The 142,488-nt window shown below is 50.5% G+C and overlaps 3 protein-coding genes and 2 non-coding genes across 12 annotated transcripts; 3 read left to right on the top strand and 2 right to left on the bottom strand.

Moving 5' to 3' along the window:
- Positions 1-10,921: 10,921 nt before the first annotated feature.
- LOC119927267 (major histocompatibility complex class I-related gene protein-like) lies at positions 10,922-54,661 on the bottom strand. Of its 8 annotated transcripts, XM_038745829.1 has the most exons (11): positions 54,596-54,661; positions 38,840-38,913; positions 25,063-25,323; positions 24,461-24,730; positions 22,598-22,876; positions 21,648-21,764; positions 20,231-20,264; positions 19,087-19,207; positions 12,053-12,193; positions 11,668-11,960; positions 10,922-11,265 (listed from the first exon to the last, which is right to left on the bottom strand). In XM_038745829.1, exons 3-8 carry the CDS (start codon positions 25,256-25,258, stop codon positions 19,183-19,185), a joined length of 921 nt encoding a protein of 306 aa, XP_038601757.1. In that variant the 5' UTR covers positions 25,259-25,323; positions 38,840-38,913; positions 54,596-54,661; the 3' UTR covers positions 10,922-11,265; positions 11,668-11,960; positions 12,053-12,193; positions 19,087-19,182. The 8 variants fall into 8 exon arrangements, with proteins under 8 accessions (XP_038601757.1, XP_038601751.1, XP_038601758.1 ...); XM_038745823.1 differs by lacking the exons at positions 38,840-38,913; positions 54,596-54,661 and adding an exon at positions 32,766-33,176; XM_038745830.1 differs by lacking the exons at positions 38,840-38,913; positions 54,596-54,661 and adding an exon at positions 25,618-25,725.
- On the top strand, positions 36,716-36,853 carry LOC119927436. Its single transcript, XR_005450439.1, has one exon. It is a non-coding gene; the product is annotated as a small nucleolar RNA SNORA7 (small nucleolar RNA).
- Positions 54,662-59,656: 4,995 nt separating the features above from the next.
- LOC119927729 lies at positions 59,657-59,794 on the bottom strand. Its single transcript, XR_005450705.1, has one exon. It is a non-coding gene; the product is annotated as a small nucleolar RNA SNORA7 (small nucleolar RNA).
- Positions 59,795-80,730: 20,936 nt separating this feature from the next.
- On the top strand, positions 80,731-102,075 carry LOC119927374 (ventral anterior homeobox 2a-like). The gene is made up of 3 exons (XM_038745994.1): positions 80,731-80,833; positions 92,637-92,824; positions 101,611-102,075. The coding sequence occupies exons 1-3, from the start codon at positions 80,731-80,733 to the stop codon at positions 102,073-102,075; spliced, it is 756 nt and encodes a 251-aa protein (XP_038601922.1).
- A 2,590-nt stretch (positions 102,076-104,665) lies between these two features.
- ATP6V1B1 (ATPase H+ transporting V1 subunit B1) lies at positions 104,666-140,516 on the top strand. The gene is made up of 14 exons (XM_038745465.1): positions 104,666-104,786; positions 116,877-116,932; positions 119,862-119,960; positions 120,979-121,072; positions 122,140-122,217; positions 122,545-122,684; positions 122,863-122,964; positions 126,261-126,358; positions 127,006-127,129; positions 127,398-127,548; positions 127,784-127,866; positions 138,146-138,250; positions 138,941-139,070; positions 140,020-140,516. Exons 1-14 carry the CDS (start codon positions 104,678-104,680, stop codon positions 140,187-140,189), a joined length of 1,539 nt encoding a protein of 512 aa, XP_038601393.1. The 5' UTR covers positions 104,666-104,677; the 3' UTR covers positions 140,190-140,516.
- Positions 140,517-142,488: the final 1,972 nt, after the last annotated feature.

Below are 142,488 nucleotides of genomic sequence, written 5' to 3'. Positions count from 1 at the left end.
GTGCTCAGAGAGTCAGATGGGCACAACGTCATGGCAGCCCTGCCCCCAGGGAGCTCAGAGTGACAGACAAGCCCACTGTCGTTTGCTGTAGCCTGGGGGCCCACAGTGTCACATAGGCACAACGTTGCGGCAGCCCTGCCCCAGGGGGGCGCTCAGAGTGTCAGATGGGCACAGTATCACAGCAGCCCTGCCTCCAGGGAGCTCAGAGTATCAGACAAGCCCGTTGTCAGTCGTGGTGGCCCTGCCGCCTCGGTGCGGTGCAGGGGTATCACAATGCCAGAAAGGCACAACGTTACGGTGGCCCTGCCCCAGGGAGGTGCTCAGAGTGTCAGGTGGGCACAACATCATGGCAGCCCTGCCTCCAGGGAGCTCAGAGTGTCAGTTGTGGTGGCCCTGGCCCCTCGGTGCGGTGTGGGGGCTCACAGTGTCACAGGCACAATGGTAGTGGCTACCTAACCCTAATTCTACCCCCAGGAGGCTCATAATGTCACACATTCATTCATTCATTCAATCGTATTTATTGGGCACTGACTGTGCAAATCATTGTACTAAGCACTTGGGAGAGTACAACGATAAGCAAATGCATTCCCATCCCACAGTCAGTTTACAGTCTAGAGATAAGCTTACAGTGCCAGTGCCGGGCAGGTCCAACAACACGGCAGCCCTGCCCCAGGTGGGTGCTCAGAGTGTCAAAGGGGCACAACATCACAGCAGCCCTGCCCCCAGGGAGCTCAGACAGGCACATCGTCAGTCGTGGTGGCCCTGTCCCTCGTGCGCTGCTGGGGGCTTGGGGTGGGGGGGGGGGCGGCTCCGCGGTTTCATACGGGCACAACGTTGCGGCGGAGCTCAGAGTGTCAGAATGGCGCATGGGTCCGAGGCACAAAGCCGGCCCCCTTTTGCCAACTAGTATTTTTAGTGTGCTTCCGGGCACCCGGGCCGGGAATATCCAAATGGGTACCGTCAAAACCAGGGTATATGATACGGAGGTAGTCCGGCCTTTTGCCAGCACTCATGTTATTATTGTTCTTCCCGGTGCCTGGGTCACAAAGCCCCAAATGGCAAGACTCAAATCTGGGGTTCGTGGCATGAGGCCAATTCCCCCTTTTGCCGGCACCCATGTCGTTATTGTTGTTCCCGGTGCCTGGGCCATGAAGACCCAAATGGGAAGAGTCAAATATGGGGTTCGTGGCATGAAGCCCCTACCCCATTTTGCCGGCACCCAAATTTTTAAATTGTTCTCCCCAATGCCCGGGCCATGGAGACACAAATGGAGAGACTCAAATCTGAGATTCATGGCATGAAGCCATGACTCCTTTTTGCCGGCACCAAAATTTTTTAATTATTTTCCCTGCTGCCCAGGCCATGAAGACCCAAATGGGAAGACTCAAATCTGGGGTTCGTGGCTTGAAGCCAGTCCCCCCCAACTTTTACCGGCATCCATATTTTCGTTGTTTTTCCTCAAAGCCTGGGCCATGAAGACCCAAATGGGAAGACACCAATCTGGGGGGGTTGGCATGAAGCCAGTCCCCCCTTTGCCAGCACCCATATTTTTCATTACTCTCCCCGGCACCCGGGCCATGAAGACCCAAATGGGAACATTGAAATCTGGGGTTCTTGGCATGAAGCCAGTCCCCCTCATTTGCCGGCACCCATATTTTCAGTGTTCTTCCCGGCAGCGGGGCAATGAAGCTCCAAATGAGCACATTGAAGTCTGGGGCTCTTGGCATGAAGCCAGGACTCCCTTTTGCTGGCACTCATACTCTCATCGTTCTTCCCGGCACTTGGGCCTTGAAGACCCAAATGGGAACATTGAAATCTGGGGTTCTTGGCATGAAGCCATTCCCCCCTTGAGCCGGCACCCATATTTTTATTATTCTTCCCGACACCTGGGCCATAAAGACCCAAATGGGAACATTGAAATCTGGGGTTCGTGGCATGAAGCCACTCCCCACTTTTGTGTTATCCATACTTTCATTGTTCTTCCCAGTGCCTGGGCCATGAAAACTCAAAATGGGAAAATTTAAATGTGGGGTTTGGGACATGAAGCCAGTCCCCATTTTTGAGGGTACCCATGTTGTTGATCTTCCCGGGATGACCTAAATCTGGGGTTCATGACATCAAGCCAACCCCCTTTCCCTAGCATCCAGATTTCTGTTTGTTCTTCCCAGTACTCGGGACAAGAAGATCCAGATGGGAAGACTAAGGCCAGTCCCCTTTTGCCACCACCCATATTTTTTATCATTCTTCCCAGCACCCAGACACTAAAGGCTTACAGGGCTACACAGGCACAACGTTGCTGTGGCCCCGCCCTATAACATCACGGCGTATAACCGGGATTGGCTCACAGTGTCACACGGGCAGAACATTTTTGTGGCCCTGCCCTCGGAGGGGACTCACAGTATCCGACGGTTCCAATTTTGGGGTGGCCCTGCTCTCGAGGGCTCACAGTGTCACAGGGGTACAACGTCGCGGCGGCTCATCTCTGCTTGAGCTCACAGTGTCACGTGGGCAGAACATTTTTTGTGTCCCTGCCCTCAGGGGGGACTCACAGTATCGGACGGGTCCAACGTTGCGGCTATCCTGCCCTCGGGGGCGGGCTCCCAGTGTCACACGGGCACAATGTCATGGAGGCTCCGCCCTGGATGGGCTCACAGCTTCAGACCACTCCACAGTTGTGGCAGCCTTGCCCTCAGCAGCGGCGGGTGTAGAGGGGGGTTACAGCCACAGATCACAGCCAGCCACCCTGGCTCCAATAATAATACCACTATTATTATCATTATTATCATTGTTGTTGATGATGACGATGGCGGCCCTGACCTCAGGGGGTTCACCATGTCCGACGGGTCCCAGGTTATGGTGGTCCTCCCTTAAGGTGGCTCCCTGTTTGTGATGGAGAGCCTGGTACACTAGAGTGAGCACAATTTTACATTAAAGGCATTTAGTAAGCGCAGCTGCGTGCTAAACCTTTGGGAGGATTCAGAATAAACACACCACCGCTGTGCTTCAGGTGTTTACAAGTACTCTGCACAAAGCAGGTGTGCAATAAATACCATGGATTCATTCAACTGTACTCTCCTACATGCTCAGTTCAGTGCCCTGCACGTATTAAGTGCTCAAAAACCACTGACTGATTTGAAGGGGCACAAGCATTATAATTTTTTTAACAACATTTGCTAAGTGCTTACTATTTACCAGGCACTGTACTAAGCGCTGGGATAGACATAATTTATCAGTTTGGACACAATCCCTGTGCCACATGGGGCTCACGGTGTTAGTCCCAGTGTTACAGGTGACGCAACTGAGGCGGAGAGCAGTGGAGGGCCTTGCCCATGGTGACGCAGGAAACACATGGCAGAGCTGGGATTAGAATCCAGGTCCTTCTGACTGCCAGGTCCACGTTCTAGCCACTAGGCCACACTGCTTCTCTGTTGTCTAATTCCTTACAACTGGTGGAAGAGAAAAGAGTAAAAACCAGACAGAGCAGAAAAGAAGCCTAGTTTAGTAGAAAGAGGCCAGGTTTAGGAGTCAGAGGTTGTGGGCTCTAATCCCAGCTCTGCCATTTATCAGCTGTGTGACTTTGGACAAGTCACTTGACTTCTCTGTGCCTCAATGACCTCATCCGTAAAATGGGGGTGAAGACTGTGAGCCCCACATGGGACCACTTGATTACCTTGTATCTACCCTAGCGTTTATAACAGGGCTTGGCACATAAGAAGCACTTAAATACATTATTACAACGATTATTAGAGGGAGTGGGACAGACAGACCAACGTTCAGATACACGGAGGTGTAGACAGACAGACAGTGAACATGCAACACCTGACACTCAGCCCACACGCCCCATGCGTCTGTCAGTAAGGCGTCCTCTGTCCCGGCCCTTTGGGACCTCAACCCAAGGTCCAGCAGTCACCCCCAAACCGGTCCAGATTTTCCCCAAGACCAAGTTTCTCCAAAACTTTCCCCCAACCACCCGCCCCCAACCAGCCGGGGCAGCTTTCGCCCTCCAGCCCCTCCCGCCTCCGACCCTCCCCCCAGCCCCAAATTAACAATCAGCCCCCCACACTCCCTCCCCAATTTCCCAAATCCTCCTCCATCCCAGGCAATGCATAACATAGGCACCCCATTGGTAATGTCACAACCCATTAGGCACCCAACACCCTCCTCCTACCCCTCAACACGTGCATTTAAGTCATTTCAAAAACCCTGGAATCAACCCCTCCCCTACCACCACCACCACACCCCCCACCCTAATGGCCCTTCCCAACCTTCATTATCATTGTCGTCATCATCAATACGCTAGTCATCAGCAATCCCAGCAATTTCAGTCCCACACCCACCCTAAAAAAAGGGGGGGGTGTAGCTGGAACAGCCAGAGCCCCCCTCCTTACCTGGGCCCACGGCGGGCCACGCTCTGTCTCCTATCCTCTTCCAAACTGAGGAGGCCCACACTCAGAAGCCTTATATAGGGCAGGGAGTAACCCAGCGGCCTCTGGGGCCATAAAGGGCCGGTGCCTCCTAACGTCAATGGGACACACCTGGGGAAGAAAGGGTTGGTTAGGTCTGGGGGCGGGGGCCGGGGGCCGGGCTGCCCTACAACACAGAAAACACCTGAGAATACTCTACGGCAGAATTAGCAGACACGTACCCCGCCCAAATTATTTTGTTAATATATTTTGCTTTGTTGTCTGTAGCCCCCTTCTAGACTGTGAGCCCGTTTTTAGGTAGGGACCGTCTCTATATGTTGCCAACTTGTACTTCCCAAGCACTTAGTACAGTGCTCTGCACACAGTAAGTGCCCAATAAATACGACTGAATGAATGAATAACATTAAGCACTTACTACGTCCTCTAAACTAATCTCGTCCTCTAAACAGTTAACTCGTTGTGGGCAGGGAATGTATCTTCTTATTTTTTTTTTAGTTTTTATTAATCGTATTTACTGAGCGCTTACTGTGTGCGGAGCACTGTACTAAGCACTTGGGAAGTACAAGTTGGCAACATATAGAGACGGTCCCTACCCAGTAGTGGGCTCACAGTCTAGAAGGGGGAGACAGAGAACAAAACCAAACGTATTAACAAAATAAAATAAATAGAATAGATATGTACAAGTAAGATAAATAAATAGAGTAATAAATATGTACAAACATATATACACATATACAGGTGCTGTGGGGAAGGGAAGGAGGTAAGGCAGGGGGGTTGGAGAGAGGGAGGAGGGGGAGAGGAAGGAGGGGAAGGGGGAGAGGGAGGAGGGATTATTGTCATATTGTACTCTCCCAAGCGCTTAGTACAGTGCTCTGCACAAAGTAAGCACTCGGTAAATACGATTGACTGACAATTATTTACATTAATATCTGCCTCCCCCGCTATAGTCTGTAAGCTCATAGACAGGGAGCGTGTTTGCTACTTCTGTGGATTGGACTCTCCCAAGCACGTAGTTCAGTGCTCTGCACATAGTAAGCACTCAATAAATACCATTGATAGAGTTTGTACAATAACTAGAAATTGATCAAGGCGGTGAGTACTAATAATAGCAATGATAATCGTAGTATTTGTTAAGCGTTTACTATGTGCCAGTCACTGTATGAAACGCTGGGGTGGAGTCAAGAAAATGGGTTGGACACATTTTACAGATGAGGTAACTGAGGCTCAGAGAAGTGAAATGACTTGCCCAAGGTCACACAACAGACATATGGCAGCGTCGAGATTAGAACCCAGGTCCTTAATACTAATGATAAGTATGGTATTGGTTAAGCGCTTACTACGTGCCAAGCACTGTTCTAAGCACTGGGGTAAACACAAGATAAGCAGGTTGTCCCACGTAGGGTTCACCGTCTTAATCCCCATTTTACAGATGAGGGAACGAAGGCACAGAGAAGTTAAGCGACTTGCCCAAAGTCACACAGCTGACAAGAGGCGGAGCAGGGATTAGAACCCCCGACCCCCCATTTCTAAGCCCCTGCTCTTTCCCCTAGGCCACGCCGCTTCTTGCAATCTTTGACCCGATGCCACCAATGAAAGAGCAGGCCTATAATTTGGGGGGAAAGATATGATTATCGAGGCCGACAAGTTTGGGTACAGCATAACCGCCATCTTTGGAGAGGGCTCATTTTAGCGGTTCCACCAAGTGTCTGAAGGGCGTGGTCGCCATCTTGTGGACAGGCAAAGTTACTGACATCGCCATGATATAAAAGGGTACGGACACCATTTTGGGAAAGGACGCTGTAGCCAATTTCCCCATCTTACTTAAGGTTTTGGCCACCAATTTAAGGAAGGGCACTAATACCGGTAGAGCCATGTTTCTAGAGGTCACGTTCACCATCTTGTAAATGGGCAGTGAGGCCAGTATCACCGTATTGCCAAAAGATGTAAAAGCCATTGGTGGAATGGTGAAAATGTATTGCCCACCACCACCACCATGTTTCTTTAGAGTAAGAACGTCATCTTGAGGAAAGACAAGGAAGCTACAGTGGCCATTACAGAAAGCCACAATTGGTGATTTTTTCATGCTATCAAAAATGGGTCGGCGTCACGTTAGGAATGCAATTTTCGTGTCGCTCTATTATTGAATATATTATATATGTTATATATTATATGTTGCAAACTTGTACTTCCCAAGCGCTTAGTACGGTGCTCTGCACACAGTAAGCGCTCAATAAATACGATTGATTGATATTGAAGGACATAACCGCTATTTGGGGGAAGGGCCAGGTGGCTAGCATCGCATTCCGTCTGCAGGGCCGAACGCCTTCTTGGGGGAAGATAGAGACGCTTGTTCCGCCGCGTTTCGGCAGGACCTGAACGCCATTCTAAGGAAGGGCAATGGTGTAGATACTGCCATCTTGCTGACGTGTATGGACGCCATTCCGGGTGTGGGCAGCGTTGCCGTCGCCACCGTGCCATTTGACGGTGTAGGCGCCATCTTGGGGGAGGGCAGTGAAGCCGGTGTCGCCATCTTTCAGAAGGGCAGAAACGCCATCTTGAAGCTGGATAGTTACTTCCGACCCTATGCCCGTAGAGTGAACAACCCACCGTCTTGGGGAAAGTTAGATCTCATTCTCTTGTAGGAGGGCCGCGTTCCCGATACTGCCGGCTTTATGAAGGGGTTCACCACCATCTTGGGGATGGGCAAAATTCCTGGCTTCGCCTTGTAATTAAGGGACACAATCCCTAGTCTTGGACATGGGCTATGTAATAATCATCACCATTTTGGGGAAGGACAAGTTGCCCGAAAAAGCCTCTTTGGTAAAGTGAAAGAACTCTCTCTTAGGGATAGCAGTATGGCCACTAATGCCATTTTGGGGAAGGGCACCTAGCTGCCAGCACCATCTTTTCGAAAGGCAGGCCCACTTTTTTGGAGATGGTTTCGGTTGTTTGGCAAGGGCTGATATTGGAACTTCGCATCAGTCTCATCTTTCTCGCCATCGACCCCTCACCCATGTCCTGCTTCTGGCCTGGAACATCCTCCCCCCTCAAGCCTTGCAATTACTCTTCCCACCTTCAAAACCTTATTGAAGACACATCTCCAAGAGGCCTTCCCTGACTAAGCCCCCCCTTTCCTCTTCTCCCACTCCCTTCTGCATTACCCTGACTTGCTCCCCCTGTTCATCCCTCTTCCCAGCCCCACAACACTTATGTACACATCTGTAACTCATTTATTTACACTAATGTCTGTTTCCTTCCCTCTAGACTGTAAACTCGGTGGGGGCAGGGAATGTGAATAAAATAATAATAATAATGGCATTTGTTAAGCACTTATATGTGCAAAGCACTGTTCTAAGCTCTGGGGAGGATACAAGGTGATCAGATTGTTCCACGTGGGGCTCACAGCCTTCATCCCCATTTTATTCATTCATTCATTCATTCATTCAATCGTATTTATTGAGTGCTTACTGTGTGCAGAGCACCGTACTAAGCGCTTGGGAAGTACAAGTTGGCAGCATATGGAGACGGTCCCTACCCATCAGCGGGCTCACAGTCTAAAAGGGGGAGACAGACAACAAAACAAAACATATTAACAAAATAAGTTAAAATATGTACAAATAAAATAAATAGAGTAATAAATATATACCGACATATATACAGGTACTGTGGAGAGAGGAAGGAGGTGAGGGAGAGGCGGGGGAAAGGGGGAGGAGGGGCTGAGGCAGAGAAGTTAATTGACTTGCCCAAAATCACACAGCTGACAAGTGGCGGAGTTGGGATTTGAACCCATGACCTCTGACTCCCAAACCCATGCTCTTTCCATTGAGCCTCGCTGAATGTGTCTATTGATGGTTGTATTCCACTCCCCCAAGCGCTTAGTACATTGATCTGCGTACAGTAAACGCTCAATCCACCCCAGCACTTAGGAACAGTGTCTGCCACATAGCGAGCGCTTAACAAATACCATTATTATTATTTTAAGTTTTTTATTTTGGCGAGCGCTTAACAAATACCATTATTATTATTTTAAGTTTTTTATTTTTTATTATTAGTCGTAGTATCTTCGGCAAGGAGGGCCACAGGCTGGGGAACGGCAGGATCGCCGATAGAGGCCAGATTTGGGAAGTCAAATAGCCATATTCTGGAAGGGCAAAGTCGCTAGTGCCCCACTCCTCTCAGGGAAGGGCATTTCCCCCTACCGTCTTTGGGAAGAGGAGCATGCCCAAGGGCAGAGTGAACTCTCATGATATTTTGGTGAAGGAAGCACCATCTTAGCGATGGGTAAAGACTCCATCTTGGAGCAGGGCATTTCTGCCGTTTCTGCCATGATTGCAAAGGGCGGCGAGGCCATCATTGGAAAGGGCCGAGTGGCCCCGGATGCCATCTAAGTAAAGGGTGACGAACGCCATTATGGGAAAGGGCGGGGGTGGGCCGTAATGTACGCCTGAAACCACCAGGGGGAGATGGAGAGGCGCCACCTCAATCAATCAATCAATCATATTTATTGAGCGCTTACTATGTGCTGAGCACTGTACTAAGCGCTTGGGAAGTACAAATTGGCAACATATAGAGACAGTCCCTACCCAACACTGACCTCAGACCAAAGCGTCTCGAATTCGAAGCGTCAAGTTCTTTCCCTGGAGGTCGCAAATTCTCCACGGTGGCCGGGAGGGATGGGATGGGATGGGATGGGATGGGGGCAGCATGTGAGAAGGAGCGTGGTGTAGTGGAGAGAGTACGGGCCTAGGAGTCAGAAGGCCATGGGTTCTAATCCCTGCTCTGTGGCTTGTCTGCTCCGTGACCATGAGTAAATCAATCAATCAATCAATCGTATCTATTGAGCGCTTACTGTGTGCAGAGCACTGTACTCAGCGCTTGGGAAGTACAAGTTGACAACATATAGAGACAGTCCGTACCCAACAGTGGGCTCACAGTCTAAATCACTTCACTTCTCTGTGTCTCAGTGACCTCACCTATAAAATGGGGATAGAGACTGAGAGCCTCACGTGGGACCAGGCACTGTGTGCAGCTTGAATTGCTTGTACCCACCCCGTCACTTAGTACAGTGCCTGGCATATGGTAAGCACTTAACAAATCACAATTATCATCATTATTATTTTTATTGTTGTGGAGCAGGAAGGAATGAGGCAGGGCCTGCATCAGCAACATCCTGCCACTGGATCGTGCTTCCCTCCAGAGGCACTAACAGTAGCCCCGGTTCTGTGGGGCTGCAGCCTGTGGGTTTTCTGATTAAGCCTTCCCCAGGCCCTATATACATACATCATATATATACATCAGTCAGTGCCGTTCAAGGGATGGTCGTCAGCTAATTTCCCAGACTTCTAATTTCCTAAGGTGGTACGCAAAAATTAGCAGCATGTTTCCCATTCAGTAGGAATCTCTCTCTCCGGGTACACTGAAATCCAATTTTAGTTTTTGGGTAGTCTAACAAATATCTTACAGATTTTTGAAAAGACCAGAAGAAACATTCTACTTTGATTTATACCGTTTGGGCATAATTTGTATTCGTTTTGTGTACTAAAAGATGATAGGTCAAACAGGAATGCTATTATCCCGAGTTTGGAACTACTTTCACATTCTCAAAGAATAGTATTCCAGTAAATGTTTGCTTTGAATCTTCAGCTAAATGCTCGATGACTTTATTTTCAGATTATTCTTAGTCCATAAAGAACATAATTTACGGCAATCAGTCCAACAATCAATGGCATTTATTATGCATTTACTGTGTGCAAAACACTGTACTAAGTGCATGGGAGAGTATGATACCACAGAGGTGATACCCGCAATCCCCTACCCACTGGGAGCTTACAGTCTAATGGGGGAGACAGACATTAAAATAGTTTGCGGCTATGTACGTAAGTGGTGTGGGGCCAAGAGTGGGATTGATACGAGTGCTTAGAAGGGACGGATCCAAGCATGCACGAGATGCAAAAGAGAGTGGGAGTAGGGGAGATGAGGGCTGAGTTGGGGATGGCCTCTTGGTGGAGAGCTCAAGGGTCATGTACCTGGGGCATTGGCCCTTCTCCATTCCGGGCCCCAGGCATTTGATTCTCGTGTTCCATATAAATTACCCGTGGGTGGTGGCGGTGGCAGCAGGAGGAGGGGCGGTGGCAACGGCAGCAGTGGTCTGTGCCCTGAAGTCACCTGGTAAGTGCAGGTAAGAATTCCCTTTCCAGGTTAACCATCTTTCCTCTGTGCCCGCTTCCTTGCTCCCATTTTATTTTCACTGTTGTTTTCTGTGGGCTTAACAGACCAGCAGCTCTCATAATCTCTCCCCCACCTCATGTCTCACGTTTCGTGTGCTAGCTACGTCTTTGTATTAAGTGGAAAAATATCTTAGAGATTAGTTTGGATACTGGAATATCATATGCAATATCAATGTACGCCCGAAATGTTCACAGAGAGCACCACAAAACTACAAATTGGGTGGTAAAGTTTTAAAATAAATTTATTTTACAAATCTGAAAACACCCACACATCTGCTGTATTTACATAATATTCAACAGTAAGAGCCACATACTAAGTAGCTTAGAGAAACAGTTTTTCTGTTCTCAAGAGAGACGGGAAGGTTATTTAAAAAGGGAAATTCAGCACCGCTTCATGATCCGAGTAGCTTCGTGATCCAAACTACAACTTGGTATCCATGAGTACGTTTCCATCCTTGTCCTTAATTCTCACACTCCCAGAAACACATTTGGTTTCTTGGTGACCGTTAGAATACACAGTCTTGACAGTACCATCTGGATATTCACGCCTCTTGAACTTGTTCGTGTGGAGTTCTGTTTGGCCATTATTAAATTCAGTGATTTTATTGCCATCTCTGTAAAAATCAAAAGATCGTTTCAGCAAAGGAAAGAATCAAATCCGCATATTCTGAATAGAAAGTGAGTGACATTAGGGATAAGGTCACAAACTAAAATGACTCGAACCTCAGAAAATAACCTTGAGTGGTGGTACTTGAATCATGGATTTTTATGCTGTATTCATTTATCTTGAATGTAAAGGGGGCACCCCCTTCTAATGACAAAGATGCATGTACATTAAAGAAACATTAAAAGAAGAAGTGAAAAAATAAGACAGACTGATCACTTTCTAAATCATGAAACAAATTATAAATGCTCCTTCCTCTCCAACTAAATTTACCAGGGATGATACGTTGTTCAATGACAACAGCTAGGCGAGAATGAAAAAAATTACTAAATTTTATAACCAACCGTCTTACCTTTGAACTCGAACAATAGAACCATCTGGAAAAATGCTTTCTTCTCATCCATCCACAAATAAATTTTTAATGGTCTGATCAGGAAAAGCAATTTCTTTTCTTCCATCAGGGTAATGTTTTTCTCTTTGAGAGAATATTTTTTTTGTGTGAAAAAAGTTAAATCTGTGAAGTGATTAGGGTGGATAGAGGTTTTTTTTTCAATTTTCACCTATTTGTCCATTTGAGAAATGCAAGACCTCCAGTCCCTCTGGATAAGTAGTGTGACTCATCTGGGCCACGGCATAGTAATAAACCTGTGAAGTGAAATGAGTCGGCAGCAGTAAGAGCTTTTGGGTTCACGAGAGGAATGTAAACCACTGGAAATGATGCAAGGGCAGGAACCTACCACCCTCTGGTCCGGCAGGATCTGTTTCACGTCACCGTTGAAGAACGTGATGGTAATGGTCTTTCCATCAGAACTCACTTCTTTAAGGGTTCCATTTGGAAACAAGATAACATGGCAACCGTTTCTCAAGACTTTTTCTACCTAGACGACAAAAACAGATGAAATGTGACAATCAGAGACTCCCAAATCAGAGCACACAGAGCAGATCGCCGCTGTCCCGGTTGGCGCCTTCTGGCCCTCTGGCCCTATATGTGGCCTGGTTTCCCTGCACACGGTCCCAAACGTTGCTCCTCCCTGCCCTAGTTGTTGCTCTCCAAGTTTGCTAGTTTCTCTTTTTTACTGGAGAAGGGGGATAGTGCCTGTGACAGAGAAGCGGCTTGGCTTAGCGGAAAGTGCACGACCCTGGGAATCAGATAATTCAGATTCTCATCCTGGCTCTGATGGTTTGCCTGTTGTGTGACCACGGTCAAGTCGCTTCACTTCCCTGGGCCAGTTTCCTCTTCTTTAAAATGGAGATAAAGTAACTGTTCTCCTCCTACATGTACTGTGATCTCCGTGGGGGACAGAGACCACCTGACCTGATAACCTTGAATCTACCGTAATGCTTTGTACAATGCTCTGCACCCAGAAAGGACTCAAGAAATACCACTGATTGATGCTGATTATTATTACTATGTGCATAAATACAGGGCCGGCAAACAGATTTTCCCTACGTTTGAAAGGCCTCTTCCTGATATGGGGTCTGGGAGTCCGTGGGAGAGGGAGGAGGAGAGGCCTGCACAGAGCCCCTGGTTGGATCTGGCTGGTGGGCATGACGAGCTGCTCCATTGCCCCTAGAGATCCAACTCACCTGACACTTACCCTGCATATCCCTGTGCATCAAGCAGAAACTTCAAACCACTTGTTTCAAATTCTTCATCAGCTAACTCCCCCTTACAAAACAGGCCTCTTCAACTGCTGCTCTGCCCAGGGGCCCCCGACTCCTTATGCCTCCTCCTTTCCACGGCCATAACAACTATGTATTTACAACTATGTATTAACAACTATTTATTTATTTATTTATTTTACTTGTACATATCTATCCTATTTATTTTATTTTGTTAGTATGTTTGGTTTTGTTCTCTGTCTCCCCCTTTTAGACTGTGAGCCCACTGTTGGGTAGGGACTGTCTCTATATGTTGCCAATTTGTACTTCCCAAGCGCTTAGTACAGTGCTCTGCACATAGTAAGCGCTCAATAAATACGATTGATGATGACGATGATGTATGCATCGATTTATGCACTCTACTGTTTCACCATTTATTCACTGATCCAGCTCTCCATTTCCCTTATTTCCCTATCATGGATTGTTCTCTGTCTGTCTCCCCCATTAGATTGTAATTTCTTTGACAGCAGAGATGGTGTTTCTTTTTGGGAAAGGAAAGGGTTAATGTTGAGAGGGAGGACCCCGTTTCTAGAGGAACCGGCTCCCCAAGAATTCTGTAAAGAGCAGAAACTACAGGGAGGGAATATTGAAATAGATTTGCTGGCCCCAAATGGAAACTGCCTAGTGCCCCTGCCTCCCCCCAACCTAACTCTGTCTCCCCCAACCAAACACTACAGACCCCCACCCCCGGGGGGTTGGGGGAATGTAGGTGGAGCTTGGCCCCTGTGAGCTCGTCCTCTAGACCGTGAGCTCGCCCTCTAGGCTGTGAGCTCGTTCTCTAGACTGTGAGCTCGTTGTGGGCAGAGAACATGTCCACCGTCTCTGTTATATTGGACTTTCCCAGTCACTTAGTATAATGATCTGCACACAGTAAGCACGCAATAAATATGACTGACTGATTGAATAGGTTTTCTTGCAAGGTATTTAGAATAGCAACTGGAGTGAAGTGGGGTACATAAGCCGACTGAGGGCTTGAACACCAGGGGTCAAGAGATTTTGCTTGGAGGGAATCAAGGACAGAGTTGGAGGAGAGGAAATGGAGGCAGTGGGTGTAAACGACTCAGTTGAGGAGTTTGGATGGTACGAGGGACATGGGTCTGGGTAAGAGGAGGGAGGGGTCAAGCTCAGGGGAAGATGTGGGCTGGGACACTCACCCCTGCTATGGTTCTGGGACATCACCCAGTTCTCCCCAGTTCTCCCCAGTTCTTTTAGACTGTGAACCCACTCTTTTAGACTGTGAACCCACTGTTGGGTAGGGACTGTCTCTATGTGATGCCAATTTGTACTTCCCAAGCGCTTAGTACAGTGCTCTGCACATAGTAAGCACTCAATAAATACGATTGATTGATTCTCCACGGCCCACTGGAACCCTTTCTCAGAGCTCAACAGCTTCTCCTTCTTCTGCTGGAGCAGCGTCCTGCCCAGGGCCTGGACAAGTCAATCCAGGTGCCACCCACCCAGGGCCTGGGACAGCCAGATCAACCTTAGGCCTGCCTCTTGCTCTGAGCTGGTGTAAGACACCACCTGCTGCCTGTCCATCTGCCCAACCATCGTCAGCTCGAAGAAGCCGTCTTCACTGCCCACCACCGTGAAATAGAATCCCGCAGTGTGAAGCTCTGAGTATGGGAAGGATTTAGGGATGGAGAGAGAAGGCGCAGGTACAGGAAGACTAAGTGACTGCAGCTTTTCACATCAACCCCCCACCCCACCCCCCCCACACACACACAAAGTCCCAACCAACTCAGATGCTGTCCTGCTTGCCAGCTCTTCTTGGCCTAGAGCCACATTCTAGCCACATGACTCCAGTCAAATTTCTTTAAAATCTCACTTCCTACATATAGCCCCCCAGATTATTCCCTCTTGTCTTCAGTCATTTCAATATTTCCTATAATTTCTCTGCTCTTATATCCAACTCCGAAAAGTAAAGGTGGCCCAAAATAAAGGAATCCCAATAGGAGATTGTAAAGGGTGTTAATCAATCAATCAATCGTATTTATTGAGCGCTGTGTGCAGAGCACTATACTAAGCGCTTGGGAAGTACAAGCTGGCAACATATAGAGACAGTCCCTACCCAACAGTGGGCTCACAGTCTAGAAGGTTAAGTGTTAAGTCTTTATCATCCACCGGGTTGTCTTTACTTGCATGTTTTTGTCATGGAACACCATTTTGCAGGTTGAAACCATTCCATACTATAGCTCTGAGTAATATGTCTTGGAAAATTGCTGTCTCTTCTGTCGTCTTACCTGTCTGTGAGCCCTTCAGTGGTAGAGACTGTATCTGCTTCTTCTGGCTCTCCCTCCTACCCTGTACAGTGAGTGAGTGAGAGAGAGAGAGAAAGAGATAGAGAGAGAGTGTGTGTGCCTCCATCAGACTGACAGCCCCTGGAGGGCAGGGACCATAACTCCTCCTTCCCTCCCTCAGCACAGTGTGTGTGTGTGTGTGTGTGTGTGTGTGTGTGTGTGTGTGTGTGTGTGTGTGTGTGTGTGTGTGTGTGTGTGTGTGTGTGTGTGAACTGTCTCCCACATCAGACTGGCAGGTCCTCGAAGGCAGGAACTGTGTCTCCTCCTTTCCTCTGTTCCTAGATCCTCGATCCTAGATCCCACTCTCCGAACAAACCCGAGAGGACTGAACCTGGGCTGGGAAGAAGCCACAGGTTTCAGCTGAGGGCAGGGGGTGGGCATATCCTGAACCACCACCATAAGTCCCCAGGGGAGAGGGAGAAGATGGGAGTGGAGGGAGGCAGGGCAGAACTCCCTGGCTGGCAGGAGGAGCCAGTGTGCCACGAAGGAGGAGGGCTGGAAGGATATCTTCAGGAAAACGGATTGTCCAGGATCACTAAAGCCAGTGGGTAGATTGAGGACCCCTGACCTGGGTGATCTGAAGGCTCTCCACGACCATGTGGGTATGTGGGCCTCGCCCACATAAGCCATGTGCCCACCCCTTTGCTCTCCAGCTCCTCCTTTATGATTGCTTCCTCTTCCTCTGCATTATCTTCCTCCCTCACCTTCCAATTCTTCCCTCTCAGTTCCTGACCTGATTTCTTTCTCTGTCCCTGCTGCCTCTGTCTTTGTCTCCTGTCTCTTCTGCCCCGCTCCAGGTCCTGTGGAAAGTATTTCCCTCTCCTACCCCATTACGGAACGACCCCTGGACCCTTGAAGGGGTCAGGTTAGGGGTCCTGCCCATGGGAAGGTTCTTCCTACCAGGGATATTCAGGTTCAGACTCAGGGAGGACTGACGCTGGACCATTTGACCCTGAGTCGCACCGCTCCTGGGCCTAATCAAGCCTCCTCACGTTCCTGAGCATCAAATCGGTGGACAGCACTGTTGAGAGACCCAAAGACCCGGGCAGAGGGCTTCCCCTTGGGTCCTTTCTGCCTTCCGGCCAGGAACACCCCATCAACACTTGCCTTTGACATCAGTTCCTTCACAACCTGACTCCTCCAGACTCACCTGCCAGTCTGTGGCCAAGCAGCTGCCCCAAGAAAGATGAAGAAAGGGGCCAGTGCTGCCCCCATTCTTTGTGGCTCCATCCAGTTCCCCTGAACCACCTCTGAGATCCAGACTCCTTGATGCAGCCCTTATCCACAGTTTGGGCTTCTATGGTCCCGATGCTCCCCTCCAGAGTCAGTTGCTTCGGTTTCAGAACGACGAGAGTCCTTTTGCCCCCAAACAGTTTAGCGAGGAACCCCAGGGCTCGTTCACACAAGATACAGATCTCACAGCTATAAACACCTGCTTCCTCCGTGCTGAGTCCCCCACAAAGTACTCCCTGCAGAGAGCCTGACTCCTTCTCGGCCCCGCCTCCAGCACTGGTCTCGCCCACATTCATATTGGGACTCCAGTCCGCAGCCCCGGCACCAGGAAGAAGGCGGCCTGACAGGGGAAGCGGAACTGAGTCTACTGGGCAAAAGGAATGATCCCCCTGCCGGTTTGTGCCCAGCTGAACAACGGCCGAATCTGCTCTGAGGATGGATTCTCAGCCAGTTACCAGATCCGCAAACCAATGTCTCCCAGTTCCCTGCTCAAACTAAAATTTAATTAGGATTTCTTTCCACCATCACTGAGAGAGAGTGATTCCCCAATCATCTGGCCTCTCCTTTGGCACTGTGTGTACCATTTGGCCACCCCACTGAAGGGGACTGGGACCAGTCGAAAGGAACTTGGGTAATCTCTGCAATTCCACATCTACAAACTCAGTCCAGTCTAGCCCCACCTGACTCCAGCCCTGTCCTCTCTCACAGTCCCTAGAGTTACAAGCTCTGTGGGTCCGTGGGACAGTTAGAAGCCCTTGGCTTTGGCCACAGAGTGACTAGTCGCCATACCTCCTGAACGGCCTGATGCACAGGCAATTTTGCAGGATGTGGACAGAGAGGGGTTTGTCTAGAGAACCCAGTGCTGGCAGGCACAGAGTCCTGTCTGTACCAGTCTGTCCCTGCTCCTCCCCAAACAGCACTCCATTGCTGCCTGCCCCTGTCCTGAGAAGTAGACAGGAGGAGTAGAGATGCCCTGGATCCCCAGGGGAAGAGCAGAGGGCACCAGGGAGAGGATTGGGGTCTGGGAGCCCAGCAGGGAGAAGGGAACGAGCCCATCCCCAGAGCCCATCTCAATCCTCATGCATAATGCCCTCTGTACACTCCTCTCCAGAGCTGGTGCCCAGCTAAGCCATAACACTGGCCAGCCTGGCAAGCCCCCATCAGTGAGCTCCAGGCTGGCCTGTCAACTGTGTGCCCAGGTCAAGCTCAGTTCTTGGGGCCCGTAGAGAAGCGCTGACGAGCACTGTGTCCCTGGGCATCTCAGCCCCCACCCCTCGACCGCAGGGCCTGTGTCTTGGCACGCTCCCCATGATTGGAGGAGAGTGTGGAATAATTGATTTTGACCGTGTGACAGGTTTACGTGAGGTGGATGTTGTCTGGGTTCCATGTCCACAGAGGACTGAATATCATCAGTGGTACTTATTGAGCACTTATTGTGTACAGAATACAAGGATATTATCTGAGAATGCAGTAAGAGATTTGGGGTGGAAGCTTAAAAAAAGGGATTTCAGAACCATCCAAAGGGCAGTGAGATGGATGAGTGGGTGTCTGAAAATGATTGTTAGGGCCCTTCAGAGTGGATGCTTTTTATGCCTCTGCTTTCGCCTACTGGGTAAAGTTCACTTTCACAGTTGGTTTGTGTGGTACCCTGCAGCTAAGACTGAGTTTACGTGGTTTTCTGCCGTTCCGTCCCTCCACCCCGCCCCCCTCTCCCCTGCTGTTTTGGTAGTGAGAACTGCATCAGTTCTGTAAATCCGGCAGCCACTGTCTCTTTGGGCCAGAGGATCGGGCTGTTGGGTGTGCCTGGGCTGTCCAGAGAGGAGCTCTGCCCCTGGGCGCGCTGACCCTGGTTCAGACAGACTTCAGTGCGAGGCCCGCAGGTGCTCAGGGAAACGGTGCTTCCAGTGGGGCGTGTTCTAAGCTGTTCTTCTGCCATTAGTAAATAGGCAAAGACATAGCCTGCCTGCACATGGGAAAGCAGTGGGTGAGTACAGTCACTCACGGATTCTGCACCCAGGTTCGGCCCTGCTTGGCAAAACTCCCTACATTCAGGATGAAACTGCGCCACTCTACCAGCCCCAGTGTCTCTGGGGCTGCACACGACAGCAGAATGAATCTCACTGCTCTTATAATTATTGCTGCTGAAAGAACACTGCCTGGAGTGCTCATGCACACACTGCAAAGTCAATGAAGACACAGTCCCTGGCCATAAGAGGCTTCTGGGTTGGGAGGGCGAGGGCCTTGAGCCGTCCCAATGCTGCAGGGGGCCAAATCTTGCCCACATGTCCCTCCACCTGCTCCCTAACAGGGTGTGCTCCTTAGCCGCCACTTCATAGCCAGTGCAACCTGGGGGACCTTTGAGAGATTGTGCCTTTGGGACCTCCTCACTGGTTCCCAGGTCAGTTCCTCCAGTAGGGTTTCAAGCATTCCCCTTCAGCCCAGAGTCTCACTAATGCTCAACATAGTATTTATTGGGTGCCCGTGCTGTGCAGAGCACTGCACTTCAGAACATTCACTAGAGGCTGAAGACTCCCTCCAAACATTGAAACTTTCAATCTAATAATAAAGGGATAAACCTTTTCTGGCTGCCCTGCAGGGGCCTCTGAACGATTTTGGCTGCAGAGTACACTGGGAGGGAGGCTCAGGGACCAGTCTCCTCCAGACGATGCTCTTCAGCGAGATCCAGGCCCACCATCTCTGCGGAATGGAAAATGTGGATGGATTCAGCCCCACCTTTCAACCACAATCCAACCACATTCAATCAAACAATCGCATACATTGAGTGTTTACTGAGTGCAGAGCACTGTACTAAGTACTTAGGGAGCAGCGTGGCTCAGTGGAAAGAGCCTGGGCTTTGGCGTCAGAGGTCAGGGCAGGGGTTCAAATCCTGAGTCCGCCAACTGTCAGCTGTGTGACTTTGGGCAAGTCACTTAACTTCTCTGTGCCTCAGTTACCTCATCTGTAAAATGGGGAATAAAACTGTGAGGCCCCCCGTGGGACAACCTGATCACCTTGCAATCTCCCCAGTGCTTAGAATAGTGCTTTGCACATAGTAAGCGCTTAACAAATACCATCATTATTATTAGAAGGGTACACTATAACAGAGTTGGTAGACACGTTCCCTGCCTACAATGAACTATAGCCAATCATCCTCTCCCAAGCCCAAACTTGGGCCTAACCTTTCCCACTGGTCTGCTTTGCTCTACTAACCCCATTCCACCTTCCTGAACATCCTAGATCAAGGCTACTTCCTGCAAGAAGTCTTCCCTGATTTACCCACCCACTCTCCACTCACCAGAAACACGCTAGACCCTTCCAACCTCTGACTCTCCTGTCGCGGCTCTTTTCAGCTGCCCATATACAAGGGACTGTGGGTGATTCTGTAAGACTGGGAGCCCCCAAGGGCATGGGCTGAATGTCTCCCTTGTAAGACCGGGAACTCTCTGAGGGCAGGAACTGTGTAAGACTGTACTGTACAGGGATACTGTAAGACTGGGAACTATTCAAGAACATGGACAGTGTTCGTTCTCTAGCACAGACCCAGATTAGGTCTCTGTCCCTCTGAGCGATCAGGACAGGCTGATGGATACCCTGACCTAGGACCCCTTGGCTTCAAGGGGAAGCAGAGAAGGCGTCCAGGAGTCTGGCTTTTCCTCATGAGAATACAGCCTCCAACCCTGAAGCTAAGGGACAGTGGACATGGAACCCAGGGTCGCTCACCCTCCGGAACAGCAGTGTCCCAGTCTTCCGGGATCTGAAACACAAATGAAGGGAAAGAGTCATCACCCCTCTGGCTGGAGGGACCATTTCACCCATCCGCCTGCCCCTAGGTAGGCCTACACCAAAACCAACCCAGACAGAGGTAGTAAAGTCAGAACAGAAAGAGACTCCAGAAGCTTTTCTGCTCCATTCCAGAATTTGACAAACGTTCTGTATTGGGACTGTACTTCTGGTTGCCTCTGTTAAATTCTTCCTGCTGTAGATTAAGCCCACTGCCCCTTGTAATGTCATCCCATCAAGTCTCTGTCCCTGAAAGACACAGTCTCCCCACCAGGACCCATTTCTCACTCAGAGTTGCGCCTGAGTCCTTTCCCCCAAATATTCTTTGTCCACAGGACTCCATCGTCCAAAACGTCTTCCCTAGGTTCCCTCACCTCCAAAGCCTCTCATTCATTTATTCATTAAATCATATTTATTGAGCACTTATTCTGCATAGAGCATTGTATTAAGCACTTGGGAGAGTACAATACAACAATAAACAGATACATTCCCTGCCCACAGCGAGCTTATAGTCTAGAGAAGTAGCATTACTCAGTGGAAAGAGCACAGGCTTGGGAGTCAGAGGTCATGGGTTCTAATCCCAGCTCCACCACTAGTCAGCCACGTGACTGAGCAAGTCACTCAACTTCTCTGTGCCTCAGTTGTCTCATCTGTAAAATGGGGATTAAGACTGTGAGCCTCATGTGGGACAACCTGATTACCTTGTATCTCCCCCAGAGCTTAGAACAGTGTTTGGCGCATAGTAAGCGCTTAACAAATACCATTATTACTATTAGAGGGGGAAACAGACATTAACATAAGTAAATTAATTACAGTTATGTGCATAAGTGCTGTGGGGCTGGGAGGGGAGGAGAATGAAGGGAGCAAGTCGGGGCGATGCAGAAGGGAGTGGGGGAAGACAGAAAGGGGAGTTTGTCAGGGAAAGCTTTATGTGACTTCAATTAGGCTTTGAAGCGGGGGAGCATAATTTTCTGGCAGATTTGAGGAGGGAGGGCATTCTGGGCCAGAGGTAGGACATGGGCAAGCAGTCGGCAGTGAGATAGACAACATCTCGTTAGTATGTTTGGTTTTGTTCTCTGTCTCCCCCTTTTAGACTGTGAGCCCACTGTTGGGTAGGGACTGTCTCTATATGTTGCCAATTTGTTCTTCCCAAGTGCTTAGTACAGTGCTCTGCACATAGTAAGTGCTCAATAAATACGATTGATGATGATGATGATCTCGCAGAATCCTCATTCCCAAAGCCCCAAAGTATTCCTCTGAGCAAAGGATCACATGGTTCCTCTGACCAGCCTCCATCAATCCCTCCGGGGTTTCCACCCTTCCCATCCAATCCCCTCTCCCTGATCTGCCCCTGCACCTGTTTCCTTCTTCCGCCATAGGATGAAGCCCACGGCCGGGCTCAGAGCCAGCATGACAGCAGCCACCACACCCAATGCCAGACTCCAGGGCATCCTCCACGTGGGTTTCTGTGGGGCTGTATGGGCGACAGGATCAACAGGGAGAGGTGAGGCAGCCTCACACCTAGCGGCATGCTCTTTCTGCCTAACGGTTGCTGGGATCATTTAAATCTCATTTCCATATCATTTGCTTGGTAGCTTGTGTCATTTGCACTTCACTTTCTTGATATTCACTCCACTTCTTTGAACAAATAGAGTGTTAGCAGAGTCTTGTTTTAGTCCTATTTAGTCCCCATATTAAAGGGGGAATCTACCGAGGGACTAACTGAAGGAGGAGTGGGAAACTTACTCCTATAATCCCCTCTTTCTGGGAAATGTGTGTTCCAAGTTCTAAAAGGACTACATTTCCAGAACCCTCTGGAAGATTCAGTATAACATTGGTTTTCTCTATGTAGGCCTCAAGAAATTTTGTTTATTAAAGTTTTTTGGAGCTGTTGAATTTTATACAATGAGGGAAGGTTTGGTTTTAGCTTTGTTCTCTCCTTTGCCCTCTCTCCATGAAAACTAAACTCCTATGTCTGAGACCCTTCTGGTAGGTTGAGTCAGACAAACTGGGGCAGACAAAGATTTTCGCAGTTCCTCCAAAATTAGCAGTGCTCAGCAAAGTTTCACAAAATGCTCCACGGATTGTAAGATGCAACGCATCTGCATGGGACTGACACATTTAAGTGTCTAATGATACACCAAATCCTCCTAATACCCTCAGTCCCTGTCCCTTTCCCCTCTTTGCGGAAACCTGGGAAACCTGCAGATTGGACTCCTCATCAGTCCTCTCCCTGAGGGATTCAGTCTCAACAAAGCCCTCAGGGGAGACCCAATTTCTCCTTCTCTTCCCCACCAGCGCCCATACCCGGGTAGGCAATGGGCACCTCCAGGGTGCTGTGCTCCACCAGGCAGGCATAGCTGGAGTTCCCAGCCCCTGCCCGCAACTCCAGGGTCTGGCGGAGGTAGAAGGTGTCGTCAGCGTTGGGGAGGGTCCCACTGGAGCTCTCCTCCCCCCACAGCCCCTCCTCCCCATCCTTCACCCAGCGCAGCAGAATGGAGCTGGGATAGAATCCGGTGGCCAGGCAGGAGAGGGTCAGACTGCCGTCTGGGGCATCACGGCGGGTCACGGTCACCTCTGGAGGTGCTGGGGAAAGTGAAAGAAATAGAATGACCAATGGTCTGGGGAAAGAGAGAGGCAAGTATAAAACTGGATATCAGGACTTTTACAATGAAAAAACCTTTTCAAAACCTGTGTATCTTTCCCTCTCACTTCTCTTATTACAACACAGTTCATAGAAATTATTCCACAAAGTTTTTTCCTGATCGTCCCTTGCCTTTCTCCCCACTTCCTCCTATTAGCAAGACAGGGAAGTTAAGATCTGGAGAAAAATAAGGAAGCCTCAAGACACACTTACTATAGCACCCAGAAAGCAGTTTGGGTAAGCATAGTTAGAAATCCCAGGCTGGAGTCACTTAGTCCTGAAAATTGCTGTGGCGTAGAGAGGAGGACTACCCTCTCAGGGTCATTCATTCATTCATTCAATCGTATTTATTGAGCGCTTACTGTGTGCAGAGCACTGTACTAAGCGCTTGGGAAGTACAAGTTGCAACAAATAGAGACGGTCCCTACCCAACAGAGGGCTCACAGTCTAGAAGAAATAATAGTGATAGCATTTGTTAAGCCCTTACTATGTGCAAAGCACTGTTCTAAACTCTGGGGAGGTTACAAGGTGATCAGATTGCCCCACAGGGGGCTCACAGTTTTAATCCCCATTTTACAGATGAGGTAACTGAGGCACACCTGGAGAGTTTCTAGTACTCTTCCAGTCTTGACTATGGGAGAGAGAGTCAAGCAGAGGCATACCCATTCCTTTCCTAGGTTGCCCAGTGGCTGGCAAGTGGAAGGCAATCTGCTACAAGTCAAGACTCCCCTGTTGGAAGCAGCAGCGTCAGGGGAAAGAGTCAGGGGCAGACACGCAATCTGATTGCACGGAAGGAGGTAATGGTAAACCACTTCCGGGTTTTTACCAAGAGAACCCGATAGATACACTAACAGAACCATGGCAGATAGAAGTGGGGTGTTCTGGGAGAGATGTATCTATGGTGTCACTATGGGTCAGAGATGACTCGACAGCATAAGATAAGGACAAGAGAGGAGGACGCAAATGGTGGAACTTGTCCTGAGCATCATTATGACTATTATTACTGTGTTAAAGCGTTTACTAAGTACCAAGCACTGTTCTAAATCCTTGGGTAGAAACAAGTCAATCAGGTTGGACACAATCCCTGTGCCACATGGGGCTCACACTCTTATCCCCTTTTTACAGACAGATGAGGTAACAGAGGTACAAAGAAGCAAAGTGACTTGCCCAGGGTGACATAGCAGACATGGGCAGAGTCAGGATTAGAACCCAGGACCTTCTGACTCCCAGGCCTGTGCTCTGGCCACTGAGGAACACTGCTTCACCATGAAAATGTCCTGTGAATCCTCTGCCTCCCTGGGCCCAGGCTCCTTGAGGAAATTGAGTATGACTGAGTTTTCACTCAGTAACTCACTTCCTAAAGCTATATCCTCTCCCCATCCCTGAGGAGTGAGGGAGCAAAGTTCAGGACAATGGGAATTAGCTCCTTTTGGCAGAAGCTGAGACTCAGAGAGGTTTATCACTGCCCCTGTCACACAGCCCAGAGCTTCATACTTTAGATCACGCTGCCTCTGGTTCAGACTCACTGCTCTCCAGGAGGTGCCAGTAGTGCAGGGTGCTCTTCAGGATGGAGGCACACTCCTCTTTCGTGTAACGACGTACAACCTCGGACCAGAAAGGGCTGCCTTCCCAGAAGGGCAGGAAGCGATCTGCAGCCGGTCCAGAAGTCATCCAGGCCCCACGCTGCTCATCCAGCCAGTAGAAGTCTTCTCCGTCGTAGGCAAACCGGAAGACGCTGCCGACCTGGATGTCTCTGTCCAGCTCACAGCCCAGGATAAGCTGCAGTGTGTGGGTTCCTGTGAGGGGGCAGGCAACGGAGGCAGGGGGTGTGGGGGGAGACAGCATCCAGGATATTCCCAGAACAGGGACCTCAGGGAATCACGAAGCTCTCCCAGGACTCTCAGACTTGGACTTGCCCTAGGAAAGCCTGGAACTACAGGGCTCCCGGCCCTGTGGATGGATCCCCAGCAGGGTCAGGGCTGATGGATAACTGAATCCACGCCAGAGTGATCCCTGAGTTTCTTGCTGCTACAGTCCCATGACACAATTGGATACCTGGACTGGAAAAGTGAGGAGCTAAAGGGGACAGGGAAGAAGGGAACCCAGGGCTAGGAGTCTCGACACTCACCCCCACTGCGGTTTTGGAAGCGCATCCAGTTCTCCACTCCCCAGTGGAAATCCTTCTCGTAACTTCTCAGCTCCTCCGTCTTCTCCTGGATCAGCTTCCTTTCCACAGCCTGGTACAACCAGCTGAGGCGGACAACCACCTCCTGCACTCTGTTGTTGTAGGATGCAACCTGCTGCCCGTCCACCAGCACGACCATTGACAGACCAAAGGGGATGCCCTCGCCCCCCACCGCCGTGAAGCAGGCTTCCCACTTGTGAAGCCCTGAGGACCAGGGAGAGAAATGAGGAGAGAGGGAGTGAAAAGAGGAGATAAGGGGGCTTCGGCTCGATCAGCTGGATCGGCCATCACACCGCGGGGCCCCTGCTCCCGGAAAGATCCTTCCCCTCTGGACGCCGCCACAAGGGCCCTGGATCTCCCTCCCCGAGCAGCCCGCTATCAGGCTCCCATGACCCACGGCCGGGCTCATGGCCATCCCCCTCCCGGACATCTGCATCCCCGCCCGGGGACACCGAGGCACCTGGACCTCCCCCCGCCCCCCATCATCACTAGACTCACCCCTCAAAATGACCTCCACTCCATCCAAGTAGACAACTGGGATCGCGGGACATTATGTCCCCCTGCTTCCATCCTGGGCTCTCCTTGCCATTAGCCTTTTTGATTTGATTTGACTGACCCATCCTTCTGCTGACCCATCATCTGCCTATTTTATGGTTGCTTCTGCATGTTAATTGTTAGCTGCTCTCTGTGATGTCATCATCTACTTATTTTAATATTGCTACTGCATGTTAATTGTTAACTGCTCGCTGTGCTGTCATTTATCTTGCTGACCTCACCATGAGCTATCAATTCCCCTGCTCCCATCTGCCCTTCCCAGTCTTCCCCTTCCCCTCTCCCATTCAACTCTTACCCTCCCTTTAACCCGCCCTCACCCTTCTCCCCACCCTTCCCCAGAATCCCTCTGTACCAGCGCCAAAACTCAACCCCTCCCTTCCAACCCCCTCCCTCCCCGACCCCGCCCCACCCCAGTTTTCCTTTCTCATCTTCACCCCTCTTCCCCTTCTCCACTCCCAGACCCCAGCCAACTCATTCCAATCCAAACCCTCCCCACCCCTCACACACTTCCCCCCTCCCTCCCCTTCCCCCACAGCTGCGGCCAAGTGTGGCCTAGGGAACCCCCGCTCCATTACAGGTAAGCTCCTTTTCATCCTTGACCTGTTCCTTTCCCGCTCTCTTTTCCTCCTCCTTACCGAAACATGGTTCACCCCGGATGACACGGTCTCTTCTGCTGCTCTCTCCAGCGGAGCACTCCTCCTCCCATTCCCCCGGACTCACCGGAAAAGGAGGAGGTGTTGGTTTCCTTCTCACAACCCAGTGTCGCTTTCGCAAGAACCCTCCTCCTCCTTCCCTTTCCTTCCCCTCTTTTGAAGCCCATATTATTCGCCTCTACCACCCCCTCCAGATTCTTGTAGCCGTCATCTACCGCCCGCCTGGCCCCACCTCCAACTTTTTTAACGATTTTGACACCTTTCTCACCTTGCTTCTCTCCATTTCCGTGCCCACTCTGTTCTTTGGAGATTACAACATCCACATGGATGTTCCCAGTGACTCCGCTGCCACCCGCCTTCTATATCTCCTTGATGCTGCCAACCTCCTGCTCCACCCCACCTCACCCACTCACCAACTTTGTCACTCCCTCGGCCTCATCATCTCCTACGGCTGCACTATCTCCACCCTCACCAACTCTGAAATCTCTCTTTCTGATCATAACCTTCTCACCCGTCCCCTCATTCACACTCCTCCCCCCTGTAAATCCATATTACTACCCCACAAAGACCTCTGCTCTCTCGATCCCATCCAACTCTTTCAGCGCATCACACCACACCTTGACTCCCTATCCTCTCTACCCACTCCTGATGACCAGATAACTGCTCTCAACTCCACGATCTCCACTCAACTCAACTCGCTCGCTCCCCTTTCCCTTTAACGCTCTCGCACCAGTAATCCACATCCTCGGATCACTGCCACTGTCCACCTCCTGCACTCTTATGCTTGAGCTGATGAATGCTGCTGGCGAAAGTCTCAACACCGAGCCAACCTTGTTCATTTTAACTTTATCCTTTCCTGCCCAAACCCTGCCCTCTCCTCTGCCAGGCAAAACTATTTTTCCTCCCTTATTGACACCCACGCCCATCATCCCAATCAGCTGTTCTGTACATTTAACTCCCTCCTCAGGCCCCCCGTTCCTCCCCCTCGTCCATCCCTCACCTGCAACCATCTGGCCTCCTACTTCATTAGTAAAATCAATACCATCACGTCTGAGCTCCCCAAAGTCACCCCTCCCTCTTCCCCATCCCCCCTGCTCTCAACCCTCTCCGCTACACTCCCATCCTTCCCAGCAGTATCTTCAGATGAAATCTCCTCCCTCCTCTCAAGTGCTACTCCATCCACCTGTGCTTCAGACCCCATTCCCTCTCATCTTATGAAAACTCTCGCCCCTTCCCTCCTCCCCTCCTTAACTTCCATTTTCAACTGCTCATTCTCCACTAGTTCCTTCCCCTCTGCTTTCAAACATGCCCACGTCTCCCCATCCTAAAAAAAAAAACCCTCTCTTGACCCCACTGCCCCTTCCAGTTATTGCTCTATCTTCCTCCTACCCTTCCTTTCCAAACTCCTAGAGTCTACATTCGCTACCTCGAATTCCTCAACTGCAACCCTCTCCTAGACCTCCTCCAATCTGGCTTCCGTCCCCTACGCTCCATCGAAACTGCCTTCTGAAAGGTCACCAATGACCTCCTTCTTGCCAAATCCAATAGTTCCTACTCTATCCTAACCCTCCTCGAACTCTCAGCTGCCTTCGACACTATGGACCAGCCCCTTCTCCTGAACATGCTATCCAAACTTGGCTTCACAGACTCCGTCCTCTCCTGGTTCTCCTCATCTCTCCGGCCATTCACTCTCCGTCTCCTTCGCAGGTTCCTTCTCTCCCTCACATCCCCTTACTGTAGGGGTTCCTCAAGGGTCAGTTCTTGGTTCCCTTCTGTTCTCTATCTCTATTCCCTCCCTTGGTGACCTCATTCACTCCCATGACTTCAACTGTCATCTCTACGCTGATGATACCCAAATCTACATCTCCAGCCCTGCTCTCTCTCCCTCCCTCCAGGCTCATATCTCCTCCTGCCTTCAGGACAACTCCACCTAGATGTCTGCCTACTGCCATCTAAAACTCAACATGTCCAAGACTGAGCTCCTTATCTTCCCTCCCAAACCCTGTCCTCTCCCTGACTTTCCCGTAGATGGCACTACCATCCTTCCCATCTCACAAGCCCGCAACCGTGGTGTCATCCTTAACTCCACTCTCTCATTCACCCCACAAATCAAATCTGTCACCAAAACCTGCCGGTCTCACCTCCACAACATCCCTAAGATCCACCCTTTCCTCTCCATCCAAACAGCTACCTTGCTGATTCAATCTCTCATCCTATCCCAACTGTATTACTGCATCAACCTCCTATCTGATCTCTCACCATCCTGTCTCTCCCTGCTTCAGTCTATATTTCACTCTGCTGCCCGGATTATCTTTGTACAGAAATGCTCTGAGCATATCACTCCCCCCTCAAAAATCTCCAGTGGTTGCTTGTCAACCTACAAATCAAGGAAGAATTCCTCACTCTCGCTTCAAGGCCCTCCATCACCTCGCCCCTCCTACCTCACCTCACTTCTTTCCTTCTACAGCACAGCCCACACCCTTCACTCCTCTGCCACTAACCTCCTCAGTATGCCTCGTTCTCACGTACCCCAATCAATCAATCAATCTTATTAAGCGCTTACTGTGTGCAGAGCACTGTACTAAGCGCTTGGGAAGTACAAGTTGCAACAAATAGAGACAGTCCCTACCCAACAGTGGGTTCACAGTCTAGAAGGGGGAGACAGAGAACAAAACAAAACATATTAACAAAATAAAATAAATAGAATAGATATGTACAAGTAAAATAAATAAATACAGTAATAAATACGTACAAACATATATACATATATACAGGTGCTGTGGGGAAGGGAAGGAGGTAAGGCGGGGGGGACGGAGAGGGGGAGGAGGGGGAGAGGAAGGAGGGGAACCCCACCATTGACCCCTGGCCCATGTCCTTCCCCTGGTCTGGAATGCCCTCCCTCCACAAATCCACCAAACTAGCTCTCTTCCTCCCTTCAAAGTCCTACTGAGAGCTCACCTCCTCCAGGATGCCTTCCCAGACTGAGCCCTTTTTCCTCTCCTCCTCCCCATCCCCCCCACGCTACCTCCTTCGCCTCCCCACAGCACTTGTACATATGTTTGTACAAATTTATTACTCTATTTATTTTACTTGTACATATTTACTACTCTATTTTGTTAATGATGTTCATATAGCTATAATTCTATTTACTCTGACGGGTTTGACACCTGTCTACATGTTTTGTTTTGTTCACTCACTCATTCAATCAATCGTATTTATTGAGCACTTACTGTGTGCAGAGCCCTGTACTAAGCACTTGGGAAGTACAAGTTGGCAACATATAGAGACGGTCCCTACCCAACAACGGGCTCACAGTCTAGAAGGGGGAGACAGACAACAAAACAAAACATATTAACAAAATAAAATAGAGTAGTCACCCCCTTCTAGACTGTGAGCCCATTGTTGGGTAGGGACCGTCTCTATATATTGCCCACTTGTACTTCCCAAGCGCTTAGTACAGTGCTCTGCACACAGTAAACACTCAATAACTATGATTGAATGAATAAATGAATGAATGAGTTCACTTCAGTCACTTTCAGATCTTTCCCTGACTCCTGTCTCTTCCTGGATAAACTGCCTCTTACTTACTCAGGCCCATTCTGAACCCAACTCCTTGTAAACGCTCCTTAAAATCTGTCTTCTGTGGGAAGTCTTCCCAGAGTCATCCCATTGGCTCCAGCCACTTCAGTAGCCCTCAGCTCTTACGGCTACCTCCTTTAATTAATCAATAGCATTTATTGAGCACAATCAATCAACCAATAGTATTTACACTTGTGAGAGTACAATGCACTAGAGTAGGTAGGTCTTTAGCTTACAATCTAGAGGGTGGAAATGGAACAGCATAAGGATATGTTCATAAATGCTTCTACTGTAAGCAGACACTGTACCAAGTGCTTGGGAAAATAAAGAATTAGAAGACATAAGCTGTGCCCTTAGGGTAGGCTTATAATCCAGAACAAAATAAATTACAGATAGGAGGAAGAAGAGAATAGAAAAATGAAAATATGGACAAGAAAGGTCTTAAAAAGTAGTGTGCATAAGCAGTGTACAGAAGTACCATGGTGTATTGTGAGAACACAACTGGCACAATAGTGTTTAGTAGTTGGGAGGATATGACCTGAGGAGAAGAAAAATGAACTGGGAAAAGCTTCCTGGAAGGAGGTAGAAGGGAAGTGGGTGGAATTTCATAAGGGCTTTAAAAATGGGAAGAGCTGGACTGGAGTGATTTACCTTGGGCCAGACGTTCAGGTCGAGATATTCGTTATTTTCTATTCTTATGTATCTTTGTATGGGTTTGTGTATGAGCCAGTAAAAGCAGCAGTCTGGGTCTTTCCCACCTTCAGGAGACACAGAATGCTAAAAGAAGGCTAGGAGCAGGGCATAGGTCCTGGAGGTTCACCAATCCTCAGTCCCCAAACCCACACTGGGTAACATCTGTGGCTGTGGGGCTGGAAGTGCCGATCCAGAGCCTGGAAACTCATTCCAAGGGTTCTCCCCTCTTCTCATGGCACCCCCCTCAGGCCTACATGGAAATCAGGGAAACTCCCAAGAGAAAATGGGGCCCTGTCCTCGAACACCACAAGGACTACCAAGGGAGATTAAACTGGTGATGATCACCAGCAGAAGGAGCTGGATGCTACATGAGCCCCAGCTATGGGTAGGTATTTGGTAAGCACTTACTATGTGCAAAGCACTTTTCTAAGCGCTGGGTAGATCCAAGGTGATCAGGTTGTCCCACATGGGGCTCACAGTCTTATTCCCCATTTTACAGATGAGGTAACTGAGGCCCAGAGAAGCTAAGTGACTTGCCCAAAGTCACACAGCTGACAATTGGCAGAGCCGGGATTCGAACCCTTGACCTCTGACTCCAAAGCCCACGCTCTTTCCATCAAGCCACGCTGCTTCTCAGCAGTCTGGAAGAGGAAGGGAAGTTGGGGAAGCAGGGTGGGAGACAGTTGGAAAGCTTGAGGGTTCTGGCACTTGGGCTCTGCTGTTCACTTCTCCACCTGAGGCCCTGGGGGGCTGCGGGTTGGCCATAGCCTCATAGCCTCAGTCTGGATCCCTGGCCCAGGTCCAGGTCCATCGGTTTGGGTAGAAAAGTGGGTGGGATGCCACACCTCACTGGACAGAGGGATTGGGGATCGTCCCATCCACCCATCCCTCCGCATCACCCGGGTGTGTCCTCTCTGAAGGTATCAATGGGGTGTGTGTGACCTCTCTGCCCTTCCCCTACCTCACTGCACCTGACCTCCCCCTTGCAGGGCAGGCACTGTCAGTCTGGATTATCAAATCCATCCCCCCACTGACCCTGGGTCTGCACTGAAAGCCCCATGATCCAGAATCAACTTTCCAACTGCAGGTCAATCCTGTGTCCTTCATTTCCACCCTGTGTGGACGTAGACCACTTGGTGACCCCTTCCCCTTCGGTGCTCCCTCCACCCAGGTTGCTCCAGATGTGTCTGGGACTCCAAACTCCTAAATCTATGCCTCACGGAGAACCAGAAATCTCCAAAATGTATTTAAGCACTTTTTTATGGTATTTGTCAAGAATATGGTGTGAGCCAATCACTATTCTTAGCCCTGGGGTAGATACAAGCTATTAAGGTTAGACCCAGTCCCTGTCCAGTATACCACTTACCATCTAAGTAAGAGGGAGAACAGGTATCCCCATTTTACAGTTGAGGAAACAGAGGCACAGAGAAGTGAAGTGACTTGTGAGGCACAGAGAAGTTAACTGACTTGCCCAAGGCCACACAGCAAGCAATTGGAAGAGCCAGGTCTATGCTCCCTCCGGTAGGCCATGCTGCTGTGTGATCTTGGACAAGTCACCTAACTTCTCAAGTCACTTTTCCTCATCTGTAAAATGAGGATGAAATAACTTCTTTCCCTTCCTCTTAAACTGTGAGCCCCATGTGAGACAGGGCTCAGTGGAAAGAGCATGGGCTTTGGAGTCAGAAGTCATGGGTTCAAATCCCGGCTCGCCAGTTGTCAGCTGTGTGACTTTGGGCAAGTCACAACTTCTCTGGGCCCAGTTACCTCATCTGTAAAATGGGGATTAAGACTGTGAGGCCCCCCCTGTGGGACAACCTGATCACCTTGTAACCTCCCCAGCGCTTAGAACAGTGCTTTGCATACAGTATGCACTTAATAAATGCCATTATTATTATTATTATTGTACCTGATCTGAGTATCTTGTAATTTACTCCAGTTTAGTACCATGGTTGACACAATGTAAATTCTTAATAAATACCACAATTATGATTAAATACTACAGTTTCAGCCAGGTGGCCAGTGCGCTGGACACCATTGGACCCCGTAGCTCTGTGCTGAGAGCACAGTCTCCTTATCTGGCCTCCTGCAGGTAACTGCACTCACATTTGCTAGCTCCCGCATCCCCTGGCCCTGGTCTACTCTAACCCCCTTCTCCTCCAGACTCACCTGCCAGAGCTTGCGGCTGAATGACTGTGCCCACGATGAGCAAGAACAGGGCCAAGGCTGCCCCCAACCTCTGCGACTCCATCCCAACCTGCCAGAGCCAAGTCTGAGATCTGGCTCCTCAATACAACCACAGTCCAAGGTCCCGTATTCCAGTGTCTGGATGCTCCCCCCACAAAACCAGATGCCTGGGCGTCAGGCCAATGGGGGTCGTTGTGCCTCTGAACGGCCCGGCGAGGTTCGTTCACATGAGATAGCGATCACACAGAGACAGACACCTGCTTCCTCAGCCCAGCAGACAGCATTCCAGTGCACAGAGCCTGACTCCTCCCCATCCCCACGTTTGGCTTGCCCACTCAGGTCCCAGACTCCCACTCCCGGCCCTGACATCGGCCACAGGGGAAGTGAAACTGAACCCTGTACTACAGGCAGGAAATGACCTCACTGCTTATTTCTGCCCAGCCCCAGCAGACAAGGCCTCCTGCAGCTGCCGTCAACTGTGCCTGCGGTCTCTAGCCCATTGCCCTGTCACCACGCAAATCCCCTAAAATCCAGGCAGAGAGTGATGAAGATCTCTACAGACACAGGTACACACACACTCACACACAATATACTCACAGGTATACAGAAACATACACACACACAGTGGGTTGGTCATCTAAGCAGGTGTAGAACGTGGGATCCAATGGTCTCTACACCCACTCCCTTGGAGAACGCATTCACTCACATGCCTTCAACTACCACCTGGATGATTATAATACCCAAATCTACATCATCAGCCCTGAGCTCTCACTCTCGCATTTCTTCCTGCCTTCAAGACATCTCTACTTGGATGTCCTCCCATCACCTCCAACTTAGTATGTCTAAAACTGAACTTCTTATCTTGACACCCAAGCCCCACCCTTCCCCTGACTTTACCATCACTATAGATGGCACCACCATCCTTTCTGTCTCACAAGCCCATAACCTTGGCATTATCCATGACTCCTCTCTCTCTTTCAACCCACATAATAAATCCATCACTAAATCCTGTTGGTTTGATTTTCAAAACATCGCTAAAATCTCCTCTCCAACCAAACTGCTACCATCTTAATCCAATCACTTATTCTATCCCGCCTTGATCACTTTATCAGCCTCCTTGCTGACCTCCCTGCCTCCTGTCTCTCCTCAGCCCAGTCCATACTTTATTTTGCTGCCTGGATTGTGTTTCTACAAAGCATTCAGGAAATGTTTTCCCACTACTCAAGCAACTCTGCATCAAACAGAAACTCCTCATCATTGCCTTTGAAGCATTCAATTACCTTGCCCCCTCCTATCTCATCTCCCTACTCTCCTACTACGACACAGCCCACACACTTTGCTCCTCTAAAGCTAACCTCAGGGTACCTTGATCTCATCCACCTTGCCACTGACGCATCACCCATGTCCTGCCTCTAACCTGGAACACCCTCCCTCCTCAACTCCAAAAGAAAATTACTCTCCCCACCCTCAAAGCCTTATTGAGGGCATATCTCCTCCAAGAGGTTTTCTCTAAGTCCCCCTTTCCTCTTCTCCCACCCCTTCTTCATCACCCTGACTTGCTCCCTTTATTCATCCCCTACTCCCAAGCCCATATCACTGTATACATACCTGAAATTATTTATTTATTTAATGTCTGTCGCCCCCTCTGTACTGTAAGCTGGTTGTGGCCAGGGAATGTGTCTGTTTGTTGTAGTATTATACTCTCCACAGCACTTAGTACAGCTCTCTGCACATAGTAAGCCCTCAATAAATACGACTGACTGACTCTGGATGCTAGAGGCTACACCTGGAGCTTCCCCTTGTAACAGTGTGCCAAACACAGACCTCCACCTGTTGAGGGAGAGGTTCTCCTCCAGTTAGCCCTGGTGAAGTTGCTGCCTAAATCCCGTAGACTCAACTGAATCCCGGCCAGCCCTCCAGTTCCTACAAGCAGTGGTCTGGGACTTTTATTTTTTTATGAAAAACTCTCTTTGAGCATCACAGCCTAAAGGCACAGGCTTTGGAGTCAGGAGATCTGTGATCTAATCCCAGCTTTGCCACTTGTCTGCTGTTGTCCTTGGGCAAGTCTCTTAAGTCTCTGTGCTTCAGTTTCTTCAACTATAAAATGGGGATTGAATTTCCTGTTCTCCCTCCTACTTGGACTGTGTGCCCCAAATGGGACAGGGATTATGTCTGACTCATTTGCATTATATCTAGCCCAGGGCTTAGTCCAGTACTTGGAGCATAGTAAGTACTTAAGTTCCTTAGCCCTTCTGGTCTCATCCAGGCAGAATCTGAGGGCCTTCCATAGAGGGTTGGACACTATGTCACTACAGGATGAGGAAGGCTCTAGTTTTAGTCACCGTGTAACCGGTTGGCGTGCCTTTGATGTCCTTGATATGCAGGTGATCCCGCAGACTGATAGAGAAGGGTTTCTCCGGAGATCCTCTGGCAAAGCTGGCTCCAAGAGCACCATTGACCAGGGAATAAAAGCCACTTTCTCTCCCCTGTAATGCTCCTCGGGCTCAAAGGTACAAACCAGGGGCAGAAGCCTCTCACTTTGCCAGGAGAGGTCATCTCATCCATCCTCCTGTCTCGGGGCAGGGTCTCATCCAGCCCATCCCAGAAGGATTCTGGTGAATCTGGGTGAAGACAGAGACTCCATACCCTGTCAAGCCTCCATCACAGAGTCTGAGAAGGCTCTTCCCTTCTCAGATATCGGGGGATTCCTTCCTGATATCTTAAATCCCTTAAATCCCTTCTTAAATCCCTTCTGCTGCAGATTATATTCGTTTCATTTTGTTCTGTAAACCTCACAACGCTTCTTTCCCTGCTTGATTTCAAATAAAGATTCCACCTCCAGGACACAGTCCCCGGCAAATGTTTCCCCTGAGACCCATCATTAGATGCCCTTCTTTCCCAGAACCCACTAAGGAGACTCCTTACACCCAATACCCAAATAGCCCTCTCAGCTGGGATACCCCACCTGGTGCCCATGACCCCACCCTCCAGGGAACTGTGTCTCCACCATCCCCCACCTATCCCCTCTCCGCACTGACCCTGTTCGCCTGTTTTCATCTTCCTCCTGAAAATGAAACTCAAGGCTGGACTCAGTTCCTTCATGGCCATTGCCCCAACCCTGAGTACCCAGGCCCCAGGGTTTGCTATGAGGTATTCCCAGGCACTGCTGGGGGAGGAGGTTCAGAGGGAACTGGTCCTTCTGCTTATTCCCCAGGGTCCCGCTCTTACCACATAAATGGACTCCTGCTCATTGGCATACTGCTTTGCACATAATTGGTGTGTCACTTGCATGTGATTTCATTGGGGCTCCTGATGATCAGGAACCAATTAGCATCGGCAGAAAACAGTTATAGGAATACTCAGGCTCATTTTGGGGGTGGAAAAGAACCAACAGGGCTTCAGAGCGCATCTGAGGCTAGTTCTTGCAACCCCTTCCTTCCCGGGACTAGATTTCCCAAGATCCTGAAACACAATTTCCCAGGGTCCTCTGAAAGTTTGGACATGTAATTGCTCTCTCCATGCGAGTCCATAGGCTCAACCCAAGAAAGCTTGTGTGTTTACTGAAGTTTGTGAAATTTCAGTCAGTAGTAAGGGAAGAGTAGGAATGTGTGTTTAGCAGTTTAGATTTTCTCTTTTGCTCTCTTATTGCTGTAAAACAAAATTCATGTGACCGAGACTTTCTGTGGTAGTGTGACAGTGGCAGGGCCAGTCACGAATAGGCCATAGGCCAGGGGTCGACAGAGAGACAGGAGAGAACAAGGCACAGTGAGGAGGTTAGTGGCAGAGGAGCGGAGTGTGCGGGCTGGACTGTAGAAGGAGAGAAGGGAGGTGAGGTAGGAGGGGGCAAGGTGACGGAGAGCTTTGAAGAAAATAGTGAGGAGATTTTGCTTCATATGAAGGCTGATAGGCAACCACTGGAGACTTCTGAGGAGCCCCTCTCAGGACTGCGCCTGGAGAGTTTCCAGTCCTCTACCAGTTTCGGCTGTGGGAGAGAGAGTCAAACAGAGACATACCCATTCCATTCCTAGCTTGGGCAGTGGCTAGCCAGTAGAAGACAATCTGCTACAAGTCAAAGCTCTCCTGTACTGGAGAGCAGCAGCATGGGAAAAGGTCGAGGGCAGAGACTCAAGTTTACTGTGCAGAAAGCGGCAATGGTAAACCACAACTGTATTTTTACCAAGAAAACTCTGTGGATACACTATCAGAATAATTGCAGATGAAGGTGGGACATTCTGGAAGAGATATGTCTATCGATCTATGGGTCTGAGGCGATGTGTCACCATAAGATAAGACAGAAAAATGGAGGCTAGTTACTGAATCATTCATTCATTCAAACATATATATTGAGCATTTACTCTGTGCAGAGCACTGTACTAAGTGCTCAGAAAAGACACTATAGCAATAAAGAATGCTAATCTCTGCCCACAGTGGGCTCACAGTCTAGAGTGGGGGAGACAGGCATCAATACAAGTAAACAGGCATCAATATAAATAAACAGAATTATAGATATATACATATATACATAAGTGCTGTGGGTGGTGGAAGGGGGAAGAGCAAAGGGAGTCAGGATGATGGGGAAGGGAGTGGGAGCTGAGGGAAAGTGGGGCTTAGGTTGGGAAGGCCTCTTGGAGGAGGTGGGCCTTCAGTAGGGCTTTGAAGGTAAGAGGTTGATTGTCTGGCAGGTTTGAAGAGGGAGGGCATCCCAGGCCAGAGGTAGGACGTGGGCCAGGGGTCAGCGGTGAGACAGGTGAGATCAAGGCACAGTGAGAAGGCTAGCACCAGAGGAGCGGAGTATGTGGGCTGGGATGTAGGAGAAAAAGGAGGTGAGGTAGGAGCAGCAAGGTGACGGAGAGCTTTAAAGTCAACAGTGAGGAATAAATCATCACATGTTGTCTCTCTCTTATCCTACACACAAAAGCTTCAGTGGAAATGGGATTTCTCTCCCTCCCCCTCAAAGGGTACATACCCAGCGCTTAGAACAGTGCTTCCAGTGCTTAGAACAGTGCTTGGCACATAGTATGCGCTTAACAAAAAACATCATTATTATCATTATTGCATACCTGGTAGGCATTGAGCATCCCAGGATCTTGTGCTCCACCCAGCAATGGGAGCTGGAGACCACATTTCCAGAGTCAGGAGGAGGTAAAAGGTGCCATCCATATTGGGGAGGGTCCCACTGGAGCCCTCCTCTCCCACAGCGCCTCCTCCCCATCTTTCACCCAGTCCAGAAGGGTAGAGCTGGGATAGAAGCTAGCAGACAAGGTAGGAGAGGGTCAGGCTGCCAACCAGACCATCGCAGCAGGTGACGGTCTCCTCTAAAAGTGCCATGGGAGGGAAGATGGTCCGAGGAAGAAGCCACAGACTGCTGGAGCCCCCTGCTCCCACCTGGTCATGTCATCCCCACTGCCACCTCAACCCTTGGTCATTTTCCTGTTGGTCAATTTGTTATTGATTTATTTAGTCACTTGGGCCGATCATTTTTCTTTACACACTCACTCATCACTATTCTTTACATGACATTTGTTAAGTAATTATTATGTGCCAGGCACTGAAGTAAGCACCGGGGAAGATATATTCTAATCAAGTTGGACACAGTCCAAGTGCCACAGGAGACTTTCAGTATTAAACTCCATTTTACAGATGAGGCAGCTAAGGCATAGAGAAGTTTAGTGACTTGTCCAAGGTCACACTGAAGCCAGGATTAGAACCCAGGTCCTTCTGACTCCCTCTGGTGAGAGGTGGGTTCTGTAGAGGGTGGGGCAGTGACAAATGCAAGGTAGCGGGATTTCCAATATTACATGGTGGCTGGCCAGCTAGACAAAGAAACAAGACACGCAGTTTCAGGATTAATAAAATGGCAAAAGTAGGGGAAGTAGGACCCTGATGGACAGTTCCCTGCAGTGGGGCCTGAGTCATTCTGAGTACGGCAGAGATAATATCCTCCTCCACCATCAGCCCCAGTCTTCACAGTAAACTTGGGCTGGATGGGAGGATGAGAAGGTTAACTTTATTATTTTGATGCAGGTTGTTGTCAGTGACATTTATTCAATACTTACAATGGGCAAAGCACCGTGGACAATCAAAGCAAAATCAGTGAAGGGGCTCCCAGTCAAGGTTGGAGAGGGCAGACCTAAGAAAAATGAAGATATAATACAATAAAAATGACAATGGGCTAAAATTCAACAATTAAAATGACATCAGTAAAGGAGTAGTTGAACACAATGTGGAAGGGGGCATTTTTCAGGCACCTTGCCAGTCCAGGAAAACCATCCTTCCCCACTAGACCAAAGACCCCAGCGGAGAGACCTCACCTCCCAAAACTCTGATCCAGCCGTGAGTCTTGTGCCCCTCATTTCCACCACCCATGATGTGGTGTTTCCAGAGGGGAGGCAGGTGCCCTGGGGTCTTGGCCGGTTCAGACCCTTCAGGACCCTGGGGCTCCTTCTCTTCCCTTCCTGCTGGCCTGCTTCCATGGAGCTCCTCCACTGCTTCAGGTGGGCCGACTCTCAGAGACTGGGAGATCACTGGGAGACCCCAGTGATCTGACCCTTAGTCCCTCTGACCCCCTGCTGTGGCCTGAGGGCACTGGGACAAAAATAATTGGCACAACTGTCTAATCTCCGATTCGCCACAATGCTCTGATTTAGGATTGATCTATCAGGCAGTCCCATTGTCTCAAGCATCTCCTGGACCCAGATAATATGTACATCCTCTGTGGTCACTAACAGTGTTGGCTGCTGCACGAGCCCAGCCCTCGGCCACTGCTGCTACTGCTGCTGCCACTGCCAGGTATCTGTGAGCCCTTGGGTCACAGTATAGGTGTTGATGGGCCTATTCCCCATTCCCCACCCAACCCTGCAGTCCCTTCCCAGGAGTCTCACTATCAGGGATTGTCTCTTTTTATTGCTGTATGGTACTTTCCAAGTGCTTAATACAGTGCTCTGCACACAGTAAGCACTCAATAAATACAATTGAATGAGTGACCAGGAATGGCACATGAACCCAGTCACCCTCCTGGACATCAAGTGCAGCCTCTCTCCCTCCCATGTCTGATCCCAGGCTCAAACCACACATATTCCTGCAACAATTTCACTTTTTCTACTCCCCTCTCCCATCATTACATACAGTCCAGCTCAAGGCTTCTGCCCCTAGGAAGTTTTCCCTGATTCTGCATCCTCTCTCCAGTGAATCAGTCATTCACCTGTTGATATCACCTTGGAGAAGCAGCATGGCTTAGTGGATAGAGCACAGGTCTTGGAGTCAGAAGACCTGGGTTATAATCCTAGCTCCACCACAAGTCTGCTGTGTAACCTTGGGTAACTCGCTTAACTTCTTTGTGTCTCAGTTACCACATCTGTAAAAATGGGGATTAAGAGTGTGAGCCCCATGTGGGACAGAAACTATGTCCAACCTGATTATCTCGTATCTATCCCAAAGCTTAGAACAGTGCTTGGCTCAGAACAGGCACTTACAAAGTACTATTATTATCAGCTGATGCACAGACACTGACAGGAGAAGTTTTGAGCAAAGAGAAAGGGGCTAAGAAGGAAGGAAGAACTTGTCACCTGGAATCAAGAAGAGGGAGATCTTCATATTAGCATTCATAGGGAGTAAGCATAGGGAGCTGTTGTTCCCCAGAAAAGTTGAGGAGAACAAATGGAACATTTGCCATCCCTCCAAACCCCAGCAGCCAGGCCTTGAAGAGTGGGACTGGCTAGCTGAACCCCAGATGCTTCCCGTGCCTTCAGAGATTTCTGAAACCCAGAGTCATGAGATGGCAGTGGCATACCATTCATTCATCAATTCAATTAATCGTATTCATTCATTCATTCATCCAATCGTATTTATTGAGTGCTTACTGTGTGCTGAGCACTGTACTAAGCACTTGGGAGAGTACAATATAACAATAAACAGACACATTCCCTGCCCACAACAAGCTTACAGTCTAAAGGGGAAACAGCCATTAATATAAATAAGTAAATAACCGATATGTACATAAGTGTTGTGGGACTGGGAAGGGGGATGAATGAAGGGAACAGGTCAGGGAAATGCAGAAGGGGGAAGGAGAAGAAGAGAGGAGGGCTTAGTCATGGAAGGCCTCTTGGAGGAGATACCACTGCAACAGTCTTGGGGAACTCCAGCCTGGAGCATGAAAAAATCCTTATCTTAGCCATTAACGGAGGTAGGCCCTGGACATTCAAAGTGTAAGATAGCATCACCTGGGAGGGAGGGACAGAGGGAGGGAGGAGCAGGGAAAAATCCTCCCATTTTGCAAATGAGCTAACAGGGAGGCCAGAGAGGTTAAGAGGCTAGTCCTGGATCCCAAAGTAGGAAAAATAGCAAGGATCAGAACCCACATTTTGCTCAATCACACTCGGCACTCACTGTGCACTCTGAGGTGCCAGAAATGAAGAACCATCCTCTTCAGGAGCATCCATTCCTCTCTGACATAGCAATCTGTTACACAAGACCCGAAGACTCTCTCCTCCCAAGAATGCTGAAATAACTTTTTGGTACTACCAGCGGTCTCCCAGGTCCCCTGAAACTCTTCCAGCCACAACACATCCTGCCCTTCATAGGCAAATGTGAGGCAAGAAACAATCTGGCCACATCTGTCCAGCTTATTGCCCATGACCAGCTGAACTTCTTGGGTCCCTGTAGGAGGTCGAGAACAGAGATTGAGTCTGAGTGAGCACACAAAGCCAAACCCCAGTCCTGCCAGCTCCATCCCAGGGAGGTGGATGTACACATTGCTGTCACTTTCACAGGGCCCCAGCTCTGTCTGGTCAGCACCATCCTGAGGCCCATGGACTTGTGTGCTCAGTGGCTTCCCGAGAACTGAAGATCCCAGGAAGAAGGGGGCTTATGGGTTTCAGTTTCAGGATCCAGTTTCACGTTCCCTACTTCTGTCCATTCACATCATTCCTGGCCACAAAACAGTCTCAAATCCCAGGAGATTCCTGCCCTGGTCTCCTCTGGGTCTCTGGGAAGAGTGGAGTCCTCTAAGAGAGCCCCAAGTAGGGATCGGCTGTTCCCATCTCCCCTGACAACCCCCCAGCACAATTTCCAGACCAGGTTTATCCCCTGTCTGGTCTGAGGGAAGGAAAACAGAGAAAGGAGATGCCAGGAGACTGGGTCACTCACCCCTGCTGCGGTTCCAGTACTGGGCCCAGTTCTCCTTGCCTCAGCCCCTCTAATAGCTCTCCAGCTCGGCCTTCTTCTCCTGGACCAGCTTCCCAACCACCACCTGGTACAGCCTGTTCAGACTGAATCCCGTTCCGTGCCGTTATAGGATGCCATCTGCTACCCATCCAGCAGGATGACAGCCGTCAGCTAGAAGAAGCCACCATTACCACAAACCTCCATTAAGAAGAAGTTCCAGTTGTGATGCTCTGAGCATGCAAGACACATTGCAAGACGGATAAGGCAGCTGCAGCTTAGCACCTCAACCCTACTCTGAACCAATCTTATCACATCCCTGCTCCAACTTCCTTCTCTCCACTATTACTAGCCACTTTGGCCTCTTCTCTTTGCCCCACCACAACACTTCCCTCCTTCAAAATGCTGCTAAAATTCCAGGACCTCCAAGGAGCTTCCCCAGATGAACTCTCTTTACTCATTTCCCCTCTCAGCCCCACAGCACTTATGTACATATCTGTAATTTATTTATTTATATTAACGTCTGTCCCCGCCACTACACTGTAAGTTCGTTCAGGGTAGGGAATGTGTCTGTTTATTGATATATTGTACTCTCCCAAGTGCTTAGTGTAGTTCTCTAAGCACAGTAAGAGCTCAATAAATAAGATGAATGAATACATGTTTGAATGAATGAACAGTTCTGTCTCCAGTTGTGCAAGTGACTGACTCCCATAAATCCCAGCCCTGGCACCCGTCTCTGTAAAGCACAAGTGACTCAGGATAAAGAGCATACATAGACATCCAGAACATATAACTGGAAATTATTAATTTTTTATTATTACAAATATTCTTGGTTTATATGTTTTCAATCGTTGTGTTTCCATGTAGTAATAGTAATGATCTTTCTATAAATGTTTGGATGAACAATATGGGCCAGACTGTCTGCCCTATGAGGGAAGAACTGTTTCTTCCTCTCTGCCCTGCTCCATCAACTGCAGGAATCAGTAAAATTTTTGTGTTTACGTGTGTGGGTGTGCATGTGCTGTCTCACAAATTACACTGTCAACTCCTCCAGATAGGAACTGGGTCATCCTTCTGACCATCCTTGAGTTTAATATGGGCATGGGTGTGTGTATATCTTTTCGCCCCTATCAGACTTTCAGCCTCTTGAAATCAGGAACCATATCTTGTCTTCTCTCTGTCCCTCCCCCCAGCACCCAGTTTGCCAAAAAGAACATTCAGGGCAGAGGGAAAAGTGACTAACTGACTGAAAGATTGATTGATTGACTGACAGACTGGCTGACTGACTGACAGTTTGACATGCCCCATCCTCCATCTTTTTCAGTACTGTTCAATTCTCAGTTTCCAGCCCTATGCCTCAAACCTAATATTTATTGAGAGGGGAAGAGTTAGGTAGGCCTGAGGAGGTTACTGTGATTGGGAATGCCTGAACTGTAGATTTTCCATACAGCTGCAGAGTTAGCCAAAGTAAAGCAGTGGAGGAAAGTTTAGAGGTGAAATGGATTTTTCCAAGATCAAAAAAGTCAGACTGTGTGAGTGGACTGACTCAGAGGTTGGGCACCTTCCAAGGTGAGGGCTCTCCCAAAGCCTTGTGGGCAAAGTGGTTCTCTCCTCATCACAGCCATTTACAGTTTCTCTGGCTCATGCTGAGTCACTTTGGTTGTTTATTCTGCCTGGTTCTTCCCTTCTTTATCTGTTCCAGGTGCCTTATCTTTAGATTTCTAAGTTTTTCCCAGTGATACTCAGCGTTCCATGGCCTTTTGGAGTGTTGCTGTACATTGGACTGAAGAGTTCAGAGAGTCCACAGTAACTCTGAGATAGTTTCCCTTTGTCGAGACTCTTAAGTCTGGGCTTATAATCATGGATTTAAATATGGAATATTTGTTTCTGAGAGCATTGCCTTACCCTTGCTCACATTAAAGTTCACTCACGATTTTTCAACCCAGTTCCTCAGCCTTCTGGGTTCTTCATGCAAATTATCCCTTTCCACATAGCATTCATCATGTAATAATAACTGTGGTATTTGTTAATCATTTACTATTTGCCAGGCAATGTACTAAGTTCTGGGATAGATACAAGCAAATCAGATTGGACACAGTATCTGTCCTGCATGGGGCTCACAGTCTTAATTCCAATTTTCCCGGTGAGGTAACTGAGGCCCAAAGAAGTTAAATGACTTCCCCACGGTCACCCAGCAGACAGGATTAGAACCCATGACCTTCTGATTCCCTGGCCTGGGCTTTATTCACTACGCCATGCTGCTTCTGCATGAGTTTGGTGCCATCACCACCCAAATGGAGATGTCACTGCTCACTCCACTTTGCAATCATTTTTGAAGATGCTAACCAAAACAGATCTCAGCATCCAGGGACATCAACTTTTCATCTTGAGCTTTTGGGCATGGCATTGTGGATGGGACTTTGAGGGAATGAAGAAAAGGGGGAAGGGAAGAAAAAAGATGGGGAAGAAAGAAAAGGGGTATGAAAGAGGCGGAGTGGGATGTAGGAAAAGGAGAGAAAGAGGAAAAGGGGAGAGAGGGTCAGAGAGGAAGAGGAGAGGAAGGGTGCTCATTCATTCATTCATTCATTCAATCATATTTATTGAGCGCTTACTGTGTGCAGAGCACTGTACTAAGCACTTGGGAAGTACAAGTTGGCAACATATAGAGACAGTCCCTACCCGACAGCGGGCTCACAGTCTAGAAGGGGGAGACAGACAACAAAACATATTAAAAAAATAAAATAAATGGAATAAATATGTACGAATAAAATAAACAGAGTAATAAATACGTACAAACATATGTACATATATACAGGTGCCGTGGGAAGAGGAAGGAGGTAAGTCTGGGGGGGGGGGGGATGGGGAGGGGGAGGAGGGGGAGACGAAGGAGGGGGCTCAGTCTGGGAAGGCCTCCTGGAGGAGGTGAGCTCTCAGTAGGGCTTTGAAGGGAGGAAGAGAGCTAGCTTGGCGGATGTGAGGAGGGAGGGCATTCCGGGCCAAGGGGAGGACGTGGGCCGGGGGTCGACTGCGGGACAGGCGAGAACGAGGCACAGTGAGGAGATTAGCGGCAGAGGAGCGGAGGGCTGGAGAAGGAGAGAAGGGAGGTGAGGTAGGAGGGGGCGAGGTGATGGACAGCCTTTAAGCCGAGGGTGAGGAGTTTTTGCCTGATGCGAGGGTTGATCGGTAGCCACTGGAGCTCCCTGCATCAGCCTCCCCCCCAGCCCCGCATCGCCCTCCCCTACCTCAGCCTCCCCCCAATCCACCACCACTGTCTCGGCCTCCCCTCCCACACTGGCCTCCCTGGGCCTCGGTCTCCCCCACGTCGGTTTCCCCCATCGTGGCCTCCTGAGCCTCGGCCTCCCGCCGCCTCGGTCTCACCCCGCCCCGGCCCACCCGGCCTCAGATTCCTCCGTCACGGCCTCCCCGGCCTCAAAGTCCCTGCGTGGTGGTCTTCCCCCGCCGCGGCCTCCCCCTGTCCTGCTTCCCCTTGAATCGGCCTCCCTCCGCCTCGGTTTCCCTCATCTCGCTCCCCCCGGCCTCGGTCTCCTTCCACCACATCCTCCCCCCCGAATTGGCCTCCCTGCCTCAGTTTCCCCTCCCCCCTTTGCAGCCTCCCCCAGAATTGGCCTCCCCAGCCCCGGCCTCCCCCCCGCCTCGTTCTCTCCCCCACTCTGCCCCCCCGCCGCCACACCACCGTCTCCCCCGAATCGGCCCCTCCCGGCCTCGGTCTCCCCCTGCCCTGGCCTCACTTCTGTTCCCCACTGCCTCGACTTCCCCCCGAATGGGACTTCTCCTCCCTCTCCCGTGAAACTTTTGGGTCCTTGCTGGGGCTGGACACAGATTGCTCAGAGGAGAAGGGCAGGGTTTGGTTCTTTGTGGTTGCCACATTGCAAGGGTCCCATGGGGTCACATGAGCACTCCAGCCCCTAGGTCACGGAGGCAGGCCCTGGTAATAAGCAGCACAGTTGCTCTTGTCCCTTCACACTTTTCTGCCAGGAGAGGACATCTACCTACCCACCCCCCGCCCCCCAAGCCTGGGTGACCAGGTGACCAGGCAGGAATTGCCAAGGGGCATAGAAACCCCTGTCATACCAGCACTACTTGGCTCTGCAGATCCCAGCTCCCCATGTGGGCCCTTCCACAAGGGCAAAGATACCTGTGCTTTTCCTCAAGACACCTTGACCTTGATAATAATAATAATAATGGCATTTGCTAAGCGCTTACTATGTGAAAAGCACTGTTCTAAGTGCTGCAAGTGATCAGGTTGTCCCATGGTGGGGGGCTCACAGTTTTAATCCCCATTTTACAGATGAGGTAACTAAAGCACAGAGAAGTTAAGTGACTTGCCCAAAGTCACACAACTGACAGTTGTGGAGCTGGGATTTGAACCCGTGACCTCTGACTCCAAAGCCCATGCTCTTTCCACTGAGCCATGCTGCTTCTTGATGGGTCTGAGCCTTCTGGGGTGAGGGGAAGGATGGGTAGATGGTCCCTCCTCAGTCAGCCCTGGGATGGGGGAAGGGGAACCCTCCCAAGCCAGGCTCCAGAGGGAACCTCAGAAGTGGCAGCATCATCAGTATGTTACGCTGCACATAATGATGCTGGAGCAGTCTCCCTAGCTTTGCTCTGATCTTGCCCTCATCCTGAATCACTCCCTTGCCCGGTGGGTGAAATCCTCCAACCCCAAACACACACACACACACACACACACACACACACACACACACAGAGACATATATTTGAGGGTTCAGATCAGTTCAAAGGCAGGGGCTCTGGTTCATGGGTATGTGGGTGTGTGTGGGTGTTTGGGGATGGAGGATTTCAACTAGATGGCAGAGGAGCGATTCAGATGTGGGTATATGGAGAGAGTGTGTGTGTGTGTGTGTGTGTGTGTGTGTGAGCGAGAGAGAAAGAGAGAGAAAGAGAATCCCCAGATATTAACTAATCCCTCAGATATTAGCATTAATTAATTAATTAATGTTAACAGATGGGGCTATTTGCTGATACTAATCTCCTCACGGTGCCTCGTTCTCACCTGTCCCGCCATCGACCCCCGGCCCACGTCCTCCCCCGGGCCTGGAATGCCCCCCCCTCTGCCCATCCGCCAAGCTAGCTCTCTTCCTCCCTTCAAGGCCCTACTGAGAGCTCACCTCCTCCATCAGGCCTTCCCAGACTGAGCCCCTTCCTTCCTCTCCCCCTCGTCCCCCTCTCCATCCTCCCCATCTTACCTCCTTCCCTTCCCCACAGCACCTGTATATATGTATATATGTCTGTACATATTTATTACTCTATTTATTTATTTATTTTACTTGTACATATCTATTCTATTTTATTTTGTTAGTATGTTTGGTTTTGTTCTCTGTCTCCCCCTTCTAGACTGTGAGCCCACTGTTGGGTAGGACTGTCTCTATATGTTGCCAACTTGTACTTCCCAAGCGCTTAGTACAGTGCTCTGCACACAGTAAGCACTCAATAAATACGATCGATTGATTGATTGGGGCTAGTTGCATACTGCATTAGCTGCAGGAGGCCTGCATTTGCTCAGGCTGCAGCTGGTGTAGCTCTGCCCAGGTCAGCCTACTTGCAGCACAGGGGTTGGGGGCAAGGGAAGGGAAGGAGAGGGCAGGTGACTCTGTAGAGGTCTAGGGACTTTTCTTCTCTTTCTGTCTTCTCAAAGCTGAACCCAGAGCCTCTTGAGTCAGGATTGACTGAGGTTGCGGGTCCTAAACATCAGGGGTCTTGAGGTCCAGGAGGGCTTTCACACACTGACCCTGGATACAGGCCAGACCTGTAGGGAGGGCCTTCCCCCTTGGGAGAGGGAGTGATATGGGGGAAAGCATATTCCATTCAGCCATACTTGAGGCAGTTTTTGTGGAGGTTGAAAAAGTGGAAGCTCAGAAGTCTGGGGAATCACTGTGAGGTGTTTGCCCACCCCCACCCTCCAACCAGGGTCCCAGAGGTTCAGCCTTCTAAGTCTGTAAAAATGGGGATTGAGACTGTGAGCCCCATGTGGGACAGGGACTGTGTCCAACCCAATTTGCTTTTATCTATCCCAGAGCTTGGTACAGTACCTAGAACATTACTATGTTGCTATGTGCTTACTAGCATAAGTCCATACATTGATTCAGTCCTGCGCAGGATGAGCTGCTTGTTATATTTTGTGGTGTTAGTTTTCCTGGTACGGTGGTCAGTTGTGATGACCACAACTGCCACGAATTTTACAGTTTCACCAATGAGTCCCTTTGGCATTCTTCAGTGCATGTCATCCAGTCCTGATAATTATCGACACACATAGTTTAGGACATTCAACTAAAATATCTTCTTTGGGCATCAATCATAAAGTGATCTAGTTTTTCTGACCTGTCAGCTATAAAAAATTGGGGGAATGATAAAATTAACTAAATTCTTTCTCTGTAAAGATCTATCAATGAAATCACTATTGCCTTTTATAATGCTGAATCAAAATCAATAATCACCTGATAGGGTGATGGGGTCAATTTTTTGGAATGAAAAAAATTCCAAGGACTAGACTACTCATCCCATTTAAAATCTCAAAGTGAACCATGATCAAATTCCAATTGCAGATTTTCTGGCCATATCAAAACCCCAAAATTTGAGCTTACCAATTACATCTTGCTGCGTCCACTATGCCTTCCAGATGGTAGTGATAGCCCTCTGCCACTCCCACCCCACCCATTTGATGTCTTCAGTTCCTCTTCTCTGATGGTGTGTGAGGTGGGGCATAGCTAGTTCCAGAAAGAAAACCACAGAGAGGGGTGGATCCTTGCTGCCCACACTTCCACATTTCCCAGGCTTGGATTTCTCCAGTCCACTTGCAGAGGGAGTCACCATTTCCCCACCCTTTTGGAATTCCCTAACTGTGACACTAAAATAGAATGGCTCCGCACCCACCTTGCCCTGCCAGAGTGACACAGGGGCTGGGAAATCCCCCAGCCATTCTGGAGGAGAGGGATAGGAACAGGGAGCAGGATTGGAATCCAGTACCTCTGGCTGTTTTCTCTCTTGTTCAGCCCCTGAGCATCCCCTCCCCCTATCCTACAACAACCATGAAGTAGCTTAAAGGCCTAGTAGAAAGAGCACAGGTCTGGGAATCAGAGGATCTGGGTTCTAGTCCTGACTGGCATTTTCCTGCTGGGTGACACTGGGCAAGTCACTTCACTGTGTCTCAGTTTTCTCAACTGGACAATGGGGAATCGATCCTATTCCCTTCCACTTAGATTATGAGCCCCATTCAGAAAATGAATGGTGTCTAACTTGATTATTCTGTAGCTACTCCAGCGCTTAGTACAGTATTTGGCATATCATAAGCACAGATTACTACTTATAATAATAATCAGGCTGGGACTCCTAGTCCCCTCCTACCCAGCCCTTCTGTCTGGGAAACTCCTAGGAATTTGTCCACTTAAGCCCTCTTGAGGATGGAGAGCAGGGATAAGGAGGGGAGGGGCCTTGGAATGTGGGGATGGTCAGAGGGGAAAGAATGAGCCTGGAAATCAGAGGACCTGGGTTCTAATCCAGATCTATCAATTGCCTGCTGTATAACCTTTGGAAAATGGCTTAACTTCTCTGTGCCTCAGTTTCCTCATTCGTAAAATGGCCATTAAATGTCTGTTTTCCTTTCCCCATTTGACTGTAAGCCCCATGTGTGACAGGGACAGTGTCGGATCCAATTATCCTGTATCTACCCCAGCGCTGGGCACTTCTCAAATACTACAATTATTATGACCGTGGTCTGAGACAGTTGGACAGCCTGTGGGCTTTGGCACTTGGGCTCTGCTGTTACCTTCTGCATGGAAGATTAGGAGTCTGCTGAGGGGGTGGGGGTGGCAGACATAGCCCTAGGCTTCCAGCTAGAGACCTGCGGGTGGTCCTGGTCCCCATTCTAGGCCAACTGGTTTAGGGCAGAAGGGGATGGAAGGCCTCACCTCACTGGGTAGGAAGAACAGGGATCATCCCATCCATCTGTCCCTCCCCACCACCGGTGTGGGGCTCCTCCAAGGGGACACTAGGGTGTGTTTGACCTCTCTGCCCGACCCTGACCCTGATTCCACCCACAACTGGCTTCCTGGACACAGGGCAAGCTGGGCCACGGAGATCAGGGATCATCCCATCCATCTGTCCCTCCCCCTCACCACCCCAGCTCCACACTGAAAGCCCAGATGATCCAAAATCAACTCTCCCCGGCTGCAGGTCAATCCTGTGTCCTCCACTTCTGTCCTCTGTGGACATAGACCAGCCAGTGACCCCCTTCTCTGCAGACCCGCAGATCTCTCCAGGAGTGCTTGAAGCTACAAAATCTGAACTCCAAACTCTGAGACTCTCAAGTAAGCCAAAATCCCAAACTGTACCTCACCCCAGGTCAGCCAGGTGACCAGTGCACGGGGAATCAATGGATCTGCAGCTTCGACTGGGGGAACCTACCATTCCCTGCCCTGTTGCCGGAAACACCACATACACATTTCTCCCCGCTCCGGTCTCCTGTGTCCCCACCCCCAGTTCCCCCAGAATCACCTGCCAGGGCCTGTGGCAGGGAGGGGGAGCCCAGAATGAACCAGAAGAAAGAAGCCAGGCACCCCCATCTCCTCCATGGCTCCATCCCACTCCTCAGGACTAACTCTGAGACTCAGGCACCTTGCCGCAACTCCAAGCCATGGTCCGAGCTTTCAGTCAGTCAATCAGTCAATTGTATTTATTGCGCACTTACTATGTGCAGAACACTGTACTAAGCACTTGAGAGAGTAAACTATAACAATAAACAGGTACATTCCCTTGCTCTCAACAAGCCTACAGTCTGGGGGGCACGGGACAGGCATAAATCAATAAGTCAATAAATTACAGATATGTACCAAAGTGTTGTGGGGCTGGGAGAGGATGTTGAATAAAGGGAGCAAACCAGGGCAACACAGAAAGGAGCTGAAGAAAAGGAAAAGAGGGGTCAGGGAAGGCCTATTGGAAGAGATGTGTCTTCAACAAGCCTTTGAAGGTGGGGAGAGGTTCAAGCTCTCATCCTATCCCGTCTGGACTACTGTATCAGCCTTGTCTCTGATCTCCCGTCCTCGTGTCTCTCCCCACTTCAACGTATACTTCATGCTGCTGCCCGGATTGTCTTTGTCCAGAAACGCTCTGGGCATGTTACTCCCCTCCTCAAAAATCTCCACTGGCTACCAATCTGTGCATCAAGCAGAAACTCCTCACCCTGGGCTTCAAGGCTCTCCATCACCTCGCCCCCTCCTACCTCACCTCCCTTCTCTCCTTCTACAGCCCACCCCGCACCCTCCGCTCCTCTGCCGCTAATCTTCTCACCGTACCTCGTTCTCGCCTGTCCCACCATCGACCCCCCCCGCCCACGTCATCCCCCGGGCCTGGAATGCCCTCCCTCTGCCCATCCGCCAAGCTAGCTCTCTTCCTCCCTTCAAGGCCCTACTGAGAGCTCACCTCCTTCAGGAGGCCTTCCCAGACTGAGCCCCTTCCTTCCTCTCCCCCCTCGTCCCCCTCTCCATCCCCCCCATCTTACCTCCTTCCCTTCCCCACAGCACCTGTATATATGTATATATGTTTGTACATATTTATTACTCTATTTATTTATTTACATATCTATTCTATTTATTTCATTTTGTTAGTATGTTTGGTTTTGTTCTCCGTCTCCCCCTTTTAGACTGTGAGCCCACTGTTGAGTAGGGACTGTCTCTGTAAGTTGCCAACTTGTACTTCCCAAGCGCTTAGTACAGTGCTCTGCACACAGTATATGCTCAATAAATACGATTGATTGATTGATTAATTGTCTATTAAAGTTGAGGGGGTAGGGCATTCCAGGCCAGAGGCAGGACGTGGGCAAAAGGTAGGCACTGAGATCACAGTACGGTGAGAAGGTTAGCAATAGAGGAGCAAAGTGTGCAGGCTGGGTTGTAGTAGGAGAGTTATGAGGTGAGGTAAGAGGGGGCAAGTTTATTGAGTGCTTTAAAGCCAATGGTGAAGAGTTTCTGTTTGATGCAGAGGTGGATAGGCAACCACTGGAGGTTCTTGAGGAGTGGGGAAATACGTCCTAAACGTTTATGTAGAAAAATGATCTGGGCAGCAGATTGAAGTATGGACTGTAATGGGGAGAGGCAAGAGGCTGGGAGGTCAGCAAGGAGGCTGATGCAGTAATCCAGGCATCTGGATGAATGAGTGTATTAACGTGGTAGCAGTTTGGATGGAGAGGAAAGGGTGGATTTTGATGATTTTGTGAACGATGAACCTATAGGATTTAGTGATGGATGGAATACGTGGGTTGAATGAGAGAGAGGAGTCATGGAAAACACCAAGCTTACGGGCTTGTGAGACAGGAAGGATGGTGGTGCCATCTACAGTGATGGGAAAGTCTGGTTTCAGGCCGATGAGAGTCCTTAGAGTTGCTGAAAGGTTCAGCGAGGAGCCACGGGGCTCCTTCACACGAGATAAGGATTGCATAGCAAGATACCCACTTCCTCTGGCGCTGAGTCCGGCATGAAGGGCTCCTCTGCTCAGAGCACTCCCCTCCTCTCCCAGCACCGGCCCTGACCCCATGTTTGGCTCTGTCCACCACCGCCCCCAGGCTCCCACCCCTGACCCTTGGCACTGGGCAGAAGGCGCCCAGGCAGCAGAAGAGAAACTGGGCATGGTGGGGGAAGGAAGTGATCTGACTGCTGGTTTGTGTCCAGCCTCAGTTAAAGCAGCAGCTGCAGCAGCAGCAGGAATAGCTGAGCTTGTCATGATCCCCTTTTCTATATATCAATCAATCAATCATATTTATTTAGCACTTACTGTGTGTGCAGAGAATAATAATAATAATGATGGCATTTATTAAGCGCTCACTATGCGCAAAGCACTGTTCTAAGCGCTGGGGAGGTTTAAAGGTGATCAGGTTGTCCCACGGGGGGCTCACAGTCAATCCCCATTTTACAGATGAGGTAGCTGAGGCCCAGAGAAGTTAAGTGACTTGCCCAAAGTCACACAGCTGACAACTGGCGGAGCTGGGATTTGAACCCCTGACCACTGTCTCCAAAGCCCGTGATCTTCCCACTGAGCCTCGCCCACTCACCAACTTGGTCACACCCTCGACCTCATCATTTCCTATGGCTGCACTATCTCCACCCTCACCAACTCTGAAAACTGTACCAAGCGCTTGGGAGAGTACAGTATAGCAATATTCATTCATTCCATTATATTTATTGAGTGTTTACTGTGTGCAAAGCTCTGTCCTAAGTGCTTGGGAGAGTACAATATAACAACAAACAGACACATTAACTGCCCACCACGAGCTCACAGTCTAGACAGGGAGACATACATTAACAGACATAAACAAGTAAATAAATAAATTACAGATAGGTACATAAGTACTGTGGGACTGGGAAGGGGGTGAATGAAGGGAGCAAGTCAGGGAGACACAGAAGGAAGTAGGAGAAGAGGATAGGAGGCTTAGTCAGGGAAGGCCTCTTGGAGGAGATAAACCTTCAATAAGGCTTCAAAGACGGGGAGAGTAACTGCCTCTTCCGAGCTTAGTTTAGAAAGCTAATCTGGAGTTCAACCTAATGCATGGCTCTGAGACCTGGACAGCAGATCTTGAGCAGTTTCTTGATCAGTTTCCCCACTATCCCCTTAAGCATAACTAACATCAGAAGGCAGGACAAGATTATCAAGAACATGGTACTACCATCTCAACTCCCATCTCCTGTTGTAACTGAGGCACAGAGAAGTTAAGTGACTTGTCCTAAGTCGCACAGCTGACAAGTGGCAGAGCCAGGATTAGAACGCAGGATTAGAACCAGGTTGACCTCTGACTCCCAAGGCCATGTTCTTTCCATTGAGCCATTGTAGCAATAGAGAAGCACCATCGGGTAGTGTATAGATAAGGGCCTGGGAATCAGAAGGTCCTGGGTTCCTCCAAACTTCAGGAAATAGTTGCTAGGGCGCAGGATGGCCCAGCAGATGTCCAGATTCTTCTTGTTCAGTCTGGGGTATTGAAATGTAAGATTCATAGGAGATGGAAGCAACCTACTTGGTCCACCTTGCTAGCTGGGTAGATTTAGGAGTCAGTGACAAAGAAGCAATAACAAGTGGCAATAATAATAATAATTGTGGTACTTGTTTAGTGCTTACTTTGTGCCAGGCACTGGGCTCTGCGGTGGATATAAGCAAATCGGTTTGGACACAGTCCCTGTCCCACATGAAGCTCGGTCTCAATCTCCATTTTACAGATGAGGTAACTGAGGCCCAGAGACGTGAAGTGATTTGCCCAAGGTCACACAGCAGACAACTGATGGAACTGAGATTAGAACCCACATCCTCCGACTCCCAAGCCCGTGCTCTTTCCACCAAGCAACGCTGCTTCTCTAATTTCTAAACTGTGAGCCCGCTGTCGGATAAGGACTGCCTCTGCATGAGGCCGAAGCGCTTAGTACAGTGCTCCGCATACAGCAAACGCTCACTAAATGCGTTTGAAAGAATGAATTGAACGTACTAAGCATATTGAGAGCTTACTGTGCGCAGACCACTGTACTAACTGCTTGGGGGGGGGGGGGTACAACACGACAATATAACAAACACATTGCCTGCCCACAGCGAGTTTGCAGACTTGAGTGGGAGACGGACAACATTATAAATAAATGACTTACGGCTAGACACTGAAGTGCCGTGTGGCCGCCAGACCGCATCGGGCCCACAAGGTCCCCCTTCGCCATTCTGAATAACCGCCTTCCGCGCCCCGCCGCGGGGCACGACGGGAGTGGTAGTTCGCTGGGCGGGGACGAACGCCGTCAAAGCTAGCGTCGGACTACGACTCCCAGAAGCCTTTGCGCCTCGAGCCGCGGTGGCGCCCTTCCTCCCCTCGCTTCAGGACCCAGTCGGTCGGGGCCGTGGGTTCTGTCGGTCCCCTTGGTCATTCAGTCGTATTTATTGAGCGCTTACCGTGTGCAGAGCACTGTACTAAGCGCTTGGGAAATCCAAGTCGGCAACATATAGAGACGGTCCCGACCCAACAGCGGGCTCACAGTCTAGAAGGGGGAGACAGACAACAAAACAAAACATATGAACAAAATAAAATAAATGGAGTGAATATGTGCAAATAAAATAGAGTAATAAATACGTACAAACATATATACATATATACAGGTGCTGTGGGGAGGGGAAGGAGGGGTCCTTCCGTCATGGCGGAGGTGTTAGTTCAACGGTCTCTCTTGGCCAAGCGCGAGTGTGGGGACTGTACCAACAGAGCAGAGGCAGCCTGCGTCCCACATCAGGGCTCCCAGGCTGAGGAAGAGGAAGATCAATATAACGGACGCATTCCCTGACCATAGTTGTAATAAGAATAATGATAATGGCATTAGTTAAACGCTTACTATGTGCCAAGCGCTGGGGTAGATACAAGGTAATCCGGTTGCCCCACGTGGGGGTCACAGTCTTAATCCCCCTTTTACAGATGAGGGAACTGAGGCACAGAGAAGTTAAGTGACTTGCCCAAAGTCACACAGCTGACAATTGGCGGAGCTGGGATTTGAACCCCTGACCGCTGACTCCAAAGCCCGTGCTCTTCCCACTAAGCCACGCTGCTTCTCGTGGCGTGTATTCATTTAGGAAGGGCTTGCTGGCCCACACATTTGGTCCCCCTCCCCTGGGGATGTCCTTCCCTGCCTTCTCTGCCCTGCGACACCCCCAGGAGGTGAGAGGCCTTGCCCCTTTGTACAGAGAAAGAACAAGGACCAGAGATGTTCAGGGATGTGGCTAAAGTCACCCAGCACAGCACGGAGTATGAGGAGAAACACGGCCTGATGGAAAGAGCACAGGTCTGGAAGTTAGAGGACCTGGGTTCTAAACCCAGCTCCACCATCACTTACCTTCTCTGGAGCTCATTTTTCTCATCTCTAAGATGGGACACAATACTTGTTCTCCCTCCCACTTAGCTTGTGAGCCCCGTGTAGGTCTGTGTCTGACCTGATTATCTGGGATCTAACCAAGCACTTGGCACAGTGCTTGGCAAATAATAATTTTGGTACTTGTTAAGCGTTTATTGTGTGCCAGACATCGTACTAAGCGCTGGGGTGAATACACGGAAATCGAGTTGAACACAGTCCCTGTTCCACATGGGGCTCACAGTCTTAATCCCCATTTTACAGATGAGGTACCTGCGGCACAGAGAAGTGAGAAATGACTTGCCCAAGGCCACACAGCAGATAAGTGGTGGATCTGGGATTAGAACCCATGACCTTTTAACTCCCAGACCCTTGCTCTATCCGCTATGCCTTGCTGCTTCCCACTTAGCAAGTGCTAAACAGTTACTGCCATTGTTACCAGATGCAGAGCTGGGATGAGGACAACAGTGTTTCTCCTCCCTTCCCCTACTCCACATCCCTCGCCTGGCACTGGTCCTGTTCAGGGGGCTGATGCACTGTGCCCTCATGGGGGCCAGATATTCAGGATGCTTCTGAGCATGGAGAGGCATTCCTCTTGGATGTAACGTTGCACTCAGCCCCACAGCTCATTCAGACTAAAGGAGTCCTCCCAATCATAGGCAAACTGGAAATGGCTGCCCAACTACATCCCTCCAGCCAGCTCACAAATGATAACTTGGTGAACCATGTGGGGAACGGAGCTGGGGAGGCCTGGGTTCCACCCACCCCCCCCCAGGAAGCTCATGACCCAGGGTACAGGGAGGTGGGAGAGTAACCTTCCAGGGACTCGCAGGTGGTCACCTACCAGCCCACCTCTGTGAAATACAGGTCCTGGCTGTGGTGGTCTGAGGACCACAGAAGGCATGGAGAAGGAAAAAAGAAATGGAGATCGGGGGAAGTCCATGATGAAGCCATTGAGGCTACCCAATTAATTGATCCATCAATGAGTGCCTATTGTTTGCAGAACACTGTACAGGACACCTGGAAGACTTGATGGACACAATCCCTGCCCTCATGGAGCTTATGAGGATCCCAGGTTGAACCTCCTAACCATTCCTCCCTCTCAGCTTCTCTCTCACCTCCGACCCATAGCTCATTCCCTTCCTCTCCCTCCCCGTCTCTCAGCTAGGCCCAAAAGCCCCCTTTCCTCCTGCAAAGCCCTCCTAACCAGCCACCTCCTCCAGCAGGACTTCCCTGATCAACTCACCCACATTTTTAATTGGCTGCTGCATCAGTCACCTCAGCACTCACGGATTTACTCCTTCATTGATTTATTTATTCCTTTGGGTCTCTTGTTTGTATCTGATCTCTTTTTAATAACTATCGCTCTCCACCTTCAAAGCCTTCAAACATTTCTCTTCCTCCATAAAGCCTTTTCCAAAAACTCCCACTACGCTAAGTGGCATCAGCCTGAGCACTAAAACATTTAGTCCATCCTCAGATAGTCCAACTTTTCCATACTATTTCTACCTCCAGTTCTATCCACGTTGTCTCTCATGCCCTCACTTTCTGTACATTATTTGTGTCTGCCTCCGCTCCTCATTAGATTGTAAACTCCTCAAGAGAAAGGCCCATGTCTTTTGCTTCTGTTGGACATTCCTAAGTGCACAGTACAGTTTACTTGTTGACAGGGAATATTCATTCATTCATTTAATCGTATTTATTGAGCGCATACTGTGTGCAGAGCACTGTACTAAGCGCTCTCCTCCCATCTCTGAAGCTGGCAAACTTTGATATTATCTCCAACTCCTCCATCTCTTTCTTTCAACCCTCATATTCATTCTGCCACCAAATCCTGTTGGTTCTGCCTCCAAACGGTCTCCAAAATTCTCCCCTTCTTCTCCTTTAACACTGCTACCACAATGATCCAAGCAGTCAATATTTCACTCCCCAGCTACTGCTTCAGTCTCCTTTGATGCATTCATTCATTCAATCGTATTTATTGAGCCCTTACTGTGTGCAGAGCACTGTACTAAGCACTTGGGAAGTACACCTCCATGGCCTCCAGCCTTTCCCCTCTTCAGTCCACACTTCACCTCTATTTTGCTTGTCATTCATGCATTCAATCGTATTTATTGAGCGCTTACAGTGTGCAGAGCTCTTGGGAGAATACCTTGATTCCTCTTTCTCATTCAACCCACATATTCACTCTATCACTAAATCCTGTCGGTTCAACCTTCACAACAATGCTAAAATCCACTCTTTCCTCTCCAACCAAACTGCCACCAAGTTAATGAAAGCACTTATCTTATCCCACTTGGATTACTGTATCAGCCTCCTTTCTGACCTCCCAGCCTCCTGAATCTCCCCACTCCAGTCCATACTTCACTCTGCTGCCTGGATCATTTTTCTACAAAAATATTCAGTCCATGTTTCCCACTCCTCAAAGATCTCCAGTGGTTGCCCATCCACATGGTGCGTTCATATGGAGGTGCTTTGCACTTCCACATCAAACAGGAACTCCTCACCATTGGCTTTAAAGCACTCAATCACCTTGCTCCCTCTTCTTACCTCCCTGCTTTCCTACCCAGCCTGCACACTTCACTCCTGTAATAATAATGGCATTTATTAAGCGCATACTATGTGCAAAGCACTGTTCTAAGCGCTGAATGCCAACCTACTCACTGTACCTCAACTTCGTCTACCTCACCACCGACCTGTTGCCCACAACCTGCCTCTGGCCTGGCATGCCCTCCTTTTTCATATCTGACAGACAATTACTCTTCCCCTTTTCAAAGCCTTATTAAAGGCACATGTCCTTCAAGAGGTCTTCTGTAATTAAGCCCTCATTTCCTCTTTTCCCACTCTCTTTTGCATCACCCTGACTTGCTCCCTTTGTTCACCAGCCACCCCTCCCCAAACTCCACAGCACTTATGTACATATCTATAATTTATTTGTTTGTATTAATATCTGTCTCCTCCTCCAGACTGTAAGGTCACTGTGGACAAGGATTGTATTTGTTATATTGTTGTGCTGTACTCTCCCAAGTGCTTAATACAGTGCCTTGAACACAGTACACTCTCAATAAATATGATTGGTTGATTGATTGCTTGATTTCCACTACGCATAGTTGTTTGTACAGACGGAATGGTATAGTGCTGGCACTGGTGTAGTTCTGGCATATGTAGACATGCAAGGCACTCTGATGAATTAATATATGTATGTGATTCCATGGATTCCCTTGGGACCAGCAGCTCACAACCCACATGGATTTCTGGGTCCTTCTTCTTACTGATCTCCCAGTCTCTACCCCACACCAGAGCATTCTGCCAACAGCCACTCAAATCATCTTCTTGTCTTATGCCGTTGAGTTTTCTTCGACCTATAGCGACGCCATGGACACATCTCTTAGAGAAGCAGCGTGGCTCAGTGGAAAGAGCACGGGCTTGGGAGTCAGAGGTCATGGGTTCTTATCCCGGCTCTGCCACTTGTCAGCTGTGTGACTTTGGGCAAGTCATTTAACTTCTCTGTGCCTCAGGTACCTCATCTGTAAAATGGGGATTAAGATTGTGAGCCCCAGGTGGCTCACAACCTGATTACCTTGTATCCCTCCAGTGCTTAGAACAATGCTTTGCACATAGTAAGTGCTTAACGAATACCATTATTATTATTATTATCTCTCCCAGAATGCCCCACCTCCACCTGCAATCGTTCTGGTCCTGTATCCATAGAGTTTTCTTGGTAAAAATACAGAAGTGGTTTACCATTGCCTCCTTTCATGTAGTAAAGTTGAGGCTTCGCCCTTGATTTTCTCTCATGCTGCTGCTGCCCAGCATGGGTGAGTTTTGACTTATAGCAGATTGCCTTCCACTCTCTAGCCACTGCCCAAGCTAGGAATGGAATAGATATGCCTCTGCCTGGCTCTCCCTCCTGTAGTCGACACTAGTAGAGTACTGGGAACTCTCTAGGTGTGACCCTGAGAGGGGCAAATCATCTTCTAGGCCCACCATTTTGGCTGTATCCCTCCCTCCCAGCCCCCTGAGGCTGGGTCATCCACAGATCTTTCCCTTCCCAGCTCCCAAAGAGCAATCTGCCCCTGCTTCACACTAGTCCCACGGCCTCTGTGATTATCCCAACCTTGCCTCTCCACATCTCCTCTTCCTCAGATAGCCTCTCTGCCTAGTGGAAAGAGCACAGACTTGGGAGTCAGAGGGGCTGGGTTCTCATCCTGGCTCTACCACTTAATAATAATAATAATTGAGGTATTATTGAGCACTTACTGTGTACCAGGCATAGTAAGCAGCATGGACTAGTGGATAGAGCACAGACCTGGGAGCCATAAAGGCCTGGGTTCTAATCCTAGCTCTGCCATTTGTCGGCTGCGTGACCTTGGGCAGGTCACTTAACTTCTCAGTGCCTCAGTTGCCTCATGATGATGATGATGATGATGATGGTATTAAGTGTTTCCTATGTCAGGCACTGTACTAAACGCTGAAGTAGATACAGGGTACTTGAGTTGGACATGGTCCCTGTCCCACTTAGGGCTCACAGTCTTAACAGCCATCTTATAGATGAGGTAACTGAGGCACAGAGAAGTGAAGTGACTTGCCCACGATCAGACAGCCGACAAGTGGCAGAGCCGGGATTAGAACCCAGGTCCTTCTGACTCCCAATCCTGTGCTCCATCCACCTCTCGACTGTAAGATCTTTTTGTTGTTGTTGCTGTAGCTTTATTGTATTTACTATGTGCTTGCTATGTGTTAATACACTGTTCTAAGTGCTGGAGTAGATACAAAGTTGGACATAGTCCCTGACCCACATGAAACTCACAGTCTAGCTAGGAAGGAGAACAGGTATTGAGTCTCTATTTTGCGGTTGAGGAATCTGAGGCTCAGAAAAGCCACATAACTCGCCTGTCACACAGCAATTAGAACCCAGGTCCTCTGGCTCCCAGGACTGTGCTCCCTCCACGAGGCCACGCTGCTTCTCATGTGGGCAGGGAACATGTCTACCGATTTTGTTGCATCGTACTTTCCAAGCGCTCAGCACATAGTGCACGTTTAATAGATACCGGTGATAAATTGATTGATCCGCCTTATGTGCAGACGCCGCGCCATTGTCCTCTCTGGCCAGTAGGTGGCAGCATAGGGCTGCGTCTGGCCTCGAGTATGTGCTTCAAAGCCGACGTCGCTTGCGGCCGGCGACCGGCAGAGGGCGCAGGAGCCCGGATTTAGGGCTGGAGATGCGGTCGTTATGCGGCGCCCTTCCCTCTTCACTGTTCGCTGGAATAATAATGATGGTATTTGTTAAGCTCTTACTATGTGCCAAGCACTGTTCTAAGCGCTGGAATAGTAATGATGGTATTTGTTAATAATAATAATAATAATAATAATGATGGCATTTATTAAGCGCTTACTATGGGCCAAGCACTGTTCTAAGAGCTGGAATAGTAATGATGGTATTTGTTAAGCGCTTACTACGGGCCAAGCACTATTCTAAGCGCTGGAATAATAATGATGGTATTTGTTAAGCGCTTACTATGGACCAAGCACTGTTTAAGCGCTGGCGGGGGGAGAATACAAGGTAATCAGGTTGTCCCACGTGGGGCTCACAGTCTTAATCCCCATTTTCCAGATGAAGGAACTGAGGCGCAGAGAAGTGAAGTGACTTGCCCAAAGTCACACAGCTGGCCGGGAATGTCACTGTTTATTGTTGTGCTGTGCTTTCCCAAGCACTCAGTACGGTGCTCCGCACACAGTAAGCTCCCAATAAATACGATTGAATAAACGAATACTATTATTATTAATTTATGAGGCCTCCCTGGATCCCCACTCCTTGCCCCTTCTCTTCCTACGCTTATGTCACCATCAAGACTCGCCTGGTCATCACCACTACCTGCGTCCCGACCTGGACCGGCCTGGCCCAGCTCGGCTTGTCTCGGCTTGGCTCGGCTCGGCTCGGCTCGGCTCGGCTTGGATGGGGTGGGCTCCCACCCGCCAGCCTGCCTGCATGCCTGAGCGGTAGAGGTGGGGTGTTTGTGTGCGCTGACAGCACGCAGGAAGGGAAGTGTCACCAGCACAATGGAGACGTCGGGATAATTCCCCTGCTCCGTCACATATAAATTGCTACTGCAGCTGAGAAGCTCAGCTGAGCATCTCCCTAAGATGTTGTTCCCCCTCCCTCCCGCCACCGACTGCCAGCTCCCGCGTCCCGCAGACCATATCCTCATCGCCCGCTGGGCGATGGATTGGGGGGCTCACGGGGGCCAGGGAAGGGGTTCTCCCCAACCCCCGATCCCAGGGCTCTTCCCCGCTCCAAATCCCCAGCTGGAGGAGTCTCCGATCTCCCATCCTCCTGTCTCCCCCCACTTCAATCTATACTTCACGCTGCTGCCCGAATCATCTTTGTGCAGAAACGCTCTGGGCATGTTACTCCCCTCCTCAAAAATCTCCAGTGGCTACCAATCAACCAATCAACCAATTGAGTGGCCACCAATCAACCTGAGTTTTGCATCAGGCAAAAACTCTCGGCTTCAAGGCTGTCCATCACCTCGCCCCCTCCTGCCTCACCTCCCTTCTTTCCTTCTCCAGCCCAGCCTGCACCCTCCGCTCCTCTGCCGCTCATCTCCTCACTGTGCCTCGTTCTCGCCTGTCCCACCGTCGACCCCCGGCCCACGTCCTCCCCCTGGCCTGGAATGCCCTCTCTCCGCACATCCGCCTAGCTAGCTCTCTTCCTCCCTTCAAAGCCCTACTGAGAGCTCACCTTCTGCAGGATGCCTTCCCAGACTGACCCCCTCCTTCCTCTCCCCCTCCTCCCCCTCTCCATCCCCCCAGCTTACCTCTTTCCCCTCCCCACAGCACCTGTATATATGTTTGTACATATTTATTACTCTATTTTACTTGTCCATACTTACTGTTCCATTTATTTTATTTTGTTAACATGTTTTGTTTTGTTATCTGTCTCCCCCTTCTAGACTGTGAGCCCACTGTCGGGTAGGGACCGTCTCTATACGTTGCCAACTTGTACTTCCCAAGCGTTTAGTACAGTGCTCTGCACACATAAAGAGCTCAATAAATACGATTGAATGAATGAATGAATGAAAGGAGAGGCGCTCCCAAAGGGATTATTGTCTGAAAAACAGCTTGGACCTGGACGACGGGGCCGGGACAGAAGGAGGACGAGACACGGTCCCTGCCTCTAAAGGCTTCCAGTCTGATGGAGAAGATAGGATATGCACACATAAACACACACGCCCACACACACTGAACTTGGCAACGGAAGAGGGACCGAAGGAGGAGTCATGGTCCCTGTCCTTGAGGGGTTACCAGTCTGATGGGGGAGACAGCAAGCACACACACATATGCACACAGAGTAAAAAAAACTATGGTATTGGTTAAGCAAGCACTGTATTAAGCGCTGCGGTGGAGACAAGTAAATCCTATTGGACACAGTTCCTGTCCGATGTGGAGCTCCCAGTCTCAATCCCCATTTCACAGATGAGGGAACTGAGGCCCAGAGAAGTAAAGTGACTTGCCCAAGGTCACACAGCAGACAAGTGCCAGAGTCGGGATTAGAACACATGACCTGATCCTCTGGCCTATGCTTTATCCATTACACCTTGCTGCTTCTGCAATGGGCAAGATAAGGAGGAGGAGGCATGGTCTCTGCCCTCCAGAGGCTGCCCGTCTGATGAAGGAGACAGGAGACACATACAAACACACGCACACACACACACACACACACACACACACACACACACACATTGTATTGGGCAGTGGGGGTGGGGAAGGTCACAGGAAAGAGAAGAGAAGGTGCCTGCCTTAGAGAGGTGGCTAGTCTGATGGGAGCCCGTTGTTGGGTAGGGGTCGTCTCTATATGTTGCCGATGTGTACTTCCCAAGTGCTTAGTACAGTGCTCTGCACACAGTGAGCGCTCAATAAATACGATTGAATGAATGAATGGGAGAGACAATTCACTCTCTCTCTCTCTCTCTCTCTCTCTCTCACACACACACACACACATACACAAAGGCATACGAGTACTGGGTGCTGAGGGGGAGACAGAGGAAAGGGAAAACACGTTTCCTGCCCTCGAGGGGCTGCCACTCTGATTGGGAAGACAGGGCACGCAAACACACACACACACACACACACACACACACACACGCATGCATGCACTGTACTGGGCGCTGGGAAGAGGGACAGAGGAAGACGGAGGGCTGCTAGGCAGACAGGAAAGGCAGAACATTAGAGGACAAACAAAAATAGAAGCTTTCACACATCCAAGGCACATTCCTCCCTCATCAAACTGTCAGGCCCCTCGAGGACTCGTCCCACATCATCTCACTCCTCTGTCCGCCCCACTTCCTTTTTCCTTATGCTCCCCCCTCCTACAACGTCTAGTGCAAAGCTCCGCACGGTCGACTGGAGGGAATTACGTTTTGTTTTCCTTCGAGATTGACGGGATTGCGGTTCAGGAAACTAGGGGGAGGGGCGTTCGGACCGCCCGCGTCGGGGACCGGTGGGGGGGGGCCTTCCTTTGAACTAGGATGGCCACTTAGAGACCGATTTCTTAGGGTGTCTTCCCTCCTTCCCAGACCCTCCGGCCACCCTGCTTCCCTCCGCGGCCTAGAGCCTCCTCGAGGCTTCTCCAGGCCAACCTCTCTGATAGGTCAGGAGGAAACCAGGGCGACAAGAGGGAGAGGCCGGGCTGGAAGGTCAGAGAAAAATCTATCTCTGACTCACGCATAGCCTGGTGGCCCTCTCTTGTTTTAGGCCACGGGATGTTTCCTGGAGTCCAGAGGGACTGACTGTTTCTCCATCTCCCTCCTCCCCTCTGTTTCTCTTTTCCTCTCTGTCTTTCTCCCTCCGTCTTTGCCTCTCTGTCTCTCTCCTTCTGTGGCTGCCTCTGTCTCTCTCCCTCTGTGGCTGTTACTCTCTCCCTCTGTTGTTGCCTCTGTCTCTCTCCCTCTATGACTGTATCTGTCTCCCTCTGTGGCTGTCTCTGTCTCTCTCCCCTCTGTCTGTGTCTCCGTCTCTCTCTCTCTCTCCCCTCCCTTTCCGTCTTTCCCTCCCGCCCTTCATCTCTCCCTCTCTCTGAACCTCTTTCCTCCTTTCCCCTTCTGCCTCTGTCCCTCTTCTCTCATCTTCCTAGAGAAGCAGCGTGGCATAGTGGAAAGAGCCCGGACTTGGAAGCTTGGAAGCTTGGAAGCAAGTCTTGTTATATAGAATGCCCTGGCTCCATTAGAGGGTTCAGGATCAACCCAAGAGCCCCCATGAGGTCCCCCGGGGGCTCAGACGGCCACTGGAAGGCTCTGCCCTCCGTTGCGCAGCCCCTGGCCCCGCCCCAGCTCGGACCCGGACAACGTTTAGCCCTCTCTGACCCCAGTCTGAACCCGCTAATCCGGCCCTGAAGCCTTACCCTGACCCTCTAGCCTCCTTCCCAACTCTAAGCCGTCCTCGCCCGCTTTACGCGGGCCGGCTCGTTTGCTAGGCTCTGCTGAGACAGTCTTTGAGGCCAGATGTGGTCGTTGTGGTTCCTTTGTTTCTTTCCAAACCCACACGTAAACGCTCTCGCGGGGCCGAGGATCTCTAAGCACCAAAGCAGCAGCGGCGAGAGCCCTGGAATAATAATAATGGTATTTGTTAAGCGCTTCCTAAGTGCCAAGCACTGCTCTAAGCCCCGGGGTAGAAACGAGGTTAAGCAGATTGCCCCCACGTGGGGCTCACAGTCTTAATCCCCATTTTACAGATGAGGTAACTGAGGCACAGAGAAGTGAAGTGACTTGCTCAAAGTCACACAGCTGACAAGTGGCGAAATCGGGATTAGAACCCACGACCTCTGACTTGCAAGCCCGTGCTCTTTCCACTAAGCTACGCTGCTTCGAACTCTTCCCCCTCCCACAGAGAGCTGTGGGAGGGGCAGGGGCCCTGCCAGGGGACACGGATGCCCATCTCTGCCCTCTGTATTGCCGAGAAGACCGGGGGACAGGGGCAAGACAGAGGGACCTGAAGGGAGGAGGGCAGCAGGGAACAAACACCGAACCTCCCCCCTCCCCCTTTGAGTCATCATGGAGCCCCCTGGAGTCCCTTGGTTTGGAGAAGATATTCTTTTCCCAAATCGCTCTCATGTTCGTTACCTCGTTTTTGTTCTCACAACAACCTTGTGAGGTAGATAGATAGCCAGGTATTATTCTGGCTTAATTATTATCGTTCTCGCCTGTCCCGCCATCGACCCCCGGCCCACGTCATCCCCCTGGCCTGGAATGCCCTCCCTCTGCCCATCCGCCAAGCTCGCTCTCTTCCTCCCTTCAAGGCCCTACTGAGAGCTCACCTCCTCCAGGAGGCCTTCCCAGACTGAGCCCCTTCCTTCCTCTCCCCCTCATCCCCCCTCCATCCCCCCATCTTACCTCCTTCTCTTCCCCACAGCACCTGTATATATGTATATATGTTTGTACATATTTATTACCCTATTTATTTATTTATTTATTTATTTATTTTACTTGTACATATCTATTCTATTTTATTTTGTTAGTATGTTTGGTTTTGTTCTCTGTCTCCCTTTTAGACTGTGAGCCCACTGTTGGGTAGGGACTGTCTCTATATGTTGCCAACTTGTACTTCCCAAGCGCTTAGTACAGTGCTCTGCACACAGTAAGCGCTCAATAAATACGATTGATTGATTGACTGATTGATTGATTATCCCCAATTTGCAAGTGAAGAACTCTGTGTTTTTTGACGCCCGAGGGCGGGGTGGAGCCGGGATCAGGAGGGCGAACAGTCCTCCAGTGACATTTCTGTCCACGCACTTTGCAGTTCCCGCAATCTGTGTCGGTTCAGCCTGGGAAGCAGCGGATCCAGTCCAACCCCTCTGGTCCCTAACCGGGCCCCAGTCAATCGACAACTGTATTAAGCCCTTGGGAGAGAACAACTGAGTTAGCAGGTGAGTTCACAGTCCCTAGGAGTAGACAGACAGACAGACGTTTAGGGAAATTATGAAATGCCAGCCACGGTTCAGGACGGCAGGCCTCGAATTTTATCGAGGCTTGGCAGGCTGGGGCGGAGGTGAAAAGGCCTCGAGAAAATTATTTCCCTTCGAGAAAGGATTTCGGGAGGGAGTTGGGGAACGGGTGAGAGAACTCTGGGGACGGGAAGCTGAACTTTGCTTTCTTGATCCGGTGACCCCGGATTCCAAATAAAACTGAGCCCCGCAAAACCGTATCTGCAGTAGTCATAAAGTTTCATAATTCTGACCAAAAAATATATTTTCGAACTCAATGATCCGGATATTTGCGGTCCCTCCACACACACAAAAAAAAGCCATAATTTTTTCCTGAACTACCCAACTCACTGAGACTAAAGTTTTTCAGACAGAATTGTGCGGATGATTTGCTAGCGTAGGTATGGTAATAATAATAATAATAATAATTGTTAAGCGCCTACTATTTACCAAGCACTGTATTAAGGACTGGAGTAAAAATAAAATACTGAGGTGGGACACAGTCCCTGTCCCTGTAAACTCCCTCTAGACTGTAAATTTGTTGTGGGCATGGAATGTGTCTCTTTATTGTTGTATTGCACTCTCCCAAGAGCTCTGTGCTTACAGTGCTCTGCGTACGGTAAGCGCTCAATAGTTACGACTGACTGACACTACTAAGAGGGAGGAGAACAACTATTTAAGCCCCATTTTACAGAAGAGGAAAATGAGGCACAGAGAAGTTCATTCATTCATTCATTCAATCATATTTATTGAGCTCTTACTGTGTGCAGAGCACTGTACTAAGCGCTTGGGAAGTACAAGTTGGCAACATATAGAGACGGTCCCTACCCAACAACGGGCTCACAGTACGTGGAGACAGACAACAAAACAAAACATGTGGACAGGTGTCAAATCATCATAATAAATAGAAGTAAAGCTAGATGCGCATCATTAACAAAACAAATAGAATAGTAAATATGTACAAGTAAAATAAATAGAGTAATAAATCTGCACAAACATATATACAAGTGCTGTGGGGAGGGAAAGGAGGTAGGGTGGAGGGATGGGGAGGAGGAGAGGAAAAAGGGGGCTCGGTCTGGGAAGGCCTCCTGGAGGAGGTGAGCTCTCAATAGGGCTTTGAAGGGATGAAGAGACCTAGCTTGGCGGATGTGCGGAGGGAGGGCATTCCGGACCAGGGGGAGGACATGGGCCGGGGGTCGACGGCGGGACAGGCGAGAACGAGGCGCAGCGAGGAAGTTAGCGGCAGAGGAGCGGAGGGTGCGGGTTGGGCTGGAGAAGGAGAGAAGAGAGGTGAGGTAGGAGGGGGCGAGGTGATGGAGAGCCTTGAAGCCGAGAGTGAGGAGTTTTTGCTTGATGCATAGGTTGACTGGTAGCCACTGGAGATTTTTGAGGAGGGGAGTAACAAGCCCAGAGCGTTTCTGCATAAAGATGATCCGGGCAGCAGCGTGAAGTATAGACTGAAGTGGGGAGAGAGAGGAGGACGGGAGATCAGAGAGGAGGCTGATGCAGTTATCCATTCGGTTACGTGACTTGTTCAAGGTCACAAGCAGGCACGAAGTGGGGCCAGGATTAGAGCTGAGGTTTCCTGATTTCCAGGGCCGTCTTCTTTTCTGTGATTAGAAACGGAAGAGAATACTCACCCAAACCCCACAAGCGCTTATTGTGAGCAGAGAACGTGCCTTTCTACTCTTGAATTGCACTCTTTCGAGCACTTAATACAGCGTTCTTCATATTGTAAGCGCTCAATAAATAGCGTGCATTGATTGACTGATTGATGTAAATGTCTTTATATGCTAGTTTTTCCCCAACCCGTAATCAATAATAATAATAGCATTTGTTAAGCGCTTACTATGTTCCAAGCATTCATTCATTCATTCAATCGTATTTATTGAGCGCTTACTGTGTGCACAGCACTGTACTAAGCGCTTGGGAAGTACAAGTTGGCAACATATAGAGACGGTCCCTATCCAACAGCGGGCTCAAAGTCTAGAAGGGGGAGACAGACAACAAAACAAAACACATTAACAAAATAAAATAAATAGAATAGTACATATGTACAAGTAAAATAAACAGAGTAATAAATATGTACAAACATATATACAGGTGCTGTGGGGGGGGGAAGAAGGTAGGGCGGGGGGATGGGGAGGGAGAGGAGGGGGAGAGGAAGAAGGGGGCTCAGTCTGGGAAGGCCACTGTTATAAGAGCTGGGGGAGACCGAAGAAAATCAGGTTGTCCCACATGGGCTCAAAGTCTTAATCCCCATTTAAAATATGAGGTAACTGAGGCACAGAGAAGTGGAATGACTTAACCAAAGTCACCCAGCTGACAAGTGGCAAAGTCGGAATTAGAACTCACGACCTCTGACTTCCAAGCCTGTGCTCTTTCCACTAAGCCACGCTTCTGTCTCCTCCTGTAAACCATAAACTCCTCGTGGGCAGGGATGGCGTTTACCAACTCTGTCGTATTGTACTCTCCCAAGCACTCAGTCTGCCCTCAAAAAATACCATTGATTTATTGATAGGGGAAGGAATGCTAGGCCGGCGGGGGGCTGTTCTCCTCAAAAGGGGCTAGGAGGCTGTGCGGCTGTGGGGACAGGGGATTATGCCTCCTTTAGCGGCAAATCCACCGGATCCAAAATATCCTAAAGGAAGGGCCACCGGAAAGTAGTAGGAGTCTCCCTGTTCTTTCCCAATCCCTTCCCCAGATGCCCCCACTGCCTCCGCTCTTCTATATGATCCCAGTAGACTGGAAGATTCTCGTGGGCGAGGATCGTGCCTACCAACTCTACAGGACTCTCCCAACTGCTTAGTACAGGGTTCTGCGCACACGAAGTGCTCAATAAATATCTCTGGATTGCTGCATTGACTAAATCCGGCAAACGGAGCAGTCAGGCTTGTCTCCTCTCAAATTAGGCCGTCAGTTGAGCCCCTAAATGCACCTCCCACTCGAAGAGGGTAACGAGGGGAAATTATCCGGTTAAATCACTTCCTGCACCCCCAGGATTTGGATAATTCGGCCAAGCCCGATCTGTGGGTTAGTCTTTGGAGTTGGAGATGGTTGAACTGAAGTATTCGAAGATTTGGGTCTATTATCTAGTCCTGGTCTCTGGTCCCGATATATTCATTGTCTGAACCCTCAGCGAGGGGCATGGGCGAAGACACGTGCCTGGGATTCGCTTTCCTGGCTCCCGTAGAATAGCTCCCTCCTCTCCCTCAAGCCGCCCGTCCTGGGGGAAGGCAGGAAAGGGGAAGTGTATGCGTGGCGATCGCTAATAAGGAAAAGAAACAAATTTCTCTTTCAACTAGCGGGGGGCGGTATATTTAAACCGCCCCTCTGGGCTGGGAAATCCACCCTCTGGAGAGGGGAACTACGAAATCGAGGTCTCCACCTCCCCGAAATAATAATAATAATAATAATGATGACATTTGTTAAGTGCTTACTATGTGCCAAGTACTCATTCCTTCATTCAATCGTATTTACTGAGCGCTTACTGTGTGCAGAGCACTGTACTAAGCGCTTGGGAAGTACAAATCGGCAACATATAGAGACGGTCCTTACCCAACAATGGGTTCACAGTCTAGAAGGGGGAGACAGACAACAAAACAAGTAGATAGGTGTCAAGCACTGTTTTAAGCGCTGAAATGAAGGGGACCCGCGCTACAGCCATGACTTCGTTGCAGGTCCCTCCCCAGGGAAATCTCCGCAGGGAGATTTCGGTTCTCTCTGGGCCGGAGAATCCCGCAAAGCCCGGGAAGGTCTGCGGATCCCCCGCGGTCCGGAGGGAGAATCGAAGACCGAGAACCCGGGGGGCGAAGTTTCGGACCGGGAAAGGGAGAGCGGGATCCAGGAGGGAAGAGAGACAGGCTTTCCGACTTCAATCGTTTCGACTAGCTCTGAGTTTGTAAGAGGAGTTCCGAGGCGACAGGGGCTCCCCCGCCTTACATGGCGGAATTCGAAACGGAGCCCTGCCGGCCGCGCTATAGTGAGGTTTGCTTTGGAAGAGGGAGCATTAGAGCCCACCGTCTTAGTGTGGAGGGCTTTGGGGACATCGGTGCTTCTCGCCCTCCATCTACGGGTCTTGCTGGACCTGCAGGTCCTGGTGGTCTCTGCCCTGTCCATTCTGTGGCCTGTCCACCCGAGCCAAGGGAAGAGATCCCTAATTATCAGCACTCATCTAACTATCCGCAGAGTTTATTCCAGGTGGACCGTCTACCCGTATTGCTCGAACGCCCCCAAATTCATCGAATCTAACAAGTTATAGTATATTTTGATAATAGATTTCTTGGGGAGAGAAAAGTTTTAGAACTATCCGGATAATTTTCTACAAGCGCCAGTTGGGTTGTTTTTCGTAGAGATCCGGCCCCCGTCAACCTTTTTTGCTCTGGGGATTGGGATTGTGCTGTTTCTAGGAGTCGCCCGCCAGCTAAAATATACAGTTCGGGCGACGTGAAAAGAAAATAAATTTTCAAATGTTTCGCTTTGGTTCTTTTCATCTTTCTTCTTCCCGGATTAGAATTTCCACTCCACCCTGACAGTTGGCTGTTTCTCCACTGCTAAAGGGAATCGGGAAAGTTGGGTAATAACATAATCATTCAAGGGAAGCGGATCGTCTTTGCTGAAATATTCGGATAATTTCCACTTCTCTTTGTTGTGGCTATGATCCAGCCTGCGCTGGATTGGATTTTGGAGATGGGGCCACGATAAACCCGGCCCCGCCAGCGTGAGGATTTCCCAGAGAAATCGATCGAACAGAAGCGGGTGGCAGGATGGGTAGTTCCAAGAAGCTCGGGAATGGACAGTCGGGATGAGGGTGGAAGAGGAAGAAACGAAGAGGAGGCAAGAGAGACGGGGTTGGAGGGTAAAAAGGAGCGGAAGAGAAAGATCCAAATCCTGAGGGAAAGAGACAGCAGGAATGAAGGACCCGGGAAATTGGCCAGGAAACAGAGCTCGAGGTCCGAGTCCGGGCGGAAAGTGGGAAGGAGGGGAAAGAACGGGGGAAAGCCAAAATCCAGATCTAATCTCCCGCTTGGGATGCCAAGGCAAAGCGTGAGGAGGAGGCAAGAGAGAGGGTTTCTGGCTGTCACTGGAGTCGGGCACGTGGGTGAACAGAGGTCGGTTTGTCTGTCTGGCCTAAGGTGGGGCGGGGGGGAGTGTGTGTGTGGAAGTGGGGTGGGGGTAGGGCTGGCTCGTCTTGGAGTGGGTGGTTTTGGGTCTCTTGGGTTTCTATCTTTTCCTGATTTCTTCACCCATGGGGCTGTTAACTCCCAGTGTTCCTTCCGCCTTTGGATCCCTGAATCCCTGTATCTCGGTCTCCATCTCTCGAATCCAAAGCCTCGCTCCGGGTCCCTATGTGACTTTCTTGTCTCTGTAGTTCTTTTCATTCATTCAATCAATCGTATTTATTGAGCGCTTACCGTGTGCAGAGCACTGTACTAAGCGCTTGGTAAGTACAAGTCGGCAACATATCGAGACGGTCCCTACTACAGGGTCGCTCCCATCACTTTTTCTTTCCCACCCTTAAATCAGTCAATGGTGCTTGGGAAACAGAGCAGGTAAACATGTTCTCTGCCCTTAACGAGCTTATTTAAAGGGGGTTGCTGAACCCTCAGCAGGCAGGGCTGACTGGCCGGGCGCTAGAGGGCCCGGGTCGGGAAAGGAAGGGGTTGGACTTTTAGGAATCCTTACTCCAGGGTTGGGGCGTGGCTGGGGATCGGAAATCGGTCCTGTAGCTGTGGAAGTCCCGAGCCTGGCTAGGGAAGAAGTGGGGAGGAGGAAATGTGTGATAGGATGTGTATGTGTGAGTGTTTCACTTTCACCTGCCTGGAACTCCCTCCCTCTCATATCCGACAGACCACTACACTCTCTATCTTCAAAACCCTAGTAAAATCCTACCTACCCCAGGAAACCGTCCCTGACTAATCTCTCATCTCCCCACCCTATTCTCCTTCCTTTCCTTGTCGCCTATGGTCTTAAATCTGTATCCTTAAGCACTACATATCCTTATACTCTGTTGTGGCCTCTATCTGGAATTTATTTTAGCGTGTCGCCCTTGCTAAATTGTAAACTCCTTGAGGGCAGGAATCGTGTCTACTTAGTACAGTCTCTGCATCTGATTAATTAATGTGGGCAGAAATGTCAGAATGCGTGTACGATTGTGAATGGGTGCAACATTGTATGAGTGTGTGTGTATGTGTGTATGTATTTGTGTGTGTGCGTATGTGTGTAGGTATTTGTGTGTGTGTGTGTGTGTGTGTGTGTGTGTGTGTATGTGAGGGGGGGGGAGGGAGGGAGAAACGTATGCTTGTGCCCCAGGCCTGCTCAGCCCTTCAAACGTACCTTAAAAGGCCTCCGAGTGGGTGTGTCCCCTGCGGATGGTGGTCCTCGCCCCCACAGGACCCTCCCTAGCAGCTAGTCCCCTCGCCTCTAGCTCATCCAGATCATCAGGCCCACACCTGCAGGCCCCAAGAGAGAGGCCAGGAGGTGGAAGAACTGAGTCCGGAGCCGGAGATCCTGGTAGAGGGAGGGCAAAGTGGGAGGAAGAGGAAGTGGCGTCGGGGCAGAGCTATTGGCCTGAAAGTCTGGATGATGAGCGAGGACGGATAGGCAGAGAAACGGGCTGACAGAAGTTAAGGAGGATTGAGCAGACAGTCGAGCATGACACCACAGATAGAGACTACGAGAGCAGATAGCAAACGGGCAGCTAGAGGCAGGGATAGCCACACGGGCGATTCGGTTGATAAAGGTAGAGGAGATGGTAACAGGGATAATTAAGAAGAAATAGATGGAGACTATAGATGAGAGGAAGAGAAATCAATGAATGATAAATGATGAATGGGATGATAAGTGCCAGGTAGGAGATAGGTAATAGTTACATGAATAGACCAATTGACAAGTGGGAAGAGAGAAAGAGAGTCTTCTTCATCTTTCTCTGCCTCTCATCCCCTAAAACTGTTCTGGGTCATTTTCTCTTCTAACGTCAGTTCATTCTCTTCCAGATTTCGCCCGCTCCTACGTCTTCAACTATGTAGGTAATTCCCAAATCTACCGAATTCCTACCTCTCTGCTTCTCTGCAATCTCGCATTTCCTCCTGCCTCCAGGACGTTACTGCTTAGATGTCCGGCACCTCAAATTCAATACTTTCAAAACTAAACTCATCTTCCCTCTCCAATTTCACCAACCTCCCCGTCTCTGAAGCCCGCAACTTTGGTATTGTCCTTAACTCCGCCCTCCCTTTTAATCCCCATATTCAGTGTTTCTCCAAATCCTGTTCTTCCTTCCTCTACAACATTTCCAGGATCCGCCTCTTTCTTTCCCCAAACGGTCACCTCGCTGGTCTCGGCAATTGACACACCCGAGTTCGACTTCTTGCGGATCTCCCTGTCCCCACGCCTCACTTCATTTTACTGCCCAGATTATTTTTTGTAAAGGGTCATTCTATACATATCTATCTCCCTTCTCCACAAAATAACAACCCCCAAAGGCTGCCCATTCCGTTCTACATCTAGCAAAAACTGGCAAGCTTGAAAGCCCTCTGTCAGCTCTCTCCCTCTTATTTTTTCACTAGGCTATGCGAACCTACTCACTGTGCCTCGTCTGTTCAGTTGCTGATCTTTTGCTCAACTTTTTCCCTCCCACTTCAAATTAGACAGGCTTCAACCCTCCCCATCTTCAAAGCCCTTCTGAACTCTCACCTTCTTCCCGATTCATCCCTAATCTTGACTTCTTAGCAACTGTTCTGCCTGTCTAGCTCTCTCGCTCCACCTAAGCCCTTACAAATTCAAAACTTCCATAGCAATTTAGGACATACTTGCCCACTTTGTGACTTATCACTAACGCATGAGGGACAGGGACTATGCCCAATTTTATTGCGTCGCATCTACCCGCAAGGCTTAACATAGTCCTTGGAGCAGAGTAAGAGCTTAATAAATCCAACATTATTATTATTATTGTTTATAATAATTATTATTATATGTCCTTTTTCTTCTTCCTCCAATCTGAAGTTCATTTCAGGGCCTGCCTTCCCCACTAGATTGTAAATTTATTGAGAGCAGGGATTGCACCAATTAATTACACCAATTAAGTCACTTAACTTCTCTGTGCCTCAGTTACCTCATCTGTAAAATGGGGATTAAGACTGTGAGCCCCCCATGGGACAACCTAATCACCTTGTAACCTCCCCAGCGCTTAGAACAGTGCTTTGCACATAGTAAGTGCTTAATAAATGCCATAATAATAATAATAATAATAATAATAATTATTATTATTATTATTATTATTATTATTAATTACATCGTGCTTTCCCAAACGCTTAGTACAGTGCTTTGAAATATACCAGTTGCTTAATGAATACGATTGATTGATTGTCTGCTGTATGACCTTGGGCACCTGACAACTTCTCTGTGCCTCAGTTCCCTCATCAATAAAGTAGGCATGAAGACTGTGAGCACCAAGTGTGACAGGGACTATGTACAACCCGATTATCTTGTCTCTACTCTAGCGTTTAGTAAAGTGCCTGGCACATAGTAAGCGCTAAACACATACCATAAAAAAGATGGTTGGTTGGTTGGTTGATGGGCCGGCAGAGAGGTGGTTAGATAGACACCGGTCCGAGGGGCACCCCCAGAAGGGCCCCGTTAGAGATCCTCGGAGCCGGGAAGTGTGGGAAGCGTACCCCGGCCCAGGCGGCCTTGGCTCTTGTTCCGACCCTGTCACCGGGAAGGGGGAACCACAAACGGAAAAGGAGAATGGGAGGAATGGCCATAAACACATACTCACTCAGTCATTCAGTCATACTCACCCCAGGTGCACAACCAAACGAGAGAGAGAGAGAGAGAGAGAGAGAGAGAGAGAGAGAGAGAGAGAGAGAGAGAGAGAGAAGCATGTGCTAATAATACTAATAATAATTGTGCTATTTGTTTAGCGCTTACTGTGTGCCAGGCATTGTACTAAGCGCTGGAGTCGATACAAGCAAATCGAGTTGGACTGTCCCTGTCCCACATGGGGTTTATAGTCTTGATCCCCATTTTACAGATGAAGTCGCTCAAGCCCTGAGAAGTGAAGTGACTTCCCCAAGGTCACACAGCAGATAAGTGGCAGAACTGGGATTAGAATCCATGACCTTCTGGCTTCCAAGACCGTGCTCTACCCACTACACCATGCTGCTTCCCAAATGTACACACCCCGATGTGCTTGCGCTTCGGATGGACAAAGAAAGACTCGGGTCGCTTAGTACAGTGCTCTGCACACAGTAATCACTCAATAAATGCGATTGGATGAATGAAACAACGGCCGGGGCCCGGGGGGCGGATCCTCTCTCTGAGAAATTCCCCCCAACCCCCCCCATACACCCTAAACCGACTGCTGCCCAAGGCCTGAGGGCAGGACCAGGAGTCCGATTCAGGGCCCCGATGGCAGGAGTGAGATTTGGAGAGAGAGAGTCAACCGTCGTTTCTCGGGGTAGGGACCGCGAGAACGGTTCCGGGTTTTTTTTTTCTCAAGATCCGGCTTTTATCGCTGGATGCTGGTGCCATCTGGAGACTCAGAGGCTATGCCTACAAGGGCAAAGGGAGACGCGGCCAGTTACTCGGTTAATTCAATCCCTTCCCCCTCCCCTAATAAATGCGTTGCTTTAATCATTAATTCATTCATTCAATCGCATTTACTGAGCGATTACTGTGTGCAGAGCACTGTACTAAGTGCTTGGCAACATATAGAGACGGTCCCTAACCAACAGTGGGCTCACAGTCTAGAAGAATTCCCAGGATAATTACTCCACATCACTTCCACCTGCAGGCTTAGACCAAGTCGACGCGGGCAAGACCAAGTTGAAACACTGATGGAAATACAAATAATTCGGGCCCCTCCAAAAGTTCATTTCACTTGACAAATCTCAACCATTGAGGAAATGGATCTTTTATCATTAATTGTCAAAAAAAATCCCTTAATCTCCCCGCCCCCGCCACCCCGCTCACGTTGTGCAGTGTAGACACTATCGTATTCGAGTTAATTTGTAGACGCGGAGTTAGTGTTATTTGTTTTGGGGTTTTTTTGTTCGTGATTAGGCGTGATTAGGCGTGGGGGTGCGTGGGCGCGGGGATGTGATCTCGGTCCCAGCAGGATTCTGGAGCACCGAAGACCCCCTCCCCGCCTCCCGAACTGTCCTCAATCCGTCTTTAACCCTGACCTCCGCGGAGCGCTCATCACCTAGAGCCCGCGAGGCCCCGGAGTCGCCCCAGTGGACTTCCTTCGTTTCTCTCCGAAACGCTTTCGCTCCATCAGGGTCGAGGGAGGCGAGACAGGATCGGGCATGGCGGCGGAGGGAGGGGGGAGAAGGGGATGAAAAGAGAGGAGAGGAAAGTCAGAGAAAGTCATCCTCTGCCGTTTGTAAATGGAGACCCCCAGATCCATTTTGTTTCCTATCCTGCGTCCGGATCTGCCGTCCATCTCTGACTCCTCAGCCCCAGCGGGGAGAGCACGGGGAGAGAACCGCCCTGCGCTGACCTCCATCTGCTTCTGGGGAACGCTCCCTCACCGGTCTGTCCTCCCAAGCGCTTAGTAAGGTGCTCTGCACAGAGTAAGCGCTCAATAAATACGGTTGAATGAATGAATGGAAAACCCAGTTCCACCGAACGTCCCAGCCAGAGGCTCCAACTGCTTGGATAATGAGAAAAATGAATCTTTCCGCCTACCCCCACCCCCGGCCTTAGGCATACAGCTCCTCTAAAAGTCCGTTGATTTTTCTTTCCTGTCCCTGTCCCTATTTTCCGGAGCGATGCCTTCCGGGTGAATCCCTGCGAGATAACAATAATAATAATAATAGTTATTATTATTATTATGATTGTATTTGTTAAGCGCCTACTGTGTGTCAGACACAGGGTAGGAAATAGCTTCGAGATTGGTTCCCTCCCTCTCGAGCCACAGTGAAGAGGCTTCCCCCTACGCCCCCCCCCCCAACACACACCCTCCGAATTTAGGTATCTCGGGGTCTCTGTCACTCTTGCCCCGCTCCCCAAGGTTGCACTCCTCCCAGGAAGGAAAGCTTACTCCCCCAGGCCTGTGTTTGTAACTGCTGCTTGACTCCCACTTGCCTCTCTCCCACGACCTCCCACTCCTGCTCCAGGGACAGTCCCGGGCCCAGGGCGGAGGACAGAGGAGGTCACTGGAAGCCCGGGAGGACTGGGCTGGTGGCGTGAAGGAGAAGGATGGGAGAGAGAAGGTTGAGAGGGCGGGAAGGCTGTGGGAAGGGGAGAAAACTGGCAGGATATAGAGAAAGAAGTCCCTGACGCGGCGACGAACCAAATCTAACCGGAGCCTCTCCTGCCCATTCTAGTGAAGAGGTTTGGGGGAGCGTGGGGAGCGGAGAGTAGGACGGAGGCGGTAAATAGCATTCATTTCCGTTTTTAGGGGGAGGGAGGAAGAACGGGGCTGGTAGAGAAGGAAGCAGAGACACACACAAAGCGCACGGCACACATCATACACAAGCATACACGTTCGCATACAGACACATCTGCATCACGCACAATCATATGCCCACACCAACCGCAGACACACGGATACGCATCATCGCATACAAATACACGCTCACAAATGCATTTTTCTACTCCCCCTTACACACATACCCCTCTGCTAACCGCCACCCACACTCGATTTCCAGATACTTCCCCCCCCCCCCCCGACCTCCGGCCACCCTGAAACCTTTTCTTCTTTTCTTGCTTTTTCCCTTTTTTGTCTTTTCCTCTATGGCCTCCGCCGCCGCCTTCAATAGGCCCTATCCTCCCCGCGCCGCCCCCCCTCAACGCGATCGTTGCTGTCGCACGCACACTCACACAGACGCACACATACATAGTCATACACACACATGCAGTCATATACACACACACCCAGTCATACACACATCTGCTAGTTTTGTTTTGTTTGTTGTCTGTCTCTCCCCTTCTAGACCGTAAGCCCGTCGTTGGTCAGGGACTGTCTCTATTTGTTGCCGAATTGTACTTTCCAAGCTCTTAGTACGCTTAGTACAGTGCTCTGCACACAGTAATCGCTCAATAAATACGATTTGTACTTCCCAAGCGCTTAGTACAGTGCTCTGCACACAGTAAGCGCTCAATAAATACGATTGAATGAATGAATGATTGAATGAATATACATGTACCTTCACACCCACAAGAGTCTTGTTGTCATCCATTTAATGATTGACCTGCCCCGTGGCAGTGACCACCCCCTACCCCCATCGGTCGTTAACCCTGCCCCTGGGCCCACAACTCGCCCATCCTCCCTCCTGTTTAATACTAGCGGACCTCTGCTCTTTCTTTCCCAGCCTCTCCAGGGAGAGTACGCTGAACAAGGGCCTGGGGTCGCAGCGGGTCGGGTGGGGTCTTGGGCGGAATGGCGAGGCCAGTTCCGCGTCTCCCTCGTTCCTCTGTCCCCAATTTTCCCTCCCGAATGAAAAAACCCTTCCCAAATCCCGGCCCACTGCGCCGGAGTGGCGGGGGAGAGGGGGGTGGTGGTTGGCGTTGCAGCCGTTGCTGTGATTTGAACACTTCAGATTGCCTGCATTGATCCAGTTCCCCAGATAATTGCGCTGCCCGCATAGACGTTGCCTTTGTTTACCAAACCAACAGAACGAGGGGCAGAGGGAGGGAGACAGGCTCGAGATACCCGGGGGGTCCCCGGGAAGCCGTCGATTTTAAGGCCCTTCTTTCTCTCCGTTAGCCTGCACGTCCCTTTCTCCTGGAGAGCGGGATCTCCGAGGTGGGGAAAGAGTCTAAACAGACAAGCCTCTGATTACTTGAGCTTTCTCTGTCTCTCTCTCTGTGTGTGTCTCTCTCTCTGTCTCTCTTTCTATCTCAGGCTTGCAACCGGTGGGGGGAAGGGGCCTTAGAATTGAATTAAAGTCGCCCCTCCCCTCCGGCCGTCACCAACCTTCTTCCCGGGGCTCTTCTCCGCACCTTCTCTTGGCGAAGAGAAGCAGAAAAATCTTTCTTTCAAAAATCTTTCACCCCGCCCGCCAAACCCCCCGTTCCCCGGCCCAGGTTTCCAGGTCTATCCAGACCGCCCGGTGAGCTGAGAAGGGTTCATTTGGAACCGGTCGGGAGGGGGAAGGTCCCTGATGCCCTCGGGTGGGGGTGAGGGGGCCGGGGCCCAGAAGCTGCGGGCTGGGGGGTAGAAGACGAGGTACAAGGGGTGCGAAGTTGGAGGCGAAGAAGCCTCGCAAAGTTTGGGATGTTTGTTGGATTGCTGTTTACACCCTCTCCCGCCTCACCTTCCGCTCATTTTCTTCCATCTCCGACCACTCCTCTCTAGAGGGACTGTCCCCCTTCTCGGGGGGTGGGGGGGCAGTGGAGGGAGTTTTCTCCCACCCCCGCGTGCCCTCCCCCCCGCTTTCCCTGCCCCCCCCCGCGAGTCCTCGGGTCAAGCAAGCAGCCCTGGCTCCGGGCCACGGGGCGACCCCTCGGTGACCCCGCCCCCGGGACCCCCGACCCTGAGTCCCCCAAGGGCCCCGGGAGGCTGCTGAGCCCTGAAGGAAGACGCGGAGGAGGGAGGAGGGTATAGGGTGGGAGGGGAGAAGGGGGAGGTGCTGGGGTGGGCGTGGGGGGGAGGGGGAGGGGAGACCGGGGTCGGGGGGAATCTCCTTCTCGCTCGATGCTGGATCCGCCGGCGGCGGAGGCGGGCGGCATGGGCGATGGAGGGGCCGAGGATGGACGCCACCCGGGGCAGCCCGGGGCCTCGGGGCCGGCCGGACAGCAGGACAGCCGGCCGGACCCGGACAGAGCCCCGCTCCCGGCCGCGGGGGGACCGGGAGGAGGAGGAAGAGGCGATGGAGGAGGAGAAGCAGCAGCAAGGGGAGAAAGAGGAGCGGGAGGAGGAAGAGGAGGAGGAGGAGAACCGGGAGGAGGGGGAGGCGATGGCCCCCCATTCAAGGGCATGGCCGGGACCTCAGCGGGCAGCCCCGGCCCCGCGGCGGAGAGCGGCGACGGCCAGGCCGGGGCAGGCGAGGCGGATTACTGCCGCCGCATCTTGGTGCGAGGTAAGGGGGGAGCCAACTGGGGCCTTCCCCGCCCGGACGCCCCCACCCTGCCCCGGACCCGCCGGGAGCGCCAGATCCTGAAACCCTGCGGCACCGCCCCACCCGCCCCGACCGGCCCTAAGCCCTCTTCCAGCTTGTAGCCCTGCAGCCCCCCGCCCCATCTCTACCGGCCGCCAAACCTCCTTCAGCTCTGTCACCTCGCAACCTCCCGTCCAGGCCCCATCAGCCCAACTCACCCATAGCCCTATAACCCGCAGTCTCCCGCTCATCCACCCTGAAGATTTGCCCATCTCCCAACCCTATTTCAACCCTACAACCCCACAGAACCTCCCACACAACCTTCTCTCGGGGCACGTACCCCCAATCCTCGCCCACCCCTATTACCTCGCACGCACCCCTAAAACCTCCTACCGGTCCCCCAGCCCCGCCTCTGTACCCCCAAATCACTTTTGACGTTAACCCCGCAACCGCCGCCCAGACCCGGTTGAATCTTCCAAATCTCCCCTCTCTTGGTAACCTCCCGAAAACCTTCACCCCCATAACCTTGGTCCAATCCTATAACACCCCTCAAACCTACAGGTTCCCAACCCTATAACCCTAAAACTTCCTCCTCCACTCTATAACCGCCCTCCAAAGCCACACACCCACAACCATTACGCTATCCACCTCCAAGACTGCCCTCTCCCACTCTCTCCACTCTGATGGGATAGTGGGGGTCCAGAGTGTCGGGATTTGGGGGTCTGGAGGCCCCTCAGCTCCTCTAGGCCGGGACGAGGGCGTCTCTGCTGGGTCTCCTTCACTGAACCCTTGCATTTCGGGGAGCCGCAGGGAGGACAGAAAGGACTGAGCTTTCGGGGTTTTCCTGGCTCCCCTCCTCTCCTCCACTCGTGACTCTTGGTTCACTCTCCCCGCCCCCATTCCAGGTGGGCCCTATCCACGCGTGGGCGGAAGGCGGGGGTCCCTGGGGTCTTCCCATTTCTATTGTGGTAAGGGAAGAAACACCCTCACTCGCCAGCACAGCCTGTCGCAGAAGAAAGGCGTCACTAGAGCATCAGCTGGGGATTTTCGTGATGTGGGGAGGAGGTGTGTTTTGCGGGGGCAGCTGTTGTAATTGCAAAAGGAAAAAAAATCTTCCCCTCCCTATCCCCACCCCGCCCAGGTCCCTCCCGTCCCATCTCCTGCTTTGACCCTTTCTCGACCCTCCGCGTCCAGGGTCCAAGCATTGCTGCGCTGAGTTCGGGAACAGGTCTCCCTCCCCACTATCTCTTCCTCCTCCTCTTCCTCTTCCTCCTCCTCCTCCTCCTCCCCCTCCTCCGGCTGTTTCCTCCCTCCCCTCGCTCCCTGCTGCCCCTAGTCCTCCTGATCTCTCCTAAATGTTTGTCTCCCTCCATCCCTATTTCTCCCCGTTCCCCTTTATTGACTCTTCTGCCCCGCAGACTCCCTGTTCCTCTCGTCTCGGCCTCCATGCCCCCGTTTTCTCTCTTCCTTCCCCGACTCCCTGTCTAGGTACCCCTGCTCCTGTCCTCCTCCCCCTCTCCCCTATCTGTCCCTCGGTCCGTCCTTTCCCCTGTCCCAGGCTCCGCCGCCGGCCTGTCGCTTCCCCGGCTGGGTAAGGGGGGTGGGGAGTTGGTGGGGGGGAGTCTGCGGGCTTGGGAAAGGAGGGAAACTCTCCTACCCCCCGGTAGGAAAATCTCCGGTGCAGAAGGATGCGGGGAAACGGAGCATACCGGGGTCCAGTCCTAGCTCAGCCTGAGTTGAAACCCTCTTTCGGGGAAAACGGTTCAACCCTTTTCGCCCTGAGCGCAACCCGAGAAACCCTTTTTCTGGGAAAACAGAAAAGAGAGGAAAACTTCAAGTGGACAATTCGAAAAGAGTCTAAGGGACCGTAATGTGCTTCTGCTCTTTATTCTATCGGGCTGTCTTTCTCTCTGCCTCTTTCTTTCTCTATTTCTGCTTTTCCCTCTCCCATCACTTCCTTTCTCTGCTTTTCTCATTCTTCCCTGATCTCCTTCCTCCCCTCTCAAAAAAAAGTCCTCTAGTCCTGTCTCATCGCCCCTCGGTGGCTCCCGTTTCCTTTAAATCCCTTCCGAAGATGCAAACGAATGGATATAGTGGATTCAGGGTGGGTTTTTTTTTGGGGGGGGGGTTGGGGGCGTGGGGGGGCTTGGCGGAAGGCTGTAGGGTTGGGGACCCACTTTCGGGAGGTGGTGGGAGTGGCGAGGGGACGGATCTTGGAGCAAAGTAATACCCATAGCCTCGAGGTAGAAAATAAGCCATGGTAGTGCGTGGATGGGCTCCACCCAGGCAGAGAAACTCTGGGAAAGCAAGATCAAGGGCCCGAGCAGAAGGCAAGATCCCACGGATATTTCTGAGACCCCGGATGGAGGGGAGAGAGGCAGTGTGGAGGATATTTGCATGGTGTATAACAATATGAGGTACGTGTGTACGTGTGTGTGTATGTGCATTGCTTTAGTAGTCTCTTTGCAGAGTGGTGCTTTCTACATAATCAATCAATCAATCATATTTATTGAGCGCTTACTGTGTGCAGAGCACTGTACTAAGCGCTTGGGAAGTACATAAGCCATAAGCACCCATCGATTTCATTTTGAAAAACATGAAAATCCTTCCCCACCACACACTCCTTTCCTCCTCCCCGCCCCACTGAGCTACTAGGTGGGGCTCCGAGGGTCTGCCGGTGGGTCTATTGGATTTGGGGAGTAGTCCTTGGAAAAAATCCTCTTTTCCTCTGGAAAATCTCGCTCTCCCCAGTGTTTTATCCAAGTGGGAAACTATGAGAGAACAGCACAGCTCTAGATTTATTTCACGCAAAGGAGTGAGTGTGAGTGTGTGTATGGGGTGTGTTCGTATTTGTGTGTGAGTGAGTGTGCTGAGTCTGGACAAGTTTACATAAGAACATTTAATCTGTTTCTCATGGAGTAGTAAACCTAACTAATTTTCCCAAAACACACACACACACACACACACACACACGCACACGTCTGTTTACTGTTGTATTGTCCCAAGCGCTTAAAACAGTGTTCTGCAAATGGTAAGCACTCAATAAATGTGATCAAATGAATGAACGAACACATATACACATACATGCATGCCTGCTTATATGTTTGCCTAGTCACGTGAATATGTGCAGGTCTGCAGATTGGGCACACAGAAAAACATGTTCTTTCTTGATGAGTTGGGAGTGTACAAACATCCAGTTGGGTGTGTGCCTTCGTGGGTTCTTGTGTTTCCTGGGTTGGGGACTGAGCCCCTTCCTTCCTCTCCCCCTCATCCCCCTCTCCATCCCCCCATCTTACCTCCTTCCCTTCCCCACAGCACCTGTATATATGTATATATGGTTGTACATATTTATTACTCTATTTATTTATTTATTTATTTATTTTACTTGTACGTTTCTATCCTATTTATTTTATTTTGTTGGTATGTTTGGTTCTGTTCTCTGTCTCCCCCTTTTAGACTGTGAGCCCACTGTTGGGTAGGGACTGTCTCTATGTGTTGCCAATTTGTACTTCCCAAGCGCTTAGTACAGTGCTCTGCACATAGTAAGCGCTCAATACATACGATTGATTGATTGATTGATTGGGTGCCTTTAAGGGTCTTTGGTTCAAGGTATTTATGAAATGATGCGTAGATATGAAGAGGCACAAGTAGGAATTAGCCTCTGCATGTCAGGCTGTATGTGCCTCCAATGCAAACTCATGTGAGTGCATGTGTATACTGTGTGTGTGGGGGTCGGTGGTTATCTATGCAGGTGGTTGTGTAGAGTGGGGTATCCTGTCAGGTAACCAATGACCCCAAATGTTTTCAACCTCTTTTGTTTAATCACGGGCCTGGAAAACCTAGATTTTATTATGAACAAGATCGTGTTGTTTTTCCTTTCGGCCATTTATGTAACCCGGTTGTAGTACAAGCCAACAAGCTTCCTCTGTCCTGCTCCTCCCTCTCCACCCCGCCTTCCCTGGATCTTCCCAGGGGAAGGATTCTGCTTTACGGCTTCTTCTCTGGCAGACGCCATTGGGAAGTTCACTGTCCAGAAATCTGGCAGAGCTGAGGCAGTAGGCGTATGGATGGGTGGGTGGGGAGGAGGCCCTGGGTTGAGGGGCCCTCCCTCTGCCTTTTTCCAATCTGGGGAAGGAGATGTGATCACCCGGAGCTAGGCTGGCAGAGAAGACACCGGTCTGAGCAGGGAGCTGCCCAAAGGGCAGGGATTTGCTTGGGCCATCATGAGAAAGAGCAGTTACCTACAGGGCAGGAAATCTGTCTGTCTGAGACACTGACTGACAGGTGGGGGCTCAGGGGGTGTTCTGCACTGGGGAGAAGGGGGTTGTTAACAGAGCAGAAGCCAGAGCCAGCCAGCACAAGCCACCTCTTCCTGTGTGCCACGGGGGTGTTCAGCCTGTCCACCATCTGCCAGACCTGACTGTCTGCTGTGACCCCCTCCTCACTGCTGCCCCTTGGCCCCGAGCAGACTAGAACGGTGCGGATGGGGTGGGGCAGGGGCGGGAAGGAGAGAAGGGTCCAAACCCTGAATTTGCAAGCTGGTTGGGAGTGGAATTGGAACTCAAAGTCTGCGCTAGGCCCCTCCAGAATAGCTAAGTACAGGTTCCTAGGGAGGGGGGCTGACCCTCATGACCCTCGCCGCCCCCATCACCTGACCAAATCGAAGCCAGAATGGGCAGTGGGGAATCGAGAGGGGGGCGAGGGGGCCCACCGTGGAATTGAAGGGTCCACCATTTTGCTGCATCTCCCCCACTACCGGAACAAAATGGTGGTCCACACTCTCTCTCTCACACACACACACACACACACACACACACACACACACACACACACACACACACACACGCCCACACGCCCACACGCCCACAAGAGGGGAAGGGAGAAGGCTTCTGTATTTAAAAATAAACCCGAATCGACTATTTGCCAGAACTTGACCTCCGTACAGGTCCCTTTCTACACTTCTTGGTTTTTTTAATTGTTTGTTTGTTTTCCAGCTTGGGTCTTAGGGGTGTGTGTGCTCGGTAGTAAAATCGAAAAGTGACTGAACCTGGCAGAGGCCTGACTCGGAAGTAGGACGGTTTGGTAGTGGAGGGAGCCTGGCACAGGGTTGGGGGTGCTCCCTTCCTGGGACTACCGCAGTGTCAGTGTAGGCTATGGATGCCCAGATCCCATTCCCAAGGTTCCCTCCCCTTCAACCTTCCCTCTTTCCTCCACCAGCTTCAAACTCCCTATCCCGGTTCATTCATTCATTCAATCATATTTATTAAGCGCTTACTGTGTGCAGAGCACTGTACTAAATGCTTGGGAAATACAAATTGGCAACATAAAGCGACAGTCCCTACCCAACAGTGGGCTCACATTCTAGAAGAGGAGACAGACAACAAAACAAAACATGTGGACAGGTGTCAAGTAATCAGAATAAATAGAAGTAAAGCTAGATGCACATCATTAACAAAATAAATAGAATAGTAAATATGTACAAGTAAAATAGAGTAATAAATCTGTACAAACATATATACAAGTGCTGTGGGGAGGGGATGGAGGTAAGGCGGGGGGTGGGGAGGAGGTGAGGGAAAGAGGGGCTCAGTCTGGGAAGGCCTGCTGGAAGAGGTGAGCTCTAAGTAGGGCTTTGAAGGGAGGAAGAGCGCTAGCTTGGTGGATGTGCGGAGGGAGGGCATTCCGGGCCAGGGGGAGGACGTGGGCCAGGGGTCGATGGCGGGACAGGCGAAAAGGAGGTACAGTGAGGAGGTTAGCGGCAGAGGAGTGGAGGGTGCAGGCTGGGCTGTAGAAGGAGAGAAGGGAGGTGAGGTAGGAGGGGGCGAGGTGATGGAGAGCCTTGAAGCCGAGAGTGAGGAGTTTTTGCTTGATGCGTAGGTTGACTGGTAGCCACTGGAGATTTTTGAGGAGGGGAGTAACACGCCCTGAGCATTGAATTGGGGTCTTAACCCGTCACCCCCCTCCTCCAGAGTAGATTTTCCTTTTATCATTCCTATTCCTCTGGGTGTCCCCCACCCCCACCCCCAACACACACACACACTCCAATCTTCCTATCCCACCCTGGCTGAAGTCAATGCCTTGGGTGGCTACTCTCTCCCTACCGCCACGAGGCCCATAGGTTATACAGAAGCAGGGAGGGGCTGAGCACAAAATCACCCCTAGCCCCTTCATTCCCACTGCCATTGGCGGACCCAGCAACTTCATGCCTGTCCTCGACATCCCACTACCAAGCTCTGGTGCTTGGGCCAAGGAGATGCGGAGGGGAGACGGAGGTCACTTGGTCTTTCCCTTATTTCCCTCCCTCCTTCCCCCTACCCCCCACCCTCTGCCCTCTCCTCGATGAGGCCTCTCTAGAAAATGGGAGCCTGCATGCGCAGGTTTTGAGATGGGGGTTGCTGAGCCAAGGAGACTCCTAGAGATTCCATTTCACTTACGCACACACTCACACATAAGCGCTCACAAACCCACACGTGCACACTCACAGAAACTTGCATACATAGCCACACTCACACATGCACACATTCACATGCATTAGCATATACATGTACTCACATATATACATACACTTATACCCGCTAGACCGTAAGCTCATTCCCTAGATTATAAGCTTGTTGGTCATGTGTCTGTTTATTGCTATATTGTACTCACCCAAGTTTACTTGGTACAATAGTTAGTACAGTACTTTACACAAAGTAAGCGTTCAATAAGTGTGATTGAATGAACATACAGTCATGTAGATGCACACCTATTCCTGCCTACACTGTCACATACATGAGTAGTCATATAATCATATAATCAATCAATCAATCATATTTATTAAGTGCTTACTGTGTGCAGAGCACTGTACTAAGCGCTTGGGAAGTACAAGTTGGCAACATATAGAGACAGTCCCTACCCAAAAGTGGGCTCACAGTCTAGAAGGGGGAGATAGAGAACAAAACCAAACATATTAACAAAATAAAATAAATAGAATAGATATGTACAAGTAAAATAAATAAATAAATAGAGTAATAAATATGTACAAACATATATACATATATACAGGTGATGTGGGGAAGGGAAGGAGGTAAGACTGTGGGGATGGAGAGGGAGACGAAGGGGAGAGGAAGGAGGGGTAGCATGTACATATAAACATATAATAATAATCATAATTCTGGTAAGTTAAGAACTTACACTGTGCCAGGCACTGTACTAAGCGCTGGGGTGGATACAAGCAAATCAGGTTGGTCACAGTCCCTGTCTCACATGGGACTCACAGTCTCGATCCCCATCCCACAGATGAGGAAACTGAGGCACTGAAGTGAAGTGACCCGCCCAAAGTCACACAGCAGACAAGCGGCAGAGCCAGGACCGGAACACACACACACACACACACACACACACACACACACACACACACACACACATTTACACTGTCACGTGCATCAACTCAAACATACCTCTATATATACACATGATCACATCACACTATCACATTTTATGTATAATAATAGTGATGGTATTTGTTAAGCGCTTAAACATAGTTATGCCCCTATACATGTGCACGTATTTATATCACAGCCAGTCACATATACATACAGACACATCATTCAGTCACATGCACACACACATATACAGTCACATGGAAATACTTATTTTTATGGCACTTACTATGGCACTTACTATGTGCCAAGCTCTGTTCTAAGCGCTGGGGAAGATACATGGTAATCAGGTTGTCCCACAAGGGGCTCACTGTCTAAATCCCCGTTTTACAGATGAGGTAACTGAGGCACAGAGAAGTTAAGCTACTTGCCCAAGGTCACACAGCAGTCAAGAGCCAGAGCCAAGATTCGAACCCACGTCCTCTGATTCCCAGGAACCACGCTGCTTCTCCCATATGCACACACGGGATTTTAAAACCCTCACTCAGTCACTTGCCTGCTATGTCACCTTGGGCAAGTCACTTGCTTTCTCTGTGCCCCAGTTCGCTCACCTGTACAATGGGAATTCAATAGTTGTTTTGGCGGTGGGAGGGGCGGGGGGTTGTTTTTAATAGTATTTGTTAAGCTCTTACTATGTGTGAGGCATTGTACTAAATACTGGGTTAGATCATCAGACCGGAACATAGCCCATCTCCCTCATGGGACTCAGAATTGGCAGAGCTGGGATTAGAACCCAGTGCTCTAATTCCCAGGCCCACGCTCTTTCCACTAGGCAACACTGCTTCTCCTTCCTACTTAAACTGTGAATCTTGGGTTGGACGGTGACTATGTTTGGCCAACTGTTTTGGTTCTATCCTAGTGCTTAGCACACTCCTTATCTCAAAGTAAATGTGTAACAAATATCATGTTATTATTATTGTTATTAGTCACATGTAGAACCAAATACACCACAAGCCTTCTCACACGTTCAGTTAAACACACCTGCCATTAAACTGAAGTAAGTCAGCACATTTTACCGACCGTTTCGTTATCAACGCTACCCGACTCTCCAGGTGTGTGTATATGGATCTGGGTAGTTATGACTGTGCCCTACGAGTGTGTACCATTTATCTCTTGCTCCACAGCTCTAGCAATGGGAGGACCCACCCCCCACCTCGTCCCTGACACCCCCTTAAGTGTCTGGCGGTGGAGCAGCAGCTGTCAAGCTACCGCCGCCTCCAAGCTTGTGTCTCTTGCTTGCCTCTGTGTCTTAGCAGAAATTTCAGCCCCTTTACTCTCTGTGATTTCCTTTATCTGCATATCAGTTTCTGTCTTCCCTGCCCCTTCCCAGCTGAGCGTGGGCTGCCGGATCCACAGGGCAAAATGATCCTAGTCCGGTATTCTCGTGGATTCTTAGTACGGTACTCTGCACACAGTAAGCGCTCAATAAATACGACTGGATCAATAAATACGAATGAATGGATGAATTCCCGTGTCCGTCTGGTTGGCCCATCTCCCCTCCCGATTTGGGTTCAGGGTACACGCAGAATGGGTTCTTCGCATGCACGGCAGATGCACGACCAACGTGTGGAAACTCCTCCCGCGTTGGTACGCGCCCTGTGCAGATCCTGTATTCGGGCCCTCTCGGCCGCAGATCGCGAATCATAGACCAGCGTGCGTGTCCCGTGTCCGGGGTTTATTTATTTATCTATTTTGGTGGTATTGACGCCTGTCTACTTGTTTTGTTTTGTTGTCCGTCTCCCCCTTCTAGACCGTGAGCCCGTTGTTGCGTAGGGATTGCCTCTGCCTGTTGCCGAATTGTACTTTCCAAGCGCTTAGTACACAGTAAGCACACAGTAAGCGCTCAATAAATACAATCGACTGACTGAATGAATGAAGTATTAGTGAGTTTCGTGTCTGTCCGGGAGGACTGTTCCAGCGGGGCCTTCGCCCCTGGGCGTGTATCAGTCGCCGGTCAGGTCGTGGGATTCTGGGCTTGTCGGCACGCTCGCTAGTGGTCCGTGTGGGCGAGCTGGCTAGTGTCTGGATCTAACCGGGAATTGTCCGCCCTCCGGAGGGACAGGAGTCCCCCGGGAGGGACGCCTTTCGGACTGGTTCCCGAAAGCCAATTCATTCCGTGGTATTTATTGAGCGCTTATTGTGTGCAGAGCACTACACTAAGCGCTTGAGAGAGTCCAGTAGAACAACCGACACATTCCTGCCCACAACAAGCTGACGTGAGAGTCCAAAGCACGGGTCCTCCCGCTGGAGGGCCTGGAAGTGGGTTCGAATCCCGAAAAGCAAATCCATTCAATCGTGTTTATTGAGCGCTTACCGTGTGCAGAGCACTGTACTAAGCGCTTTGAACCGCAAGGGCCCGCCCACGCTCCGGGCCCTTCCTCCTCCCCGCAGCTCTCGAGAGAACCCTCCCCGGCCACACCACCGGCACAGAGGAAGCGGGCACATATGCGGGAGGCCTTTTGGGAGGGCGGGTGGGTCTGTGAGCGGGCGAGTTCTTGGGTATATAAGTGGGCCAGGGTGCGGGCGGACGCTACGCTTGCTTCGTAGACGTCGTAGGGAGAATAAAAATAACATTTGTAAAGCGCTTACTATGTGCCAGTCACTATACTAGGCGCCGGACACTGTACTAAGCGCTGGATCCGGGGTCGTTCCCACTCCCCAGAGCTTCGCGGAGGTTCTCGGAGATTTTGACCTGGTTTTTAGTTCATTCATTCACTCATTCAGTCGTTTAGATTGAGTGCTTACTGTGTACAAAACACAGTATTCGGCGCTTTGGCGAGTACAGTGTAACAGAGTCACATTCCCTGCCCACAACGACCTTAGAGTTCCTTTGGCAAAATTCACCGGCGCAAATTATCCGGATCTTTGGTGCCTAAAACATTCGCTCGTCGTGGGTTCGTGTCGAATGTTTCCGGCACCAAAATGCGCACCCCCCCCCCCCGCCCCCCGCCCCGGCCTTTCCACTTAAATTATCCGGATGATTGAGACAAAAGTGAGTTTCGAAGGACTGGTCGATCCAGATAATTGGCGAGTTAAGACGCCAATGATCTATATCTAATTATCTATTATCTAATTATAGTAGGCGAGTGTATCACGCCATAGCGGGTTTCTGCTGTGCGACGAGAGTTGAGGCTGATAGGCAGATAATTCAAGGCCCAGGACCTTTTGTTAGAGGAAATAACTTTTTTTTTCCTTTCTGGAAATGAGAAGCAACGTGTCCTAGTGGAAAGAGCATGACCTTGGGAGTCAGAAGAACTGGGTTCTATTCCTGTTTCAGCCAATTGTTTGCTGTGTGACCATGGGCAAATCACTTTACTTCTCTGTGCTTCAACTGTTAAATGGGGATTAAATCCTATTCCCTCCTACCTAGACCGTGAACCCGATGATCCTAGTCCCTCCTACCTAGACCGTGAACCCGGTGCGGGACAGGGACTATGTCCAACCTGACTTCTAGCTACCCCAGCTCTTAGAACAGTGTTCGACACATAGTAAGAGCTTAACCAATACCCCCCCCCCGCGCAAAAAAACCCCTCTCTCTAATCACTTTTCAGGTGATCACTTTTCAACCTCAGGAAGCTGCCAGACCCCTCCTACCCCTGCCCCCACGAAACCGTGGCCTGAGGGATCGCCGAGGAGAAACCTCAGATTGTCTTCCCTGGAATCGTCATTCCGTTCGGGCGTCCGCGCTAGTCCATGTCGAAAAGCCCCGGAAACATGATTTTTTTTCAAAACTTTAGTCTTAAGCTACGTGCATTTCCCCTTGAGCCTCCAAGTAATAATAGTAATAATACGAATTATTAATGATAATAATGAATCAGCGGTATAGCAGAGTGGGTAGAAGCGATCCCTGACCACAAGGAGTTCACAGTCTACAGGAGGAGACAGACGATAAAGTGCTTACCGTGTGCCAAGCGCTGTGTTCAACGCTGGGGCAGATGCAATATAAGCAGGTCGGACACGCCTTGCCCGTTAACCCCTACCTCGTCCCTTCCTCCGTAATAGTCCAGCCCAGGGCCGCCCCCTCCATGGAGCCTCCTTCCACTCACTCTTCCTCCTCCTCCTCTTTTTCCTTTTCACCTTCCTCCACCTTCTCCCCGCTTCCTCCTGCTCTCCCCCATCTCCTCTTCCTTTCCTTCCCCACTTTCTTCTCCTCCTGGCTCCCAGTGGCACCATTCATTCAATCAATCAATCAGTCGTATTTACTGAGCGCTTACTGTGTGCAGAGCACCGTACTAAGCGCTTGGGAAGTACAAGTTGGCAATATATAGAGACGGTCCCTACCCAGCAACGGGCTCAGCGAACCGACCTGGAAGGAAGCCATCCATCCCCACCCCGCCTCACCCCGCTTTCTCCCGCGGACCTCCTAGATGCCAAGGGGACGATCCGGGAGATCGTGCTGCCCAAGGGGCTGGACCTGGACCGGCCCAAGCGGACACGGACCTCGTTCACGGCGGAGCAGCTGTACCGGCTGGAGATGGAGTTCCAGCGGTGCCAGTACGTGGTGGGCCGGGAGCGCACCGAGCTGGCCCGCCAGCTGAACCTCTCCGAGACCCAGGTAAGCGGGCGCCTCACGGGAGAGGGAGGCCCGGCTCGGGAGGACGCAGGCCTGGGGCTCCCGCTCCCTCTCCCGACATCTTCTCTGCATCAGCGGCCCGAGGAGAAGGGGCCGAGGGCAGGACCCCTGGACTCTGCTCAGTTCCTAACTCCTTTGCTGGCCCTCTGAATCCAGCCAGCCCCTGCCCCCGGCCCCTCCTCAGGACCCCTGGGTGCCCCCCCTCAGGACTCCTAGGTGCCCCTGCCTCAGTACTCAGGGTGCCCCCGCTTCAGGACCCCTGGGTGTCCCCGCCTCAGGACCCCTGGGTGCCCCTGCCTCAGTACTCAGGGTGCCCCCACCTCAGGACATCTAGGTTCTCCCGCCTCAAGACCCCGGGTGTCACCGCCTCAGGACTTCTGGGTGTCCCCCGCCTCAGGACCCCTGGGTGCCCCAACTTCAGTGCCTCTGGGTGCCCCCGCCTCAGGACCCCTGGGTGCTCCCGCCTCAGCACCCCGGATGTCCCCTTCTCAGGACCCCTAGGTGCCCCCACCTCAGGACCCCGGGTGTCCCCACCTCAGGACCCCTGAACGCTCCCTCCTCAGGACCCCTGAGCTCCCTCTCTGGGGGCTGGGCAAGTAGAGAAGCAGCATGGCTCAGCGGAAAGAGCACGGGCTTGGGAGTCAGAGGTCATGGATTCTAATCCCGGCTCCGCCACTTATCAGCTGTGTGACTTTGGGAAAGTCACTTCACTTCTCTGTGCCTCAGTTACCTCATCTGTAAAATGGCAATTAAGACTGTGAGCCCCACGTGGGACAACCTGATCACCGTGTATCCCCCCAGAGCTTAGAACAGTGCTTTGCACATAGTAAGTGCTTAACAAATGCCATCATTATTATTATTCTTATCCAGCGGCAGCAGTCCAGCACCTGCTCCCCGGGACCGCACCTCCTGGATGAGGCCGGGCCCCCGACTCCCTCCCCGGTCCCGGAGCCAGGTTCCACGCAGGCCCTGGGGAATTGGGGACCGGGGCGACGCCGACCCGATGCCCCTGAGGTGGGCAGGCTCAGACTTTGCCTCGGGATGCTGGAGCAGCGGGGTGGGGGCGAGGTGGGAACGAGGCCCAGGGAGGGGCGGGGGCGGGGATCTTGGAGCTCCCGGGACCACGGCTCGGACTGTGATGGGGACGAGTGGGAGGAATCAATCAATCAATCAATCGTATTTAGTGAGCGCTTACTGTGTGCAGAGCACTGTACGAAGCGCTTGGGAAGTACAAGTTGGCAACATATAGAGACAGTCCCTACCCGACAGTGGGCTCACAGTCTAGAAGGGGGAGACAGAGAACAAAACCAAACATATTAACAAAATAAAATAAATAGAATAGATATGTACAAGTAAAATAAATAAATAGAGTAATAAATATGTACAAACATATATACATATATACAGGTGCTGTGGGGAAGGGAAGGAGGTAAGACGGGGGGTGGGGGAGGAAGTCTCTGCAGGGACCACACCTATTTCCCAGCCGGGGCCCGGGGGACCAGATGGCCGGAGGGGGGCGGGGGGGGGAACCCAGCCATACTTTCATTCACTCATTCATTCAATCGTATTTATTGAGCGCTTACTGTGTGCAGAGCACTGTACTAAGCGCTTGGGAAGTACAATTCAGCAATAAAGAGAGACAATCCCTGCCCACACTTTCCCTAGTGAGACTGCATTTTCGCACCTAGTCATCGCTCGCTGCGTCTCCCCCTCCTCTGGATCCCGAGGGACTCTAAGGCGGAGGAGGGAGGGAGGCAGGCGAGTGGGGCCCGGGCATCATGAAGCCTGGAGCAAGATAAATCTCCACCCGCAGTGGATGAGGGAGAGCGGGGTGACAAGAGGAGAAAGGGGCGGAGCAAGATGGGAAGAGTGACCCCGCCGCGTTAACAGCTCCCCGGGAGGGGGATCTGATCCTTTCGGCTGAACCAGCGGCAGCCAAGGGTGTCAAAAAGCATCCCCTGACGCTCTGCTCAGGGCCTCTGGGTATTCCCGCCTCAGGATCCCTGGGTGCCCTCGCCTCAAGACTTCGGGGTGCCCCCGCCTCAGGACCCCTGGGTGTCCCTGCCTCAGTACTCAGGGTGCCCCCTCTCTGGGCGGGGGAGGTTGGGCCGGAAAGAGGAAGGCCGAGTCCGTTCCCAGACCTCATCTAACGCTGACCCATCAAACCGTGAAATCACCAGCTTCTGGACGACTTTGACTTTCAGACTCTTTCTTCTCCTCTCCAACCCCCTTCACAAACACAGTCACCTCATTTAGCGATTATGGAGGCAAATGTACCGTCTTTCCTTTCCCTCCCTTCCCCCTCGCTGTCAACCATCCCTACTGAAAAACAAATGAATCGCCCCGGGCCGGGAATCAGGAGACCCGGGTTCTGGTCTTGTTTCTGCCCCCTGTGTGACCTCAGGAAGGTCCCTTAACTTCTCTGAGCCCCCACTCCCTCCCTTCTCCCGGAGGAAAACACACACGTGCGCACACACACACACACACACACACACACACGCACACACGCACACGTCACTCCGCGCTTGCCGCGTCTCTGCCCTGCAGAGGAAATGCACTGGAATAAAAATTGTTCTGAGGTGTGAACTATTGCTTAAACCCATGAATCATCCATAAATCACCAAGGCGCGCGCGTGTGTGCGCGTGGCCGGGTATGCATATACCCGTTAGACCAGGGTTCCCCAAAAGTAATTATAGGGGGGAATTCAGTTGCAAAAACCTGCTTTTCTCCTGAATTAGGTAACTGACTCTCTCTTGCTCCGACTACACCGAGTGTGTGATCCAGATGATTGCTGACCCCTGCATTCCCGAGCCACTTGGGGCAGGATCCAGCTTGGACGGTGCAGCTCCCCATTGGTCCCTTCTTTCTCCCTCCCTCCTTCCCTACCTTCCTCCCCGTCTTCCTCTCTCCCTCTCTCCCTCGCTCCTTCCCCAATCTGGCTTCACCCATCTCCTGCCGTCCGGGCCGCTGGGGGCTCGGCGTGGGGGAGGAGGGGGCCGGCAGGGGGCCGGCAGGGGGCAGCAGGGGGCAGCAGGGGGCTCAGTGATAAGGGGCCGGGGCGCCCCCTGCCGGATGGCCCTGCTGCCCGGGAGACGCTGCGCCGTTGGGCCCAAGCACTTAGTCCAGTGCTCTGCACACAGTGAGCGCTCAATAAGTACGATTGAATGAATGAATGAATTCAGTCAGTCAGTCATTCAATCGCATTTAGTGAGCGCTTACTTGGTGATGACGATGATGACATCTGTATATATGCATATATGTTTGTAAATATTTATTACTCTATTTATTATTTTACTAGTACATATTTATTCTATTTATTTTATTTTGTTAATATGTTTTGTTTTGTGGTCTGTCTCCCCCTGCTAGACTGTGAGCCCGCTGTTGGGTAGGGACCGTCTCTAGATGTTGCCAACCTGGACTTCTCAAGCGCTTACTACAGTGCTCTGCACACAGTAAGTGCTCAATAATGTATCTATGTTTGTACATATTTATTACTCTATTTTACTCGTACATATTTATTCTATTTATTTTATTTTGTTAATATGTTCTGTTTTCTTTTCCGTCTCCCCCTTTTAGACTGTGAGCCCACTGTTGGGTAGGGACCGTCTCTTGATGTTGCCAACCTGGACTTCTCAAGCGCTTAGTACGGTGCTCTGCACACAGTAAGCGCTCAATAATGTATTTAGGTTTGTACATATTTATTACTCTATTTCACTTGTACATATTTATTCTATTTATTTTATTTTGTTAATATGTTCTGTTTTCTTGTCCGTCTCCCCCTTTTAGACTGTGAGCCCACTGTTGGGTAGGGACCATCTCTAGATGTTGCCAACTTGGACTTCCCAAGCGCTTAGTACAGTGCTCTGCACACAGTAAGCGCTCAATAAATACGATTGAATGAATCAACGCGCACTCTCAGCCCCACGCCAGCTTTCCCATTACCGTAATTACTGTTTGGGAACAGCTGCATGGTGGGGCACTTTCTCCCCTGGGCCCAGCTGGCTGGCCTCCTGGCTCCCCGCGCTCCCATCCATCCATCCATCCAATCATCCATCCATCCATTCATTCGTATTTATTGAGCACTTACTGTGTGCTGAACACTGTATTAAGTGCTTGGAAAGTACAATCTGGCAACATATAGAGACGATCCCTACCCAACAACAAGATCACAGTCTAGAAGGGGAAGACAGACAGAGAAGGGGGAGGAAGACAGAGAAGGGGGTCCCCAGCCCCTGCCCTGCCAACCCCAGGCCGGCCCTTGGGGTGGGAGAGCGGGGGGATGATGGATGAAGAGTGTGGCCAACCACTTCTCATCCTGCTGTTTCTATCAAGTCCGAGGGCCACTGATGCCAAGAATGTCTTATCTGCAAATCCCCTTGCAGTGGATGGAGTCCCCCTTATGTATTTCTGGATCATCCTCCAGGCCCACTATGGCCCTGTCCCAGATGGAACCCAGGTGACCATGACTCCAGTCTGCCCTTCCAAGCTTAACAGGGAGGGCCACAGGGCTGGGGGGTCCAGGAAAGGGGATCCTCCCAAGGGTGGGGCCTCCTCCTCCTCCTTCTCCTCCTCCTCTTCAAAAATAGGTTAAGCTGAATCCTCCAGAAAAGTGTGTCTGGCTGGAAGGTCAGGAGGCCTGGTAGTAGTAGTAGTACTAGTAGTAATAGTGATGGTAGTAGTAGCAATAATAATAATTGTGGTCTTTTTAAGCACTTACTGTGTACCAGGCACTATATTAAGCACTGGGGTGGATACCAGCAAATTGGTTTGGACACAGTCCTTGTTCCACACTGGGCTCACAGTCTCAATCCCTATTTTACAGATAAGATAACTGAGGTACAGAGAAGTGAAGCGACTTACCCAAGGTCACACAGCAGACAGGTGGAAGAGCTGGGATTAGAATCCATGACCTTCTGACTCTTAGGCCCATGCTCTACACTATGCTGCTATAGTAGTAGTAGTAGTAGTAGTAGTAGTAGTAGTAGTAGTAGTAGTAGTAGTAGTAGTAGTATAGTAGTATTTATTATTTGCCCTGGAACAGGCAACAGAAGGAGGTGTAGAGTCACGGTCCCTGGAGATCTTTGGCCATAGGATAGGATGAACTGCCCACTAGAATGTAAACCCCTTGGGAGCAGGGACCACGTTTACCAACTGCAGTATTGTACTCCCCTAAGCCCTTAGTACAGCACTCTGCACACAGTAAGCGCTCCGTAAATACCACTGGCTGACTGACTGAGTGACTGAAGTGTCAGGAGTGTCATTCATCATCCTCAACAGGAGACTCCATCATCACTGAGTACAGGGACAAGTACAGGGAATCAACCTGGCTACAGATGATATGAAACAAAAGTAAACAGCTAATCAAATAAGCATTCCTTAGCCTGGAGACAGGGTACAGGCCCTGAAGGGACACTTCTGGTTTTAGAGGGGAAAACTAAGGCCCAGAGAAGGAAAAAGAGTGTAAGTTCCTAGAAGACAGGGACTATCTCTAGCAAACTTTGAACAACACCCAGCCTAGAACGATACAGATAGACCCCTAGTAAACATTGTAGATGATGAAAGGGAGGGCTTTGCTTCCGTGAACTCTGGCCCTGGGGAGGAGGAAGGCGGGGACTGTAAGTTCCTTGTGGGCAGGGAAAACGTTTACCAACTCTGTTGTATTGTACTCTCCCAGGTGCTTAGTACAGTGCTGTGCACATAGTGAGCACCCAATAAGTACCATAGATTAGCTCCCTCTGGGCAAGGAATATGTCCACCAACACTATTATATTTTACTCTCCCTAGAGTTTAGTACAGTGTTCTGCCCACATAGGCACCTAATAAATACCACTGATTGATTGATTCTGTCAGAGCCCCCTGTGGGACAGGAACTCTATCTGATCTGATTATCTTGTATCTACCCCAGTGCCCAATACAGTGTTTGGCACGTAATAAATGCTTAACAAATAGAAAAATGATTATTACCTTTATCGTTATTATTCTTATCAGCCAGTGGTTTGGTGGGGCCTATGTGAGTTCCTTTCCTAGGAAGAGCCAGCAGAGGGAGCTCAAAGAAACAGCAGGGTTTCTGAGAGGAGGAGCTCACCTCCCTGTTCCTAGGGGACCTCCAGCTCCCGTTCATCCTCCACTAATTGGCCGCTTTGTGTGGGAATTCGAATTCACAACCCAGATTTGCCTGTTGGGGGCTGAGCCCCAGATCGCAGGGGCCTGGGTCCCAGAGGGGAGGCCGGGTGCGGGGAGGCAGCCCCCTGGAAACTCAGGTGGTGCACTGACTGCAAATCCTAACTAGAAGGCGACCATAATCATAAGAACTGTGGTATTTGCTAAGTGCGTACTATATGCTGTACGAAGTGGGTGTAGATACAAGATAATCAGGTCCCACAGTCTAAGAAGGAGAGAGAACAGGATTGAATCCCCATTTTGTAGATGAGGCACAGAGAAGTTAAGTGAGTCACCCAAGGTCAAACAGCTGGCAGATGCCAGAGTTGGGATTAGAACCCAGGTCCTCTGACTTCTAACCCCATGTTTTTTCCACTAGGCCACACTGCTTCGTGCTGGGTGACTTGGTGGGCCTGCTGCCCCTTTCTGGGGCAAGGTGACCCACTTGAAAGATAGAAGAAATTACATATTCCGGGATTCCTCAGTGAGCCCGGGTGAGGGGTGGGGGGCTTTAGCTGGCCCCCTCTTAGCTATTTCCTTTTCGGTGGTTTCCTCTCATCTACACCCCAGCCTCCCCTGCCACCCAGTCCCTCCAATCATTCCCCGCAACCCTTCCTCTTCAGAATCAATCACGGCATGTACTGAACACTTACTAAATGCAGAGCACTGTACTCAGTTCTTGTGGGGGAACAAATTAACAGAATGGATAGAAATGATTCCTGCCCACAGAGAGCTTACAGTTTAGCAAGAGTTTGGAGTTAGGCTAAATGTGAGGGTGAGAGAGAGTGTGTGTGTTTGTGTGTATGTGGGTGTGTGGGTGTGTGCGCACAAGTATGTCTATGCATGTGTGTGAGGGATTGTACACAAATTTAAGACAGCTTGTTCTCTTCCTATGCAGGAGAGGAGAGTTGGGCATAAAGTGATTATTAGATTTTAATTTCTCAGATAAACCTGGGTGAGCCAAGATCATCATAACACCCTCAGGTGAAGATTAAATCCTCTGGGTTATGTGATAGGTCTGGTCTCCATAGTCTCACCTTTGAGCTGCAACCTGGCCTGGAATCTGGAATTAAACACCTAATGGGGTTTGGATGGGGCCACCTAAACCTCTGGCTTTGCTTGTTGTTATTATATGCTCTATTAAAAATAACAATCATGTCACCTATGCCCAGACCTCATCTTCCCCATCCTAGGCCTCTGTGCCCAGAGGCTAGTGCCTGGTTCCAGCTACTCTCAGCCTCAGAAGCTGAACCTCCAAGTCCCCATCCGGCTCCCTGGCTCACTGGAGAGGAGAGGGAGGACTGGGGCATGTCCCAGCACCTCTCCAACTGAACTCCCTCCAGGCTAATCCTTGCCCCCTGCTTGCCTGGGTTGCACATTATCCCAGTGTTTGATGGCATCTATATTTATCTAAACTCCAGACCTGCATCACACTCAACCTCAGAGCCTGCTAGGGTTGTCACTGGGCTGGGCTTCTGTGAGCAGTTTGGGCTAGGTGTTGGGGGAGGGAGACCTAGAGCCGCACTGTCACTCTGATTCATTCAATTGTATTTATTGAGCACTTACTGTGTGCAAAGCACTGTACTAAGCACTTGGGAGAGTACAATATAACTGATGGGGGAGACAGCACAAATACACACACACACAAACACACAGGGTACTGGGTGTTGGAGGACAGAGGGCGGCTGGAGAGGGAAGCTGGTGCAATCAGTGGGTGATCAATTAATCAACTGATCGATCAATCCATCAGATTTATTGAGTGCTTACTGTGTGCAGAGCACTATAGTAACACCTGGGAGAGTATAACAGAGTTGGTAGTCACGTTCCCTGCCCACAATGAATGTGCAGTCTACAGGAATATACAGTCATTAATTTAAGCAAATAAATTATGGATATGAACATAAGTGCTCGGTAAGACTGAGGGAGAGGTGAATAAAGGGTGCAAGTGAATCCCGGCACCAAGTGCAAGGGTGATCCTGGAGAAAGTTGGAACTAAGAGCTGATCCTTAGCCTGTTGCCCCCGGAGGCCCATGCTGGTGTATGTCTAAGGGCTACTAGGAGCCATGGTGACTGCCCAGAACACCCTGACGTAACTGGCTGGAATGATTGAAGGCACAGAGATAAAGAGACACTGAGAGACAGAGAGCGGGGGAAGGGAGAAAGAGTGTGGAGTGTGTACTGGCCTCAGGCCCAGGCACACGGGACTGATGAAGGGCTGGGGACCCAGGGCTGGTAGGATTGGGGTGGGGGGGGGGTCCAGGGCAGGGGGAGGTGGCTCAACAGGTGAGCTGAGGAGCCGTTTGCCATTGGCTATTTAACATAACGTGTTCCTCTCCTTCCCTCTCTCCCTTTTCCCTTCCACCTCTCTGACCCTCCCCTTGCTTCTCACTTTCTCCTTTGTTTCTCCCTCTTTCTCCTTCTTTTTCTCACTCTGAACTCATCTCTATCCTGCTCTGCCTCTTCCTCCAACCCCTCTCTCCCCACTCCCCTTTCCTCCCCATCCCTTCCTCTGTTCTGTCCCTCCTCCCACCATTCTGTCCCTGCTTCTCCTCTTCCTTTCCATCCCTGCTTCTCCCCTCTCTGCCTCGGGTACCGCATCCCGCCCCAGGTCAAGGTCTGGTTCCAGAATCGCCGCACCAAGCAGAAGAAGGACCAGAGCCGGGACGCCGAAAAGCAGCACCCGTCCTCCGCCTCCGAGTCCTTCGCCACTTGCAATATCTTACGACTGTTGGAACAGGGAAGGCTTCTGGCCGTGCCAGGGGCTTCCGGCCTCCTCTCCCTGGCCTCCCCTTCGTTGGGCTCCCCTGCCAGCAACGGGGCGCCCGTTGGGACCTCCTCTCCAGGCCTCGGAGGTGCGGGGGGAGGAGGCAGTCCACCACGGGTTAGGGGCTCCTTTGGTCTCCAGGGATCCCCGTTGGCCTCCGTGGCATCTCCTCGGCACCCGACGCCCCTCTGCTTCACCCCCTTCCGTGATTTGCCCAGCGGCTATGGACTGGGCAGCTCGGCTTTCGAGCCCTATAACCGGCTGGACAAGAAGGATAGTGCTCTGGTCAGCAAGAAACCCAACACTTAAATTAACTGCCCCCACCACCACACTGTGCCTCACCTTTCCCCCACCCCCTAACATGGGACCCCCCCCCCCCCAAAGCTCCATGCTTCCTGCCTGAATTAAGAGAGAGGACCTAAGTGGGAGTTGTGGACCCCTGGCTCTCTCTGTCTCCATCTCTGTCTCCCTCTCTCTCTGTCATTCACTGTCTCGCTGTCTCTCCCTGTCCTCCCTCTTGGCCACCAGAAGCTCAGAGACTCTCAACCCAAAGTCCAAGTGGTTTGTGTGTGGATGTGGTTTGTGTGTGGATGTGTGTGTGTGTGTGTGTGTGTGTGTGTGTGTTTCTTTCATGGAAATAAAAAAAAAAGACAGAAACTAAAAGTTGCTCCTCCCTGGACCCACAGAAGGAGTTTAGGGGGATCCCTTGAGGAGCCAGGACTGTGGAGACTCCTGGGCTGTACTGAGCTGTGCTGGGGTCAGTTATCTGGGATGGAAAGGGAGGGGCTGCTTCTCTTGACTTTTGTAGATTATGGTTTGATCTAAGGCAGAAACTTGAGTTAGTATTGCACACACACATATTCACCTATACACAACCTTATACATACACATGCAGGTACCCACATGTGCTTTCAAACACACACACACACACACATACAAATCCCTAGATCTATCCACACCCCAGTCATCATCCCTGTCATCAGAGTTTATTAAGTGCTGCTTTGTGCTAAATCCTGGACTGAACTGCGAGATATTAAAAAAGAAGATAAAAATGCCACCTCACCCCTCGCCTCCCAAGCGGATCCCCATGGACCCCCCTCAGTGGCAGGTCTTAACTGTCACGGGATGTGAGCCCCACAGTGAGCACTTGGCCCTTGGACAATACAATCCCAGGAAAAGACCAGTCCCTGTTCAGGAAGGTATTCCAATCTAACGGGAAAGACAGGAAGGAGTTGCTGTTTAAGAGTCTCTGCTCTGGTCCTGACTATCCTCCTGCTGGTCTACCTGCTGCTGCTGCTGTGGTAGTTGCTTCTCCTTTCTCTTGCTGCTGCACCTGCAGCTCTCAGCCATACCTGGCCAGGCTACATCCTTTGAGATTGTGCTTTACTGGATACTTAAAACATCTGTTCTGCCCTTCCTCCCAGCCTGGATGCCATCAGCACTGTTTGAAGAACACTGTTCTGGGAGCTTGGGAGCATGTCCTATAAGTAGATGGCATGGTCCCCTGCCTTTGAGATGCTCCAGGCTAATGGGAGAGATCAGCAGGGAGATAGCACACAAGGCTGGGGAGCTCCGAGTCCTGGGTTCTTGGGGTTGCTCCTCTCCCGCCATTTGGGGCTGAAGATGACTCAAGGGAGACACTAGCAAAACCCCTCGAGGAGCCGGATCTGATAGTGGTTGGCGATAGGTACAGACCTCATAGCTGTAGAAAAATGGCGGGGAATACAATCCATGCTTTTCAGGAGCCTACTCACACAGATATACAGATCATAGGCTTGGGGTTCAGAAGAACCTGGGTTCTAATCCTGGCTCCGCCACTAATCTGCTGTGCGACCTCGGGCAAATCACTTAAATTCTCTGTGCCTCAGTTACCTCATCTATAAAATGGAAATGAAGACCGTGAACCCCATGTAGGACATGGACTGTGCCCAACCTGATAAGCTTGTATCTACCTCAGTGCTTAGTACAGTGTCTGGCACATAGTAATAACAATAATAATAATAATAATATTTGTTAAGTGCTTGCTTTGCACTAAGCGCTGGGGTAGACACAAGTTAATCAGGTTGGACACAGTCCCTTTCCCCCGTGGGGCTCACAGTCTTAATCCCCATTTTGCAGATGAGGTAACAGGCACAGAGAAGTGAAGTAACTTGCCCAAGGTCACACAGCAGACAAGTGACAGAGCCAGGATTAGAAACCACAAACTCTGATTCCCAAGCCTGTGCTCTTTCCACCAGGAAGACCAGGAAGGTGGTGGCCAAAGAGCTGGGGACCGGGGTGAGAAGGAATGAGGTGCAGATCGGGGCTGAGGGCCGCTATTTCCATTCTATCAAGCAGCAGCAAGACTTAGCCCATAGAGCCCGGGCCTGGGATTCAGAGGCCCCGGGTTCTAATCCCAATTTGTCTGCTGTGAGACTTCGGACAAACCATCTAACATCTCAATACCTCACTTTCCTTATCCGTAAAATGTTCTCTCTCCTATTTTAGACGGTGAAAACCATGTGGGACAGGGATAGTGTCACACGTGGGACAGGAATAGTGTCAGATCTGTTTTTCTTGTATCCACCACAACATTTAGTGCAGTGCTTAACAAATACTACTACTGTTACATTCTCTAAAGGTAAGGCGAAGAACCACAGGGGCTGAAGGAGGATGGGGCTGGGAGTTGGGCAGTAGGGCGAGACCCCTCCCTCTGGACAGAAACAATAGCCCCCCGCCCCCCCAGCCCTTCCTAAGTTTACGGTCAACAGTTGGGGCTGGGCAAGGCGGAGCCGGGCTTGGCGGAGAGCCAGGCCCGGCAGAGCCTGGGGGGGCAGGCAGGGTCGGCTCCCACCAGTTCTTGCTGGGGCTGTAGAGGATAAGAGCGGCTGGCCAGCCCAGCTCCCCTGTGCTGCTGAGAGGTGAGGCGGAGATGATCACCACACTGGAGGGTAGGGTGAGTGGGGAGCAGGTGGCCAGGGCCGTGGCCCGGGACCACGCACAGGCTGTGACCAGGAACTATATCACCAATCCTCGCATCAGTGAGTACCGTAGCTATGGGGTGGGGGCGGGGGCCAGGGACGGGGGGAGCCACCCCGTGCCCACTGCAGGGGGGGAGCCGCAGAGCCCCCTTCTCCATCTGGGATGCGGGAAAAGGGAGGGTCTGCAGCGCTGGAGCAGTGAGGATTGTGGGGGTTCGAATTGAGATTTTATCCCCCAGGACTAGTCAGAAACACTGGGGGTGGGGGTGGGAGCTGGGATCTCACCACACCAGGGTCTCGGCCCCATAGCGCCCCTCAAGGGGTGGGAACAGGGTCCCCTACTTTTACTTCTGCCTCTAGAGTCGGGATTAAAGCCCACGATCTTATGACTCCCAGATCCAAACTCTGCCACTCGTCTGCTGTGTGACCTTGGTCAAGTCACTTCATTTCTCTGGACCTCAGTTCCCTCATCTGTAGAATGGGGATTGAGACTGTGAGCCCCACGTGGGACAGGGACTGTGTCCAACCTGATTTGCTTAGATCTACACCAGCGCTTAATACAGTGCCTAGCACAAAGTAAGTGTTTAACAAATACCATAATAATTATTATTATTATGAGCGGAATCTTCCCTCCCCTGCCTCTTACCAAGTTACCCAGTGCTCTGGGAGAGACAGAGGGAGCCAGGATTGCCCCTGAGCAGGATGGGGAAGTGGAAACATACCTACCAGCACATTGGATGAATGGACCTGTATGGGACTATGGATGTGCATGGATGAGGGTGACCACACATGTGTAGGCTGGTGTGCCTAATGGTCTGCACACTTACATAGGCACACACATATATGGACAAGTGGGCACAAAGGTGGGGGACACACAGCTATGAACACACATGTGCAGACAGGTGTATACTCTGGATGTGAACAGTGCCTTGCACTTAGTAAGCGCTTAACAAATACCATCATCATCATCATCATCATCATGTGTAGCAGGAAGTGTACATAGAAGTGTGTATATGTATGTGGCTGTCCATTTTCCCCCAATATATGGATCTTGTGAAGTTGTGGGTAATGCCCAATAACAAAGACAAATGCATTTTCTCAGCATTGCCCCAAGAACAGCAGAATGAAGTGGGGGCCTGTGAGGGAGAGACCCTCCCTCCACCTCTCCAACCCTTTCCCCTGCTCCACTTTGCCCAAGGTCACTCTCTCCGGCCAATCTCTGGTTGGGGCTCGGCATTCTCTCTCTCTCTCTCTCTCTCTCTCTGAAGCCACCCCCTGCCTCCCAGTTGCCCCAGCTTTCTGCTCAGGAATGAATAGATGGGTTCCACTCTGCAGCCCTGCCCCCTCATTCCTCCCCAGCCTACCTTCATACCATGCCCTAGGGCTTGATTTCTAAATAGGCTGTGTGCCAGAGAAAGCATGTAGCTCAGGTTGGGTTGGGGTGAGGGGGGAGAATAATGACAGTAATTGAGGTATTTGTTAATTGTTTACTATATGCCAGGCACAGTACTAAGCAATGGGGTAGATACAAGGTAATCAGGTCCCATATGGGGCTCACAGTCTAAGTAGGAGGGTGGACAGCTATCGAATTCCCATTTTACTGATGCGGACATAGGTACTGAGAAGCTAAATGATATCTCAAGGTCACCCAGTAGGCAAGCGGCAGAGCCAGTATTAGAATCCAGGTCTTCGGATTCCCAGTCATTCATTCAATCGCGTTTATTGAGTGCTTTCTGCATGTAGAGCACTGTACTAAGCGCTTGGGAGAACAGATACAATGAGACCAAAGTGAGCTTCTGCTTCTTTTACTGAGGTATACTGCTCCAAACAGAGGTGACCCTTGAATTTGTTTAGAACCTTTATTTTTCCAAGTGCCTTGGCAACAATTATTTCAGTTTATCCTCCCAACATCCCTGTGAGGTAGGGAGAGGGAATTTTGCTGATAAGGAAGCTGAGGCACACTTACCCAAAGTTACCCAGCAAGTGAGTTACCGAGTTGGGAGTTTAGGAATAGAAGCCAAGATGCCTTTTTCAGGGATTTGGAGGATATGGGGCCCCAGAAGACACTGTGGCCTTTGACCATTTGCCAGTTGGGTGATCTTGAGGTGTCACTTAGCTTCTCTGTACCTGTTTCCTCATCAGTTAAATAGGGATTTAATCCCTGTCTTCCCTCCCCCTTCAGGCTGTGAGCTCCATGTGTGGCAGGGACAGTGTCTGACCTAATTATCTTTCAGGGAAATCCCCATGAATTGGCACCATTAAGTCTTGGGTCTAGCAAGCCCTGAACCACTAAGTTCAAAGGGCTTCCCGACTGCCATCTAAGTGGCCCCCATGATGTCTCTCAGGAAGTGCAGGGACTGGACAGAAGGAAAAACTGAGGCCCAGAGAGTTTAAGAACTGACTCAAGGTCACACAACAGCCGCATTGAGAACTACAGAAGGGTTGATGTCACCTTCCAGCTCAGAGTCATTCCCGTCGGTCCACACTGCCTCTTCCTGCCTCCAGCTCACCTCTCTTGGACCTGTTTTTTTTTTCTATTTGGTGCTTTTATTGCCAAAGCACTTAACATTAGTGATTTTAATTTGCTCCCTGAGATGCCCTTGCGAAGTAGGGTTCAGGTATTACAATCACCATTATACAGATGGGGAGGTTAAGTGGCTTGCCCCATGTCACACAGAGCTTGGCTCTCTGTCCCTCCTCTCTCTATCATCTGTGGCCTTCAAGCCTCCTGCTCTGACAATTAGGACTCTTGGCAGGAGGTCGGGCTGTCCTGGGGGTCCTGGAGGCATCCCCCCTTCTGTCTCCTCATTCAATCTCCAGATCTAGGAAGGTACATGGGAGGAGCCATGGGGAGCACTTGTGCTCCATTTCCCTAAGCAGGACAAGTAGGAACTGCTCCTCGGATTGCAACAGGATGGAGTCAGGCTAGACTAGTTGGGAACAGTTCCAATCTGCTTCCGGAATGGGAATGAAGGAGTCTGTGGAGCCCCTGCCTTTGGAGATTAGGGCTTTGGGTCTGTTTTTTAAGTCAAGTGGGTAACCTTCTTTAAAGGACAGTTGAGGACGCTCTTGCACGGTGACAGGGGGATGAAAAATATGGCATCTTAGACTCAAGAGTTCTGAGGAAAGTCAAGTCCTGATGCTTGTTTTCTGCCCCCAGCCTCCTCCTCCTCTCAGCCCCTCTCCCCTGCACTCAACCGGTTCTCCCTTTGACAACTTTATTTACTGACAACAGCACTGAGGGCCCAGCAGAGGTGAAGACAAGGTCGGAGGCTTTCCACTCCCCTTAGAACAGCCTTTTGGAATCCCTCTCTCTGAGGCATGACTGCCTGGTGCCCAGAAAAGGGACGTCACCCACCCACCCCAGGAGGCTCAGAGGGCTCCCCTTTCCCACCTCTGTCTGCTGCAGAGCCGGGATGAACCCCAAGAGATCGAATGAGAGAGGATTTCAAAAGGCGAGGGATCGGGTGGGAGTGGGTCGCTGGCCCCGTTCGTCTCGAGCCCCAGAAAGCGGGAAGGGGAGGGTGGAGAGCAGTGGAGAGTTTGAGCTGGGTCCTGGGGGTGTGTGGAGAGAAAACCCCTTCCTGATGTGGGGCTGACTGGCAGATGACAGGGGTGATCCTGGGATTTTACTAAATGTGCCTAATATTGGGGTTATGTCATGCAAATTATTCAGGGTGTGCTCAGAAACCCATGGAGGGTTAATAATTAATTAATAATAATAATAATAATAATGGTATTTGCTAAGCGCTTAACTCCATGCCAAGCACTGTTCTAAGTGCTGGGGTAGATAACAAGGTAATCAGGTTGTCCTACATAAATAATAATAATAATAATAATAATAATGATGGCATTTGTTAAGCACTTACTATGTGTAGAGCACTGTTCTAAGAGCTGGGGGGATACAAGGTGATCAAGTTGTCCCACATGGGGCTCACAGTCTTAATCCCCATTTTACAGATGAGGTAACTGAGGCTCAGAGAAGTTAAGTGACTTGCCCAAGGTCATCACACAGCAGACCTGTGGTGGAGTTGGAATTAGAACCCATGACCTCTGACTCCCAAGCCCGTGCTCTTCCTCCCCCACCCCCCCAAGCCATGCTGCTTCTCTGGGGCTCACAGTCTTAATCCCCATTTTGCAAATTAGGTCACTGAGGCAAAGAGAAGCTAGGTGACTTGCCCAAGATCACACAGCAGATAAGTGGCAGAGCCAGGATTAGAACCCATATCCTCTGACTCCCAAGCCATGCTCTGCCCACTAAGCCATGTTGCTTCTGGTACCCGGCCCCAGACCAGAAAGAGCACATGGTTCCCAGGGCTCAGCCCTGGGTGGGCTCCCCATGCTGACCCGGGCAGCACGAGATCCCCGTTCCCTCCCCGGTGGGCTAGCCAGTGTGAGCCCTGGACAGAGCCCCTTGTTTGTAGGTATAATATTTGCATAAAAATGGCCTGGCCCCCTTCCCCTGTCCCCTTAACCAGCCGGGTCCAGACTCAAGAAGCAACCCCACCTCCCTCACACCATTCCAGGCATTTCTGATCTCCCCAATGTCAGCTGCCCAGACAGAGCCTCTAACAGAGGCCACCCCTAGTCTCCCCATAATAATACTAATGTTGGTATTTGTTAAGCGCTTATTGTGTGCCGAGCACTGTTCTAAGCACTGGGGTAGATACAGGGAAATCAGGTGATCCCACCTGGGGATCACAGCCTCAATCCCCACGTACCACCCCCGGCACTTCCCCATCCCCTACCCACTCCTAGATTCCCCTCCACACCCCTGTACCCTTTCACACTCTCCCCCACACCCCTAGCTCCTCTGGGAGACTAGCCTCTGGAGGCCTGTGACCATTGCTCTGGCCACACAAGCTCTCAGGGCCCCAGAGTCGGGGTAATCCTCCGTCTGACTTTCCCCAAATCTCCCCCTTCCTCAGCTTCAGACTTCCCCGCTCTCCGGCCCCATCCCCAGTGCCCTCCACTCTTCCCCCGGCCCCCGCTTTACGCTTGGGCACCCGCCTTTCTCCGCCGGCCCTCACATGATCTCGCAGGTGTGGCTGGGAAGTTGGGGTCGCCTGCGCTAATTAGTAGCTTGGTGGGGGAGCCCCCCCGCTGGGCCTTTGACCAGGGAGCGGGTGGGGGAGGAGCAGGAGGGCTCCGAAGGCTGAGGCCCCGGGCACAAACTGACACACTGGACAATGCGCAGGTTACACAAGAGATGGGGGGAGGAGGGAGTGGGCTGGGGGAAGGAGCACCGCAAGGGACTGTCTGAAAACCACCAAGAAGAAACTGCAGGCAGGGGGCTGGACCAAATGACCCCACTAGGCTCTTCCCAGCCCAAGAATTCTGGAACTTGGGGCCAAACTGGAAACGAGAGAGCCCATAGCCCAGTCCTGGGGACCGGAGAGGACAGAAAAGAGATAACTGAACAAGGTGTGGGGGAAAGGGAAAGAGGGGGGTGAGACAGACAGACAGACAGACAGACAGAAGGACAAGCAGAGACAGAGACAGAGAGAGCTGTCTCTCCTCGGTCTCCCCCACTGGATGGTCAGCCTTTCCAGGGCAGGCACCTTGTCCCTCATATAGCTGAACTGTAGTGGCAGGGCTTCAGGGGCAGATCCAGGAGACCGGAACCCCCACTTAGGGAAGGGGTTATAAACCTGTATATATGTATATGTGTTTGTACATTTTTATTACTCTATTTTACTTGTACATATTAATTCTATTTATTGTATTTTGTTCATATGTTTTGTTGTCTGTCTCCCCCTTCTAGACTGTGAGCCAGCTATTGGGTAGGCACCATCTCTATATGTTGCCAACTTGTACTTCCCAAGCGCTTAGTACAGTGCTCTGCACACAGTGAGTGCTCAATAAATACAATTGAATGAATGAATAAAAGTTGGGAGAGGGGAGTCCTGATTCCCAGTCTAGAGGAATCAGGCAGGCAGAAGTTTGTATGAGGGAAAAGGCAGGATCCTTGCCCTCGAAGGGTTGGCAAACTGGTGGGAAAAACAGGATACACACACACACACACGCATCCCAGCTCCCAGAAACTTTGAGGAGTTCAGGTTATAAGCTGGATCAGCAATCATCAGTTATTCTAAGAATAGGGGGTGAGAGAGAAGGGAGGGGTTCCCCAGTCTATGAGGGGGGTCCCCCTCTCCCATTCCTTCACAGACCAGAAGACCTGAGGGGGCACACCCCTAGACTGGGGGGTGGAGGAGGTGTGTTAAAGAGAATCCAGTGAGAGTTGCTGTGCCCATTTTACAGAGGAGGAAGGTGACATACCGAAAGGGTTAGCAGGCTGCTGCAGAGCCCGGCGGGCCTTGGATCTGTGCGCCAGCAGTTTTGCCCTCTCAGATCAGCACCGGAGACATTGTGAACTGTGCACTGCGGAGACCTAAAGGATAAAAGGGGTGGGGGTATCCCAAGCAGTTGCCTGGAAGCAGAACAAGTCAGAGATAGGTTGGTTCCATTAGGATTCAACCTACAAGCTGGAAATCAGCACCCCTGTGTTCTTTTCCAGACTTCCAAAGTGAACTTGAAGAAGTCCTAATTCTCTGGCCCTCAATTTCCCCCACACACTTAAGGGCTGTGAAAAGAGTCACCCAACCCCCATCACCCCTCCACCCCTCAGCTTCAAGGTGAGCGGGCCGGGATCATGGGGAGGATAAAAAGAAGGAAGGAGGGAGAGCTAGGACCTGGAGTCTTAAGCTGCATGTATCCTTGGGGGTCAGTCTCATCAGACATTCTTAGGGGCAGGTCCCCATGGTCTCCCGCAGACACGAGACGACAGACAAGTTGATCCCCATCCCCATCCTTAAGAGCGATCAGTGGGAGGGGGTTGTTGGGAGATGCAGGATGGGCAGAAGGGAAACCAAGCTGGTGAAGGGTTGTCTGATGGTTCTACCTCCTCCTCCTCCTGGCCTTGCCCCTTCCAGCCCCCCACTTCGTGCCGTGCCCCTGGCCAGGCGAACAGTGCCTGATTGTCAGGGTTAATGGAGGCTCTCTAGGATAGACCCTATCCGTTTGGGGCGGGCTGGGGGCCGAGAAGGGAGGCTGAAAGACTTTTCTTCTGGGCGGGATTGACAATCCCATTCTGCGTCTTTTCTCTCCCTGCCCCTCCCGCTCCCCAGAGCTTTCCCCGGCCCCAACCCCCAGCCCACCCACCCGGCGTTTTCCTCCTCGGAGTTCAAGGCTTCTTTTCTCTAACTCAACCCCTTAATTATTGGAATTGGTGTTTTCCGGCGGCCCAGAGCTCTGAATGCCTGACTCTGCTCCTCCGCTTCTCCCTCCTCCCTGCTTCCCCCGCCTCTGAGGCTCTTTTCTCTGCCTCTTCAGCTTCCTACCTCAGTCTCTCTCCCTCTCCCTGCCTTCCTCTCTCCCGCCCTCCCTCCCTCTTTCTCCATCAGATCTCTCCCTCCATCTCTTTCTCTCTTTCTCTCCCTCGGGTTTTCTACCTTCCCCTTTCACCCTCAATCAATCAGTCATTTGCATTTTTTGAGCACATACTGTGTGCAGAACACTGTACTAAGCACTTGGGAGAGTACAATAAAGCAATATAACACTCTCTTCCTTTCTCCCTCCCTCCCTCTCTTTCTCCCTTCCTGCTTCTTTATTTTTTCCCTCCCTCTTTTTCTCCATCCCTTTCTCCCTCTGCCTTTCTGCCTCTCTTCCTCTTTTTCCCTCCCTCCCTCTCTCTCTCTCTCTTCCCCCTTCTCCTTCTCCTACCTCTCTCCTCTTTCTCTCACCTGCCCCTGTCTCCCTCTGCCTCAATCCCATCCTCCTGTTTCTGGACAGTGACTGCCCAGGGCCTCCCACCCTCTGACCTAAGCCCCCTCCCTGACTCGCCACTCATCAGCAGCCCAAGTCAGGGTCAGGGGTCTCTGTTCCACATAGGCCTGCTCCCCGGCCTTGTAGCTGCTACCTCTGGGGGGATCGTGGAGGTTGGTGCCCCCAGGTTCTAGGTGCATCAATGTCCCCCCAGTAGCTGCCTGACCAGGCTCCAGCCTTACTCACCCCTGGTTCCCAACCAGACCTGGGAGCTTCTCAACAGGGATGGAAAGTCTCAAATTTGGGTGTGACAGAGCTGTTAGCTCTGCATAATCGGCCTGTCCCTCCCACTTTAAAGCCCCCACCCCCTTGTCCCCACCCCTGAGGCAATCAATCAACCCAAAATGGCATATATGGAGCGCTTACTCTATTTCTCTTTCCATCTTCCCAATGGGATGAGTGAGGTTCTAGATAGGAAAAAGGCCAGGAAGAGGGCTGAAGGGATCCAGCTTCCTGCCATAGATGCCAACTCGACGAGTGTCATGGCCCCCCTGGCTTTTTGAGCTGGACTCCCACCTTGGCTCATCCCAGGTCTCTGGCCAAACCTGCAAACAGGGCAGAAAAGACCCCAAATGGTATCTTTTATAACTTTTGCTCTTTGAAGACTATCTCCCCCACAATATCCCCACAAATCCCTGCTTCCTTTTGCTCCCAGATTCAATAATAATAAAATAATAATAATAATAATAATAATGATATTTGTTAAGTACTTCCTCTGTGCTAAACATCATGATAAGCAATCAGATCGGGCACAACAGTCTAAGGGGGAAGGGAGAACGCATATTGAATTCTCATTTTCTCATTCTACAGGTGAGGGAATTAAGGTACAAAGAAGTAAAGTGACTTTCCCGAAGTCACTTAGCAGGTAAAAAGCAAAGCTGGGTTTAGAAACCAGGTCTCCTGACTTAAAATGAAAAGTTGGCACCTGTGCCAGTCTCTGCCCTCACCCTGGCCCATGGGAGCTTTAGCTTCTTCGTCTGGGGCAGAGGTGTGTCTAAATCAATCAGTAGTATCCAGGCCAGTGAGAATAATGGTGGTATTTAATAAGCACTTACAATATGTTAAGCACTGTGCTGAGGACTGGGTGAAAACAAGATAATCAGGTCAGATGTAGGCTCTGTCCCACACAGGGCTCTAGGAGGGATAGGCTGGCCAACAGATTCATTCATTCATTCAATTATATTTATCGAGCGCTTACTGTGTGCAGAGCATTGTACTATGCGCTTGGGAAGTACAAGTTGGCAACATATAGAGATGGTCCTTATCCAACAATGGGATGACAGATGGCTCAAACCCCTTAGGACTGCCCCCCCCCCCCCCCCCCCCCCCCCCGCCCAGAGGATTTCTTGGCTTTAGTAGGATGAGGGGACTCTGCTACTCTGCTCATTTTCAATGACCATTGGGCCGCCTTCATAGAAGGGAGTTGTTGACTATGCAGCTGTTAATCTTGTTTCTGCTCTCCATTCTATGTCTGCCCACTGTACTCGGTACCTCTCCCAGCACAATGCTTGGCACAGAGTAAAGTGCTTATTATTAGTAGTATTAGGAGGAGAACTAATAGTTCCCCAAAGGGAAGCCTCTGAAACAAGCACTTTGCTAGAAGCCAGTGGTAGGACTGTTGTGTAATCTCAGGCAAGTCTCTTGACTCCTCAACTAAAAAATGGGGATGTGATACCTCTTCTCCCTCTCCCTTAATCTGTGAATCCATTCAGGGACAGAGGCTGTGTCCAAACTGATTATCCTGTATCTATCCCATTCATTCATTAATTCGTTCACTCAGTCATATTTATAGAGCATTTACTGTGTGCAGAGCACTGTGCTAAACACTTGTGAAAGTACAGTACAACAATAAACACTGACATTTCCTGCCCACAATGAGCTCAAAATATAGAGGGCAGGGAGACACAACAATACAACTGAATAAAATTACAGATATATACGTAAGTGTTTTGGGTCTGGGAGGGAGAAGAGCAAAGAGAGCAAGTCAGGACAACGCAGAAGGGAGTAGGAGCTGAGGGAAAGTGGGGCTTAGTCTGGGAAGGCTTCTTGGATTAGATGTGCCTTCAGTAAGGCTTGAAGCTGGGGAGAGTGGTTGTCTGTCAGATTAGAGAAGGGAGGGCATTCCAGGCCAGAGGAAGGACATGGGCTAGGATTCAGTGGCAAGACAGGTGAGATCGAGACACATTGAGAAGGTTAGCACTAGAAGAGTAAATTGTGTGGGCTGGATTCTAGAAAGAAAGAAGCGAGGTAAGGTAGGAGGGGACAAGGTGATGGAGTACCCCATTGTAAGCAGAAAGCAATAACAACAACAATAGTAATAATAATAATTGTCATTATTATCGTTATTAATAATAATAATAACAGTGATCAATATTACGTGCCCTAGACCTCCTTAATTCTACCCTGGCCACCCTGGGTTCAGTTTAAAAGCTTTTATACCCAGAATATGCCTAGCCCTTCTCCCAACCAACATGATACCAATCGAGGATGCTGAGCACGGCTGCTATCTCTGTGTCAATGGGGACTTTCTGGGCATTGGGCTTGTCACCCCTGCAGGACCAGATGCTGCCCCGAGGGCAAGATCACTTCTGCTCTCCTCCAGACCGACATCTAACACAGGCCTCTACCTGCTAAGGGTTGGAGTGAGCACTGAGAGAGAGGGGGCAGGGTATTTGAGCAGAGGTCATTTCCTGTCCAACAGTAGGTTGTAGGTTCCTTCTGGCTTTGGAGAAAACACCAGCTGTGGGTCTGGAGCTAGGGGGAGGGGGACTCAGACCCCAGAGGGGGAAGGAGTGCAGTGATTTGGGGAGGTGGGGATGGACCAGGGTCTGACAGTGTCAGATTAACCCAGACTCTGGGGATGAAAGGCGGTTCAGAGTTCAGGCGGGAGAGGCAGGAGAGGCCTGGGGTTGGGAGGTGGGAAGGGGGCAGGGTCACAGCCCTGGGAAGGGGGGCAAGTGGGGACAGAGGAAAGGGAGCCGACCCAGAGAATTCAAAAACAAATCTCAAAGGGTGAGCAGAGTAGCAGGCCCAGCTGGTGGCTGTCAGCCCCGGCCTGCAGGTGTGCTGGGGTCAAGGCCAGCGGAGGGGGGTAAGCCAGGAGGGCGTGACCTTTACAGAAATGGTGACTATACATGTCAGAGTTAATGGACTGGATGGGAGCTGGAGGAGGGGCCAGGAGGGAGGAGGAGAAGGAGGATAGAGAGAGAGCCCTACCATCTCTCCGTGTGCTTGGTGTGTGTTTGTGTGTATGTGTGTTGGAGTGTGCACTTGTGTGTATGGGTTTGCATACATGAACTATCTGGCTACCTAGGACCAACCTTCAGCTCTGATCCGCCCAGCCCCCACCTCTAAAGACCTAATGCCCAGAGTCTGGGTGGGGCTGGACAGCAGTTATTCAGGTTTCTGGGGAGACATACTCATTTTCCAGCTCAGATTCCAGAGGCTCCATGATGATGATGGTATTTGTTAAGTGCTTACTACATTCGTTCACTCAGTCATACTTATTGAGCATTTAATGTGTGCAGAGCACTGTACTAAATGCTTGTGAAAGTACAATACAACAATAAACATTGACATTTCCTGCCCCCAATGAGCTCAAAGTCTAGAGGGCTGGGCGACACAACAATACAACTGAATAAAATTACAGATATGTACGTCATATGAACATGTCAAACACCGTTCTAAGCGCCGGGGTTGAACACCGTCCCTGTCCCACATGGGGCTCACAATCTTAATCCCCATTTTATAAATGAAGTAACTGAGATACGGAAAAGTGAAGTGATTTGTCCGAGGTCACACAGCAGACAAGTGGTGGAGCCGAGATTAGAACTCTGACCTTTCCGAATCCCAGGCCCATGCTCTCTCCACTAAACCATGAGGTATTCACTAGGTATCCTCTATTGACTAGGCCAGTCGAGAGCCTAAAGTCTCGACAGCTCAAGGGACACCATTCCCATGATTCCAGGCAAGCCATAAGCCTGCAGTCTTCAGTTTTTCCACCCAGGAAATAGGGAGAATCACCCCTTTCTAGGGGAGGAAAGGGTTTGAGTGGGCTGGGGCTAAGAGCCCCTTGGGTCCTCCAGGGGGGAGGGCCCTCTAGACTTCCTCATGGTAATAATAATTGTGGCATATTTTAAGCACTTACTATGTACAAAGCACTGTGTTTAGACAGAGGACTATCAGCTCAGATGCAGTCTCCATCCCACTGCTGCTCCTAGGCAAAGGGGGAGGGAGGTATTAACTCCCATTCTGATGATAAAGAAACTGAAGCCCAAAGAAATTAAGTGACTTGCTAAGTGACTTCTACCTTCCTTCTCCCTGCAGCCTATAGGACAGTGTGCAGCGTCAATGGGCCGCTGGTGGTGCTGGACAATGTCAAGGTAATTTCAGGGGTCTACTGCTCCTTCCTGAAAACACAATCCCAGTTACAACCATCCATGTCTCAGTGGCACCTTCCAAACTCCCCCTCCTCTCCCTCCGGCCCAGACCACAGTGGCCCCTTCCAAACATCCCCTGCCCCTCAACAGCGGCCCTTCCAGACTCCCTCAAGGTCAGCAGTGCAGCTCAGTGGGGAGACCATGTGGAGTATGGGGTTTTGAGGTTTTTTTTTTTTTAGTGGAGGAGAAATGGAGAACCCTTGGTTGTGCTGGGCAGACAGCTCACTGGATGAAAAGTCTGCGGGCCACCCAAAGCGGACTAACGGGCCAACGGTTTCCCTGGCTGGGCCCCCTCCCTGCCTTCTTCAACCTCCTCCCCCAGCCCTGGTCCAGCAGAAGGTTAGCAAGAGAACTCCCTTGAGGATTCCCTCTCCATCCCTCTCTCTGGGCGTCTTCCCATGGTCAAGGTCACATTTTCTTCCCAACAGTGCCATCTGCTGCTTGATTCCCTCCTCTTTCCCTCCAGGAGAGAGGGTCTTCCCAGCTTAGAGCCCTGGGACCCCGGATCCCCCTCCTCAGCGAGGAGCTAACAGCCCGGAAAGGTGGCTTGGGAGCCGTTGTCCCCAGAGGCGACAAGGTAGTCCGGAGGGAGGGAGAGCAGGGAAAGGGAAAGGGCAGGTGAGCGAAAGCCCTTGGTGCCTTGTCCGTCCCATGCTGCCCCAACCAGCTAAGTCCTCTCCGTCCAGTCCTGCCCTAAAGGAAACCCATTAGCCGCTTTAAACCACCACCAGTTCCTGCTCCCAAAGGCTGAAAACATTCTGGGCCCGGCCAACTGCACTTAATCTGTTCAAGGATTTATCAGGTCATTGTTCTGGGTTCTCTGAGCTCGTGATTCAAAGCCCTGGCCTCTCTGGACTTGCCCATTCATAGCCAAAGCCACCCAGGGCTTGTAATTCATAGCCCTGGGCCCTCTGGGTTTGGCCATTCGTAGCCATGGCCCTTCAAAGCTTTTTCGTTTGTTTGTTTTTTTAATGGCATTTGTTAAGTGCTTACTATGTGCCAGGCACTGAACTAAGTGGTGGGGTAAATAAAAAACAGCCAGGATGGATGGAGTCCCTGTCCCATATAGGGCTCACAGTCATTCATTCAAGTCATTCACTCGTATTTATTGAGCACTTACTGTGCACAGAGCACTGTACTTAGCACTTGGAAAGTACAATTCAACAATGAAGAGAGACAATCCCTGCCTACACCGGGTTTATAGTCTAGAAGGGAGGAGGCAGACATCAAAACAAGTAAACAGGCATGAATATAAATAAATAGAATTATAAATATTTACATATAAACACAAGTGCTGTGGGGTGAAAAGGCAGGGGTAGAGCAAGAGGAGCGAGTTGGGACAACGCAGAAGGGAGGGGGATCTGAGGAAAGTGGGGGTTTAGTCAATCTCTATTTTGCAGATGAGCTAATTAAGGCCCAGAGAAGTTAAGTGATTTGATCATGGTCACAAAGCAGACAAGTGTTAGAGCTGGGATTAGAACCTTGGACTACCAAACCCGTGTTCTTTCCATTAGGCCACACTGCTTCTCAGCATAATGCATAGCCTTGGTCCCTGTGGACTTGGCCATCACTGCTCTAGCTCTATTGGACTTTCCATTTCAGTAATGAGTGAAACTATATTTTCAGATTTATAAATATCAAAATGCAGTTGAGTCAATGTTCAACAGTAATCAATCCATAAATTAATCAATCAATGTATTGGGTGCTTAATGTGGGCTAACAGTTCCACAGCAGAATGCTGATCTTTCTTTCAAGTAAACTTGCTGCTACCCTTTCAAAGTCATTATAGCATGGCATAGTGGATAGAGCACGGGCCTGAGAGTCAGGAGGTCATGAATTCTAATCCCGGCACCGCCACTTGTCTGCTGTGTGACCTTGGGCAAGTCACTTCACTTCTCTGTGCTTCAGTTTCCTCACCTGTAAAAAGGGGATTAAGACTGTGAGCGCCATGAGGGACAGGGACTGTGTCCAACCCGATTTGTCTATATCCACCCAGTGCTTAGTACAGTGCCTGGCACACAGTGAGTGCTTAACAAATGCCATTATTATTATTATCTGTGAAATCACCTGGTACACAAGTCGGAATCCACTTTCACTGTCAACCCAGGGCTATGTGTCAGGGTGGCCAGTTGCCATCGGATGCTATCGAAGTCCCTGCATTCTGGGATCCAAAAAGAGAGAAACAGGGAAAATCCAGAATCAGCTCTGTCAGAGAATCCTGTCCAGTTATTAACAACACAAACTATGTGGCTTGGAGCACAGGATGGGGGAGTTGGGAGAGGGGTTGGGGTAGGAAGGGACAAGTCATCAGATAGCAGAGCCTCAGACCACATCTTCCCCCGGAACGTGGAAGTTGTTGCAGAAATAAATTGTTTTCATGGTTATTATTATTGTGTTTGTTATTATTAATTATTTAATAGTAATGTTGTTTTTTTTATTAAGACCTGACTAAGTGCCAGGAACTGGGCTAAGTTCTGGGGTAGATAAAAATAACATTATCAGCTCAGACACAATCCCACTTGGGAGGTGGGGAGTGCAGGTGTCATAATCCACACTTTACAGATGGGAAAATTGAGGCCCAGAGAGGGTAGGTGATATTCCTGAGGTCATCCAGCAGGCCAGCAGCTGGGACTAGGAGCCGAGTGGGTTGACTCCCAGTATACCTTGCCGCCTGGGGCAAGTACTTGGAGCAGACCGTGGGCTCTGGCTGACCTCAGGGGTCAGAGCTGGAACATCACCTGGGGACTCTGGTTCTGCCAACAGTACCCAGTTGGGCGAGTAACAGAACCCTGGTGCCAGAGATGGGAAGGTAAAGTCTCCCTGCCCTCCTTCCCCCACCCACATTGTCTCCATTCCTCTCCCATCCACCCAGTTTGCCCAGTACGCTGAGATTGTCAATTTCGTCCTTCCTAATGGCACTTCCAGGAGTGGACAAGTCCTGGAAGTAGCTGGAACCAAGGCTATTGTCCAGGTAAGGGACTTGGGCTGGGGTGGCTGGAGAGGACTCAGTAGGCTGGGGTGGACTGGGGTGGACTGGAATGGACTGGGCTGGACTCAGATGGGGTGGAATGGGCGGGGAGGGTGAGGCAAGCCTGATTCTCTGATTCAATGGAAACTCTGGGAGCTGCTTCCTAAACTGCCCCAGCCTGCTGTAGTCCCTCTTCTACTACTACTACTACTACTACTTCTATACTACTACTAATAATAATACTTAAAATAATAGTATTTGTTCAGTGCTTACTATATGCCAAGCATTGTACTAAGCACAGGGGTAGATACAAATAATTAGGTCAGAAGTAATCCCTGTCCCATATGGGGCTCACAGTCTAACAGGAGGAAACTGAGAGACAGAGAAGATACCAAGATATCCAAGGATACAGGCCTGGAGCAGACCTGGGCTGAGCCATGAGCATGGGGGAGTGGCCACCCCCTAGGTCCAGGCTAGGGGAGACCCCTTATCCAGGGTTCTTCCCAAAAGGGCAGGCTGCATATCATATCTGGCTCCCCTCTGCTTCCAAGAGGCCGAGACGAAGAGGGGATGGAGGGAGAGAGAGGAGGGTTCAGCCCCTCCTTAATCTCCAGCCGTCCTCCTGCTCCCTCTCCCTTCCATCCCTGGTCCTGGGGCAGGGATCTTCCTTGTTGTGGGGTGAGGGGGTGCTTGCCCTCTATGGCCCCTGATCCTGCTTGGTGGGAGCACTCTAGGTGCCTTGGGGAGGGCTGATTGAGAGGAGTGGAAAGCCAGGTCAACTGGGCAGTGGAAGTGAAAAGAGGGAGACCCTGGAGGTCTGGTGACTGACCTCACCCCCAACCCATGCTGGCCCTACACCCCCTACTGCCACTTCAGCCCCTAACGTGAAACAGACTGGTGCCACCCTGACCAGCCCTTCCTGTGGGGTCCTCTGAGGTCACGGGGCCTGAGCTGTCCCCACCCCCACCCTCCACTAGTCACTATCCTTCCCTTGACTGCTGTGGGGACACTGTCCTCACAGGTGTTTGAAGGAACATCTGGGATTGATGCCAAGAAGACCACCTGCGAGTTCCTGGGAGACATTCTCCGGATCCCAGTGTCCGAGGACATGTTGGGTGAGTGGCCAGGGTGAAGGCATCTTGTTTGGGGAAATACAGGGGGTGGAGGGGGCAGGGAATGGGCCAAGGGAGGACGAACTTTTTATGCTGGGTGGGGCAGGCTTTGAGGAACAGTCAGTCTCCCTCAAATAAGGGTGGACTAACAGGGCTGTGGATCGGTCCAAGCTCTTGTCATATCCAGCCTCCACTAACAATAATAATAATAATGACATTTGTTAAGCACTTACTATGTGCCAAGCACTGTTCTAAGTGCTGACAATTGCATCAGCCTCTTCGCTGACCTCCTGGCCTCTAGCCTCTTCCCTCTCCAGGCGATATTTCACTCTGATGCCCAAATCATTTTTCTAAAATATTATTCTGCACTCATCTGTCCCCTCCTCTAGAACCTCCAGGAGTTACCCATCCTCCTATGCATCAAACAGAAACTCCTTATCATGGGCTTTAAAACATTCTATCAGCTCACTGATCTACTAAACTCATCCCACACAATTCACTGCACTTCAGTCTCGTCTATTTCTGCCCCCTGCTTACACCCTGGAATGCCCTCCTCCTTTGTCGCCACTCCCCAGACCTTCAATGCCCTCACATTGCAAAATCACATCTCCCCAGGAAGCCTCCCCTGACTTACCTCTCATTTCCCCACCCTCTTCACCCTCCCGTCTGCCTCATCAATGCACTTGGGTCTGTACCCCTTAAGCATGTTGAGATTCACCCCACCCCAGCCCCAAGCACTTATACATATTCATCTGCAATCTATTTAAATGTCTGCCTCTCCCTCTAGAAGGTAAACTTGTTGTGGGCAGGGATCACATCTACCAACTCTTGCATTATACTCTCCCAAACCCTTAGTGCAATGCTCTGCCCACAGTAAGCGCTCAGTAACTACCACAGTTTGATTATGTGGGTTGTGGGTTTTCCCCAGAGAATGTCTCCCTTGTGAGGGGCTAGACCCCACTTCCCTGCAGATTTAGGACCAGGGGTGGACTCGGGGTGTGAGGGGAGGAGCTCTCTGCCAAGAGCCCAGGAACAGGGCAGTGGAGCGACCCTGAAACTCTATTTCTCAGGTCGAGTTTTCAATGGATCCGGCAAGCCCATCGACAAGGGTCCAGAGGTCATGGCTGAGGATTTCCTGGATATTAACGGTGAGCAGCGGGCACAGCACGGAGCATGGGGTGACTAGTGGGAGGTGGGGCTGACTGAGGGTAGGGGGCAGGGACATCTGCCCCACCCTCACCCAAGCCTAGCAGGGGCAGATGAAGGAATCATAGGGAACATTGGAGGGCTCCTGGGAAATGGTGCAGACTTGGTAGCGGGGAGGTTCTGGAGGTAGGGGCTGACGGGAGATTTCAGGGGGTTTGTGGAAAACTCAAGAGAACTGAGATAACATACGCGCTCCAGGGGGTTGCAGGGATGATGAGAGAGGGAAGGGGACTGGGCCCAGTCCCACCTATTGCCCCCCAACCGCCCAGGCCAGCCCATCAATCCTCATGGCCGAATCTACCCTGAGGAAATGATCCAGACAGGCATTTCCCCCATCGATGTCATGAACAGCATCGCCCGGGGCCAGAAAATCCCCATCTTCTCAGCTGCCGGGCTCCCCCACAATGAGGTAAGGCCTGGGGGTGTCTCCCCCGCACCATCCCTGCCCTTAGGGTGGCCACCAGACCTCTTTGGAGGCTGCCACCCCAGCCAGGCCCTTGGCACAGTTCAGCCAATGGCTAGAGATCTAGGGAGGAGGGCACATGTCCTCGAATCAGTGGCCTGTGGCCTGCTCCTATGTCCTCTAGATTGCTGCACAGATCTGCCGCCAGGCCGGCCTGGTGAAGAAGTCCAAGGATGTGATGGATTTCCACGAGGACAACTTCGCCATTGTCTTTGCCGCCATGGGGGTAAGCTAGGCCTGGCGGAAGCCTAGGGGCAGAGGCCCAGCAGGCTATGAGGCTAAGCCACGCCCGGAGGGAGCCAGGGAACAAGGGAAACCAGGGTCCTGCCTTTAACAATAACAAATGTGATATTTGTTACATACTTACTATATGCCAAGCACTGTACTAAGAACCAGAGTATACACAAGGTAATTAGGTAGACACAATCCCTGTCCCACACGGGGCTTACAGTCTGAAGGAAGGAGAAGAGGTATTTACTTCCCATTTTACAGATGAAGAAACTGAGGACCAGATCCTCTGACTCCCAGACTCCTGTTCTTTCCAGTAAGTCAAGCTTCTTGTTAAGGCTTTAGGTCTTGGGGATGTTGATCCGTCCCCATGAATGGCCTGAAATGGGCCAGGCTGGGAGATAGACCACCCCTGTGCACAAAGAAGTAGCATTTTGGGCTAGGGGTGAGAGGGTCCAACTCAACAAGAGCCCTAGTGCTGAACTACACTGGAACTCCTCCTGCTGGACCACCAGGTCAGGTCTGTTATGGGTACCACTGCCTACTTGAGAAGCAGTGTGGCTTAGTGGAAAGAGCACGGGCTCTGGAGTCATGGGTTCAGATCCCATCTCAGCCAATTGTCAGCTGCGTTACTTCGGGCAAGTCACTTCACTTCTCTGTGCCTCAGTTCCCTCATCTGTAAAATGGGGACTAAGACTGTGAGCCCTCTGTGGGACAACCTGATCACCTTGTAACCTCCCCAATGCTTAGAACAGTGCTTTGTACATAGTAAGTGCTTAGTAAATGCCATTATTATTATTATTATTATTACTACTGCCTCCTGGACCAAGAAATGTCCAACTGGCCAGACCAGGCAGCAGTGGCAGAGAAAACTGAGTGCCTGAGGGTGACTGACTGTTTGTGCATATTGGCATCTGGTTGTGTTTGTGTGTATGGCTGGGTGTGTATGTCTGTATACATCTCTGTGCTTGGCTGTGGGCACGTATGTGTACGTCTGGATGTAGCTGTGTGTAAGATGTGTGTCTCTATACGGCCATTATGAGGCTGTGTGTGTATGTATGTATATGTGTTTTCTGTGTGTATATGTCCACATATCTCTTATCTGAATTTATGTGTTTGTGAGGATCTGCCTGTAAATGTCCATCTGTAAATGGTATCTCTGTGTGCCTTATGTATCCCAAGTTTTCCCATTCTCCCATCCCGCTCTTCAATCATTCAATCTGTGGTATTAATTGAATGCTTACTGTGTGCAGAGCACTATACTGAGCGCTTGGGAGAGTGCAATTCAGAGTTGGTAGACACTGTCCTTGACAAAGAGTGTATTGTTTCTCCTGGTCCTCTGTTCCGTCCTTCTGTCCTGCCTCTCTCTTTCTCTCTCCTTTTCTAGCCATTCAGCATGGTCCCTCTGGAGCCATGGCCTTCACCACACCCCATTCCATTTAGATCCTCAGCCCCAAAGAGAAGCAGCCTGGCCTAATCAATAGAGTCTGGGTTTGAGACTCAGAAGGACCTGCGATCTAATTCTAGCTTTGCCATTTGCCTGCTGTGTGACTTTATTGTTACAGTGTACTCTTTCAAGTGCTTAGTACAGTGCTTTGCATACAGTAAGTGCTCAGTAAATACAATTGAGTGACTGAATAAATGACTTCGGGCAAGTCACTTAACTTCTCTGCACCTCAGTTCCCTCACCTGCAAAATGGGAATGGAGACTGATCCCCACATGGAACGTGGACTGCGTCCAATCTGATTAGTTCATATCTACCCCAGCGTTCAGGACAGAGCCTGGCACACAGCAAGGGCATATCAAATGTCATTGGAGAAAAAAAATCAAGTGCATTGGGGGTGGCTCCAGAGGTCGCCTGGGTCCTGCGGCGGGCTGGGAACGGGCGGGATTGGCCGCAGCCTGCTGGACACGGTGGGAGGGGCCCCCTCGGCCTCGAGCAGGAGCCTCTGCAGGCGGGAGGGAGGAGAGGGTGGAGGATGGATCATCGACATCCTCTCCCTGGATCCATCCGGGCCCCAAGCCCTGTATAATTATGATACTTGTTAAGCCCTTGCTACGTGCCAAACACTGTCCTAAGCACTGGTGTAGATACAAGTTAAACAGGTCAGACATAGTTCCTGTCTCAGAGAGGGCTCACAATGGTCAGAACTCTTGCCTCACAAAGTCTGATTCTCCATTTCCATATTTTTAGACCCCAAGGGCCCACCAGATATGATGTCCTTTAGAGAAGCAGCTTGGCATAATGGCTAGAGCCCAAGCCTGGGAGTCAGAAGGTCATGGTTTCTAATCCCAGCTCTGCCACTTGTCTGCTGTGTGGCTGTGGGCAGGTCTTTTCACTTCTCTGAGCCTCAATTATGTCATCTGTAAAATGGGGAATGAGACTGTGAGCCCCACATGGGACAAATGACTGTGTCCAACTCGATTTGCTTGTATCCACCCCAGTGTTTGGTACAGTGCCTGGCATATAGTAAGTGCTTGACAAATACCATCATCATTATACCCATTTTACAGATGAGGTAACTGAGGCTCAGAGAAGTAAAGTGACTTGCCCAAGGTCATTCAGCACACAGATGGTGGAGCCATGATTAGAACCCTGGTCTTTCTGATTCCTAGGCACATGCTCTCTCCACTAAACCATGTGGTATTCTTCCCTACTAAGGTCGCTGTGCCTGAACTAGTGGTGACAAGCATCGTGGTTTGAGAGGCAGCATTGTATAGTGGTTAGCGCACATACCTGGGAGTCAGAAGGTCTTGAGTTTTAATCCTGGCCCCTCCACGTGTCTGTTGTATGATCTTGGGCAAGTCACTTCACTGTGCCTCGGTTCCCTCATCTGTAAAATGGGGATTAAGACTGTGAGCCCCATGTGGGACAGGGACTGAGTCCAACCTGATTTGCTCATATCCACCCCAGTGCTTAGTACAGTGCCTGGCATACAGTAGGTGCTTAACAGATACCCAAATTATTATTATTATTATTACTGCAACTCCCTACCCCTGCAAGACCCTTGGCAGCTATGCTGGAAGGCAGGCAGGCAGGACCCTGGCTCCGGGAAAGGATGGGAAGTTTTCTGGGGGGCTAGGCTGTAAACTCTTTATGGGCAAGGATTGTGTCTATCAACCCTTCGGACTCTAGTAAGTGCTTAGTACAATGGCCTGCACACAATCATTGCTTGATGTATTTATTGCAGGAGGCTTATGGCAGGGGGATGAATAGAGTGTCTGAGGGTTTGGGATGGGGGTTTCCAGCACGTTGCCGGTTAAGAGGTCCAAGCCCTTCCTTCTCCCCCCAGGTGAACATGGAGACAGCGCGTTTCTTCAAGTCTGACTTTGAGCAGAACGGCACCATGGGCAATGTCTGCCTCTTCCTGAACCTGGCCAACGACCCCACGTGAGTCTCCCATCTCCCCTGGGGACCCCTTTCGGGCCCAACCCCCTGGCTCCAAGCATCCATTAGGGCAGGACCCCACAGACAGAGAAGGAGAGCCAGGAAGGCAGAGAACCGCTGGACTCTGCTTCTCACCTCCATGATAGACACCGGTTGTCTTTCCTCTCTGGCTCAGTTTACCCTGTGGTAGGAGAGGGCAGAAAAGCAGACTCAGAATAACAGCCCATAACCCCAGGTATTAAGGAGCAACAAGAGTAACAGAACCAGGTAGCAGCCCACAGGATTCCAGTGAGCAGCAGTCATCAGAATAATAAATTCCAGGTACTCAGAGTGTACAGCTATTGGGAGAAGTATTCAGGATTATGGTTCTCAGTGTAACTGCCATCATGAGTCCCTGGAAGAATAACAGAAGCAGAGGAACCACCTCAGGAGTTCCTGGAAGAGTAATAATCCCACTGAGTGCTCTGAGGAACTACCCTCCTCCTGATACCCTCCTTGATTGGGAAGTGACCTGGAGGGGTCATCCCACCCATCCCACAGCCTGTGTGCTTGGCTGGGCCTACCAAACCTCAACCCTCTCACCCAGCTTTGGGCCCGAGGGGTGGCCATACTACTCACCATGCATGTCCTGTTTTCCCCGGCCCCCGCAGCATCGAGAGAATCATCACTCCACGCCTGGCCCTGACCACAGCCGAGTTCCTGGCCTACCAGTGCGAGAAGCACGTTCTGGTCATCCTGACAGACATGAGCTCCTATGCTGAGGCCCTGCGTGAGGTGGGTCTAGGAGTGGACCCTTCCTGCCCCTGTAGGTTCCTGAATAGCAAGCCCCTTCTTGCCCTCGCCCCAGGCATTGCGAAGCAAGAGGGAGATGAAACCCCTTCCCGCTTCCTTCCTGTCCCAACTGGCATTGCCTGGGTTGTCTGAGGTGATAGAGGGAAGGGGAGCTGAGGAGTCTCCCCACTGTCCCCAAGTATCAGCCTAGCTGACTCCTGAATTGTCTGTCCATATCCCGGCACCCTGGGCCCTCTGGACTGTTCCACAGGTGTCCGCAGCCCGGGAGGAGGTACCTGGGCGTCGCGGCTTCCCTGGTTACATGTACACGGACCTGGCCACCATCTACGAACGGGCAGGACGGGTGGAGGGCCGCGGTGGCTCCATTACCCAGATCCCTATCCTCACCATGCCCAACGATGGTGAGCACCGGAATCCTCCGGGGGAGGGATGCCAGGGGGTGGGGATCGAGGGAGGCTGGGGGGCTGGGGAGACTAGGGGGCTGGGGGAGCTGGAAGGCCTGGGAGGAGCCCTTCCTGGAGTCCCACAACCCCTGACTGGTTGGGGAAGGAGGAGGCAGGCTTAGGGGAGGGCAAGATGGCCGGTCCCGTTCCCTGCCCCCTGCCTATTGACGATAGCCAACCATCTCTCTTGCAGACATCACTCACCCCATCCCAGACCTGACGGGCTTCATCACAGAAGGCCAGATCTACGTGGACCGGCAGCTCCACAATAGACAGGTCAGAGACCCAGCCCTGTTCTGTCACCCTCCAGCCACCACCTCCCTGACTCTCCCCTCACATCCCTGGACTCAGAGTTCAGGCTTGGGAGACCCAGAACTGTCCTGGAGGAGAAACACTGCTGCACATTTGGAGGGTGTAGGGAAAGGGAGGGTAATAGGATGTTAGAATCTTCAGGTACCCATGGTGAAGGGCTGCCAGGGATCATTTTACTAATCCCCCTGACTTTGAACAGATCATAGTCATCTTCAGTTTCATCCTGAGCACTCCCAAGGAGCAGAGACCTGTGTTTGGCCCTTTGTATTTTTGTTTTGTTTTATTTTTTTAATGATATCTGTTAAGGGCTTGCCAGCATTGCACTAAGCACTGGGGCAGATACAAGTTTATCAGGTTGGACACAGTCCCTATCCCACTTGGGACTCACAATCTTTATTCCCCACTTTACAGATGAGGTAACTGAGGAGTAGAGAAGATAATAATAATGATGCTGCTTATTGAGTGGTTAGTTACCACTAGGAAGTTCATCATCATCATCATCAGTCGTATTTATTGAGCGCTTACTGTGTGCAGAGCACTGTACTAAGCACTTGGGAAGTACAAGTTGGTAACATATAGAGACAGTCCCTACCCAGCAGTGGGCTCACAGTCTAAAAGGGGGAGACAGAACAAAACCAAACATACTAACAAAATAAAATAAATAGAATAGATATGTACAAGTAAAATAAATAAATAGAGTAATAAATATGTACAAACATATATACATATATACAGGTGCTGTGGGGAAGGGAAGGAGGTAAGATGGGGGGGATGGAGGGGGGACGAGGGGGAGAGGAAGGAAGGGGCTCAGTCTGGGAAGGCCTCCTGGAGAAGGTGAGCTCTCAGTAGGGCCTTGAAGGGAGGAAGAGAGCTAGCTTGGCGGATGGGCAGAGGGAAGGCATTCCAGGCCCGGGGGATGACGTGGGCCGGGGGTTGATGGCGGGACAGGCAAGAACGAAGTACGCTGAGGAGATTAGCAGCAGAGGAGCGGAGGGTGCGGGGTGGGCTGTAGAAGAAGAGAAGGGAGGTGAGGTAGGAGGGGGCGAGGTGATGGAGAGCCTTGAAGCCCAGGGTGAGGAGTTTCTGCCTGATGCGCAGATTGATTGGTAGCCACTGGAGATTTTTGAGGAAAAAAGTTAAGAGAAGCAGCGTGGCTCAGTGGAAAGAGCACAGGCTTTGGAGTTAGAGGTCATGGGTTCAAATCCCAGCTCCGCCAATTGTCAGCTGTGTGACTTTGGGCAAGTCACTTAAGCACTTTGTAATAATAATAATAATAATGATGGCATTTGTTAAGCACTTACTATGTGCAAAGCACTGCTCTAAGCGCTGGGGGGATACAAGGTGATCAGTTTGTCCCACGTGGGGCTTCACAGTCTTAATCCCCATTTTACAGATGAGGGAACTGGGGCTCAGAGAAGTTAAGTGACTTGCCCAAGGTCACACAGCAGACATGCGGTAGAGCCGGGATTCGAACCCATGACCTCTGACTCCAAAGCTCGTGCTTTTTCCACTGAGCCATGCTGCTTCTCCTTACAGTGCTAAGTGAACCTGATCACCTTGTAACCTCCCCAGTGCTTAGAACAGTGCTTTGCACATAGTAAGTGCTTAATAAATGCCATAATAATAATAATAATAATTGCGGTATTTATTAAGTGTATGTGTCAGGCACTATACAGGCACTAAGCACTGGTGTGGACACAAGCAAATCGGGTTGGACACTGTCCTTGTCCCACACGGGGCCCAGAGGAGTGAAGTGACTTGCCCAAGGTCACACAGCAGACAAGTGATGGAGCTGGGATTAGCAACTAGGTCCTTCTGGTTTACAGGCCCTTGCTCTATCCGCTAGGCCATGCTGCTTATTGATTGGTTGGTTACCACTTGGAAGTTAATTACCACTAGGTTGTAAATTCTCTTGAGGCCAAGGATCATGTCTAACTATTGTGTTTATACTAAACCAAGTGTTTAGTATAATAATAATAATAATAACAATAATTGTGGTATTTGTTGAATGTTTGCTATGTGCCAGGCACTGTGCTGGGGTGGATACAAGCAAATCGGGCTGGACACGGTTCCTGTCCCAGGTGGGGCTCACAGTCTCAATCCCCATTTTACAGAATGAAGTAATGTGAGAAGTGAAATGACTTGCCCAAGGTCACCCAGCAGACAAGTGACAGAACTGGGATTAGAACCCGTGACCTCCTGACTCCCAGGTCCATGCCCGTGACCTATCCACTACGCCATCCTGCTTCCCAATGCTTGGCACATAATCAATCAATCGTATTTATTGAGCGCTTACTGTGTGCAGAGCACTGTACTAAGCGCTTGGGAAGTACAAGTTGGCAACACATAGAGATGGTCCCTACCCAACAGTGGGCTCACAGTCTAGAAGCCCACATAATGCTTGGCACATAGTAGACTGTAAGCTCCTTGAGAACAGACAGCATGTCTATTAATGCTACTGAACTCTCCCAAGCGCTTAGTACTCCCTGAGGCGCTTAGTACAATGCTCTGCACACAGGAAGCACTCAATAAATACCATGAATTGATTGATTGAGAACTGGTACAGATGTAGAGTCTTCATCCTCCTATTTCCTTCTCATCTGAAAACAGCCATCCGGGCTGAGCCGATCAGAAGTAGCCCTACTCAAAGGATAACTAGCCCCATTCCAGTATACTGGATGCCCTTTTGTCAACTACCAATGTCACATGAGAAGAAAGTTACAAAAGTTACAAAAGACGCATTGTGACCTAGTGGAAAAAGCACAGGCCTGGGATTCAGAGGACCTGAGTTCTAATGCTGGCTCTGTCCCTTGCCTGTTTTGTGACCTTAGCTGAGTCACTTAACTTCTCTCGTCTCTCCTTCTAGACTCCTTGTGGGCAGGAATGAAGTCACCAACTGTATTGTATCGCACTCTCCCAAGTACCTTGTACAATGCTTGGCACACAGTAAACACTCAGTATCCCGCTGTTGGGTAGGGACCGTCTCTATATGTTGCCAACTTGTACTTACCAAGCGCTTAGTACAGTGCTCTGCACACAGTAGGCACTCAATAAATACGATTGAATGAATGAATGAACATGGATTGATTGCCTCTGTTTCCTCATCTGTAAAATGAAGATTTACCTCCCTCTTAGACTGTGAGCCCCGTGTGGGACAGGGGCTGTGTCCAATCTGATTATGTTGTATCTGCCCCAGCATTTAGCACAGTGCTTTGTACCTGATAAGCCCTTAACAAATATCACAATTATTATTATCATTATTGTTAATATTTTTATTATTACATGGCCTTCAGGAGATGGGACGGGGGTTCAGGAAGCAGTACCCGAAGGTTCCAATTAAGTTGGACAACTATTATCATTATTATTATTATTATTATTACTACATAATGACTTTCAGTTATTAATTCATTCACTCAATTGTATTTATTGAGCACTTACTGTGCTGCAGAGCACTGTATTAAATATTTGGAAAGTACAATTCAGCAATAAAGAGAGACAACCCCTACCCACAATGGGCTTGCTGTCTAGAAGGGGGGAGACAAACATCAAAACAAGTAAACAGGCATCAGTAGCATCAATATAAATAAATAGAGTTATAGCTATGTACACATCAAAACAAGTAAACAGGCATTAATATAAATACATAGAATTATAGATATGTACATATATACACAAGTCCTGTGGGGTGGGGGGGTACAGCAAAGGGAGCAAGTAGGGGTGATGGGGAGGGGAGGGGGAACTGAGGAAAAGGGGGGCTTAAACTGAACCTGGAGTGTTTACCTAGATGGGTCCTGCCCCTGCCTCAGATCCAGGACATCACACTCCCACCCACTCCCCACTCTGTGAAAAAGTAACAGACATAAAAGCATCCAATACCAAAATGTTCAGGCCATGTTTCCCCGGGGACTCCTCAAGAACCTCCAGTCATTGCCCCTGCATCAAACAGAAACACCTCTGCATCAAACAGAAACTCCTCACTATTGGCTTTAAAGCCCTCAATCACCTTGCCACTTCCTACCTCGCCTTGCTATTCTTCAACTACAACCCAGCTCTCACACTTCAATCCTCTAATGCTAACCTTCTCACTGTGTCTCCATCTCATCTATCGCACTACGGACCTCTTGCCCGCATCCTGTCTCTGGCTTGGAATGCCCTCCCTCCTCAAATCCAACAGACAATAACTCTCCCCTTCTTCAAAGCCTTACTACTACTAATTATAATGATGATGGCTTTTGTTAAGAGCTTACTATGTGTCACACACTGTTCTAAGTGCAGGAGGAGATACAAAGTTATCAGGTTGTTCCTGATGGGGCTCACAGTCTTAATCCCCATTTCCCAGATGAGGTAACTGAGGCACAGAGAAGTTAAGTGGCTTGCCCAAAGTCACACAGCTGACAAGTGGCAGAGCCGGAATTAGAACCCACACCTCTGGGCACATCTCCTCCAAGAGGCCTTGCCTAAGTCCTCTCTTCCTTTTCTTCCACTCCCTCCTGTGACACGCTGACTTGTTTTCTTTATTCATCCCTGCCCCCAGCCCCACAGCACTTACGTACATATCTGTAATTTCTTTATTTTTATTAATGACTGTCTCCCCCTCTAGACCTCGTTGTGGGCAGGGAATGTGTCTGCTTATTGTTGTACTGTATTCCCTCATTCATTCAATCGTATTTATTGAGCACTTACTGTGTGCACAGCACTGTACTAAGCACTTGGGAGAGTAAAATACAACAATAACAGTCACATTCCCTTCCCATAACAAGCTTATAATCTAGAGTGGGGAAGACAGACATCAATGCAAATAAGTAAAATCACAGATATGTACTTAAGTGCTGTGGGACTGGGAGAGGGGAAGGGCAAAGGGAGCAAGTCAGGGTGATTCAGAAGGGAGTGGGAGATGAGGAAAAGTGTGGCTTAGTCAGGGAAGGCCTCTTGGAAGAGATATAAAGCTTTGAAGTGGAAGAGAGTAATTGTCAGATTTGAGGAGGGAGGGCATTACAGGCCAGAGGCAGGACATGGGCCTGGGGTCAGCAGGTGACATTGAGGCACAATTAGAAGGTTAGGATTAGAGGAGCGAAATGTGTGGAAGGAGAGAAGTGAGGTGAGGTAGGAGGGGGCAAGGTGATGTAGTGCTTTAAAGCCAACGGTGAAGAAATTTTCTTTGATGTGGAGGTGGATGGGTGATCACTAGGGTTTTTTGAGGAGCGGAGTAACATGTCCAGAATGTTTTTAATAATAATAATGGCATTTATTAAGCACTTACTATGTGCAAATCACTGTTCTAAGTGCTGGGGAGGTTACAAGGTGATCAGGTTGTCCCACGGGGGGCTCACAGTCTTCAACCCCATTTTACAGATGAGGTAACAAAGGCACAGAGAAGTTAAGCGACTTGCCCAAAGTCACACATCCGTCAATTGGCAGAGCTGGGATTTGAACCCATGACCTCTGGCTCCAAAGCCAGTGCTCTTTCCACTGAGCCATGCTGCTTCTCTGTAGATAAGTAGATAAGGTGAATGAATGAAAGAATGAATGAATGAACTTGTAAAGGAACTGGGGTGCTCTACTTCAGGGCAGGTAGATCTGTAGATCTTTTTTTGTAGATAAGTGATCTGGGCAGAGTGAAGTATGGACTGGAGTGGGGAGAGACAGGAGGCTGGGATGACAGCAAGGAGGCTGATGCAATAATCCAGGTGAATGAGAATAGAATGAATGATTGTATTGGTGTGGTAGCAGTTTGGATGGAGAAGAAAGTGCAGATTTAGCATTGTTGTGAAGCTGGGACTGACAGGATTTAGTGATGGATTGAATATGTGGGCTGAATGACAGAGAGGAGTCAAGGATAATGCCATGGTTATTGTTACATACCAACCAGGACTTTCCTGGACCAGGGTTAGCATCAGTGATACGTTGAGTCAAACCAAACCACCAACCACTAAGGTTACTGTGGAAAGTTTTACTTAGTTCTTTTTTTCCCAACGTGCAGGGGAGTGACACATACACAGTCTCACTCACTCCACTCCACCAAGTGTCCAATACCAATCTGCTGGTCAAGGGAGTCCGTCTGTCTATCCCGTGGCAGAAGGGTGGGAGAAGTTCCTGGCAAAGCAGACCACTGAGGCTGCAAACCTCCTCCACACACCACTTCCCCCAAACGCCACTTCCCTCCAAATGCTGCTCCCTCTTCAAACGCTTCCCCCTTTCGAATGCTGCTTCCTCTCTGCTTCCTTTGCTTCCTTCTCTGCTATTCAAAGTGACTTGCCTTTTACTGCAGCTGTGGCCCTACGTGCCAGTCATTAATTGGTCCAGGCCCATTACTGGGTAGAGCAGGGAGAGAAGGCCACATCTCCCTCCATGCCTCGCCCCCACGGGCCAGCAATGACCTGTCCTGAAGTAGAGCACCCCAGTTCCTTTAAGAGTTCATCCATTTATCCATTCATTCAATCAGATTTATTGAGCACTTACTGTGTGCACAACACTGTACTAAGCACTTGGAAAGTACAATTCTGAGACAATCCCTACCCAAAAATGGACTCACAGTCTAGAAGGGGGAGATAGACAACAAAACAAAACAAGTAGACAGGCATCAGTAGCATCAATATGGGTAAATAGAATTATAGATATATACACATCATTAATAAAATAAATAGAATAATAAATATGTTCAAATATACACAAGCGATGTGGGGTGGGGAAGAGGGTAGAGCAGAGGGAGGGAGTAGGGGTGATGGGGAGGGGAGGAGGAGAAAAGGAAAAGTAGGGCTCAGTTTGGGAAGGCCTCCTGGAGGAGGTGGACTCTCATTAGAGCTTTGAAAGGGGGAAGAGAGCTAGTTTGGCAGATGTGAGGAAGGAGGGCATTCCAGGCCAGAGGTAGGAATGGGCCAGGGGTCGATAATGGGACAGGCCAGAACGAGGCACAGTGAGGAGGTTAGGAGCGGCAGAGGAGTGGAGGGTGCAGGCCAGGTTGGAGAAGGAGAGAAAGGAGGTGAGGTAGGAGGGGTCAAGATGATGGAAAGCTCTGAAGCCACTAGTGAGGAGCTTTTGCTTCATGCGAAGGCTGATAGGCAACCACTGGAGATTTTTGAGGAGATGGGTGACACGCCCAGAGTGTTTCTGTAGAAAGATAATCCGGGCAGCAGAGTGAAGTGTAGACTGAAGTCGGGGGAGACCGGAGGTTGGGAGATCATGAAGATGCTGATACAGTAATCCAGTTGCGATATGATGAGTGATTGTACTAACAAAGTAGCAGTTTGGATGGAGAGGGAAGGACAGATCTTGGCGATGTTGTGAAGGTGAGACCGGCAGGTTTTGGTGATGGATTGGGTATGTGGGGTGAATGAGAGAGCAGATTCAAGGATGCCATCAAGGTTGTGGGCTTGTGAGACAGAAAGGATGGTAATGCCATCCAGAGTGACGGGAAAGTCAGGGAGAGGACAGGGTTTGGGAGGGAAGATAAGGAGCTTAGTCTTGAACGTGTTGAGTTTTAGATGGCAGGAGTACAACCAGGTGGAGATGTCCTGAAGGCAGGAGGAGTTGCGAGCCAGGAGGGAGGGAGAGATAACAGGGGAAGAGATGTGGATTTGTGTATCGTCCATGTAGAGATGATAGTCGAAGCCATGGTAGCGAATGAGTTCACCAAGGGAATGAGTATAGATGGAGAACAGAAGGAGACAAAGAACTGACCCTTGAGAAACCTCTACAGTTAGAGAATGGGAGGGGGAGGAGGAGCCTACAAAGGAGTCTGAGAATGAACAGCCAGAGAGATAAGAGGAGAACCAGGAGAGGATGGAGCCCATGAAGCCATGGTTGGATAATGTGTTGAGGAAAAGGGGATGGTCGACAGTGTCAAAGGCAGCTGAGAGGTCGAGGAGGATTAGGGTAGAGTAGGAGCCATTGGATTTGGCAAGAAGGAGGTCATTGGTGGCCTTTGAGAGGGCAGTTTCAGTGGAATGGAGGGGTCCAGGAGAGGGTTGGAGGAGATGAATTTGAGGCAGCGTGTGTAGATGACTTGCTCCAGAAGTTTGGAAAGGAAGGGTAGGAGGGAGATGGGGCGATAACTGGAGGGGGCAGTGGGGTAATGGTAGGGTTTTTTTTAGAATGGGGGAGACGTGAGCATGTTTGAAGGCAGAGGGGAAGAAGCCGTTGGAGAGTGAATGATTGAAGATGGAAGTTAAGGAGGGGAAGAGGGAAAGGGTGAGAGTTTTTATAAAGGTGAAAGGGAATGAAGTCTGAAGCACAGGTGGAGGGGGTGGCACTTGAGAGGAGAGAGGAGATCTCTTCTGAAGATAGTGCTGGGAGGGATGGGAAAGTAGAGGAAGGGGTCGAGAGCGGGGGGGATGGAGAAGGGGGAGGGGTGACTTTGGGGAGCTCAGACCTGATGGTATTAATTTTCCTAATGAAATAGCTGGCCAAATCATTGGGGGTGAGGGATGGGGGAGGGGGAGGAACAGGGAGCCTGAGGAGGGAGTTACATGTCCAGAACAGCTGACGGGGGTGATGGACATGGGCGTCAATAAGGGAAGAGAAGAGGTTTTGCCTGGCAGAGGAGAGGGCAGAGTTAAGACAAGAAAGGATAAATGTGAAGTGAACAAGGTTGGCATGGTGTTTAGATTTCTGCCAGCAGCGTTCAGCAGCTCGAGCATAATAATAATAATAATGGTATTTGTTAAGTGCTTACTATGTGCAAAGCACTGTTCTAAGTGCTGGGCATAAGAGCGAAGGAGGCAGGCAGTGGCAGTGATCCAGTGCTGTGGGTTAGTGGTGTGAGAGCAATGAAGGGACAGGGGAGTGAGTGAGTTGAGTTGAGTAGAGAGGGTGGAGTTGAGAGTGGGGAGGGAGGCAAGGTGGGGTGTGATGCGTTGAGAGAGATGGATGGGGTTGAGAGAGCGGAGGCCTCTGTGGGGGAGTAATACAGATTTTCTCAGTGTCAATTTTCTTAATAAAGAAGTGGCCAGATCATTGGAGGCAAGGGATAATAATAATAATAATGACATTTGTTAAGGGCTTACTATGTGCAAAGCACTGTTCTAAGCACTGGGGGGATACGAGGTGATCAGGTTGTCCCACGGGGGGCTCAGAGTCAATCCCCATTTTACAGATGAACTAACTGAGGCCCAGAGAAGTGAAGTGACTTGCCCAAAGTCACACTGCTGACAATTGGTGGAGCCGGAACTTGAGCCCATAACCACTGACTCCAAAGCCCGGGCTCTTTCCACTGAACCACGCTGCTTCTCTAAGGGATGGAGGAGGTTAAACTCGAAGTGGACAAAAGTCAGCTTGATATTTAGGTTTCTGCCAGCAGCGCTCTGCAGCTCCGGTACAAGAGCAAAGGAGGTGAACTGTGCAGGTGATCTAGGGCTGTGGGTTAGTTGTACGAGATCAACAAAGGGATAGGGGAGTGAGCGAGTTGAGTTTAGTAGAGAAGGTGGTATTGAGAACATCTTATTGGGTCATCAAGGGAGAGTAGTTTGGGTATGGAAGCTAAGTAGGGCATGATGAGTTGAGAAAATTGGATGGGGTCCAGAGATCAGAGGTCTCTATGGGAGAATAGTACAGATTTACAGGGAAGAGTTGTATGGGAGAGGAGGTAAGTGAGGAGGTTGTGGTCAGATAGATGGAATTAAGAGTTGGTGAGGGAAGAGACTATGCAGTGGTTAGAGATGATAAGATCAAGTGTGTGTCCAAGATGGTGAGAGGGTGAGCTGGGGTAGATCAGGAACATCTTTGTGGGTATTGAAGTCCCCAAGGATCATTGTGGGCATGGAGAAAGAGAAGGAATGTGAGAAAGTGTTCAAAATGATTAAAGAATTATACTCTCCCAAGCTCTTAATACCGTGCTCTGCACACAGTAAATGCTCAGTAAATACAATCAACTACCTAACTGATTGGCACATCAATCAGTCAATAGTATTTTTAGAACACTTACTCTGGGCAGAGCATTGTACGAAGTGCTTGGGAGAGTACAATCTCAATACCGTCAGAGGCTGGGTCAGCTGAAAACTGGACTGTTCAGTATAGAACTGAATTAAGTGACTGCCTTACCCCTCTCCCACCAAGGCCACCATCGGTCAGTAGCAGAGGAAAGAAGGTGTGGACCAAAAGGGGAGAGAGTGGCTCTTTGCCAGCCAGTCAGCAACAAAGATTCATCCCAGTGGCCAATCAGGTCTAAAGAACTAGACGATGGTGAAAGATAGTGAAAGATGGTGAATCGGCAGCAGACAGCAAGTCACGTGCATCTCTCCCCTCCCAGATCTACCCTCCCATCAACGTACTCCCGTCCCTGTCCCGCCTGATGAAGTCAGCCATAGGAGAGGGCATGACCCGCAAGGACCATGGTGACGTCTCCAATCAGCTGGTAGGTACTCCCCAACCACCAGGGACCGGTCCCAGAGAAACACCAGAGAGTCTGGTGGGAAGGTGCCCTACTGTTTGGACTTGCATAAAGGTTGCCATTGGGTGCTAAGTCCTCAGGGAGGGACAGAGGGAGGCAGGGATATGGTTCCTGCCCTAGAGGGGCTGCCAGTTTGATAATAACAATAATAATAGTGGTAAAATTTTTTAAGCGCTTACTATGTGCCAGGCACTGTACTAAGCACTGTGGTGGAGTCAAGCAAATTGGGTTGGACACAGTCCCTGTCCCACATGGGGCTCAGAGTCTTAATCCCCATTTTGCAGATGAGGTAACTGAGGCACAAAGAAGTTAAGTGATATGCCCAAGGTCACACAGCAGACAAGTGGCAGAGCCGGGATTAAAATCCAGGTCCTTCTGACCGCTCTATCCACTAGACCATGCTGCTTAGACAGACACGCATGTACGCACCCCCACCCCCACCCACACCCCTACACGATGAGGTGCTTACCCCCCCCACCTCAGAGAGCTGCCTGTCAGAGAAGCAATAGAGTCTCCAAAGCCTCCAGACGGTGACCTGTTCCCTTTTGAGCCGCACACCCCAGCCATTGCCCCTCTCCTCTCAGTACATCTGTTATGTCCCCCCAACCTGCACCCCCTGGCCCACGCCCCCGTCCGGTCCCCCTCTCTCCACAGTACGCCTGCTATGCTATTGGCAAGGATGTGCAGGCCATGAAGGCAGTGGTGGGGGAGGAGGCACTGACGCCTGAGGATCTGCTCTACCTGGAGTTCCTGCATAAGTTCGAGCGCCATTTTATCAACCAGGGTGAGCACCGGGGCCAGGGGGTGGGGTGGGGATGGGGGCAGTGTTGAGGGTCACGGAGCAAAGCCAGGCAGTCTACCAACTCCGCTATTGTACTCTCCCAAGGACTTAGTACAGTGCTCTGCACACAGTAAGCACTCAATAAATATCATCGATGCATTGAGTGAGGGGCAGGGCTAAGACAGTGAGGAGTTGGGCTGGATGTGAGGCAGCGTAAAGAGAGGAGGGGACTGGGAGGGGCGAAGGAAAGGGGTCAGGCCCATGGTGACAGAGGCCCAGGGTGGATTGGTGAGAATCCAGGGATCTGGGACGGAGGAGGCAGGAAGCTCCCCAGGTGCCATGGCTGGAATTGAGAGAGGGTGGTTGGGGAACCCTGGTTGTGGGCTCTAGACTGTAAGCCCAATGTGGGCAGGGATTGTCTCTATTGCTGAATTTTACTTTCCGAACACTTAGTACAGTGCTCTGCACGCAGTAAGTGCTTAATAAATACTATTGAATGAATGAATGAATGTGGAGGGACACCCCCGCCCAGCCCCAGGTACTGCTGCAGAAAGAGACAGAGAGAGGCAGGGAGAGACAGTGGGGAGAGAGAGACAGATCGGTACAGACAGTGGATAGAGAGAGATGGGGAGAGAGAGAGAGACAGGCAGACAGCACCAGGGAGACAGGGAGAGCGACAGAGAGAGATGGGGAGAGAGAGACAGACACATAGAGACAGGGAGGGAGATGAGAAAGAGACAGGGAGAGACAAGCGAGAGAAGGAGAGGGGGAGAGACATACAGACTGATAAAGACAAGAAGGAAGATGAGAAAGTGACAGGAGAGAGAGAGAGAGAGAGAGAGAGAGAGAGAGAAGGAAAGAGGAGAGGAGATGACTGGTCTCGGAGGGTCTTGGAGGTGCTGGGAGAAGGGCAGCCCTGGCCTCAGTTGTCTCACTCTCATGTCCTTTGCAGGCCCCTACGAGAACCGCAGCATCTTTGAGTCCCTGGACATCGGCTGGCAGCTGCTCCGCACCTTTCCCAAGGAGCTGCTGAAGCGGATCCCACAGGCTGTGGTGGAGGAGTTTTACCCCCGTGAGGGGGCTCCCTCGGTCCCCCAGCACAGCTCTGACACCGCGCTCTGACCCCCGGCCCCCAGCCAATGGCCCAGCTCTGGCCCTGGCCCCGTCTGCCTCCCATTTCCTGGGGTTGCCCCCTCCCCCTGCTCTGAGGCTTTGCCCACCCCCATCACCCAGGGTCAGCCCTCAAGCTCCAGGGCTTTGCCCCATTTCCCTAGGTCAGCCCTCCTCCTCGCCGCCCCCCACCCCCAGCTCTGGGGCTTTGCCCTGACAGGGTTTTATTTCCTATTTATTACGACATGCCCAGCTGCCTCCTCCAGCTAGGCTGTATTCATTCATTCGATTGTATTTATTAAGCGCTTACTGTGTGCAGAGCACTGTACTAAGTGTTTGGGAAAGTACAATACAACAATAAACAGTGACAATCCCTGCCCACAATGAGCTCACAGTCTGCCGGGGGTGGGGAGGTCGGGGGAGATAGACATCAGTACAAATAAACAGACATCAATACAAATAAAATCACATAAGTGCTAAGGGGCTGTGTTGCAGGGGAAGAGTAAAGGGAGCCAGTCAGGGCGAGGCAGAAGTGAGTGGGAGCTGAGGAAAAGTGTGAAGGCCTTTTAGTCTCGGAAGGCCTCTTGGAGGAGACGGACCTTCAATAAGGCTTTAAAAGGGAGGAGATGTAATTGTCTGGCGGATTTGAGGAGGGCGGACATTCCAGGCCAGAGGCAGGATGCGGGTGAGGGATCGGCGGCGAAACAGGTGAGATCGAGGCACAGTGAGAAGGTTAGCTCCAGAGGAGTGAAGTATGTGGGCTGGTTTGTAGAAGGGGAGAAACGAGGTGAGGTAGGAGGGGGCAAGGTGATGGAGTGTTTTAAAGCCAGTGGTGAGAGTTTTCGTTTAATACAGAGTGGCCCTACCCACACTCCCCACACAATTTCTGCCCCTCTCCTGCTAAACCAAAGTCACCTGGACCCTATGGCCTGGCTTCCCCAGGGAGCATAGCCTAGCCTCTTCCCATCTCCCCCTGCCAGCACTGACTTCTCCCAACCCACTGCCCTCTTTGCCTTCAATTGGAGCAGCCCCGCTCCTCTGATCCCATCACAAACCCAGTAAAGCCTGTTTGTCCAGGCTGGATCAGGCTGGATTTTTTTGTACTTTTAATGGTATTCGTTAAGTGCTTACTATGTGCCAAGCAGTGTACTAAGCACTCGGATGGATAACAAGCTAATCAGGCTGGACACAGTCCCTGTCCCACAAGGGGCTCACAGTCTTAATCCTCATTTTATAGACGAGGTAACTGAGGTATAGAAAAGTGAAGTGATTTGCCCAAGGTCATACAGCAGACAAGTGGCAGAACCGGGATTAGAAGCCACGACCTTCCAGGCCTATGCTCTTTCCACAAGGCCATGCTGCTCCTCTTATGTGCCTGATCCAGGGGTTGGGGAGGCCACGGGGTGAGACGCCTTCCCTCTAGGATGGAGCCTTCAGCGGACCAGATCCATTGCAGCTTGGGGGAGAGAGGGCAGCACTTAATAATATTAATGATAATTTTGCTTACTGTGTGCCAAGCGCTGGGGTACAAGATAATCAAGTCTTGTTCAAGTCAATATTCATTCTGAGAGGTTACTGTGGCCAGAACACTGTCCTAAGCACTTGGAAAGTACAGTTCAGCAATAATGAGAGACAATCCCTGCCCATACTGGGCTTACAGTCTAGAAGGTGGGAGACAGACATCAAAACAAGTAAACAAGCATCAATAAAAATAAATAGAATTATAGATATATACACATCAAAACAAGTAAACTGGCAATAATATAAATAGAATTATAGATATGTACTTAAATACTCAAGTGCTGTGGGCTGCGGGGGTAGAGGAAAGGGACCGAGCTGGGGAGACGGGGAGGGGGAGCTGAGGAAAAGGGGGGGCTTAGTCTGGGAAGGCCTCTTGGAGGAGGCGAGCCTTCAGTAGGGCTTCAAAGTCAGACACCAGCGCTGTCCCACATGGGGCTTACAGTCTTAATCCTGATTTTACAGACGAGATAACTGAGGCACAGAGAAGTGAAGTGACTTGCCCAAGGTCATACGGCAGGCAAGTGGCAGTGTCTGGATTAGAATCCAGGTGCCTAACTCCCAGGCCCATGCTCTTTCCACTAAGCCATGCTGCTCCTCTTTAGTGACTGATCCGGTGGTCGGGGAGGCCATGGGGTGAGACGCTTTCGCTCTAGGGTGGGGCGCCCATCTGACCAGACCCACCGACATGGATTCTGGGGGAGAGAGGGCAGCTCTTAGTAGTATTAATGATAAGTGTGTTTTACTATGTTTATTCATTCATTCATTCAATCGTATTTATCGAGCGCTTACC

This window comes from Tachyglossus aculeatus, chromosome 4 (genome assembly GCF_015852505.1).
Source record: "Tachyglossus aculeatus isolate mTacAcu1 chromosome 4, mTacAcu1.pri, whole genome shotgun sequence".
In the NCBI taxonomy this organism is placed as follows: Eukaryota; Metazoa; Chordata; class Mammalia; order Monotremata; family Tachyglossidae; genus Tachyglossus; species Tachyglossus aculeatus.
This window is presented reverse-complemented; position numbering and strand designations above follow the sequence as displayed.

Coding starts and splice junctions, on each gene's coding strand:
- LOC119927374 (XM_038745994.1), top strand. CDS start 80,731: ATGGCCGGGACCTCAGCGGGCAGCCCCGGCCCCGCGGCGGAGAGCGGC. Junction 80,834..92,636: donor CCGCCGCATCTTGGTGCGAG/GTAAGGGGGGAG, acceptor CGGACCTCCTAG/ATGCCAAGGGGACGATCCGG. Junction 92,825..101,610: donor TGAACCTCTCCGAGACCCAG/GTAAGCGGGCGC, acceptor ATCCCGCCCCAG/GTCAAGGTCTGGTTCCAGAA.
- ATP6V1B1 (XM_038745465.1), top strand. CDS start 104,678: ATGATCACCACACTGGAGGGTAGGGTGAGTGGGGAGCAGGTGGCCAGG. Junction 116,933..119,861: donor TGGTGCTGGACAATGTCAAG/GTAATTTCAGGG, acceptor CCATCCACCCAG/TTTGCCCAGTACGCTGAGAT. Junction 122,685..122,862: donor CCGGGCTCCCCCACAATGAG/GTAAGGCCTGGG, acceptor TATGTCCTCTAG/ATTGCTGCACAGATCTGCCG.
- LOC119927267 (XM_038745823.1), bottom strand. CDS start 32,847: ATGGAGTCGCAGAGGTTGGGGGCAGCCTTGGCCCTGTTCTTGCTCATC. Junction 25,324..32,765: donor TCAGCCGCAAGCTCTGGCAG/GTGAGTCTGGAG, acceptor CCTGGTCCTCAG/GGCTTCACAAGTGGGAAGCC. Junction 19,208..20,230: donor GGACACTGCTGTTCCGGAGG/GTGAGCGACCCT, acceptor TCCATTCCGCAG/AGATGGTGGGCCTGGATCTC.